This window comes from Phyllobates terribilis, unplaced genomic scaffold (assembly GCF_046119375.1).
Source record: "Phyllobates terribilis strain yellow unplaced genomic scaffold, ASM4611937v1 Scaffold_4__5_contigs__length_816908805, whole genome shotgun sequence".
NCBI lineage: Eukaryota > Metazoa > Chordata > Amphibia > Anura > Dendrobatidae > Phyllobates > Phyllobates terribilis.
In genome coordinates, this window is record NW_027362764.1 from 353618347 (window position 1) to 353762525 (window position 144179).

The following is a 144179-nucleotide window of genomic DNA, read 5'->3' on the forward strand; positions in this document are numbered from 1 at the left end:
ATAAAGGAGGGGATCTGCTATACAGTTAAAGCGTATGCAGTGACTGCAATGGCTACCTAAATTTTGGAAAAAAAACAATACCAATTTAAAGATACATAGAGGAGGGCCTCAGTTAAAAAAATGTTCCCATTATAAAGGAGTGGGTCTCCTCTCCTGGTAATCCCCATGCAATGACTGAAAGGGCTGCCAAAAATTAGGACGCACTCCAATACCCCTTTGAAGAGACATAGAGGAGGGCCTCAGTAAAAAAATTGTTCCCATTATAAAGGAGCGGGTCTCCTACACTGTTACTGCGTATGTAGTGACTGCAAAGGCTTCCAAAAATTAGGACGCACTCAAATACCTGTTTGAAGAGACATAGGGGAGGGCCTCAGTAAAAATAAATGTTCCCATTATAAAGGAGCGGGACTGCTATACTGTTATTGCGTATGCAGGGACTGCAAGGGCTGCCAAAAAATTGGACGTACTCCAATAGATGTAGAGGAGGTCCTCATTAAAAAAACTGTTACCATTGTTAAGGAATTGGTCTCCTATATTGGTAATACCCATGCAATAAGTGCATGGGCTGAAAAACATTTACCACTGGGGGGTATACATGAACAGAACATACTGTATAACATAGAGAATGTTAGAGGTATGGCTCTAAAAAAAATTCCTACGGGCATCATAAACACCATTGCAAATAAATTATGTGGGTGTTGCATCACGGTCACCCTCGTGATATGGTGGTGGAAGATGAGGACAAGGACAACAGAAAATAGCCAAAATCAGGAAGCATATACCAATGTCTGGGTGTGAAGATGTACATGGGAATAGACATCCCAAAAAAAGCCACTGGATTTGATTTAATGTTCTGCTGCTATCATCCAATGGTGTTGAGAAGTCTGGCCCAATCCAGCCTTTGTTCATTTTTATAAGAGTCAGCCTGTCAGCTGTAGCATACCTGGCGGCGTTCTTGCATGGTGTTCCATCTCTCATCATGCAAGATCACAAACTTCATCTCCCGCCCAGCTTCCTGGTCTGGCTTCTTTCCTTGTGCTCTGCTCTGCTCCACTTTGGCTGCATAGGGCGACGCCCGCTGAACTTCCTGTTTCTTGTACCTGCTGCGGACACGCCCCTGTTGCACCTTCAGCCTATTGCTGTCCATCTTGGATATTTATACCACCTTCTTCCTCAAGATGGCGCCTGAGCATTGTTTCTTGTCAGTTGGCTTTTTGTCTCTGACATGCCAGGTCCTATCCTGTTTTCCTGCCTGTTTTCCAGTTCTGTGTCTGAACTGTGGTCTGTTCTTGTGAACACGCTTCTTGCCTGTTCTTTCGCCTTCTAGGGGCCGTATTCCTAGATCTGCCTGTCTGTGCCTTGCGGTATCTGTTCCCGTCTGAACAGAGTCCTGTTTGTGTCTCTGCCTTGCGGTATCTGTTCCCGTCTGAACAGAGTCCTGTTTGTGTTCCTGCCTTGCGGTATCTGTTCCCGTCTGAACAGAGTCCTGTTTGTGTTCCTGCCTTGCGGTATCTGTTCCCGTCTGAACAGAGTCCTGTTTGTGTTCCTGCCTTTCGGTATCTGTTCCCGTCTGAACAGAGTCCTGTTTGTGTCTCTGCCTAGCGGTATCTGTTCCCGTCTGAACAGAGTCCTGTTTGTGTTCCTGCCTTTCGGTATCTGTTCCCGTCTGAACAGAGTCCTGTTTGTGTCTCTGCCTTGCGGTATCTGTTCCCGTCTGAACAGAGTCCTGTTTGTGTTCCTGCCTTGCGGTATCTGTTCCCGTCTGAACAGAGTCCTGTTTGTGTTCCTGCCTTGCGGTATCTGTTCCCGTCTGAACAGAGTCCTGTTTGTGTTCCTGCCTTTCGGTATCTGTTCCCGTCTGAACAGAGTCCTGTTTGTGTCTCTGCCTAGCGGTATCTGTTCCCGTCTGAACAGAGTCCTGTTTGTGTTCCTGCCTTTCGGTATCTGTTCCCGTCTGAACAGAGTCCTGTTTGTGTCTCTGCCTTGCGGTATCTGTTCCCGTCTGAACAGAGTCCTGTTTGTGTTCCTGCCTTGCGGTATCTGTTCCCGTCTGAACAGAGTCCTGTTTGTGTTCCTGCCTTACGGTATCTGTTCCCGTCTGAACAGAGTCCTGTTTGTGTTCCTGCCTTGCTGTCTCTGTTCCCGTTCCTCTGTTCCCTGTTGTCTGTGCCTCGTTTCTACTTTAACCTTGTCTCCCTTTTCCCTCTATGTCTGTTTTCTGCGTCTTTCTGCAGAGTCTGAACCTGCTCCTAAATTCCTTCTCGTCGTCTCTGTACCTCTGTTGTGAATTTAGTGTACGCTCGCTACTTCTTTGTAAGTACTGTGCGTGCTTCTGGTTCTGCCTTTCCTTCTCCGTCTGTTCTTTGGGAACAGAGTCCTATCCCCTTGCCTTGTTTACCGCTCTGCGGTGTCCGCTCTGCTCCTGCTTAGCTTGCCGCTCTTGCGGTTTCTGCTCTGCTCCTGCCTTGTTTACCGCTCTGCGGTGTCCGCTCTGCTCCTGCTTAGCTTGCCGCTCTTGCGGTTTCTGCTCTGCTCCTGCCTTGTTTACCGCTCTGCGGTGTCCGCTCTGCTCCTGCTTAGCTTGCCGCTCTTGCGGTTTCTGCTCTGCTCCTGCCTTGCTTGCCGCTCTTGCGGTTTTCGCTCTGCTCTTGCCTTGCTTGCCGCTCCTGCGGTTTCTGCTCTGCTCTTATCTTGCTTACTGCTTCTGCGGTTTCCGCCCTGCCCTGCTTCTGCCCGCTGCTCCGGCAGTCCTGTCCTGCTCTGCTTGTGCTCGCTGCTCCTGCAGCCCCGTCCTGCTCTGTTCTTGCCCACCGCTTCGGGCGTTCCCTCTCTGCTGTGGTTGTCTACCGCATCTGCGGTTCTGTGACCCAGTCTGTACTGGGTCTTAACCTCTCTGTGCTCCAGCCCGTCCTTTCGGCCAGTACCTCCCTGCCTGCATACCCGCCTGTATCCACCCGTCTGCATACCTGCCGTGTTTGCTTACATCCACCAGTCTGTGCCAGCCTAACCTGCCTGTTCCAGTAATCCCTGTGTGGGTCAACCCCCGTGTCCGGAGTTTGACCTGAAGTAGCACCTGGTCCCTCTGCCCGGTTTCTCCCTGGTGCACTGGCGTCGTATGCCGTCGTGCCACCTTGGTCGGATCGGCCAGATACTTAGTCACGCCCCTCCAGGCACTCTTCGGTCCATGGTCCAGTGGAACCACAACACCCGCACACGCCAGTCAGTCCGGGCGTGTGCATTACATCAGCATTTTCAGTTGACAGGCGGGTGTGCCTATCAGTTATAATGCCCCCAGTACCACTAAAAACCTGCTCTGACAAAACGCTAGCAGCAGGGCAGGCCAGGACCTCCAAGGCGTAGAGAGCCAGTTCTTGCCACAAGTCCATCTTGGATATTCAATAATTGTAAGGCATAGAGGAATCACGGAGGACATTGGTACGGTCGGCAAGGTAGTCCTTCAACATCTTCCAAAACTTTTCTATCCTTGTCAGAATACCCCGCGCATCAGGACCTGGGCGCTCGAAGTATCTGAAAAAACTGTCCCACACCTTTGACAGTGTTCCCCTGCCTCTGCTGCATCGTATTTGTGTCTCCCTTGCCTGTACTCCTTGGTTGTCCAAGGAACTGTGACCTTTGCCACCAGTATTTTCAGATGAGAATTTTTTTAATAATTCGGCAACAAATGCCTCCTCGTACTGCAACATTTTACTAGACCTCGCCGCCACTGGAATGAGAGATAGAAAGTTCTCCTTGTAGTATGGGTCTAGAAGTGTGACTATCCAGTAATTACTGTCGGACAAAATATGTACAATATGAGGGTTGCAGGAAAGGCAACGGAATATAAAGTCAACCATTTGTGCTCAACTGCCACCAGCCAAGTCTTCCCTGTCCTGAACAAGAGGACGACTGTCCATGCTCTCCTCATTCTCCCTTTCCGCAGGCCATTCACGCTGAACAGACGGTATGAATATGGTGTGGGTAGTACCGTCTGTAGCACAGGAAACCAACTCCTGTTTCTCTTCATCCTCTTCCCCTCCTCTTCATAAACACCCAATCCACGTTGAGATGAGATGAGGCTGGGCTATGTGGCATCATCCTGTATGGTTCCTTGCTCTATGTCATCGTGCTGCGCCTGCAGTGCCTCCTCTTTAATTGTGAGCTGCGAGCATTTCAGAATACAGAGAAGCGGGATGGTGACGCTAATTATGGCGTCATCGCTGCTCATCATCTTGATGGAGTCCTCACAGTTTTGGAGGATGACACAGATGTCTGACATCTATGTCCACTTCTCACTTCTTATGTGCGGAGGCTGACCTGAATGCTGATGAGCGTGTTGAAGCTGGTGCTCAACAACTGCCCTCTGCTGCTCAGAAATCCCTCAAAACATCCGCAAGGTTGAGTTCCAATGCATGGTGACATCACACACCAGTCGTGAGCTGGAAGCTGCAAACACTGCTAAAGCACGGCAAGGGCGGCAGAAACTGTAGGTGACTTTCGAAAATGAGCACACACACGTCGTACTTTGACAGGCGGCTCAGACAGATCCGGGCGGGTTTTGAGAAATCGCTGAACCACTAGGTTGAGCATATGGGCCAGGCATGGTACGTGCTTGCCTAGCTTCAGAGCCTCCACCAGGTTTTGGCCATTGTCACAGATGACCATGCCTGGCTGTAAGTTCAGAGGTGACAGCCACAGATCTACCTGCTCTGTTACAGCTGTCAACAACTCTTCAGAGGTGTGTGGTTTGTCCCCTAAGTATATTAGGTTCAGCAGCGCCTTTTGCCACTTGGCCAAGGCAGTGCTTCCAGCTCCGACTGATGTGGTCATTTCGGTGATGAAGGCTGAGGAGGCGGAATTGCAATAGCTGTAGAATGTGGGGGCAACCCTGATTGACCCCGGGCCTGCAATCCTCAGCATCGGGAGGACGTGTTCTGTCCCAAGGTCCAACTGGGTACCGGTTTCCACTATATTAATTAACCCAGTGTGCCGTCTGTGAGATGTACCGTCCCTGCCCACAAGCACTAGTCCTCGTGTCCCTGGTTAGGTGAACCTACCCAATAACTGCGTTGTTGAGGGCACGGCTAATGTTCTCGGACAAGTGCTTTTGTAATGCGGGGGTGGCACACCGGGAGAAATAATGGCGGCTGGGGACTGAGTACCGCCGCCATCAGGTTGTGGAAAGCATTCAAGAAATGTGTGAGCTTAGTAGTGTGGCCTGCAGGGCATTGGCAGCATATCTGCGCTTGCATTCCAAGGACTTGGTTAGGGACAACAGAACGCTGCTCTGGGACAAGGATGTGGACATGGTTGCTGATGGTGGAAGTTGTGAGTGTGCTACAACAAGTGAAGGACGGGAGGCATCTTCACATGCACGATGGACAGGCGATTGGCGTGCACGCACAACAGCGGAACAAGCAGTGGTGTCACCCGCAGACACTGTTTCTGGACACTGGCGTTCGGCCCACCTAATCGGGTGCTTTGCTGTCATCATGGGCCTGAGCATGCTGGTGGTGCTCAGGCTGGAAGTTTTGCTACCCCTGCTGATACTGGCCTGGCAGATGTTGCAAATGGCCTCTTTGGGGTTATCTGCACACTCTTTAAAATAGAACCAGACCCGGGAAGACCCAACAGTTGTACTGTCAACTGCCATTGTGTTTGTTGTTCCAGGGCACAGTTGCCCGCCTTGTGTCTGTGGCCACCACACTGCTTATTCCTGTCTGTTGTGATTCTACACCTCTCTCCCCCTCTGTGCTTCTGTCCTCGCTCTGCATGTTACCTTGCCAGGTTGGGTCAGTGACTTCATCGTCTACCACCTCATCATCCACTTCCACACCCTGATCCTCCTCTTGACTTTCTGGTAATTGTGTCTTATCATCATCATCCACCTCTTGCAACGGTAATTGCACTTTCCCACAGTCGCCTTCGTGTGACCATATTAAGAAGAAAAAGAATACATTTAACTATGTGCACACCCAAAATAAGTAATCAAAATTTTATTACAAGCAAGACAAATTAGACATGATTTAAACCCGACATAAAATCAACACATGGTTGTAGATGAGGAATGCACTAATACACACAGGAACAGGATAAAGTTTACATAGATTGCACCAGGCCCAAATACACTTATGATGGTATTAATACATAAGGAATATACGTATATGTATCAGAGCTAATATACAGTGGGTACGGAAAGTATTCAGACCCCTTTAAATTTTTCACTCTTTGTTTCATTGCAGCCATTTGGTAAATTCTAAAAAGTTCATTTTTTCTCATTAACGTACACTCTGCACCCCATCTTGACTGAAAAAAAAATGTAGAAATTTTTGCAAATTTATTAAAAAAGAAAAACTGAAATATCACATGGTCTTAAGTATTCAGACTGTTTGCTCAGACACTCATATTTAAGTCACATGCTGTCCATTTCCTTGTGATCCTCCTTGAGATGGTTCTACTACTTCATTGGAGTCTGGCTGTGTTTAATTAAACTGATAGGACTTAATTTGAAAAGGCACACACCTGTCCATATAAGACCTCACAGCTCACAGCGCATGTCAGATCAAATGAGAATCAAGAGCTCAAAGGAACTGCCTAAGGAACTCAGAGACAGAATTGTGGCAAGGCACAGATCTGGCCAAGGTTACAAAAGAATTAAAATAATTTCTGAAGTACTCAAGGTTCCTAAGAGCACAGTGGCCTCCATAATCCTTAAATGGAAGAAGTTTGGGACCACCAGAAGTCTTCCTAGAACTGGCCGTCCAGCCAAACTGAGCAATCGTGGGAGAAGAGCCTTGGTGAGAGAGGTAAAGAAGAACCCCGAGATCACTGTGGCTGAGCTCCAGAGATGCAGTAGGGAGATGGGAGAAAGTTCCACAAAGTCAACTATCACTGCAGCCCTCCACCAGTTGGGCCTTTATGGCAGAGTGGCCGGACGGAAGCCTCTCCTCAGTGCAAGACATATGAAAGCCCGCATAGAGTTTGCTCAAAAACATATGAAGGACTCCCAAACTATGAGAAATAAGATTATCTGGTCTGATGAGACAAAGATAGAACTTTTTGGTGATAATTCTAAGTGGTATGTGTGGAGAAAACAAGGCACTGCTCATCATCTGCCCAATACAATCCCAACAGTGAAACATGGTGGTGGCAGCATCATGCTATGGGGGTGTTTTTCAGCTGCAGGGACAGGACAATTGGTTGCAATTGAAGGAAACATAAATGCGGCCAAGTACAGAGTTATCCTGGATGAAAACCTCTTCCAGAGTGCTCTGGACCTCTGACTTGGATGAAGGTTCACCTTCCAACATGGCAATGACCCTAATCACACAGCTAAAATAACAAAGGAGTGGCTTCAGAACAACTCTGTGATCATTCTTGACTGGCCCAGCCAGAACCCTGACCTAAACCCAATTGAGCATCTCTGGAGAGACCTCAAAAAGGGCTGTCCACCAACTTTCACCATCCAATCTGACGGAACTGGAGAGGATCTGCAAGGAAGAATGGCAGAGGATCCCCAAATCCAGGTATGAAAAACTTGTTGCATCATTCCCAAGAAGACTCATGGCTGTACTAGCTCAAAAGGGTGCTTCTACTCAATAGTGAGCAAAGGGTCTAAATACTTATGACCATGTGGTATTTCAATTTTTCTTTTTTAAAAATTTTCAAAACTTTCTACATTTATTTTTTTCAGTAAAGATGGAGTGCAGAGTGTACATTAATGAGAAAAAAATGAACTTTTTAGAATTTACCAAATGGCTGCAATGAAACAAAGAGTGAAAAATTTAGGGAGACCGATTAGTAGAGAGTTGCAAGAGGCGAGACGAGAATGAATAAGAGCTACAGTAAGAGTTTTTGCCGAGTCAAAGGTGAGAAATGTCCTGATTCTTGAGATGTTTTTGAGGTGTAGATGACATGAACGAGCGAGTGATTTGATGTGAGGAGTGAAGGAAAGATCTGAATCAAAAATGACACTAAGACAGCGGGCTTGTTGCTGGGGAGTAATGGTTGAGCCACAAATGGCAATATCGGGCACAGGTAGTTTAGTGGAGGGAGGAAATACGAGTAGTTCAGTTTTTGACAGATTCAGTTTTAGGCAGAGGGAGGGCATAATGTTAGACACAGCAGAAAGACAATCACTGTTTTTTTGTAGTAATGCAGGGATGATGTCCGGAGCAGAGGTGTATAATTGGGTGTCATCAGCATAGAGATGGTACTGAAAACCGAATCTGCTGATTGTTTGTCCAATAGGAACGGTGTATAAGGAGAAAAGAAGGGAGCCTAGGATTGATCCTTGAGGAACCCCGACAGTAAGGGGAAGAAGAGAGGAGGAGGAGCCGGCAAAGGACACAGAGAAGGAGCGGTCAGAGAGATAAGAGGAGAACCAGGAGAGAACAGTGTCCTTGAGGCCAATAGTGCGGAGCATAGTGAGGAGGAGCTGGTGATCCACAGTGTCGAATGCTGCAGAGAGATCCAGGAGAATCAGCAGGGAGTAGTGACCATTAGATTTAGCTGTTAGTAGATCATTAGAGACTTTAGTGAGGGCAGTTTCAGTAGAATGTAGAGAGCGGAAACCAGATTGTAGAGGGTCAAGAAGAGTTATCTGAGAGATAGGGGATTAGATGGGAATGGACCAGGCGTTCCAGGAGTTTAGAGATAAATGGAAGATTGGAAACAGGTCTGTAGTTGGCCGTGCAGTTCTGGTCAAGGGATGTTTTTTTAAGTAATGGATGTATGCTGGTGTGTTTAAAAGAAGAGGGAGAGATACCAGATGAGAGGGAGAGGTTGAAAATTTTAGTTAGGTGAGTGGTGACAGCTGGAGAAAGGGACTGAAGGAGATGTGAGGGAATAGGGTCACTGGTGCAGGTAGTAGGGTGAGAAGTGCAAGGAGCCTGATCACTTCATCTTCTGTGACTGGTTCGAAGTCAGAAAGTGAGCAAGATACAATGTGGCGGGGGAGAGCATGCATAACGTTTCTGGATTGGGAGAAAATTTCCTGTCAGATAAGGTCAATTTTTTCTTTGAAATAATTGGCCAGATCGTCAGCGCTGAGGTCGGTGGTCTGGGCCTGTGCTGTTTGATTGAGGACAGAATGAAACGTGTCAAAGAGGCGTTTAGGAGAAAACGCGTTTGAGGCGTGTGCCAGGGTTGTCGCCGTCTATGCCGAATTGTTCTTTGTGTAGGAGGTGCGGCTTCATCCAGGGCGCATAGCAATATTTCGTTATAATGCTTTAATGCAGAGTCGGGACATGAGAGGGAGGAGATTGGGGCCAATGATGATTGCAACTTTTTCATAAATTTCTGGGTGTTAATGGAGTGTATATTTCTATAAGTGTGGAAAGTGGGGTTTTCTTGAGTAGAGTCACAGTTCTTGACAGAGAATGAAAGAAGATTATGGTCAGAGAGTGGAAGGGAAGAGTTAGTAAAGTCATGTACTGCACAAAGCCGGAAGAAGATCAGGTCCAATGTGTTCCCGTCTTCATGTGTAGGAGAATTAGCAAGCTGTGAAAGGCCAAAGGAGGAGGTTAGGGATAAAAGATGATCGGCAGATGAGGAAAGAGAATCGCCAATTGGGATGTTAAAATTTCCCATGATTAGAGTGGGGATGTCGCAGGATAGAAAATTTGGAAGCCAGGCAGCAAAGTGATCCAGGAACTGACGGGAGGGACCTGGAGGGAGATAGACAGCTGCCACTCGCAGGGAGAAGGGCCGGTAGAGTCTGACTATGTGGGCCTCAAAAGAAGGGAAGATATGGGAGGGTACTGGGGGGATAACCTGAAAAGTACATTTTGTTGAAAGAAGCAGACCAACACCTCCATCTGATCTGTTGTCAGGTCTCGGGGTATGAGAGAAGTGTAGGCCACCATAGGAGAGAGCTGCTGCGGCGGTGGTGTCTGACTGCTGTGTCCAGGTTTCGGTGAGAGTCAGAAGGTTGAGGGAATTAGAGAGGAAAAAGTCATGGATGTAAGAGAGTTTATTACATGCTCAGCGCGCATTCCAAAGGGCACAGTTGAATGAGACAGATGATATGCAGTGAATATTAATGAGATTAGCAGGGTTTCTGAATATAACAGGGAAAGAGTTAGTGTTATTATTACTGGAGGGTCCTGGATTAGGAGAAATATCACCTGCGACTAAGAGAAGGAAGATACAGAGAGTGAGCAGATGGTTGAGTGATTTGTGATAGCGTTTCCTGTGTTGTATGGCGGGAATGTATGGATCTTTGTGGTATAACATTGTGAAGAGAGCATGACAGCTGTACATAGGAGAAGAGAGGAAAGAGGGGTTAATATGGATGAAGTGTGCAGAATTTGTGGGAGAACAGTGAATGTGGATGATTGTAGCAGCCAGAACGTAAATGGCACAAATACAAATGGTGAATGCTGTTTGCAAAACAGATGACTTGGAAGCAAATTTGTTAAATTGTCTTGCATGTCTTACCTGTCTCCTGCCTGTCCAACTGCCATATCTAACTGCCGTGGCACTTTGATAAACTATGGCACTTCGATAAAGTATGCATAAATGCTATATGCGTAAATGCCCCGGCATAAATGCTGCCCCTACTTTCCGTACCCACTGTACACTAAGTGTGTGGTCATACATAGCATAAACAATCAAAAATATTCCATTGGTTAAATGCACATGATTAATAAGACCGACCGCAGTGAATCAAAGCTGTTATCACATATAGGAGTCAGTATATAAAAAGACGGCAGCTATATATGCAAACCTACTGCAGTTCCCTGCATATTTAGTAAATGACATAACAGATGGATGCAAATAAGCCACCCAATTTTGGAGTCAATATGTAATAGAAAACACAGTCAGAGGGAGCAGGATAAACTAGTGCACTATGTATGATACCAGGGAGGTCCACCCCATGCATATTATGATAGGATGTAAGAAAGTCCTCAAATGAACCTTATGGGAGCCCCCATTCCATCTGCAAACACAACCTCACAAGCCCACACGTATCACTGCACTTAGCAGCTTTCTCAGGGAAAGTGTGGGGGTGTATCCCAGGTGCCTAACATATAAACACACAAATAAAAGACTAAAGACTTGCAGGTGGTGTGCCCTCATCCACTGGGAGACCAGAGCCCAATACGCAGACGCGATCAGAAGAGACATACTGTTATGATCTGCAACATAAACTAGGGAAAGATGGGGAGAGCTGTCCCTACAGTAAGACTAAGCTGAGTCCCTACGTTGTAGCGGGCAACCTGTTCCTTGTGAACAGACGCGCCTTCGTCCTCAGCTAGTCTGAACGGAGACCTATAGAGAAAGGGAGGGGTCCCTAAAAGGACTGGGACAAAAATGGGACACCTCCTAACAGAAGTTGCTGCAGAGCAAAAGATAAACTGACAAAAGTACTAGAGGTCCCAGAGGACCAAGCAAACTAAAGATAGATAGGCACAAAAGCACCTGGCTAGAGAGACAGTCAAAACAACACTGAAGTCCAGCAAAGCCAGAAGGGCGGAGCTGGAATATATAGGAAGATGGTCACGTGACCGCAAAACACAAGATAGAAACAAAAACAAACAGGAGGGTTCTAATACATAATACTTGTATAATAGCATAATTAATGTTCAATGTGGGCAAAAAAGAAGAAAAAAAAAAGGAATACATTTTTGTCTGAAGTCTTTGTGTGACCATGGCTGCTCAAATATTTGGGCATCGCTACATGTGATCTCCTCTTGCCCTGCTTGAAGCTGGCCAGGCAAGAGGCCCAAATCTATAAATGGAAATGTGAATAGCTCTTTGGAGTGTCCAAGTGTGGGATCAGCTGTCTCCGGGTATTCGGCATGGTGGGAGGAAGGAGGATCAGGGCGAGGAATATGTGGTGCAGACTCACGGTTACTGAGACTTGACCGTGTGAAAGACAGGATGGTGGTGGTAAAGTGACTGGAATCATTATTTGCTATCCAACCAACAACCTTTTCTCACTGCTCTGGCTTCAAGAGTGGTGTTCTGCGGCTCCCTAGTATTTGGGTCAGGAAGGTAGTTCGACATGATGTGGGTATTTGTTGTGCTCCCTCAGTAGGCACAGCTTAATCTTGCCCACGGCTTCGGCTTCTGCGTGCACCATCACCATCACGTCCACTTCCCCGTCTCTTGCCATGCGCCTTAACCATTTTAAAAGGAGTGTAATATTTGGCACACTCCACAAAATGTCTGAATTATTACCGCAGTAATATGCGATCACGTGTGACAACCACAGTTTTAGGCTGTGGACTTGTAGTATAATATTGGTCAGCGACCAAGTGTGAATAGGTTCAACAAAACACACATGGCTGACTTTAAATGGAGTGGAATATTTGGCACGCTCCAAAAAATGTCATACTACCACATAATAATGATAATAATTTTTATAGCGCCAACATATTTTGCAGCAATTTACAATTTTAGGGGGGGGGGGCTTGAACAGACAAAAAGACATTACAAAATAAACATAACTCAGATATTAAAAGGAGTGAGGGGCCTGCTTGCAAGCTTAAAGTTTATGAGGAAATAGGGGGGGACACAAAAGGTAACATAGTAACGTAGGTTGATTAAAGATCTAGGTCCATCAAGTTCAACCTTTCTCCCCCAATTGTACTCCCCATACCAACACTACACAAACTTACTGGAACTAGGCCTCACAAATTAATTACCATTTTTATTATTACTGCACTATTACAATTACAAATAAACCAGTTTATAATTTTTTAATTAGTTTTATTTTTGTATTACTGTTATGGTATTACTAAAATCTCTGTACCTAAATCTGTTGATCCAGAAGAAGGCAAAAACCCCAGGATACATTCAGCCAATTTGCATCACGGGGAAAAATTCCTTCTTGACCCCGAGAAAGGCGATCAATACAAGAACCCTGGAACAAAATTACTACTATAGGTGTAACATTTTGTTTAATTTAACTGTAGCCCACAATGTTATGTGTATCGAGTAAATCGTCCAGCCCTTTTTTGAATTTGAACGCTGTTATAGTATCTGCCATTACTACCTCTTGTGGTAAGGCATTCCACAGCATGACTGCTCTGACTGTAAAGAACCCTTTCCTGTTTAGGTGCCGGAATCGCCTTTCTTCCACCCGTAATGAGTGCCCCCTAGTCCTTAGTATAGTTTTTGGAAGGAATATAAGTCATGTGCTAGACCTTTGTACTGACCACACACATATTTATACATGTAAATGAGATCCCCACTGAGGCATTGTTTTTCTAAACTAAACAAGCTCAACTTTTTCAACCTCTCATCATATGAGAGGCCCTCCATCCCTTGTAATAATCTAGTTGCCCGCCTTTGAACTGACTCTAACTTCTGAATATCTTTTTTAAAATGTGGAGCCCAAAACTGGAGTCCATATTCTAGATGTGGCCTCACCAGTGATTTATAAAGGGGTAACAATACGTTGGGATCACAAGATTTCATTTCTCTTTTTAAATACCCTAAAATCTTGTTTGCTCTTGCGGCAGCTGCTTGACATTGAGTACTGCTACTCAGCTTACTCGTAACCAGAATACCCAAATCCTTCTCCTGTTCTGTAGTCCCGAGTATACTCCCATTTAATGTATATGTAGAAATAGGATTACTCCGTCCTAGGTTCATTACTCTACATTTATCTACATTAAACCTCATCTGCCAAGTGTTTGCCAATTCAGTCATCTTATACAGATCGTTCTGCAATATTGTAATGTCAAGATCAGATTTTAATATCCTACATAGTTTGGTATCGTCAGCAAAAACTGACACTTTACTCACAATCCCATCCCCAAGGTCATTAATAAAGAGGTTAAAGAGAATTGGTCCTAGCACAGATCCCTGCGGAACCCCACTGCTATGTCCCATTTAGAGAATGTACCATTTATGACTACCCTTTCTTTCCTATCATTTAGCCAATTCCTTACCCATCTACATATAGTTCCCCCAAGTCTTTGCTTTAGTAGCTTCAGTATAAGGCTGCTATGTGGTACAGTAGCAAATGCCTTTGCAAAGTCGAGATAAATCACATCAGACGCATTATCAACATCCAGATTTGCACTTATCTCCTCATAGAGCCCCAACATGTTGGTTAAACACGACCTATTCTTCATGAATCCGTGCTGACTAACATTTATTATATTATTCTCTGCAATATAACTTTGCAGGTCATCTCTTATGATGCCCTGAAAAACTTTACACACTACTGATGTCAGACTTACCGGACGGTAGTTACCTGGATCCACCTTCTTACCTTTCTTAAATATTGGTACCACATTGGCTATCCTCCAATCCTGTAGCACTGTTCCTCTTACAAGAGAGTCTAAGAATATGAGATATAGCGGTTTATCAATAACAGAGCTCAATTCCCTCAGTATCCGTGGATGAATTCCATCAGCTCCAGGGGATTTGTCAATGTTTAATTTGCTCAGACGCATGCATACTTCTTTTTGTGTTAAACTAGTTATATTAGGAGGTGAACTTTGATTTTTGCCCTGTTGAAAGATCCCTGGAACAGACTGTTTGTGGGTGAACACGGATGAAAAGTGTCTGTTTAATATCTCAGCCTTTTCTTTGTCCTCTATGATTATCTTTTTATTATTGTCTTTTAGGGGGCGGATGCCATCTGATATTCTCTTTTTGGCATTGATGTACAGTACAGACCAAAAGTTTGGACACACCTTCTCATTTAAAGATTTTTCTGTATTTTCATGACTTTGAAAATTGTACATTCACACTGAAGGCATCAAAACTATGAATTAACACATGTGGAATTATATACTTAACAAAAAAGTGTGAAACAACTGAAAATATGTCTTATATTCTAGATTCTTCAAAGTAGCCACCTTTTGCTTTGATGACTGCTTTGCACACTCTTGGCATTCTCTTGATGAGCTTCAAGAGGTAGTCACCGGAAATGGTCTTCCAACAATCTTGAAGGAGTTCCCAGAGATGCTTAGCACTTATTGGCCCTTTTGCCTTCACTCTGCGGTCCAGCTCACCACAAACCATCTCGATTGGGTTCTGGTCTGGTGACTGTGGAGGCCAGGTCATCTGGCGTAGCACCCCATCACTCTCCTTCTTTGTCAAATAGCCCTTACACAGCCTGGAGGTGTGTTTGGGGTCACTGTCCTGTTGAAAAATAAATGATTGTCCAACTAAACGCAAACCGGATGGAATAGCATGCCGCTGCAAGATGCTGTGGTAGCCATGCTGGTTCAGTATGCCTTCAATTTTGAATAAATCCCCAACAGTGTCACCAGCAAAGCACGCCCACACCATCACAACTTCTCCTCCATGCTTCACGGTCGGAACCAGGCATGTAGAGTCCATCCATTCACCTTTTCTGTGTTGCACAAAGACACGGTGGTTGGAACCAAAGATCTCAAATTTGGACTCATCAGACCAAAGCACAGATTTCCACTGGTCTAATGTCCATTCCTTGTGTTCTTTAGCCCAAACAAGTCTCTTCTTCTTGTAGCCTGTCCTTAGCAGTGGTTCCCTAGCAGCTATTTTACCATGAAGGTCAGCTGCACAAAGTCTCCTCTTAATAGTTGTTGTAGAGATGTGTCTGCTGCTAGAACTCTGTGTGGCATTGAACTGGTCTCTAATCTGAGCTGCTGTTAACCTGTGATTTCTGAAGCTGGTGACTCGGATAAACTTATCCTCAGAAGCAGAGGTGACTCTTGGTCTTACTTTCCTGGGGCGGTCCTCATGTGAGCCAGTTTCTTTGTAGCGCTTGATGGTTGTTGCAACTGCACTTGGGGACATTTTCAAAGTTTTCCCAATTTTTCGCACTGACTGACCTTCATTTCTTAAAGTAATGATGGCCACTCGTTTTTCTTTACTTAGCTGCTTTTTTCTTGCCATAATACAAATTCTAACAGTCTATTCAGTAGGACTATCAGCTGTGTATCCACCTGACTTCTGCACAACACAACTGATGGTCCCAACCCCATTTAAAAAGCAAGAAATCCCACTTATTAAACCTGACAGGGCACACCTGTGAAGTGAAAACCATTTCCGGTGACTACCTCTTGAAGCTCATCAAGAGAATGCCAAGAGTGTGCAAAGCAGTCATCAAAGCAAAAGGTGGCTACTTTGAAGAACCTAGAATATAAGACATATTTTCAGTTGTTTCACACTTTTTTGTTAAGTATATAATTCCACGTGTTAATTCATAGTTTTGATGCCTTCAGTGTGAATGTACAATTTTCATAGTCATGAAAATACAGAAAAATCTTTAAATGAGAAGGTGTGTCCAAACTTTTGGTCTGTACTGTATGTATAAAATTATTTGGGATTTATTTTAATGTCCCTGGCGATTTGTTGCTCAGTAGATAATTTTGCTAGCTTGATTTCTTTCTTACATTTCTTATTTAGATCTTTATACTCTTGAAATGCTATTTCTATATTCTCGGCCTTTAAGATTTTGAATGCCCTTTGTTTTTGGCTTATTAAACTTTGTACTGTCTTATTTATATATGTAAAATGTACAAATATTGTATAATACAGCCATAATATGATAAATAGGGTAAGTACATAGCACTACATGAACTGGTCGCCAGCCAGAATGTGTTCAGTACAGACAAAGGCTAATCATTGCATGGATGGTATGAACATGATTGTGAAGAAAATTTTGATATGGGCCAAACTGGGCTAGTTAGAAAAGTGTGTTAAGGCGATAGGCCAGTCTAAAGAAATGGGTTTTTAGGGCACGGCACCGCATGAGAATAATATAAAAAAAATCTGCTAAGAAGGAAATGGAGCAGAAAATGGAGTACTGTATTGCTTTTTAAAAGGGTTGTCCGTCCATTACTATTCAAAATATCACAATGTGTTTTTATGATAAAAAGAAGCTTCTTTGTAATTACCTTCCTCTGCTGTTTCTGCCTGTGAGCGGCGCTATCACTGGCCGCTCACAGGCAGCACGTGATCCCCCTGCTGATGTCACATCAAGTGAGGCGTGTCTCAGTGCTGGGGTCCCCGCGGTGGCTGCTGCGCTGTGTGGGGGGGTTACCTCGCGCGTCACACCCAGCATCCACCATGTGCTTTTCAACTGAATGGGGAGAGGGAGAGCATGCGGTGGATGCTGGATGTAACGCGCAAGGTAACCCCACCCACAACCCAGCAGCCACCGTGGAACGCAGAAGATAGACCCCCGGCTGCATCCGGAACCATGACGTGACATCAGTGAATTGTTACAGCAGGCTGCAGCCGGGGGTCACGTGATGCCTGTGAGCAGCCAGTGATAGCGCCGCTTACAGGCAGAAACACCAGTGAAAGGTATTTATAAAGAAGCTTCTTTTCATCATAAAAATACATTGGGCTATTTTCAATAGTAGTGGATAACCCCTTTAAGCAAATAATCAGGATTAAGAGCAGAAATAAATAGCCCTGATATGTAGAACGTGCAATGGACCCTATTGTGCTGTACACTGTGTGCAGAATTATTAGGCAAGATGTATTTTAGAGGATTATTTTTATTATTGATCAACAACTATGTTCTCAATCAACCCAAAAGACTCATAAATATCCAAGCTTAATATTTTTGGAAGTTGGAGTGGGCTTTTTTTCGATTTGGCTATCTTAGGAGGATATCTGTTTGTGCAGGTAACTATTACTGTGCAGAATTATTAGGCAACTTAATAAAAAAGAAATATAATCCCATCTCACTTGTTTATTTTCACCAGGTAAACCAATATCAGTGCACAAAATTTAGAAATAAACATTTCTGACATGCAAAAACAAAAACAAAAAAAATTAGTGATGAATATAGCCACCTTTCTTTATGATGACACTCAACAGCCTTCCATCCATAGATTCTGTCAGTTGCTTGATCTGTTTTAAATCAACATTGCGTGCAGCAGCCACCACAGCCTCCCAGACACTGTTCAGAGAGGCGTACTGTTTTCCCTACCTGTAGATCTTACATTTTATGATGGACCACAGGTTCTCTATGGGGTTCAGATCAGGTGAACAAGGGGGCCATGTCATTATTTTTTCTTCTTTTAGACGTTTACTGGCCCGCCTTGCTGTGGAGTAGTTGGATGCATGTGATGGAGCATTGTCCTGCATGAAAATCATCTTTTTCTTGAACGATACTGACTTCTTCCTGTACCACTGCTTGAAGAAGTTGTCTTCCAGAAACTGGCAGTAGGTCTGGAAGTTGAGCTTCACTCCATCCTCAACCCGAAAAGGTCCCACAAGTTCATCTTTGATGATACCAGCCCATACCAGTACCCCACCTCCACCTTGCTGGCGTCTGAGTCGGAGTGGAGCTCTCTTCCCTTTACTGATCCAGCCTCTGGCCCATCCATCGGGCCCATCAAGAGTCACTCTCATTTCATCAGTCCATAAAACTTTTGAAAAATCAGTCTTAAGATATTTCTTGTCCCATTCTTGACGTTTTAGCTTATGTTTCTTGTTCAAAGGTGGTCGTTTTTCAGCCTTCCTTACCTTGGCCATGTCCCTGAGTATCGCACACCTTGTGCTTTTTGATACTCCAGTAACGTTGCAGCTCTGAAATATGGCAAAACTGGTGGCGAATGGCATCTTGGCAGCTTCACGCTTGATTTTGCTCAATTCATGGGCAGTTATTTTGCGCCTTTTTTTTAGCCAACACGCTTCTTGCGACCCTGTTGGCTATTTGCCATGAAACGCTTGATTGTTCGGTGATCACGCTTCAAAAGTTTGGAAATTTCAAGACTGCTGCATCCCTCTGCAAGACATCTCACAATTTTGGACTTTTCAGAGCCTGTCAAATATCTCTTCTGACCCATTTTGCCAAAGGAAAGGAAGTTGCCTAATAATTAAGCACACCTTATATAGGGTGTTGATGTCATTAGTCAACACCCCTCCTTATTACAGAGATGCACATCACCAGATTTACTTAATTGGTAGTTGGCTCTCAAGCCTATGCAGCTTGGAGTAGGACAACATGTATAAAAAGTATCAAAGTGATCAAAATACGCATTTGCCTAATAATTCTGCACGCGGTGTATACGCTACTACAAACCCTGCCTACCTAACTCCTGCTATCACCAGTAATACAGGTCCATTTCACTAAATTAGAATATCATCAAAAAGGTAATTTATTTCAGTTCTTCAATACAAAACGTAAAACTCATGTATTATATAGTCATTACAAACAGAGTGATCTATTTCAAGTGTTTATTTCTGTTGATAATTATGGCTTACAGCCAATAAAAACACAAAACTCATTATCTCAGTAAATTAAAACAATTAACAAAAAACACCTGCAAAGGCTTTCTAAGCATTTAAAAAGGTCCCTTAGTCTGTTTCTGTAGGCTCCACGATCATGGGGAAGACTGCTGACTTGACAGATGTTCAGAAGGCAGTCATTGACACACCCCACAAGGTCCCAGAGTTCCAATTTCCATTTGGAAATCAAGGTCCCAGAGTCTGGAGGAAGAGTGGAGAGGCACACAATCCAAGCTGCTTGAGGTCTAGTGTGAAGTTTGCACAATCGGTGATGGTTTGGGGAGCCATGTCATCTGTTGGTGTAGGTCCATTGTGTTTTATCAAGACCAAAGTCAGCGCAGCCGTCTACCAGGAAATTTTAGAGCACTTCATGCTTCCCTCTGCGGACAAGCTTTTTGGAGATGGAAATTTCATTCTCCAGCAGGACTGGCACCTGTCCACACTGCCAAAAGTACCAATACCTGGTTTAAAAACAACAGTATCACTGTGCTTGATTGGCCAGCAAACTTGCCTGCCTTAACCCCATAGACTCGATGGGGTATTGTCAAGAGGAAGATGACAGACAACAGACCCAACAATGCAGATGAGTTGAAGGCTGCTATCAAAGCAACATGGGCTTCCATAACACCTCAGCAATGCCACAGGCTGATCGCCTCCATGCCACGCCGCATTGATGCAGTAATTGATGCAAAAGGAGCCCCGACCAAGTATTGAGTGCATTTACTGAACATACATTTCAGTAGGCCAACATTTCGGATTTTACAAACATTTTTCAAGCTGTTGTTATAAAGTATTCTAATTTACGGGGATGACTTTCGTGTTTTCATTGGCTGTAAGCCATAATCATCAACATTAACAGAAATAAACACTTGAAATAGATCACTCTTGTTTGTAATGACTATATAATATATGAGTTTCATGTTTTGTATTGAAGAATGTATTGAAATAAATTAGCTTTTTGATGATATTCTAATTTAGTGAGATGAACCTGTATATGCAGCTGTATTAGTCCTCAGATGGACTGTTAGTTTACATATATATCTTGCTGAGGAATACCTGACTAAACCAAGCAACAATTCTCTCCCTCAGCAGCTCTCCCTACTCTGCCTGTTTCCAGGGTACAATGTGACGAGCATAGAGTCACCAGGTCTTATATAGGCCTAATGATGTTATGTGGCCAGCCTATCACTGTAATGACACAATCAACTTGGCTACAGCATTACAGTGAGTGGCAGTCAATCCCTGCATGTTAATTGGCTCTCTAAAGAGCACCAAACATGCGGGGAGGGGACCCGAGCATCCGGGAAATATAGGAGAACCGTCGAGCATCTCGAGCAGTGAGATGCTCGGGCGAGTACTGAGCAGTGACGAGCACGCTCGCTCATCACTAGTGAACACTCCTGATTGGGTCTCCATCTGCTGGGCTGGCTGTAGTGGAAGAGGTTTTGGCCTCCATTACAATATTTATACTCTAGTGAAATTAATGTTTTGGTGCAGATATTGCTCTTGTAACGGGTCTGGGAGGTGGAACCTCTGAGCTACTATACAAAGGGGCAGTCCTTGTAAGGAAGCGGGTGGCTCCCAGGGAAGGCGGGCAGGTAGACACGGCAAGTGACAGGAACAGTCTCTGGGTAGAAGGGCAGGTGGTCACGGCAAGTGACGGGGAAAGTCTCTTGACAGGCGGGTGGTCACGGCAAGTGACAGCAGGGTAAGAGTCTCTAGACAGGCAGGTGGTCACGGCAAGTGATGGCAAAGCCTCCAGGTAGGCTAGCAGGCGGGTAGCAGGTGAGCGGGTAAGAGTCTCTCGACTGGCTGGCAGGTGGTCTCAGGCAGGTATCAGGCACGTATCAGGCAGGTCTCAGGCAAGTGCCTCCTGATCCGCAGGCAGACTGGTCCATAGGCAGACTGGCGGATGCTGGTAGACAGACTGTCGGACCGCAGGGAATGCAAGCAGGTAGACAGAGCTGGAAAACAGACTGGCAACGGGACCTGAGGGCTGAAGCAGAGGTGAAAGGCTTTGCAACAACTTTGCTCGGGCACCTCCATTTTGGGGGAGGTGCCTTATATATGGGAGCTCCACCGGCAATTGGCCGGGGACTCCTTAGGACGGCCCGCGCGGCCCCTTTAAGAGAGAGGGAGCGCGCGCGCCCTAAGCACAGTGCCCGGGAAGCAGCGAGCACTGCCAGCAGCGCGGGAAGAGGACGCCGAGGACGGAGCAGGGAGGTGAGGGGAACGGCGTCTCTGCCTAGCAGGAGGCAGGGACGCCGACGCTACAGTACCCCCCCCCTTTAGGCCCCCCCTTTTTTAGGACGGAGAGAAATTTATCAAGGATGAGTGGGGCATGGATGTTCTCCCGGGGTTCCCACGTTCTCTCCTCAGGACCAAACCCCTTCCAATCCACTAGAAAAAAGGTCTTTCCTCTTACCCTTTTGGTGGCCAGAATGCTCTCTACCTCAAACTCGTCTTCAGCGGAAACCGGAGCAGGAGGCGTACCTGTAGACTTGGAAAAAGAGTTAAGTACCACAGGTTTGAGGAGAGATACATGGAAGGAGTTAGGGATCCGCAAGTTGACCGGGAGTTTCAATTTATAGGCCACCGGGTTGATTTGTTTGATAACTTCCAGTGGGCCGATGAACCGAGACCCTAACTTGTAGGAAGGAATTTTGAGCCGGACATATTTGGGCGAGAGCCAGACTTTATCTCCAGGACGGAATTGGGGCGGATCCAGACGTCTTTTGTCAGCCTGTTTCTTCATCCGCTCGGAGGACAGAAGAAGTGCGGATCTGGTACTTTCCCAAATGGAGGAGAATTCGCTAACAAGAGATTCCGCGGCCAGATTATCCACCGAGGCGGAGACGGGAAACGGGATCCGAGGATGTTGACCGTAGACAACAAAAAACGGGGATTTGGAGGAAGACTCGCTCTCGTGATTATTATAGGAAAATTCGGCCCACGGTAAAAGATCCACCCAGTCGGAATGGTGGGCATTAATAAAGTGCCGGAGTTAACTGGTTAAAATTTGGTTGATTCGCTCTACTTGACCATTGGACTGTGGGTGATAAGCAGAGGAGAAGTCCAAGGTGACCCCCAGCAGTTTACACATGGCTCTCCAGAAGCGAGAGGTGAACTGAACTCCTCGGTCGGATACGATGTGGAGAGGGAGACCATGAAGACGGAAAATATGATGGATAAAATCTTTAGCCAATTCAGATGCAGACGGAAGACCCAGCAGGGGAATGAAGTGAGCCATCTTAGAGAAGCGGTCAGCGACCACCCAAATGACCGTACAACCAGCAGAGACAGGGAGATCCGTTATAAAGTCCATGGCTATATGCTGCCACGGGGCAGCAGGTATGGGAAGAGGCAGAAGGCGGCTGGCTGGCAGATGTCTAGGAACCTTGTTGCGGGCGCAGGACGCACAGGCTGAGACAAAGTCTATTACGTCCTTGTGCAGGGTAGGCCACCAATAATGCCGGGTAATAAGCAGGAGGGTCTTTTTCTGGCCAGCATGGCCAGCTAGCTTAGATGAATGTCCCCAATGTAGGACTTTCTCACGATCAGGTACTGTTACGAACGTTTTACCGGGTGGAAGACGATTTAGATCCACGGGAGCCACCAGCATTACCTTGGCGGGATCGATGATGTGCTTTGGCTCCTCCTCTAGATCAGAGAACAAAAAGGATCGGGACAAGGCGTCAGCTTTGATATTTTTGTCTGCCGGGCGAAAATGAAAAATGAAATCAAAGCGGGCGAAGAACAAGGACCACCGGGCTTGGCGCGGGTTAAGTCTTTCGGCACTCTGGAGATAAGCCAAGTTTTTGTGATCCGTGTAGATAATTACCGGGTGAAGAGCCCTCTCGAGCAGGTAACGCCACTCCTCCAGTGCCAACTTAATGGCTAACAATTCTCGGTCTCCTATAGAATAATTGCGCTCAGATGAGGAGAAGAATTTGGAGAAGAAGCCGCAGGTTACCATTCTTCCGGATGACGACTTTTGGGTGAGCACCGCTCCGGCTCCGGAGGAGGAAGCATCTACCTCTAAGAAGAATTGTTTGTTGCTGTCCGGACGGTGCAGCACAGGAGCGGAGGAGAAAGCTTGTTTCAAAGACAGGAAGGCCTCCTCTGCCTTGGGGCGGCCATTCTTTGGGATTAGCGCCTTTACGGGTGAGCGCAGAGATAGGGGCAGTCCGGGAAGAGAAGTGCGGAATGAAGAGGCGGTAGTAGTTGGCGAAGCCCAGAAACCGCTGGATAGCCTTCAACCCCTCCGGTCGGGGCCACTTCTGGATGGCAGAAAGTTTCTCAGGATCCATTCGTAGACCAGTCTGAGAGATGATGTAGCCCAGAAATGGAAGTGAGGTCTGCTCAAAGAGGCACTTCTCAAACTTTGCGTAGAGGTGGTTTTGCCTGAGCCTGAGCAGGACCTGATGAATGTCCCTCAGGTGTGTAGGGAGATCCGGAGAGAAGACCAAGATGTCATCCAGGTATACCACCACGCAGGAGTAGAGAAGGTCACAGAAGATATCATTGACCAAATGCGGGAGCATTACAGAGACCGAAGGGCATTACGAGGTATTCATAGTGGCCGTCCCGGGTGTTGAATGCCGTCTTCCATTCATCCCCTTGACGGATACGAACCAGGTTATAGGCCCCACGGAGATCCAGCTTGGTGAAGATTCGAGCACCCCTCAGACGGTCAAATAATTCAGGAATGAGCGGAAGGGGGTATTTATTCTTCACCGTGATCTGGTTAAGGCCTCTATAGTCTATGCAGGGACGGAGTAAGCCGTCCTTCTTTTTAACGAAGAAGAAGCCTGCTCCCGCCGGGGAGGTAGATTTCCGGATAAATCCCCGGGCCAGGTTCTCCTCGATATATTCAGACATGGACCGGGTCTCAGCTGCGGACAAAGGGTAGATACGCCCTCGGGGCGGAGTAGCGCCAGGTACCAAGTCGATAGGGCAATCGTATGGTCTATGAGGAGGTAATGTCTCTGCTTCCTTTTTATTAACCCCTTACTTACCGGGGACGTATTAGTACGCATATTTGCGTACTGCCCGTTCAGTGAGGGCTGCTGCGCTGAGCCCTCACTGAACCGAGCACATGTCAGCTGATTCTTACAGCTGACATGTGCCTGCAACAGCCGCGGGTGGAATCGCGATCCACCCGCGGCTGTTAACATGTTAAATGCCGCTGTCAATCTCCGACAGCAGCATTTAACGCGCGCTTCCGGGTAGCGCGTCATAAGCCCCGCCCACTGGCGACCCCGTCACGTGATCGCGGGTCGCCGATGGGTGGGCATGACAACCCAGGGTCTGCAGCAGACGCCTGTGGTTGTCATGATCTTGTCGCTATGAGCGCCACCTAGTGGTCGGCGCTCATAGCACAGGACCATTTCTGCTGCATGCAGGGGACCTGCTCGTCCCCTGTATGTAGCAGAGGCGATCGGATAGTTGCTGCTTCTAGTCTCCTATGGAGACTATAGAAGCATGCAAAAAGTAAAAAAAAAAAGTTTTTAAAAATATAAAAAAAAATAAAAAAATATAAAAGTTTAAATCACCTCCCTTTCGCCCCATTCAAAATAAAATATAAAAAAAACCCCCCACATACACATATTTGGTATTGCCGCGTTCAGAATTGCCCGATCTATCAATATAAAAAAAGAATTAATCCGATCGGTAAACGGCGTAACGAGAAAAAAATTCTAAACGCCAGAATTACGTTTTTTGGTCGCCGCAAAATTGCAATAAAATGCAATAACGGGCGATCAAAACATCGGATCTACCCCAAACGTTATCAATAAAAACGTCAGCCCGGTGCGCAAAAAATAAGCCATCAACCAGCCCCAGATCACGAAAAATGGAGACGCTACGGGTCTTAGAAAATGGCGCTATTTTTTTTTACCAAATTTTGGAATTTTTTTTCACCACTTAAATATAAAAGAACCTATACATGTTTGGTGTCTATGAACTCGTAATGACCTGTAGAATGAGAAGGGCAGGTCAGTTTTAGCATTCAGTGAACGTGGTAAAAAAAATAAATAAAAAACAACTGTGGTATTGCACTTTTTTTGCAATTTTACAGCACTTGGAATTTTTTTCCCGTTTTCCCGTACAGGATATGGTAAAACTAGTAATGGCGTTAAAAAGTACAACTCGTCCTGCAAAAAATAAGCCCTCACATGGCCATATTGACCAAAAAATAAAAACGCTATGGCTCTGGGAACAAGGGGAGCAAAAACGAAAATGCAAAAACGAAAAATGCTCAAGGGCTTAAGGGGTTAAAGACATCAGCATAAGACCAATAGGGTACTGGCAGGCCGGGTAGATTGGCTGGGGGAGGAGAAGGACGGGCAGGACGAACGGGAACTAAACAAGTCTTATGGCAGTCCTGTCCCCAGCGAAGGACTTCTCCGGTCTGCCAATCAAGCACGGGTGCATGTCTCTGGAGCCAAGGTAGGCCAAGCAAAAGAACATGAGAGAGTCCAGGTAGAACATGGAAGAAGATGCTCTCAGAGTGCAGCATTCCCAACTGCAGAGTTATGGGTTCGGTGATAAGTTGAATGGGATGTGGTAAGAGACCCCTGTCCACGGAGGCGACGGATAAGGGTTCGGCCAGAGGTTTGGTGGGAATGCGGTATTTCTCTACCAGGGACTGGGAAATGAGATTTCCGGCAGCTCCAGAATCAAGTTGAGCTAGCTCTAAGTAACGGTTCTCCCCGCAGATGATAGAGACCGACAGCATCAGAGATGGAGAGGGTTTATTCTTGTCTAGGACGACCTCTCTGAGCGATCCTAGACACAGGCGTTTCCCGACCTCTCCGAGCAGGAACGGATCCGGTGCTCCTTACTGCCACAGTAGAAGCAGCTCCCCTCAGCTGACTCTTGACGGGTTTTGACCATCTCGGTCTGGTCGACCTGCATTGGCTCAGGTGAGTGCGCCTGGGGAGTAACAGAGGAAGTGACAGGATTCTGGAAGGTAGGAGCAAGGCGAGGAAACCTCCTCTCACGGGTGACCTCTTTGGTACACTCCTGGAACCGGATGTAAATCCGGGTGGCAAGTGTTATTAAGTCGTCGAGAGTGGTAGGAATGTCCCGACCGGCAAGTTCATCTTTGATCCGGCCGGATAGACCCTCCCAGAAGACGGACACCAGGGCGTCGTTATCCCAGGCAAGCTCCGAAGCAAGGGTACGGAACCGTATGGCATATTGGCCCACGGTGAGACTCCCTTGACGGAGGCGTAGCAGAGATGAGCCGGAAGAGGTCTTTCGTCCTGGTTCGTCAAAGACTTTCCGGAAGGCCGTGAGAAAGGCTGGCAGGTTGGACACCACGGGGTCTCCTCTCTCCCATAGAGGATTTAGCCAAGCCAGCGCCTCCCCAGTGAGATGGAACATGATGAAGGCCACTTTGGCTCGGTCGGTGGAAAACTGGTGTGCCAAAAGTTCGAAGTGCAGGGTGCACTGGTTAATGAAGCCTCGTGCCTGACCGGGATCTCCACCAAAACGAGGCGGGGCGGAAAGGCGGGGACCGGGAAGGGATGCCATGGTATTGATGGGCAGCGGCGCTGCCGGGGTAGTAGTTGTGCGAGTAGAAGCAGCTCCCGACGAGGCAGTCAGTGTGTCCAGGCGGGAGTGAACACTACGCAGGTGGCCCAAGATGGAGTCCTGTTGGGACCTCTGACGGGAAAGTTCATGACATAGGTCCGAGAGCGAGGGAGCTTGGGTGCCACCGGGTTCCATGGCCAGAGCAAACTGTAACGGGTCTGGGAGGTGGAACCTCTGAGCTACTATACAAAGGGGCAGTCCTTGTAAGGAAGCGGGTGGCTCCCAGGGAAGGCGGGCAGGTAGACACGGCAAGTGACATGAACAGTCTCTGGGTAGAAGGGCAGGTGGTCACGGCAAGTGACGGGGAAAGTCTCTTGACAGGCGGGTGGTCACGGCAAGTGACAGCAGGGTAAGAGTCTCTAGACAGGCAGGTGGTCACGGCAAGTGATGGCAAAGCCTCCAGGTAGGCTAGCAGGCGGGTAGCAGGTGAGCGCTCCCATGTGAGCGGGTAAGAGTCTCTCGGCTGGCTGGCAGGTGGTCTCAGGCAGGTATCAGGCAGGTGCCTCCTGATCCGCAGGCGGACTGGTCCATAGACAGACTGGCGGATGCTGGTAGACAGACTGTCGGACCGCAGGGAATGCAAGTAGGTAGACAGAGCTGGAAAACAGACTGGCAACGGGACCTGAGGGCTGAAGCAGAGGTGAAAGGCTTTGCAACAACTTTGCTCGGGCACCTCCATTTTGGGGGAGGTGCCTTATATATGGGAGCTCCACCGGCAATTGGCCGGGGACTCTTTAGGACGGCGCACGCGGCCCCTTTAAGAGAGAGGGAACGCGCGCACGCGCGCCCTAAGCACAGTGCCCGGGAAGCAGCGCGGGAAGAGGACGCCGAGGACGGAGCAGGGAGGTGAGGGGAACGGCGTCTCTGCCTAGCAGGAGGCAGGGATGCCGACGCTACAGTTCTCCACACAGGGGTACACAGACATGATAAACTCAAAATTGGTTTTCTTACTACCGTGGTATAGAAAGCAGGCTACATCTCAGCTTAAAATTCTTTGGTTCAAATATTATTCTCCATACAGCGGGAAAAAAAAAGTAGAGCCGAGCAGCTTCCTGACCTTCCTCACCAGACGTTAACCTGATGAAACTCAGATACCTGAGGGTCACGCGGACTGTACTGTTCTGTCAGAGCAAGAAGAGGAGGGTTACTCTCAGGTCAAGGAATGGGATAACACATTGGAAGATCATGAAGTTGTAGATCCCACTTGGTGTGAACCCAAAGGCACACAGCTGAGTAGCTCATCTGAGGAGGTGGAGAAGGAAGACGAGGAGGTTACATTGCATCCTAAGGCGCAGACATGGAGTGATGCAACCGCAATGAGTACTGCATCCTTAGCCACAACCGCGGCAGTGACCAGCACCGGTCGCGGGTCTGCAGCTCACAGGGGCAGCAAGGGTTGTCTAGCCTGAGCTTTTTTTGACACCATAAATTATGAGCCATCTCACGTTATCTGGCAATTTTGCAAAGAAAAAACTCAGTAGAGGGAAAAAGTGCAATAATTTTACCACTACAAGCATGAACCTTCACATGCGCAATCAACATGCGTTACACTGGCAATCTCACTGTTGTAAAATGCAGACCTCAACAATTGGTCACGTAAAAGATTGTTTCCTCCTACATATGACAAAGCTAAGAGATTGAACTTCATCGTCTCCAATCTGTTGGCCAAGGAAATGGTGGTGTCGGGCCCTAATTTTTTGAAATGTGTACACTGCAGGTTGGGTCTCCATCTGCTGGGTTGGCTGTAGTGGAAGAGTTGTAGGTCCCCATTATACTAGTTCTACTCTAGTGAAATTAATTATTTGCTGCAGATATTTTTATCGCAGGGGTACAACATGATATAATCGAGATTGGTTTTCTTACTACTGTGGTATATAAAGCAGCCTACATTTCATCTTTTAATTCTTTGGTGCTGATATAGTTCTCCATAGAGGGGTACACATTAGTGATGAACGGGCACTAAATGTGCTCAACTAGGTGGTTCAGCGGATTCTCAAAACCTACCCAGATCTGTCAGAGCTGCTTGTGAAAGTATGCCGCATGTGTGCCCATTTCAGAAAGTCAGCTGCCACCCCGGCAGTGCTTCTGTAGCGTTTGCAGCTTCCAGCTCACCAACTGGTGTGCGATGTGACCATACACTGGAAATCAACGTTGCAGATATTAGGAAGGATTTGTGAGCAGCAGAGGGCAGTTGTTGAGTACCAGCTTCAACATGCCCATTGGAATTCAGGTCAGCCTCCGCACATAAGAGCTGATGAGTGGGCATGGTTGTCTGACATCTGTGCTGTCCTCCAAAACTTTGAGGACTCCAACAAGATGGTGAGCGGTGATGATGCCATAATAGGCGTCACCATCCTGCTTCTCTGTCTACTGAAACGCTTGCTGCTCACAATTAAAGAGGAGGCAATGAAGGCGGAGAAAGGAACTATACAGGGTGATGCTACATAGTCCAACCTCATCTCATCTCAATGCGGATTGGGTGATAATGAGGAGGAGGATGAGGAGGAGAACATGGACAGTCATCCTCTTGGAGAACAGAGGGAAGTCTTGGCTGTCTTGATACCCTTATTTCAGTCTGTGGGAAAGCTAAATGAGTTTCGCTTAATGGTGACATTCAGTAGCCTAAACCGTGGCTTTGCAAATGCACGTTATTTCTCAAAACACATTGCAGATCAGGCCATTTCCCAACTCTGTAGTCATGAAAGTCAAGGCGTAAAGAAAGATCAGTGTGTGTGTGACTAAGTACCACCGAGAAGTGTGAGATGATGTTGGATGGGCTGTCACTGCTTATGGGTCAAGCTACATTACAGGGCCTCCTTGGGCCGACTAGAGAATTTGATTCTGAGGGCCCACCTTTCTCCCCCACTCAAGAGCCCCATAGCAGCTGCAAGGTTTGCATTATAAACTCTCCTGAAGGAGAAGCCAGGGCCCACCAGAGGATTCTCCGGTTCTCTGGTAGGCCCATCCAACCCTGCAGAGAAGCAGCCCTGGCTAAGAAAAGTCTGTGTGAAGGTTCCTGGCCACTCTATGACTGTTTTTTTCTCTGAGAAGGAAACCGGAGAACCCGTGGGAATTCCACGCAAACACGGGGAGAACACACAAACCCCTTGCAGATGTTGTCCTTGGTGGAATTTGAACCCAGGACCCCAGCGCTGCAAGGCTGCAGTGTCAAGTACTGAGCCACCGTGCTGCCCTCTCTGTTCTCCCTCTGATATCTAATAAACAGGTCATGCTGGAGAAACCTGCACCTACTGCCACTCAGTATTTTCAGCTCCTTTGTAAGAAACTAATGTTTGGGCAGCCACTCACGCTACCAAATTAAATTCTGAGAAGGAAATTTTGGATGGCTTCGCTTCTCATACTAGATGCCAATACCAAACCACTGGAAATATTCCAGGCTGGTTGGAAACAAACTCATTCCTACAGAAAAGTACCAGCAGCAAGCTAAGGAGATGGTGGCCTCTAACATCATGAAGGAGTTAGCTCGTTGTCTAGGTGACCCACCACAGCTGCTGTCTACCTTGTGTTGAAGCTTGCAAGGTGTCACGGGTTTACTGTGACAGAGAGGAGCCAGAAGACTGCAGCTTCTAATTTCTCCCACTCCTGCACTCATTAGAAGCCTTTCGCCCTCATATTAATCGGTGCAAGTTTCTTTTAGAAGTGCAGGGGTTAATATGCAAGCACCTGGAAGCTTATTTTCATTTAGGCTCTCAGCAGATTTGTCCCATGCATCTCCCCTACTGTGTAACTCTGTACCACAACACATCAGACTCTTGCCTACCGTGGAAACCTTGAAAAGAAAGCTGAAGACCCACTTTTCTGACAAGCGTACAATCTGCAGTAACCCTCGCTCCAGCATAAAGCTGCACGATTACCTGACCATCTGTATCTGTAGATTGTTTGTGTGCCCTCGCGGGCATGGTTCTCTCTCCTCTTGTACCAGTCGGTAACCCCTTTTCACATGTAAAACGCCATGGAACAAATGTTGCTATAATAATAAATAATAATTATACTACTTGTCAATTGATGACACTTTCCTGGTGTCTGCCCCTTATTTGATGTGTTTTGCCAGCTTTGAAGGTGTTGTGTATGCATTTGCTTTTGCCCCCACTGAATCCAATGGGGTTCGGTAATGTTTGGCGAATATTGCAAATTCGATGATCATAATCCGAACCGAATATTGAAATATACGCTCATCTCTAATCACTATTACAGATATCAATAGCCCCGTGGTCACGTAAAAGATTGTTTCATCCTACACATGACAAAGCTAGGAGGTTGAACTCCACCATCTCCAATCTGTTAGGTATGGAAGGCCCTAATGCTTTTTTAAAATGTGCACACTACTGATTGGGTCTCCATCTGTTGGGTTGGCTGTAGTGGAAGAGGTTTTGGTCTCCATTTTCCTACTTCTACACTACACACTCCCCTTGAGAAAGCACTTCTGGTGTGTGGGAAACGCGCGTCGGGGCGGCTTGTGGTGGTGTCCCAATATGGGTAAGTCTGATTGAGATATCGATGGTGTTCAAATTCATGGTCTAAATAGATATGGGCTTATCAACAGCAACAGTGCTGGCAGCCATTACTCGATATGAATATGACCTTAAATATTTTTGATGCAATGAATGTATACTGATCGGTTTTCTACCAACTGCCTTCAATTATTTGGACAATCCTCTTTGCAAAATACTTTGTTTGTGTGCCTTCGTGTATGTGTGGCACTTCATGATTTTAATTGAATATGAATAAAATTGATCATTTTTTAGTATTATAGCCTCTTTTTACTGTTTTTTTCTGGGTGTTCCAGACCCAGATGTGTATATATATATATATATATATATATATATATATATATATATATATATATATAGTAATCCACTGTTAATTTATTTATGGGGAGACTGAATTTATCATGACTCCAGCCAGGTTGGACAATATATGGATTTTGAACATTTTTATGACCTACTGTATCTGTAGATTGTTTGTGTGCCCTCACGGGCACTGTTCTCTCTCCTCTTGTACCAGTCGGTAACCCCTTTTCACATGTAAAACACTATGGAACAAATGTTGCTATAATAATAAATAATAATTATACTACTTGTACTCGGTCAATTGATGACACTTTTCCTGGTGTCTGCCCCTTATTTGATGTGTTTTGCCAGCTTTGAAGGTGTTGTGTATGCATTTGTTTTTGCCCCCACTGAATCCAATGGGGTTCGGTAATGTTCGGCGAATATTGCAAATTCGATGATCATAATCCGAACCGAATATTGAAATATACGCTCATCTCTAATCACTATTACAGATATCAATAGCCCCGTGGTTATGTAAAAGATTGTTTCATCCTACACATGACAAAGCTAAGAGGTTGAACTCCACCATCTCCAATCTGTTAGGTACGGAAGGCCCTAATGTTTTTTAAAATGTGCACACTACTGATTGGGTCTCCATCTGTGGGGTTGGCTGTAGTGGAAGAGGTTTTGGTCTCCATTTTCCTACTTCTACACTACTGCAATTGATGTCACTTAAGTGGTTTCAAGCCCTAATTTTTTTTAAATGTGAACAGTCCTGTTTGAGTCTTCATCTGCTGGGTTGGCTGCACTGGAAGAGGTGTCGTTCCCCATCTTACTAGTTCTACTCTAATGAAATTGATGCCACTTCATTGGTGTTAAAACAGATGGAGACCTAACCAGGAGTGTTCACATTTCCCTAAATTAGGGCCTAACACCAAAGAAAAGGCATCAATTTCACTCGAGTAGAAATAGTATAATGGAGTCCAAGATCTCTTCCACTACAGCCAACCCAGCAGATGGAGACCCAATCAGAACTGTTAACATTTAAAAAAATTAGGGCCTTACATCACCAAAGTGGCATCAATTTCACCAGAGTAGAAGTAGTATAATGAAGACCAAAACCTCTTTCACCAAGGGACTATCAGTATCACTGTAGCCGCATCTATCTGAATCTTTCTCAGGACTCTGGAAATCAGTGGAAAGGCCGGAAATGCATATAGAAAGCCTTCTCCCCAGTCCTGGGATAACGCATCCTCGCCGTCGGGATGAACCTGTGGATTTATGGAAAAAATTCTCTCTATTCTTGTGTGAGATCCATCAATGGGATGCCCCAGCGTTGGGTAAGTTGGTGAAATGCTTCCTGATTCAGTTCCCACTCAGTTGACCAGACTGTCTTTCTGCGGAGGAAGTCTGCCACTAAGTTGTCTATTCTTTTCAGGTGGACTGCAGTTATGGAGGGGACTGGTATTTATGCCCACCGGAATCTGTCCAGCTAGACTCTGCAGCAGAGGTCCTCTTGGGCCCCCTTGATGCCGAATGAAAGAGATGGCTATTGTATTGTCTGAAAAGATCTTTACGTGTTTTCCTGTGAGGACATGTTGAAATTCCTGGAGTACTTCCCATACTGCTCTTAGTTCCCTGTAATTGGAAGATTTTCTGCCCTCTTCCGGGGTCCAAGTACCTTGAACGTACTGACTCTCTACTTTCGCACCCCAGCCTACTCGGCTGGCTTCCGTGGTAACACTTATATACGGGGATTGAGTCCAGGATATTCCCTTTTGAAGGTTGCTTGGAGATATCCACCAAGTTAGGGAAGACTTTAGGTCTGGAAATCTTCATTCCCTTGTCTAAGCACGATAGTAGCTTGTTCCAGCTTTGCAGGACTGCTTGTTGTAGATCCCTCGAGTGTATTTGTGCCCATTGAATACATGGTATGCAAGATGTCATGAGTCCTAGAATCCTCATGGCTTATCTTACGGACACTTTCTTTCCTTCGAAATAGATGGATTATGTGGCGGATGCCTTTTATCTTGTCTATACAAAGGGAGACCTTTCCCAGATGCAAGTCTAGGAGGACCCCTAGAAACACATTCTGCATCTCTAGATGTAGTTTGGACTTTTCCCAATTTAAACACCAACCTAGGCTTTTTAACATTTGAATGGTCTGGGCTAAATGTTGATTGAGCAGTGGTATTGAGTCTGCTACCAGGAGTAGGTCATCCAGATATGGTATGATGATTATACCTTCCTTCCTTAAGGCCGCTGCTACCTCCGTCATTAACTTGGTGAAGACACGAGGTACCGAGGATAGGCTGAATGGCAGACATTGGAACAGGAAGTGATGAATTTTCCTCCGGTATCTTAGTGCAAATCTAAGGAATGCATGGCAGGCCGGATGAATGGGCACATGGTAATATGCATCTGTTAAGTCTACTGTACACATTACCGAGTTCCTTTTTATTAATGGAATGATCGCTCTTATAGTCTCCATTTTGAATTTTTTGTATTTTATACTCCAATTTAGGGGCTTTAAATTTATGATTGTGCGCAATTTTCCCAAGGGTTTTTTTTTTTAAAGAAAAAAAAAAAAAAAGAGTATAGTAGCGGCCATGCCCTATCTCTAAAGATGGTACTGGTCTGACTACGCCGGTTTTTAATAGATCCCGGACATCTTTCCAGAGTTTTTCTGAAGCAGCTAGAGACCGGGGAATGGTAAGATGATATTGATGCGGTGGGGGATGGGCGAAAGCTATTCTGTAGCCTATTCCCACTGTTCTCAAAATCCATGGATTTTCCATAATGGCCTGCCAACCCTTGGAAAAGAACCAGAGTCTTTCTCCTACTCCCATGGTTTTGGAGTCTTCCAGATAGGCCTGGGATAAATAAAGTGTATTTACCCTTGCCTCCTTTGGGATAACTCCATCTCCTGATTTACCTTTTCCTCTGTAATCCTGGTTCTGGGATGCTCGAGGCCTACGTAAGGAGTGATATTTTTGGAGTTTCTCCTCTGTAAATCCCTTCTTTTCATCTGAGGCTCTTTTTAGAATTTTATCTAGAACTGGCTTAAAAACATTGCCCCCTGAAAAGGAAATTGAACATAGCTTATTTTTGGAATGGGAGTCCCCTGACCAGGATTTCAGCCAAACAGCCCTCCTTGCGGAATTGGATAGGACACTGTTCCTAGCCAAGAACCTTGCAGATTCTGCGGACGCGTCCGCCATAAACAGGGTGGCCAATTTTAAAATGGGAAGGGAATCGAGGATGACCTCCCTGGATGTATTAGATTTTATTAGTGATGACATTTTATTTATCCAGATAAACATAGACCTGGCTACAGAAGTTGCAGCTATATTGGTTTTAATGACTGCGGCTGCGACAGCCCAACTTCTCCTTAGGAGCCCATCAGCTTTTCTATCTATGGCATCTATAAGGCACGATGAATCCTCAAAAGGAATTGAGGTCTTCTTCGTCACTCTGGCCATAGGGATGTCAATCTTCGGGACTTCATCCCAACTCTTTATTTCCTCCGGGTTAAAGGGAAGCCTCGGAATGGTTAGACGTTTCTCTGTGTCCGCCCATTCCTCTAGGATCATGGATTTTGTGTGTTCATTAACCGGGAACACCCTCTTCCTCTGAGTTCTTAGTCCCCCAAACATTTCATCTTGTATAGTATGTGGTGTCTGAGTATCCTCAACCCCCATAGTATTTCTTGCAGCTTTTATTAACTCATCCGTATTTTCAAATGAGAAGAGAAAAGATCTCTGCCGGTCCTCCGACGGGGTCTGCGGGGATATATCTCCTGTTTCTAGACCCTGATCAGAATCATAAGAAATTTCTTACTCATTTGATGATTCCTCCATTTCCCATCTGGCTCTTTTATGGCGGTATGGCTCCTGAACAGTCTGCGGCAGCATAAGGCTGGAGACTGTACTTTGGACTTCTTCGCGGATCATAGACCATATGTCAGCCATAAGGGTGGATTTCTCCTCCTTGAGGACTTTAGCTATACATTCAGCGCAAAGCTGGTATTTATGCATTTCCAGGAGCCGGTTATTATATGTAGGGCATCTCTTTGGCTTTTTATGGGAAGATGTACATGATCCCAAGGTGCCCCTCTCCTTGTTTTTTTTTTTAAGAGACAGGAGAATTTTAATTTTTAAATACCCCAATGTAATACTAGGGAAAAAAGCAGGGACCCTCTGGTGCTAACTCACACTGCCCAGAGAGTGCTCCGATTGTGCCTCTGAACGCGCCTGACTGGATTCCATGGTCAGAAAAGAGGACAATACACAGAGGATAAGTACCCTTTTCTAGGTCGTACCTTGCTCCAGTTGTTTCATGGAGGCCACCATTGAGGACTTCCTGCATTCCACAGTGGGATGCATGCTGTGCCGACCAGATCAGAGGTTCTCCTCGAAACCGGAAATGCGTTCCAGCCTGGAACACATCCGCGTCATCATCAGGCATCCGGACTGGAAGTGCGCCCTCTTACGGAGCGCACGCTGCACGCTCGATGAAGGAAACCTGAAGGGGGATGTAGTGTGGCACCGAGAGCCCTCCTGAGAGGGAGGCGGTGGAAGGAGGTATCATCCCGCTCTACTGACGGGTTGAGGAACCTCTTTACTGAGGTTTCAGCGGGATTCTTGACAGCGGGAAGGGGAGAGATGTGTCCCCCCGATCCCATTGGGCTCCCAGGTCGGAAACTTCGCGCTGATGCGCACCTGATAGGGACAGGAAAAACACTGAGGATGTGGTGGAGGGAGGGGGGCTTTTAACCTCTCACATGTTTCCTGTTCCTAAAGGATAAGAAGGACAGCCTCCGATCGTTCTGTCATGAGACACATCCTGGGGAAATTAATATTCACTGCTCCCCATGCCCATGGGTGTGGGGAGAAGTGAATATTCATTTTCTTTAGCAGCAGGCAGTGTAGGCTGCAGCAGGTAGTGTAGGCTGCAGCAGGTAGTGTAGGCTGCAGCAGGTAGCTCCTACCTCTTGTTTCCCGCCCCCCCCTCCCCCCTCCCCCATCCACTAAATATATATTTATTTTTTCCAGACTATAAGATGCACCCCCCACTTTCAGCCAAAATTTTGGAGGAAAAAGAGTACGTCTTATTGTCTGAAAAATACAGTAAATACTTGATTCCTGCATTTAGCCATATGCACACCTTAGTTTGGTCAACATTTTGCACGAGTATGTGTCAACCAAAACCAAAAGTGCATCAAAAAACACCAAAGAGGTGCAAATCTCTCTCTCTCTCATAGATTTTCCTCATTTATAGTATCCTGATTTTGGTTTCACATAAAATACTGCAAATCCTGACCAAATAGTAAAGAAGTATGAATGAAGACTAATTCTTAGACTCAAAATTATTTACTTTTCAGTAAAACTTCAGGTTCGAGTGTGACTACCTTCAGGCCATCGTTCAATTTCAAAACTAAAAAGATTCCTTTGTTTTAAAATGTTCAGTGCAATATTTTGGTAGTTTCTAATAGCATAAAAATATTTATCCATACAGACATTTTTTGGGTGGACTTCATTCCATCAGCTTACATACGTAACGGTACAACTGATATGAAAATGCATCAGACGAAAACTTTTCCATAACTCTTGCATGTCCAGACTTTCCCACTGTTATTCTAAGGGAAGGATCCTTAATAAACTTTTCCATTGCATCAGAAAAAGCTTCATGTGAAGGCGCACATAAAAACCCTGTGACATTATTGACAACAGACTCCAGTGGACCACCTGAGTGAACAGCTATTACTGGACAGTACATGTACATAGCTTCTACTGGGACAATCCCGAAATGTTCATTGCTCGGAGTATATAATATACATGTGCAATTCTGAAGAAGACAAAGCTTTTGTTTATGAGAAAAAGATCTTAAGAAAGAAACATGGCTGCTAATGTCATATTTAACTGCAAGTTGGGTGAGTTCTTGATAATGCTCAACATTCTCTGTCACTCTCTCATCGTATCCCCCTGCCACGATGAGGTGAACCTTCTCCCAGTCCTGCAAGCTTACTTTATCACGAAGAGTACACAGAGATTCCAGTGCAAGTTTATGGTTTTTCTTTCTCTCATATCTGTTGATGGAAAGAAATACAATCTTTCTCTTAGCAGGTACAAATTCAGTAAGACCATCAGAAACACAAGGCTGGAAGTTGTCAACATTCAATGATGGATATAAAACATCGGGCTCTATATGAGATAATGATGTAAATGTTTCTTTAAAGATTTTAGCAGTGAACTGACTATTGACTAGAATGCAGTCAGCCATGCCAGTAGTCTTCTCTTCAAACCAGTCAAGTGGAGCTCTATAGATCTTCTTAGCCACTGATACTCTCTGAGTAAGTAACTGGTCTGGAAAATGGCAATAAAATAAGACACGTTTCGGATTTCTGGCCAGTTTGAAAATTGGAATGCAGGCAGACACCTGGGGAAAAAAAGCAACATTAAAAACCAAGACATAGTTCTGTAACATATACTAAGCACTATATTCAGATGTATTTTTTGTCTTGTGGTAAATATTTGATAATATATCAACAAACGATGTTAAGGCATGTTCACACGTGGGGAGTAGACTTTTCTGCATGTAAAACCAGAGTGTTGGAAGGATAAATGAGGGTAAAATATGCACATATTGATGCATTTTTACGTGCATTTTTTACCATTCATTTGAAAGAATCGACATACTGCACATTTGAAAAATGCTTTGATGGCTCAAATTCACAAAGAGAAATAAGAAGAGGGTGCATAAGATTTCAGAACTTTCATTCACTTTGCTGGTATTTATCAGGGAAATATTAATGTCAGGAAAATGTTCATCCATATTTGCCTGACATACATGTTCACCCCCCCACCTTATTCGCCTTATGCTCAGCACAAAAGTCCTAATTAGCACTGTCATGAGGGATGCCTTACACAAACAAAGGCCAGCCAAGAACTGTGCAAGAGAACTAAAATACAAATGTATTTCCTCTTAACACAGATCTGAGATAGATTGACACCTTCTCCAGGCCCGAGTTTGAAGGAAAGAGGAAATTGTTCGTTAAGTTCAACAATTTCCGGCCACCAGCCATAGCCAGGCCGACTCCAAAATAAAATATGAAATATTGTGAGTTCCATAAGTCCGACAGTAACGGGACCTATATGTTTAGTGACCAAATCGGCCCAGGAATGTATATGTAGTTTTCCAGGGCTGTAAGCAAAATCAGCGAGCTGTAGCGCAAAAACACCAGAATAGCAGACTGCGACTATGCGATGTGTGGTCTCTAACTGAAGATAAGGGAAAAAAAATGGCGTCATGTGCACCTTTGTGCGATCAACGAGTTATTGCAAAAGTTAGCGTTTTTAATAAAAATGTACAGGCTGGAGACCAGCCCACACGATCTCACCACAGGGGGAATGTGGCCAGATAAAAGAACCCATGGATATTACAGAAGCACTCATTGTCAGGGGGGAATAAGAATTAGAAGCAACGGGTCCTGTTCGATAACAGCATAATCCAACTGGGGAGCCCCTTCTCCACCTATACTGAACCGTCTCAGTGATCGTATAGTGTAAGTTATCTTCTTTTATCCTGTTTATTTTATGTAACTGCCCATGTATTTTAATGTCTCCTTTGTAACATACTTGTATATATTTTTCTTGAACACTGCCTCCCTTTTGGATTAAATATAAAATTTAATAGTCCTGTTTCTTTTGTTCTGTAATCGTTCCCTTCCCCGAAGCCATACCCGCTACCAAAACACAGGCGTCCAGCCAGGTCTGTATTATATTTCAAACTCGGCCGGTGGTGGCAAGGAATAATAATCGGGCTATCGTGAAGCTGACAGTGACCGTACGGAGGGCATTAAACACGGATTCCAGGCTTTGGAACCCAGAGGTGTGACGCCATACGCTCACTGGTCGCTTACCGATACCTACGCAGCGAGTAGTCTGGATCGCTTGCTCGCGACTCCGGACGAAATACTGACCGCGTGATGGCACGGTGAGATATTGCGTGATCTCCCCGGTGCCGTCCCTATGTTTTGAATTCCTGACAGTATTGAAAAGTGCACCTGTTTTTACCCTCGGAAACCGTGTGAACAAGCAGTTCTAAGCGATTGTTAGATATACATAGTAACTTTGTAAGGACTGACAGGTCCATTTTGGAGATCTTTGTTTTTCCTTTTTTCAGCATTGCATTCCAGGACCTGTAGTATTTGTATTTTTTGTCGCTATTTATGGGATGAGTTGTATTAGTCAGTGACAGCATTTTATGGTACATTTAACTTATAACCTTTTATTAATTCTATGGGGGAAAAAATTGAAAAATAACAATTCTGCTGTTTTTGGATGTTTCAAGTTTTACGCTATTCATGTGCTGAACACAAAGTGTGTACTTTATTTTATGGTCAACCTAATTATTGCGGCAATTAAGTTATGTAGTTTTGCACTGTATTACTTTTGTACAACATACAGTTCGGAAATCAAATTATTTGTTAGTGAGAGCAATAGGTTTTACAATTTTTTATCAATGGAGCTGTATGAGGACTTATCGTTTGAATGACAAGATATAGTCTTCAGTGATACCATTTTTGATCACTTATTACATTTTTTTGAAGGTGGAATAAACAAAAGAAAAAGCAATTCTGCAGGTCAATAAATAATGACAATACCCATTTTGTGTGTTTTTTTGTCTTTTCCAAAATAAATTATGGGCACAAACTTTTTTGATCACTTATTTCATTTTTCTGTCATGTTGGATGAGCAAAAAAATAGCATTTCTATTAATGTTTTTAGCATTTTATTCTAACAATGTTCACCGTGTGGGATAAATAATGGTTTTAATTTACAATATAGGTCAATATATGTTGCTACATTTTAAAGGGGGTGTTCACTTTCAAGAACCTGTGCCCAAAACTGTGAAAAATACATAAAATAAACTCAGCAGATACTCAACATCCCCGGGTCTAGCACAGCTCCTTGCAGTTGCTCAAGTCTTGGTATATTGGCTGGAGCAGTGATATATGGGACCAGCATACAGCACTGCTCAGAGACTGGCTATAGCTTTGATGTGCTCTCTTGACATGTAACACTGGAACCAGAGCAGCCGCTAGATACAGGGAGGGCAAGGACCTTCTGAGTTTTTCATTTTAGTCATTTTACAAGGTTCAGGTGCCCACTTTCCTGAAAGTGGACAACCTTGTAAAAACAAAAACCTTTTTGCATTGTATTCTGAGAGGCATAACTTTTTTTTTTTTAGTTATTTTCATTTACAGAGCTCAATGAGGGCTTATTTTCTACATAGCAAGCTGAAGTTTTTTTATTAAGTGGCAGGACAAACAAAACAAGCACTTCTGGCATTCATAATTCCAATTTATTTTGTGGAGCTTATCATGTGGAATAAATAGTGATATAGTGCGCATTACCAGACACAGCAATATGAAATATGTGACACTTATAAAGGGCATAGATTGAAAACTTTTGTATTGGGAAAACTGATTTTTTTCCTTATTAAAGGGGTTGTCTGTCCACTACTAGGGCAACCCCTTCATAAACTAAATGTTCGGCCACAATAAAATAAAAACACCTATGCTCACCTTCTGTGCTGGCTCCGTTCCAGTGGTGTCGGCACGAACGGGCCTGGGGCTGTGATGCAGTGGAATGACACGTGATGCCCGACGCCCAATCAGTGCTGGCATCACTGTCCCCGCCTTTGTATAAAACTGAATAGGAAGAGGGAGCGAGGGCTGCAGCTGATCCTGGACTTCATATTCAGTTTGTACAAAGGCAGGGACAGGGACGGCAACGCTGATTGGGCATCATGTGTCATTCCACCGCATCACAGCCCAGAGACCGCGAGTGATGACACTGTTTGAACGGATCCGGCAAGGGAGGCGAGTATAGGTGTTTTTATTTTATCAGGGGCAAAACATTTAGGTTAATAAGTGGTTGTCTTAGTAGTGGACAACCCCTTTAAAGAATCACTCCAATCAAAGTTTTACCCTCTTAGTATATATAGTGCACTCATCATATTATGTAGCACTGTGTACTTACAATTGTTCATTTTGCCTTTCTACACAGTTAATCCTTCACTTTTCTCTGCTCTATACAGAAATAGGAAGTCCCTTTTCCGCACATGAATCATTCCCCTCTTCAACTCCTCACCCAGCTGCTTGGCTCCCACCAAGTCAGGGACTTTTGCAGTGACTCATGAATCATACAGGGAAGAGAGACCTCTTGTTTCTATATAGAGCTTAGAAGGATTCAGCTAATCAGTTTTTAATCTCATGATGTCATAGACCTAATGGAAAACAGAAGAATTAGCTGGGTAGAAAGGAAAAAATAGCAATTGTACATACACCTTGCATTATAATATGGTGATCGCAATATATTGATAAAAACTTTGAAGGGAGTGCTTCTTTAATCTCCCATGTGGACTACACATGTGATCTTATGATCGCGATATGTAAAACACTACTTGTATAGAGCAGTGGATTATCCAACAGGTTAGCATTTGATTGAGAAGAAGCCCATCAGATTCCATCTCCATTTTCAGGTCTCCAGTTACCATAAAAATAATTTCACCTGACGAATAGGTGTAATTTAAAACTACAACTAATTCTGCAAAAAAACAAGTCAATAAAAGAGCTTTTGATGATGGGATGGGGTGGGAGATATGGCTCTCAGAAGAAAAGGAAAAAATAAAACAAACCTATTCTGAAGGGGTTAAATGATAGCAGACGGAATTGTATGCAGCCACAGTGTAATAGCCGCGACTGGGCTGTGCAAATGAGACTTCGTTCACAAAATGTAAAATCTCACTGATAACGGTCCAATGGGCCTAGGCTTAGCAGTGCCCACTGCATATTCCTTTGCCAACAGCTACTTTTCCTGAAGCAAGTTCGATGCAATCAGGCCTTTATCGACAGGAGTGGAGTTGCTAGGTGTGTAATTGTCTCCGACTTTTTTCCCCTTCGCCGTGCATCATAATGAGCAGTCCATATCTGGACTTGATAACCACGCAATTTAAATTCAACAACTGCGTTAACTCCTCCAAGTCCAAGGTTTCCCGGTGTCTGCTCCTTTTTGTCACCTTCTTTTCCTTCTGTTTCTCTAAGGCCACGGCCCCACTATCAGTATTTGGTCAGTATTCTGTCAGTATTTTTTCTCAGGAGTGGGAGCCACAACCAGGTGAGGAACAATCAGAGAAAAGGTATAATAGAAACAAGTCACCAATTCTGCATTTATAACCCATTTCTGGTTTTGCCTCACACTCCTGAGAAAAAATACTGACAAAATACTGATAGTGGGGCCGTGGCCTAAGGGTGATCTACTAGGTATAAGCAAAAAACTTACCTGGTCACAAAACACAACATCAAATACTTCTCCACTGAGGAAGAGTATGTAGAAGGCCAGAAATATCATGCGAATGTATGCACACAGAGCTAAACATCTGCCAAAAAAACTTCGAGGAAGCCAATCTCCGCAGCATCGAATTGAGATGCCCGACTCTATTGTCTCTGAGAAACAATGATTCACATCATAATGTGCCGTCCATATCTGAACTCGACAACCACGTGATTTAAGAGCAAGTGCCGCATCAACAACCAGTCTCTCTGCTCCTCCAATTCCAAGGTCTGGATGAATAAACAGCACAGATGGCTCCATAGTATCAGCTGTGTATAATCTGTGTGAAAATAAATATGATATTATTTAGGTTTCATGAATCGCCAACCTTCGGAATCCAATTTACAGATAATGTAGAAACTCAAGGCAGAACTGCAGCAAAAATATATACAGACACAGCTAGATAGGTAGCCTGAAGGTTCGGTTACTCTACAGCTACTCCTCCTGACCAACTTCCGCTGCAGAGCTTCACTATACATGACTCTGTAGTGAGGAAGTACTTGGCATTTCATCCAGCATAAAACCCATGACCGATTCCCTTTAAGGCTGTGCCCCATCAATAAGTATTTGGTTCGATTTTGATATTGCAGATTTCTGCACCTATTAAATAAGTTGGGGTATTACTGTTTTTTTGTGTTTTTGATGCTGCGATTTTTCATCTCTTGTTGGTAGGTCATGTTTTAACCCCTTAACAACCACCAATACGAATTAAAATGGCGGCCATCAAGGAGCCTTATTCCCTCATTGACGTTTTAACATGGCAATTGGGAAAAAGGCTGTAGAGCACCCCCAATTTTCCCTATTGGTTCCTTTTGATCACTGTGATAAACTATCACAGTGATCAAAAGCAAAAAAAAAAAAAAAATCAAATCCCCCTTTGTCACCCCCTTAGTTAGATAAAAATTGTAAAATAAAAGATATTTTTTTTTTTCATTCTTTGCAGTTGGGGTTAGGATTATGGTTGTGTTCGGGTTGTAATCAAGGTTGGGAGTTTTTCAAAAGTAAAGAAAAAAAAAATATGATGACGATATGACGACTAGGGTTGAGCGCAAGTGCTCGCTACTTGAGTTTGTATCAGGTGCTCGGGTATGCACCGAGTATTGTGTGCTCGAGTGACATGCTCGAATCTTCGCCCCACGTTTCGTGGCTGTTACACAGCCAACAAAAAAAAAAAAAAATGCGGAGATCGCCTGCCATACATTCTTAAGCTCAACACTAAAAACAATATATCCAATATGACAACCTAATGTTATCAAATTCTGAGTCGTACCTCTGGGTTCAAAATGTTCACTATACCCCTTGATAAAATCCTTGAGGGGTCTAGTTTCCAAAATGGGGTCACTTGTGGGGGGTATCCACTGTTTAGGCGCATCAGGGGCTCTCCAAACGCGACATGGCGTCCGCTCTCAATTCCAGCCAGACAATTTTTAGTCAAAAAGTCACACAGTGCTCGTTCGCTTCTGAACTCTGCCGTGTGCCGAAACAGTGTATTTTCCCCACATATGTAGTATCAGCTTACTCAAGAGAAATTGCACAACAAATTTTGTGATCCATTTTCTCGTTACCCTTGTGAAAAAAAATTGGGGTATGTAGTAAAATTTTTGTGAAAAAAGTTAAATGTTAATTTTTTCCTTCCACGTTGCTTCAGTTCGCTGAGGCACATGAAGGGTTAATAAACGTCTTGAATGTGGTTTCGAGCACCTTGAGGGGAGTTTTTAGAATGGTGTCAGTTTTGGGTATTTTCAGTCATTAGGCCCCTCAAAATCACTTTAAATGTGATGTGGTCCCTAAAAAAAATGTTTTTTGTAAATTTTGTTGCAAAAATGAGTAGAGATAAGCGGTGTTCGACTAGAACTGTTCGCCAATCTCAAATTGGAGCTGTTTTGGGCGGTGTTCGAGTTGTTCGACGAACGCGAACAATTTGCAAAAAATTTGGCTGTTCGAGGTTATGTTCGATAACTGTTCGTGCACCAAAAGCGTGTCCTGCATGTCTGGCGCTATTTAGAGCACCAATCATGCAGGGATTGTCTGCCACGCACTGTAATACCACAGCCATGGTGGTTGTGGCATTACAGTGGTTGCCCAAATCGATGGGAACAATGCTCACAGTGAAACATGAAAAGCCGGCAATTCAGCAGCGACATACACCGGTACCCGACAATTTAGAACCGAAAGAATAGAGTATCACACATAGATTAGATACATAGAAACATGTCAGTCACATATATAAGGAGTACAGTGACAGTGTTGGTTACTGTACTTGTCATTTAGTGTTAAAGGATTTATTTTAAAAAATATTAGTGTTTTCATACACCGTCTCTTTAAAAAAGCCGGCCAGCAATTCAGCATCGGTACCCGACAATTTATAACAGAAAGAATAGAGCATCACACATAGATTAGATAATAGAAACATGTCAGTCACATATATAAGAAGTACAGTGATAGTGTCGATTACTGTACTTGTCATTTAGTGTTAAAATAAAGGATTTATTAAAAAAAAAAAATTGGTGTGGGGTTGCCCGTAATTTTAGTGTCTAGCGGAGGTTAAGCAGACGGCTGGGGCAGATGTTTGAAGCCTGAGAAGGGGGCAATACCCACGGAGCTTCCCAGGCTACTAATATCAGCCCCCAGCTGAATACCTAGCCTTTACTAGCTATTAAAATGGGGGACCCCCAAAAAAATGACGTGGGGTCATTTCATGGCACCCTTCCTGGGGTATTAATATCAGCCCCCAGCTGTCTGCCTAGCCTTTGCTAGCTATTAACCGGTTCCCGACCGCCCACTGTACATAAACGTCCGCGCTGCCTGGGCTCTGTGCAGCGCGGACATTTAAAAACGGTGGGTGGTCTCGCAGCGCTCAGGACCCCCAGGGTCCTGCAAGCGCTGCGATTCCGGTGCAGAGCATTAGCTCTGACAGGGAACATCATCGGGACCTGATTGGATCAGGTCCCAGTGATGTTAACCCTTTGCTGTCTTCTATATGCTGCGAACTATAGTGATCGCGGCATATAGGAGACAGCAGGAGGAGAGGGGGTCGTCTTACTTACCTCTCCGAAGACCTCCGATTCCTTCCAGGACCTGGGGTTGCTATGGCAGCTGGAGGTCACATGACCGCCTCCAGCTCTGCCATATATGGTGTCCTGTCTGGCTCAGCCTGCAAGCTGAGCCAGACAGGAGACTCTGACTGAAACAGGGAAGATCTCATGTAATGTAGTGTAATATATGTCTATTACATTACATGAGATCAGTGATCAGAAAAATAAAAATTAATGTCCCATACAGGGACTAAGTAAAAATGTAAAAAAAAGTAAAAAAAAAAGTTTTTAAACTGTTAAAAAAAAAAAAAATCACAAAATAAAAATAAATAAATAAAATATTAAACCAATAAATCCGTATATTTTTACAAAACCAAAAAAAGAACACATATTTGGTATCGCCGCGTCCAAAACAACCCGAGCTATAAAACTGTCACACTAATTAACTCCTTCTGTGCACACCGTAATAAAAATAAATAAAAAAACGGAGCAAAAAAATATGCTTTTTCATCATATCGCCAAACAAAAAGTGGAAAAAAATGCGATCAAAAAGCAAAATAGAAATAAAAATGGTACTGCTGAAAACGTCATCTTGTTCCGCAAAAAACAAGCCGCCATACAGCTCCATCAGTCGAAAAATAAAAAAGTTATAGTGCTCAGAATAAAGCAATGCAAAAAAAATATTTTTTTCTATAAATTTGTTTTATTGTGTAAAAGCGCCAAAACATAAAAAAATATACAGTAAGTGTAGTATCGCTGTAAATGTACTGACCCGAAGAATAACGCTGCCTGATCACTTTTACCACACGCAGAACGGCATAAAAAAAAACCTCAAAGAACAATTCCTGAATTGGTTTTTGTTAATTTTACCTCCCAAAAAACGGAATAGAAAGCGATCAAAAAATGTCACGTACCCAAAAATGGTACCAATAAAAATGTCAACTCGTCCCGCAAAAAACAAGCCATCACATGACTGTCGGCCGAAATATGGAAAAATTATAGCTCTCAAAATATGGTGATGCAAAAACTAGATTTTGCAAAAAAAAGAGTCTTTTAGTGTGTGACAGCTGTCAGTCATAAAAACCCGATATAAATCTGGTATCTCTGTAATCGCACCGACCCGAAGAATAAAGTAATCTCATCACTTATACCGCACGAGGAGCGGCGTAAAAAATAAAGAAAACCAATTCTTCACCTGCTACTGATTTGTTTATTATGTCTCCGAAAGATCGCAGTAAGGCTCTGCTCACATTTATCCTGCGCTCTGCGCTGAGCACTTACAGCAGAGTTTCCGTGTAAATCTCTGAAATACGTGATTCAGCCAGAACCCATGACGGAAGATTCCCTGTAATGAGGCAGATATAGACCACTGTGGACGCCGTCTAGCCTGGGATCCCACGGTGTCATTTGTTTTAGGCGTGCATAAAAGTGCGGTTGGCCAGTTTTGTGCACTTCTGAAAAAAAGGACACCGCTAAACAGAGGCCAGACGGAGTCCAGAGTAACTCTGCTGACTCATTACAGTGAATGGATCCCGCAGGGGTTTCATCTGAATTATATCACTTGGAAATTTAGATGGAAACCCCGATGTAAGTGCTCAGCCTAGAGCGCCGGATAAATGTTACATAAAATGTTGCTAATAAAAGCTTCAACTCAGTCCTCAAGAAAAGCTAGTCCCCACTCAGGTCCGTCATCTGTTAAAAATATAAGGGACTTCCAAGTTACTGGTAGCAGAAAGGCTCTGGAAAAGCTAAATGGCCCTTGCCCCCCAAAAGAAATTCAGAAAATTTTGTGCTCCCAAATCCAAATGCCTATTCTACAATAATTTGTTCTCCAATTGTCAAATAGCACTCCGTCCCCCCCAGATCTCGCCGTATGGCTGAGCGGTATGATACAGCCACATATGGGGTATTGCCACTTTTAGAAGAAATTGTGTGACACATTTCGGCACCATTTTTACCCATTGCCCTGTGTGAAAATGTAAAATCTGAGGGTAAAATATTTTTTTGTGGCAAAAATAGAATTATGCTTTTTTCACTGTCCAATGGTATAAATTTAAAAATTAAAAAATACTCACTACTTCCCTAGATGAATTCCTTGAGAGGTGTAGTTTACAAAATGGGGTCACTTGTGGGGGTTTCTGCTGTTTCGGCATGTCAGCGACTCTTCAAATCAATCGTCAATCGTGACAGCGGTATTTAAGTGCTGACAAGGGGGGTCTTGCGATGAGAATCGCAGGTCCCGATGGTTACCATGGTACCCTGAGATCATGTGATTATCCCAGGGTACAGTGGCCTGTGAGAACCAGCAATAAGCTGGATCTCACCAACACAGTCAGTGAGTTCAGTGACTCACTGACAGGTCTCATGCACTGCAGTACAGGAGTACTGAACTGTATGAGACCAGCAATCAAAGTGACAATCACACATGTCCCACAGTGGAACTTAGTGAAAAAGTAAAAAAAATGCATAATAAAATATGTAAAAGAAAATTTTAAAAAATACAAAAAGTGCACACAAATCACTAATATCCGTTTCGCCGCTCAAAACGCAGCGTTTGTAATAAAACAAAAATAAATGAAAAACGTACACATAATTGGTCCGGAACGACCTGCTCTATAAAACTGTTGCATTTAGTCCGTTTGGCGAAAGCCGGTAAAAAAAAAAAAAAAAAAAAACTAAATTTATTCAAGTCAAATGGTGCGGTTACGCCGTGGGTCACACACAGCAGCCACCACGCGCTTTCCCTCTCCTCATTCATTGGGAAAGCGCGCGGTGGATCCTGGGTGTGACACGCGGGGTAACTCCGCCCATAGCCCAACATCCACCGCGGGGACCGCGTCACTGATATCACGCCTCACTTGACGTGACATCAGAGGAGGCTGCAGCCAAAGGTCAGGTGATGCCTGTGAGCAGCCAGCGCTAGTGCCGATCACAGGCTAGAAAAACAAAGAGGTATTTACAAAAACACTTATCTGAAGAGGATAAATACATTGGGGGATATTTGGGCCATAGTAAAAAAGTAATGGACAACTCCTTTAACCAAAAGGGTGGTTTGCACGTTAATGACCAGGCCAATTTTTACAATTCTGACCACTATCACTTTATGAGGTAATAACTCTGAAACGCTTCAACGGATCCTACTGAATCTGAGGTTGTTTTTCGTGACATATTGTACTTTATGATAGTGGTAAAATTTCTTCGATATGACTTGCGTTTATTTGAGAAAAAAAATCGTAAATTTGGCAAAAATTTTGAAAATTTCGCAATTTTCAAACTTTGAACTTTCATACCCTTAAATCAGAGAGATATGTCACACAAAGAAGTTAATAAAGTAGGCATTAGACCTACCGGAAATAGGTTTTCCAAGAGTCCTTCATGACAGCACCCTCAGCAGGATGTCCTTCCTATCTCTGATAGGGACAGGAAACACAGAAGAGTTTAAAAGGCCCCCCTCCACAAATACCTTCAGTGATTTTCAAAGTACCACACCAGGATGGATGCAACACTATTTTATTTAGCTTCCTTCTATCTTATGTTAACATCACACAGCAGAATGGAATATTAGTGGGGTGGGGGGGGATTTAATAGGTGCTGTCATGAGGGAATCCTGGAAAACCTATTACCCGTAAGTCTAATGCCTACTTTCCAGGAAGTCCCTCCTGACAGCACCCTCAGGAGATTACCAGAGTATACATTCAGAGAGGGATTATAGCTTGGAGGACTTTCCTTCCAAAAGCCATTTTTTGGTTAGACAGAATGTCCAGTTTATAGTGTCTGCAAAAGTTGTTTAAGCTTGTCCATGTTGCAGCCCTACATATTTGATCCATAGATGCACCTGCTCGTTCTGCCCATGACATGGCTATTGCACGAGTAAAATGGGCATTAATATTACCAGGATGAGTTTTTCCTTCTGAAGAATAGGTTAGAGGTATCACAGATGTGACCCACCTTGCCAGAATAATTTTTGAAGCCTTTTTCCCTTTGTTTCTGCCTCTGAACTGTACAAACTGGTTAGAGTCAATTCACCAGTTTTTTGTTTCTAAATATTGAAGAACTACTCTCCTGACATCTAGGCAAGGCTAGCTCTTGCTCATTTTTATGGTCCTGACAGAAAGAGAGTAAAACCATTTCTTGATTCATGTGAAACGGTGTTAACACTTTTGGTAGAAATGCTGGATCAAGTCTGAGGATGATACAGTCGTCCAGAATCTTTAGGTAGAGTTCCTTTATTGAGAACGCCTGTATTTCCCCAACGCGTCTCGACGTGGTTATAGCCATTAAAAAGGCAGTCATGAAGGAGAGAAATTTTTCACTTGCCTCCCCGAGGGGTTCATAAGGTTGTTGGCACAGGTTACCTAGGACTGCATTCAAATCCTAAGGAGGGATATGAGTTTTTACTGTCAGCCTCATTCTCATTGTGGCTTTAATGAACCTCTCAATCCATGGATGACGTGCTAGGGGAAAATCCATGAAGGTACTTAAAGCTGCAATCTGCAACGTTAGAGTCTTAAACCTTTGTCAAAACCAGCCTGCAGGAATTCCAATACTTCTGGGATGTTAGGAAGGACTAGAATCTTCCATTGTAGATTTCCCGTATAGTGTATAAAACTTCTTCCATATTTTTGTGTAGATTGCTGATGTTACAGGTTTTCTACTATTTTTCATTGCTGATATTAGCGCGTCTGAGAGCCCTTTGGACTTTAGGATTTGCCTTTCAGGATCCAGGCTGAGAGTTGTAGAAATTTTATCCTGGGATGGTATAATGGTCCTTCGAAGAGTAGATCCTGTCTCTCTGCCAGAATGATTGGATCCTCCAGGGCCATCTTCTTCAGTAAAGGAAACCAGCTCCTCCTGGGCCAGAAAGGTAGGATTATTATTACCTTGGCCCAATTTTCCTGCATCTTCTTTAACACTAAATGTAATTAAGGGTAGAAGAGGAAATGCGTAAGCCAGGTCCATGTCCCATTTCTGGGACAGAGCATCTACTCCTGTTGGTCTGTCTCTTGGGTTGAGGGAGAAAAAGTCTTGTTTTTGTGTTTTTTCAGGTGGCGAAGAAATCGATTTGAGGAGAACCCCATCTGAGTTCTATGCGACGGAACTCCTCCCAATTCAACTCCCATTCTGTTTGTTGTATAATTTTTCGACTGAGGAAGTCTGCCACCGAGTTCTGAGACCCTTTCAGATGTATCGCCGTTATTGAAAGTACAGTCTTTTCTGCCCACTGAAAGATTTTATTCGATAAGGCTTGCAGTTGGTGAGGTCTTGGCCCCCCTTGATGTCTGAGGAAAGCCACGGTTGTCATATTGTCTGACAGGACTCTGACATGTTGATGTTTCAGATCCGTCTGACATGTTTTCAATGTTTTCCAGACCGCTAGGAGTTTTTAGGTTCGACGATACAGGAATGTATTGTGCCTGCCAGGTACCTTGTAGGTACTGATCTTTCACATGTGCTCCCCAGCCTCTGCTACTTGAGTCGGTGGTAAGGGTAAAGAAGGGGGTCAACTTCCACATAACTCCCTTCTCTAAGCTGGTTCTTGAAAACAACCACTTCAGAGACTTCTTTGCTGTTCCTGACAAGGTTATCTTCTTGTCCAGACCATCCATCTTCCTGTTTGAGGACCTTAGGATTTGATGCTGAAGAGGTCTTGAATGAAATTGGCTCCATCGAACCGCAGGTATGGAGGCTGTCATCAGACTGAGGATTCTCTGATTGCAACCTTTGATTTCTTTCCAAAAGCAATGATTCTGTCTCTCAGATCTGTTCGTTTTTCTTCCGGAAGGAAAGACATCTGTCGTTCTGAGTCCAGAAGAATCCCTAGAAAGATCTTCCTTCATCCCAGTAACAAGTCTGATTTTTTTCCAGTTAATAATCCAACTTAGATTCTTTAGAACTAAGGTGGTTGAGGATAAACTGGCTCTTAATTGCTGGGAAGAGTCTGCAATTAAAAGGACACCATCCAGGTACTGGACAAGTAGAACTCCTTGCTCTCTTAAGAAAGCCATAACTTCGGCTACTAGATTGGTGAAAACGCGTGGGGCCGAGGAGAGACAAAACGGGAGGCACCTGAATTGATAATGCTGTATGTTCTGCCCTTCTTTCAATGCGAATCTCAGAAATTTCTGACTGTGGGAATGAATGGTATATGCCACCATGTTCTCGCTGACCAGGGGAATGGTGGAACTGATGGATTCAGTTTTGAATTTTTTGTATGCCACCGACCTGTTTAACGACTTTAGGTTTATAATTGTGCGGTAGTCGCCGCGTTCCACTGCACCTGTATCCGGAAGTGCCGCTTACTCTTCTCCCCTGCAGCATCATGGACCCAGAGCCCCCTTTGCGGGGGAAAACGGTCCACCTCGGGAGCCACCACTCGACTGGCCAGGCTGAGGGATCCCTTGTCTGGCGGAATGTCGGCCTCCGGACCGTGGCACAAGAAAGCGGAGGAGTGCGAGGACCCCATCCCGATCCTCCTGCGTCCGGCATCAGGAGCTCCTGCTTACTGGAGGTGAGTTGTCTTCTGCGTCCTGCCTCTGATAGGGACAGGAAAAACACTGATGGTATGGGTGGAGGGGGGCCTTTTAAACTCTTCTGTGTTTCCTGTCCCTATCAGAGATATGAAAGACGTCCTACTGAGGGTGCTGTCAAGAGGGGCGTCCTGGAAATAACATTTCCCACATGTCTACTTTATATCAGCACAATTTTGGAACAAAAATGTTTTTTGTTAGGAAGTTATAAGGGTTAAAGGAGTTGTCCACTACTATTAATAATTGGCCATTCTATTTTTATGTTGAAAAGAAGCATCTTTGTAAATACCTTGCGTTGCTCTTACTGCCTGTGAGCGGCTGCTCACAGGCAAAATTTGTGGGTTAAGGGCATGAAAATTGAAAGTTTGAAAATTGCTAAATTTTCGCCAAATTTCCATTTTTTTCACAAGTAAACGCAAGTCTTATTGAAGAAATGTTACCACTATCATGACGTACAATGTCATGGAAAAACAATCTCAGAATCAGCGGGATCCGTTGAAGCATTCCAGAGTTATTACCTCATAAAGTGACAGTGGTCAGAATTGTAAAATTTGGCCTGGTCATTAAGGACATAATTGGCTCCGTCCTTAAGGGGTTATTCTTCTTAATTTAACCCCTTCACGACATGTGCCGTAAATGTACTGCGCATGCCATATCCCCCCCTTTGGTGCGGGAATCGCGATCCACCCACGGCTGTTAACTAGTTAAATGCCGCTGTCAAACTCTGACAGCAGCATTTAACTCGCTTTTCCGGGAAGCGCGTTGTTGGCTCCGCCTATCGGCGACCCCGTCGCGTGATCACGGGTTACCGATGGGTTGGCATGACAAGCCCTGCTACAGTATGTCTAACAGAGGTGATCGGACAATCGCAGCTGAAGCAAGTAAAAAGTAGAAAAAAATGTTTTTAAAAATATGTAAAAAAATGTAAGTTTAAATCACCCCCCTTTTGTCCCATTTAAAATAAAACAATAAAAAAAACAAATATACACATATTTGGTATCGCTGCGTTCAGAATCGCCTGATGAATATAATTTTTTTTTTTTTATCAGATCGGTAAACGGTGTAACGATAAAAAAAATCTAAAAGCCAGAATTAGGTTTCTCTTGTCGCCGCAACATTGCAATAAAATGCAAGAACAGGCGATCAAAAGATCGTATCTGAACCACAATGGTATCACTAAAAAAAGTCAACTCGGCGCAAAAAATAAGCCATAACCCGGCCACAGATCCCGAATAATGGAGACACTATGGGTCTCGGAAAATGGCACTTTTTTTAAACAAATTTTGGATTTCTTTTTCACAACTCAAATAAAAAAGAACCTATACATGTTTGGTGTCTACGAACTTGTAATGACCTGGAGAATAAAAATGGCAGGTCAGTTTTAGCATTTAGTGAACATGGTAAAAAAATAAATAAACAATTGTGGAATTGCACTTTTTTTGCAATTTCACCGCACTTGGAATTTTTTTCCTGTTTTCCAGTACACGTTATGGTAAAACCAAAGGTGGCGTTGAAAAGTACAACTCGTCTCGCAAAAAACAAGCCCTCACATGGCCATATTGACCGAAAAATAAAAAGGCTATGGCCCTGGGAAGAAGGGGAGCAAAAAATGAAAATGCAAAAACGGAAAAGGGCTGCGGCGTGAAGGGGTTAAAGGGGTGTTATGAAACACTAAGTAATTTTAATTCTAAATAACGCCATAAACTATATTAGAGAATAGATTAGATTAATTAAAAAAAAATCAGCTAACTTTCCATCACTAAAGTAATTGCTTTATTTATTTTTACTACTTCCTTTTTGATGATGCTTTGTTTGAGAATGCCAGAGCATGCTCAAAGCGTCATTAGGGGCAGAGGATGTGAAAAGTCATCAGTGACCTCTGTTTCAAGGGCAGGGCTAGTCCCTTGCTTTCTCGCCGGCTAATTCTGATCTAACAGTTTTCAACTAACCAGTCATGACTTACTTGTAAAAATAATAATAATTTATGTTTTGTTTCAAATGACAAGTCATTCTAATAAAAGACTGAGCCTTTATGTGATATAACAGTCATTTAGATCTATACCCTTAGGCAGTGTGCCCACTATGCGCTTTTTAAGCGTTTCGCAGCGGCAATTCTGCTGCAGAAACGTTTAAAAACGCTGGGTAGAAGGTCTGCTATGTTCCCCAATGATAATCTGCATGTGCTGTGCACATGCTGTGGAAATTTCCACTGCGGAAAAATCCATAGCACTACCAATTATTTTGCGTAATCGCGGCGTTTTCGCTGCCATTGACTTGCATTGAATTGCTTAATATCCGCATGACTACATGTACACATGCGGATATTAAGCAATTCAATGTGCGGATGGTACCCGAGTTTGGAGAAGAGGAGACTCTCCTACAGACCCGGGTACCATAGTACCTGTTAAAAAAAAAAAGAATTAAAATAAAAAAATACATTATACTCACCTTCTGATGGCCCCCGGTCTTTTCTCCGCAGTGTCCGGTCTCTTGTACGGCTTGCGATAGTCTAAAAGGACCAGCCATGACGTCATTTAGTCAAGCGGCATGTCACGCGACCGCTGTTGTCGGCGGTCGCGTGATCTGTCACATGACTAATTGACATCATGGAAGGTCCTTTCAAACCACCGCGAGCCGTACAAGAGACCGGACGCAGGGGAGAAAAGACAGTGGGCCATCAGAAGGTAAGCATAATTTTTTTTTTTTTTTTACCATTTTTAATCTTTTTTTCAGCTATTAACTTGGTCACACTATATAAATCCATGTCGGTTGCATGGATTTATATAGTGTGACTAAGTTGTCAAGCACTTTCCAAGTGATGCTAAAATCGCTTGGAAAGCGCTTGTCAACCCGCATGCGGAAATGCATGTGAAGAACGCTTCACTTACGCTTGTCCCTGGCAGGAAAAACGCAGGTAAAATCCGCATGCGTTTTTTCTGCAAGAGAGATGCAGGAACGCTCAGGAAAAATCCAGAGCATTTCTGCATCGTGGGCACTTAGCCTTACCTTGTTAACCTAGAAGACGACTAAAACCCCTATGAAATAATCACTAATTTCATCATCTTGACTCCAAATGTAGTTACTAAAAAGTAATTTCTGGAACCAAGACCTATCCCCAGTAATATGGACACAATGTGATGCCCCCAATATGCTCATCTTGTTTCCAGGGGTTCAGAAAGCTTAGGATTGTGAAATCAGCATCATGTTTCTGATGCAGAAAACAAAGGCCCATATTGGCCTCCAACAACATTCTCTTCTGTGTACTGATCCCCCTCATTTCCCCCTAAGTTTCCAGGGTACAATAAAACAGCAGCCTACGTACACGCAAGATGTGTTTACAGAGGTCTGTATGTCAGATGGAGACCATAACTGTTGCCATTTGACCCCTATTTAAATGGTAAATGTCAGTATACTGCCAAAAATATGTATGGATTCAGGGCTGTGGAATTTGAGTCGGTGTCCATATTCGTGGAGTATAAAATGGACCAACTCCTAAAATATATAATAAATTGGTACAGTAGTACAATGCAGGATGTGCTGTAAATCTTTTATAAGAATTTTGGAAAGGTATGAAGTGTAGTGATGGGCGAGCACTAAACTGCTCGGGTGCACGATGCTCGGGTCGAGCACATTGGAATACTCGGGTTTTCGACCAGAGCAACGAGCCCAATGTAAGTCTATGGGAAACTCGAGCATTTTTCAGGCGGCTCCCCCCGGCGGTCTGCAGAGGGCCTAAAAATTGCCCAAATCGATGGGTACAGTGCTCAAATGACATGGGGACAGCATGGGGAAGACCCCTGGAAGCATTTCTGACTCCCAGGTCACTTCTGTCAACGTTGTCAGAGGTATTACGCCACTTTAACGGACTCACAATAAAACATACAAAAGCTAAACCAAAATGGATTTTCCTGGGAAATATGTTAATGAACATACTTTCCAGGGTAATGACTTGTATATAAAGCAAAATAAATAACCAAAAACAAAAATGCTCCTCCACACCTTGGGCTATGTTCACATAGAGCATTTTCGATGCGTTTTTGCACTTTTGCATTGCTTTCAACCGTGACAAATGCATTCACCAGGAAATGTCATTTTAACATTTTACAACCTTATCTGGCCATGTGGTGTGTGAGATATCATCAGACACATCGTGTTTAATTTATGAAGGAGGGACTCTGAAAGTCACAAGCACTATTTTTATAGGGCCATCAGGCGGCCCTCACTATTCTTAGAGAGCCATCAGCCGGCTATGTTTTATTGTTCCCATTACTAAAGAGTGGGTCTCCTATACTGTTATTGTGTATGCAGTGAGTGGCACCCCAATACCCCTTTGAAGAGACTTAGAGGAGGGCCTCCTGAAAACAATGTTCCCATTATTAGAAAGTAGGTCTCACATTGTGTTTGCCTATGCAGTGAATGCAAGGGTTGCCAAAAATTTGGAGGCACTCCAATGCCCTTTGGAAGAGACATGGAGGAGGGCCTCAAAAAAAGGTTCCCATTAGAAAGGAGCGGGCCTCCTATACTTGTAATGCCCATGCACTAAGTGTATGGGCTGACAAACATTTACCCCTGGGGAGTATACATGAACATACTGTATAAAAAATTTTTTTACGGGCATCATAAACACCCTTTAAAAAAATGATGTGGGTATTGTATCACGGACCACGGTCACCCTGGTAATATAGTGGTGAATAAGGACAAGAGCAAATAGCCAAAATCAGGAAGCGTATATCCATGTGTGGGTGTGAAGAGGTGCATGGGAATACACCTCTCAAAAAAAAAAGACACTGGATTTGAGTTGGTTATGCTGCTATCATTCGGTGGTGTTGAGAAGTCTGGCCCAATCCAGCCCTTGTTCATTTTTATAACAGTCAGCCTGTCAGCATTTTCAGTTGACAAGCGGATGCTATTATCAGTTATAATTCCACCAGCGGCACTAAAAACCCGCTCTGATAAAACGCTGGCGGCAGGGCAGTCCAGGACCTCCAAGGCATAGAGAGCCAGTTCATTCCACGTATCCAGCTTGGATACCCAATAATTATAAGGGACAGAGGAATCATAGAGGACGTTGGTACGGTCGGCAAGGTACTCCCTCAGCATCTTCCCAAACTTTGCACTCCTTGTGACAGTACCTCGTGCCTCAGGGCTTGTGTGATGGGAGGGGCTGAGAAAATTCTCCCAGAACTTTGACAGTGTTCCCCTGCCTCTGCTGGATTGGAATTGTGTCTCTCTCGCCTGTAGTCCTCGGTTGTCCAACGAACTGTGACCTCTGCAGTCAGCGTTTTCAGATGGGAATTTTTTTAATAGTTCCGCAACAAGGGCCTTCTGGTACTGCCACATTTTGTAGACCTGTCTGCCTCAGGAATAAGAGATATAAAGTTCTCCTTGTAACGTGGGTCTAGAAGTGTCACCAACCAGTAATGACTGTCACCCAAAATTTTGAGAACGCGAGGGTCATGGGAAATGCAGCGTAAGAAACTCAGCCATGCGTGCCAGACTGCGAACAGGCAAGATTTCCGTGTCCTCACCAAGAGGATGACTGACCATGCTCTCCTCCTCCTCTCTGTCCTCTGGCCATCCACGCTGAACAGACGGTATGACAGCTGTGCAGGTAGTACCGTCTATAGCGCATGAAACTAGCTCCTGTTCTTCCTCCTCCTCCTCATTGTCACCCAATCCACATTGGGATGAGATGAGGCTTGGCTGTGTGTAATCTCCCTGTATGGTTCCTTGCTCCATCTCATCGTGCTCCGCCTGCAATGCATCCTCTTTGATTGTAAGCAGAGAGCATTTCAGAAGACAGAGAAGCAGGATGTTGACGCTAAATATGGAGTCATCGCCGCTCACCATCCCGGTGGAGTTCTCAAAGTTTTGGAGGATGGTACATATGTCTGACATCCATGTCCACTCCTGAGGTCTTATGTGTGGAGTCTGAACTGAATACCGACAGCCTTGTTGATGCTGGTACTCAACAACTGCCCTCCTCTGCTCACAAATCCTTCCCAACATCTGCAGTGTAGAGTTCCAATGCGTGGGGACATCACACACCAGTCAGTGAGCCGGAAGCTGCAAATGCTGCTGAAACACTGCAAGGGCGGCGGAAGCTGTAGGTGACTTTCTAAAATGGGCACACAGGTGGCATACTTTAACAAGCAGATCCGGCAGCTCCGGGTAGGATTTGAGAAACTGCTGAACCACGAGGTTAAGCACATGGGCCAGGCATGGTAAGTGTGTGAGCTTGCCTCGCCGCCACCAGGTTCTGGCCATTGTCACACACGACCATGCCTGGCTGTAGGCTCAGCGGTGTGAGCCACAGATGTGCCTGCTCTTTCAGAGCTGTCCACAACTCTTCAGCATTGTGCGGTTTGTCACCTAAGCATATTAGCTTCAACACAGCCTGTTGCCGCTTGGACGAGGCAGTGCTGCAGTGCTTCCAGCTTGTGACTGATGTGGATATTTCGGAGATGGAGGCTGAAGAAGAGGAGGAGGCTGAGGTGCAGGAGCTGTAGACTGTGGGGGCAACCCTGATTGACCTAGGGCCCGCAATCCTTGGCGTCAGGAGGACGTGTTCCGTCCCAAGGTTCGACTGGGTCCTGGCTTCCACTATGTTAACCCAGTGTGCCGTCAGCGAGATGTACCGTCCTTGCCCACAAGCACTTGTCCACGTGTTCATGGTTAGGAGGACTTCCCCGGTAACTGCGTTGTTGAGGGCACGCCTAATGTTTTGGGACACGTCCTTGTGTAATGCGGGGACGGCACACAGGGAGAAATAGTGGCAGCTGGGTACCAAGTGACGGCCGCCGCCATCAGGTTGCGGAATGCTTCCGTCTCCACGAACCTAAAAGGCAACATTTCGAGCGCAAGCAGTGGTGAAATGTGGGAAATTAGTAGTGTAGCCTGTGGGGCGTTGGCTGCGTATTTGCACTTGCATTCCAAGGACTGGGGTATGTACAACTGAACACTGCGCTGGGACAAGGACGTGCTTCCTGATGCTGCTATTTGAGAGTGTGCAACGACAGGTGCAGGGCAGGAGGCATCTTCACATACACCATGGACAGGGGATTGGCTTGCATGCACAACAGCGGAAGAAGCAATGGTGCCACCCGCAGACACTGTTCCTGGACCCTGGAGTTCGGCCCACAAAATCGGATGCTTTGTTGCCATGTGCCTGATCATGCTGGTGGTGGTCAGACTGGTCGTTTTGCCACCCCTGCTGATGCTGGCCTGGCAGGTGGTGCAAATAACCCTAAAAAGGCTATCGGCAGAGTCTTTAATAAACAACCAGACTCGGGAAGACCCAACAGTTGTACTGGCAACTTAACTTCCTTCGTGTTAGTGTTATGGAGAACTGTTGCCTGCCTTCTGTCTGCGACCATCACACAGCGTCTTCCTGCCTGTTGGGGTGCTCTGCCTTCCCCCCCACTGTGTGCTGCTGTCCTCGCTCTGCATGTCCTCCTGCCAGGTTGGGTCAGTTACTATATCATCCACCACCTCAGCTTCCACTTCCGCACTCTGGTCCTCCTCCTGACTTTCTGCCAATTTTGTCTCATCATCGTCCACCTCGTGTCACTTTCCTACCGTCACCTTCGTGTGACCGTGACTGCTCAAATATTTGGGCATCGCTATATGCGATCTCCTCTTGCCCCGCTTCAAGTGGACCAGGCGAGAGGCCGGAATCTATAAATGGAAATGTGAACAGCTCTTCAGAGTGTCCAAGTGTGGGATCAGTTGTCTCCGGGCACTCAGCATGGTGGGAGGAAGGAGGATCAGGGTGAGGAATATGCGGTCCAGACTCACAGCTACTGAGACTTGACCGTGTGGAAGACAGGGTGGTGGTGGTGGCTAAGTGACTGGAAGCATTATCCGCTATCCAACCAATAACCTTTTGACACTGCTCTGGGTTCAATAGTGGTGTGCTGCGGTCCCCTAGGAATTTGGACAGGAAGGTCGGGCGAGAAGGTGTGGGTGTTTGTTGTGGCACAATTTCCGCTTGCCCACGGACTCGGCCTCTGCATGCACCATCACTATCACGTCCAGTTCCCCGTCCCTTGCTCATTTTAAATGGAGGACAACATCTTCCATGCTCACTACAAATGGCTGAATTTGGAGCGAAGCTATATGTAATCCGTGTGTTGGAGAAACCACAGTTTTAAATACTTGCCCTGTGGGTAACTATTTTCAACAGCAAACTGGTGCCAAAAACTTTGCTGACACACTGAAAAAAAATTTGAATGGAGGCCAAAAATGTCAGTATTTTTGGCGCAATTATATGTGATCCGTGTGACGGACGAACCACAGTTTTAAATAGCTGGATTTTTAGCATCGTAATATGGAAAGGACCTGGCTGTATTCTGCAGTGCCAACAAGCAAATGGCGCAGAACAACGGTGTTCTCTGGATTGCTTTTTAAGCAAATAATGAGAATTAAGATCCCAAAAAAATTATTCCTGGCCCCTGAGACCTGGGCCTTTGTCTAGAAATATCTAACAGCAGCACAAGGCAGAACTGGAATGAAGCCTCTTGTGCTATATGCACTGCAGTCTGCTATATACACTGCCTGCCTGATATCTCTGCAGATGGATTAGTCCTCAAAAAGGACTGTTTGTTGAGATGGATATGTGTAATGTACTTGTTTTCTCCCTACCTAATACACAAGCAAATCTCTCCCTACACTGTCTGATTCTGGAGTGACTGTGAAGAACACAGCGGCGCCAGGTCTGATATAGACCTGATGACGCTGTGCGGCCAGCCAATCACTGTAATGCCACAACCAACATGGCTGCGGCATTACAGTGTGTGGCAGGCAATCCCTGCATGTTGATTGGCGCTCTAAAGAGCGCCAAACATGCAGGTAGGGGACCCGATCATCCGCCCGAGCATCTCATAAGTACTCGGCGAGCTCCGAGCCCTGGTTTACTGACTCCACAGCCCTGCTAAGATTTACCACAGGTTGGATATGGAAGAAAAAAAAAAAACACGTCTGTTAAACAGTTTTCGTATTTGTCAATGGATGACGTTCATGATCAGCATCCATTTAGCGTACCTCCGCCACGAGCCAGCAGCCGCTCAGTGTACCTCCGCCACGAGCCAGCAGCCGCTCAGTGTACCTCCGCCACGAGCCATATGACAAACCCACTAAATGGGCTGTGTTTAGTGCCTACAGGAGCACCCCACTGTATAACCTCCTGGTTAGCGCTGGCAGGGCGCTTCTGAGGATTGGCACAGCTCAGCCGCTGCCCTTAACTGTCCAATGTTGGCACGTAACCTAGGCAACAAGCAGCAAATTGGATTAGTAAAACATCTCTCCATTCACAGACCTGAGGATTTTTAATAAGAGGTAGACTGCAGTTATAATTGCACCTGTGGAGACAACCCTGTAAGCTGATCCCTCGATCCCCTATGGATAAAATACACTAGTCCATGGTGTACCAGTATCGAGATGTCAGCCCCATAAAAGGCAATGGGCAGATTAATGAAACAGTCCAGATACAAAAGCAGAAAAATGTGGACAGCGTGCTGAGCAAGAGGGCGACTGGTTTTTTTAGTTTCAGAACTCGGCGCCATGGTTGGCCATAGGCCAAGCTAAACGGATTAGACACGGAAGAGAAACCAGCAGTGAAGGGACCCCAGAGTCTGCCTGTACTCACATGCTTAGGGACAAGACCGTTCACAGCATGGCCTGCGTAAGGGTCCAGACTCCCCCCAGACACCTGCAGTCTGACAACACGCTCGACTCGCATGCAGACCACAGCCGCTGACGTGTCCTCTGCTCAGAAGCCATAGCATACACAACCGGTGTGCACACGTGTTATGTGTCTCCAGTCTGTCAGCCATTATAACGGAGGTATTTCCAACTGCTTGTAGTTACATTGTAGCTTCGATAAAATGTCTGCCGCTGCCAACGTGTACTAGTCAGGTAGAGACAAACCTATCCGGCTACGTCACCTCTACTGACTAGAAAGAAAACTGTGGGCGGGACATTGTGGACGCTCTGGCCTGTGATTGGCTGCCGGCTGGGTTTCCGGAGACGTGGCCTTTTCAGTGGAGTGGAGACGTGACGCGGCTTTGCTCATTTTGGAAGCAGTGAGAGAACGTTAGCGGCTACACCGACCCGTCAGCAGAATGGTGAGCGTCCCAGGGCTAGTGATGGCGGCTAGCTGTGGCCGTGTGTTAGTATGAGGGCCCGCCTCCTATCGCTCCTGTGTTGTTTGTGCTTCTTCCTGATTTGGAAACATTTGGGGGCGAGGAGTGCCACTGTTATTGGGCTGGTTGCCCCCCAGAGGTTGGTGGACAGCACTCTGTTTCCTGTACCTGACAGCAGCGGTGGTCATCTCAGGCTAAGGCTGCATTCACACTGCCCCATGCACAGCCTGACCGGCAGCATGCGCTTCCGATCCACAGTGAATAGTGTGAAGGCTCATTGAGTGCGCATGTGCAGCAGAGAGCGATGATCTTCGGTGCAAACCAAAAGATTTCTGAACCCCACTGAGGAGTATTTGCTCATCCTTCCCCTGAGTGTGCAGTGTGAGAGCCTGTACAGTTACCCCAGCGTCTAGGCCCCCGCTGACCTCCTCTGTAGCAGAGAATCCGTGCGCTAAATCATATATGATCCACCTGCATTGAGGAGTGTTCCACACCCCTGATCCCTAGGATTCCCAAAAGGCTTTACCACTGACAAAAACGACATTGGCAAAGGTTAGCGGACATCAATTTGGCGCATTGGGTCTTTTTTTCTTTGTAACTAAATGTGTTTTGGGCAGAACAAGGTTCTTACATTTAGTCTTCTGCCTCTTTAGCAATGTCCATTACTGGCTGCAGAACGAGCCAACTAATAATTTGTCAGTAAGCTTTCACGACAGTAACTTTCATCTCTTACTGAGCCTCTCAGCTGATTTCTAATCGCATTAAAGTTCAGCTCTCATTTGATGGGTTTGTGGTCAGTAATCAGCTGGGGAGATCTGGGAATAGACAGCTCCGTATCAGGACGAGCTCACCCAGAGTATTTTGGTTATGCTTTCTGCAATAAATATGGAATCAGGCAGCCTTAAATAAACAAATGGAGCAATATTTGTATTGAAAACCTATAGCACATATTATTTGTGGCCAACATATGTGCCGTTTATGAAAAATAAGCCTAAAATCTTGTGCGCTCTGGGTTTTAGTGTGGACGATGACCATTCATTGTACCACGTGAAAGGGTGGCTGTGCAGGGTACAACTGTGCAGGGTGACTGCGGGATACATGTGAGTTTTCTGTATGGGAGGAAAGTTGGGAAATCCTTCAGGCATATACCGGCAGGCTGACGCACGTTGTGAGTAGAGCTAAGCTTTCATTTGTACTTTTCAGGAAGATGTGCTCACTTCTTCGTCTTTGCCTTTTTGTCATTTTGAAATCATTTTTCCATGTTCAGTTCTAGACCTGATTCATTGAGTTGCTGGAACGTTCCAATAGTCCATGTGGTAGTGGTAGAACTCCTTTCAGTACAGACAGTGGGTCACATATGTCAGTACTTAGACTAGACACTCCTCACCCTCCCCTACATCCACCTACACGTGGAGGGTGAGGAGTTCTGCAAAGTGCTGAAGATGTAAGGCGCGGTGCCATAATCAGCGGGTGTCAGCTTCATATCATAGTTAATACCCTGGTGCGATCGGGGCTAGTAGTGAGGCGCTGTCTAAATGGATTTCGGAAGAGTTTAAAAATGGGTCAGACCTACCAGTGGTGCATGCTTTTTAATTTTTCTGGTGCATTTTAGACTGAAGTCTATTTTCACCATCTAAATGATGGGTTATTTTGTACAAAAATGGTGTTGCATGTTAAACCGTGCCACACTTGGATAAGTCACACCTTCTATTGGAAAAGGTACCAGTCAGGAAGTACAGCTTTTCTGGTAAATTTAACTTGGTAAATCTCTCCCCTTGACTGTTGATTATCGTATTCATTTTCTTTTGTGTCCCTCAGCCTGGTCCTGCAGCAAGTTCTACCAATGTTGGCGCCTCTGGCCGCTCCCCAAGTAAAGCCGTTTCACCTAGAGCAGCAGGATCTACTGTGAGACAGAGGTAGGAAACAGTTTGGTGTTTACTATTCTAACCATGGAAAGTGGCTTCTTTTCTTTAACCCTTTAATGACCACCGGTATGCAATAAAACGGCGGCTGTTAAGGGGCCTTATTCCATCATTGCCATTTTAAAACAGTGATCGGGAATAAGGCTGTAGCGCCCCCCAGAGTCCAAAAGTCTCTGGGGTTTCAGCTACTGGGGGTATCTTAAGACCCTGGAGAACATGAGCAGGGCCAGTTTTTGTGCTGCTGTTGCAATGATTTCTCTCTCTTCTGACATTATATACATGTTAGAGGTGAGAGAAATGATGTCCCCCGGGCCCTTCTGATCCGGCCGGCTTGGTCATCTTCCTGTAAACTGGTGTTTATTGGTGAAAAAATCAGAAATGTAACAAATTTTGAATTCTTATGCCCTGAAATTGGAGAGATTTGTCACACAAAATAGTTAATAAATAACATTTCCCACATGCCTACATTACATCTGCACAGTTTTGGAACCCACATTTTTTCTAATTCCCTCCACGATTCCACCAACAGGAGTTTTCCTCCCCATCCTAATTAGGGACCGGAAACAAGAGGTTTAAATAGCCCTTCCCTTCCCTCTAACCTCAGTGTTTTTCCTGTCTCTAAGAGATGAAGAGGTTTCCTTCTGGTGAGGATGTTTCCGGCGATCGGCTTCCCCAATTTTCAAACTTTTCAGCCGTGGATCGATAGCCCCGTGCCTTCCTTCCATACTGCTGCTCCTGCCTCCAGGTGGGACCGCACCATCCTCTGGCGCTCAGGCAATGCTGTATGGTGGGAAGAAAATGACTGGGGGCCTCTCGTAGCTCCCCAGCCTGTTACCGAGGTCTCCCCCCTCTCCCTGCGAATGACGCTCTCATCCGGAGCATAAGCCAGCTGCATAGAGCACGCTTAGGAAGTGACGTGACCCGGTCCATTCAATGTGTGCGTCGTCACTTCCGGTTGCGTTCCAGGGAGGAACGCACCACCATTTTGGTGGGAAATTTTGGTGGAGACTGTAGAAGCATGCAAAAAGTGGAAAAAAAAAGTTTTTAAAAATCTAAAAAAAAATCTAAAAGTTTAAATCACCCCTCTTCCGCCCCATTAAAAAAAAAAAAAAAAACCTACATACACATATTTGGTATCGCCGGTTTCAGAATCGCCCGATCTATCAATATAAAAACAGAATTAATCCGATTGGTAAACGGCGTAATGAGAAAAAAATTCTAAACGCCAGAATTACGTTTTTTGGTTGCCGAAAAATTGCAATAAAATGCAATAACGGGTGATCAAAACATCGGATCTACCCCAAAATGTTATCAATAAAAACTTCAGCTCGGCGTGCAAAAAAATAAGCCCTCACCCAGCCCCAGATCCCGAAAAATGGAGACGCTACAGGTCTTGGAAAATGGGGCTTTTTTTTTTTTTTTTTCTTTTTTTTTTACCAAAGTTTGGAATTTTTTTCACCACTTAAATAAAAAAGAACTTATACATGTTTGGTGTCTACGAACTTGTAATGACCTGGAGAATAATAATGGCAGGTCAGTTTTAGCATTCAGTGAACGTGGTAAAAAAAAAAAAAAACACACAACTGTAGTATTGCACTTTTTTGCAATTTCACCGCACTTGGAATTTTTTTCCCGTACACGATATGGTAAAACTAGTAATGGCGTTGAAAAGTACGACTCGTCCCGCAAAAAAATAAGCCCTCACACGGCCATATTGACCAAAAAAATAAAAACGCTATGGCTCTGGGAACAAGGGGAGCAAAAAACAAAAATGCAAAATCCCAGGGTTGCGAAGGGGTTAATGGATGAAGTCACAGGAATGGTGCGCCAGGAGATCCAGTCATCCTTAGCCATCCTCTCATAATCTTTTTCTGGGGGCCCCTCAGCATCCAAAAAGAGGAAGTACGCCCCAGAAGATACTTCAGACTCACAGGCAGAAAATTCAGCCCCAGAGGAATGGTTGGAGGAAGGTGAAGTCACGCTAAGCCATATTATTGAAATCAGGGTAATAGAACATTTTTCTTCTTCTCTGACATGGAGGAGCTTCTACTTGCCGTCAGAAACGCAATTGGAGTAGAAGAGGAATAAAACGTAGTGCACGGTCCAAGACGAGATGATTGGAGGATTTAGATCAAGGAAGAAAATGGTGTTCCCCATTCATGACCACTTCCAGAATTTAATTCTGGATGATTGGGAATTTCCAAAAAGGAGCTGAACATCCCATCTGACCTAAAGAATCGCTTCCCCTTAGAGGAAGACATCTCTACATGCTGTACAGAGATACCTAAAGTCAACAGTTAGGTGGCCAGAGTAGCGAAAAAGACTACCCTACCCTTTGAAGACTCCTCCCAGCTTAAAGATCCACTTGACCGTAAGATGGATTGTCTACTAAGGAAGTCATGGGAGACATCACCTGCCACCCTGAGAACGAACGTCGCTTCCACCTGCGTCACAAAAGAACCCTGTTCCACTTGTTACATCAGTTAGAGGATCATATCCAGGGTGGTACCTCCAGAGAAGATATTTTGGCCTCACTGCCCCTCTTACAAAAGGCAGCGGGATTCCTAGCAGATTCCTCCGCCAAATCTGTCCGGATTGCAGCAAGAACTTCGGTTCTCTCCAATACCGCAAGAAGGGCACTATAGTAAAAGATGTGGAGTGGTGACATCCTATCTAAAACCAAATTATGCTCCATACCCTTGAAAGGGGAATACGTGTTTGGTCCAACACTGGATGATTTATTGGAGAAAGTATCAGATTAAAAAGAAATATCTCCCAGAACCAAAAACGCCCAAAAAGAGGCCATTTCGCCCCCCTCAGACACAAAATCCCTCTTACAGAGGAAGGGGTAAATCAGGAGCTACCCCAAAGGGGGAAGAGGTAAAAACATTTTTGAATTCCAACGTTCTGATAGGCAATGACGCCAGACAAGTGGGAGACAAAATCTCAGGATTCTTCAGGCAATGGAGGGGAATAACATCAAACCGCAAGATCCTAGACTGGATAAGGTCAGGAATAAAAATTGAATTTTCCTCCTTTCCCCCTCAGAGACTGGAAGTAACATCTCTCCCATCAGCAAATCTACAAAAGGTTCTAACATCACAACTTCAGCAGATACTATCTTCAGCAGTAATTGCTCCTTTGCCAGAAGCAGAACAGGGCAAGGGCCATCAACCTAAAGCGGCTGAATCAATATATTCTTTACCAAAGATTCAAAATGGAGTCAGTAAAATCCACGGTCCCACTGTTCGGGAAAAACTTCGTCATGGCTACCGTAGACCTAAAAGACTCATATTACCATGTGCCCATCCACCCAGATTACCAGTGATATCTGAGGTTTGCTGTCTCAATAAATCAGACGATATGCCATTTTCAATTCAGCGTCCTTCCCTTCGGCATCTCCTCAGCGCCCCTGACCTTTACAAAAACTATGGCGGAAGTAGTCACATTTATCAGAAAAGAAAATATCTGCATCGTCCCTTACTGGACAATTTCCTCATCACTGCTCCTTCTGTTCCTGTCCTCAAAGACCAACTTCAGTCAGTCCTACAGACCCTGGGATCCTTGGGCTGGATCATAAATCTGGAAAAAAAAGACCTTACGCCATCAACCCAAAAGGTCTTCTTGAGAGTCCTCTTAGATTCTCAAAATCAGAGGTCCTTGCTACCAGCATCCAAACAATTAAATGTTATATCAAGCATCCAGATACTAAAAAGCCAAAAGATGGTATCCATAAGGTTCGCTATGTCAGTCCTGGGGTTAATGATAGCGTGCATTCAGGCGGTCCCCTGGGCTCAGGCTCATACACGAGCCCTTCAGAACTTTATATTTTCTCGTTGAGACAAGTCTCCAGAGATGCTCAACTCAAAAATATCTCTTCCCCCACCATGTGAAGGTATCTCTCAACTGGTGGATCAACCCTGGAAATTTGATCAAGCAGATTTGTTGGATTCAGCACCCGATCTCTTCTCTAACAGACGCCAGCAAACAAGGTTGGGGAACAGTCCTATCCCGGAAGGTATTCCAGGGCATCTGGCCCAAAGAGATGGGCAGCCAATCCTCAAATTTCAGAGAACTAAGAGCGGTAGAGGAAGCCCTGAGAGCAGCAGGTTCTATTCTCCAGGGAACTCGTGTCATGATTTATTTAGAGTTCCATTCTCTAGATGTAGATAGTGAAGGATGATTCTTCTGACGGATGATTCTTCTGACAACAGACGGAGCTTTGGAGGAAGGATCAGAACCTTTTTGTCCAGTACTGGGGACCAAACAAAGGGAAGAAAGCCTCCAAGAGTTCTCTAGCTAACTGGATTAAAAAACAATCACAGAGGCATATAAAAGTCAAGATCTTCCATCCACCTGTGTCTCTAAATCTCATTCCACCAGAGCCATGTCCCCCTCATGGGCCGAAAGGGCCAGCGCTTCCATTGAGCAAATCTGCTACCTGGTCCTCGGTCCATACCTTTACCAAGCGTTACAGATTAGATGTGACGTCTGTAAAAGATTTCGCCTTTGGCAGGAATATCCTCCAGGCAATAGTCCTTCCCTAACGATATTCCTTGATATTGGGCAGCAGGGTGGCTCAGTGGTTAGCACTGCAGCCTTGCAGCTCTGGGGTCCTGGTTTCAAATCCCACCAAGGACAACATCTGCAAGGAGTTTGTATGTTCTCCCGGTGTTTGCGTGGGTTTCCTCCGGGTTCTCCGGTTTCCTCCCACACTCCAAAGACATACTGATAGGGAATGTAGATTGTGAGCCCCAATTGAGACCGTGCCCATAACGTCTGTAAAGCTCTGTGGAATTAATGGTGCTATATACACTACTGTTCAAAAGTTTGAGGTCACCCAGACAATTTTGTGTTTTCCATGAGAACTAATACTTTTATTTATCCAGTTAGTTTCAAAATGAATAGAAAATCTAGTCCAGACATTGACAAGGTTAGAAATAATGATTTTTATTTGAAAGAATAATGTTCTCCTTCAAACTTTGCTTTTGTCAAAGAATGCTCCCTTTGCAGCAATTCCAGCATTGCAGACCTTTGGCATTCTAGCTGTTAATTTTCTGAGGTAATCTTGAGAAATTTCACCTCATGCTTCCTGAAGCCCCTCCCACAAGTTGGATTGGTTTGATGGGCACTTTTTGCGTACCATACGGTCAAGCTGCTCCCACAACGGCTCAATGGGGTTGAGATCTGGCCACTCCATTAGATAGAATACCAGCTGCCTGCTTCTTCCCTAAATAGTTCATGCATAATTTGGAGGTGTGCTTTGGGTCATTGTCCTGTTGTAGGATGAAATTGGCTCCAATCAAGCGCTGTCCACAGGGTATGGCATGGCGTTGCAAAATGGAGTGATAGCCTTCCTTATTCAAAATATCCTTTACCTTGTACGAATCTCCCACTTTACCAGCACCAAAACAACCCCAGACCATCACATTACCTCCTCCATGCTTGACAGATAGCGTCAGGCACTCTTCCAGCATCTTTTCAGTTGTTCTGTGTCTCACAAATGTTCTTCTGTGTGAACCAAATACCTCAAACTTTGATTCGTCTGTTCATTGTGTTCTTTTGCCCATATTAATCTTTTCCTTTTATTAGCCAGTTTTAGATATGGCTTTTTCTTTGCCCCTTTGCCCTGAAGGCCATCATCCCGGAGTCGCCTCTTCACTGTAGACGTTGACACTGGCGTTTTGCATGTACTATTTAATGAAGCTGCTACTTAAGGAGCTGTGAGGCGTTGATTTCTCAAACTAGAGACTCTAATGTACTTGTCTTGTTGCTCAGTTGTGCAGCGGGGCCTCAAACTTCTCTTTTTACTCTGGTTAGAGCTGTGCTCTCCTCTGAAGGGAGTAGTGCACACTGTTCTAAGAAATCTTCAGTTTCTTGGCAACTTCTCGCATGGAACAGCCTTCATTTCTAAGAACAAGAATAGACTGTTGAGTTTCACATGAAAGTTCTCTTTTTCTGGCCATTTTGAGAGATTCGTAGAACAAACAAATGTAATGCTCCAGATTCTCAACTAGCTCAAAGGAAGGTCAATTTTATAGCTTCTCAAATCAGCCAAACCGTTTTCATCTGGGCTAACATACTTGTGCAAGGATTTTCTAAACATCCATTAGCCTTCTTACACAGTTAGCAAACACAATGTACCATTAAACACTGGAGTGGTGGTTGTTGGAAATGGGCCTCTATACACCTATGTAGATATTGCAATAAAAACAAGACGTTTGCAGCTAGAATAGTCATTTACCACATTAACAATGTACAGTGTATTTCTGAATCATTTAATGTTAGCTTCTTTGAAAAAAAATGTGCTTTTCTTTAAAAAATAATGAAATTTCTAAATGACCCCAAACTTTTGAACGGTAGTGTGAGTTAAATAAATTTTACTCCTGTTGGTGCTGTCGTGGAGGGGATTAGAGAAAATAGAGTTAGACTTACCAGTAATTCGTTTTCTAAGACCCTCCACGACAGCACGAGTAATTTTTTCCCCCTGTGAAACTTTATTAACTTAAAATTCCTTGCTGTTTAATAAATAATTCAAGCATTCATACACTGGTTCTTGGGAAAAACACTGAGGTTAGAGGGAAGGGGAGGGCTATTTAAACCTCTTGTTTCCTGCCCCTAATTAGGATGGAGAGGCAACCTCCTGTTGGTGCTGTCGTGGAGGGTCTTAGAAACCAAACTACCGGTAAGTCTAATTCTTCTTTTTTTTTTTTTTTTTTATGAAGTTTCAAGGGTTAAAAGTTAAATGTAAAATTTGCTGTAATTATTAGCGGGTGCCATGTTGTGTTTGGAGAGCCGCTGATGTGCCTGAACAGTGGAGACTTACCACAAGTGACACCATTTTGGAAACGAGACCTTAAGGAACTTGTCTACATGTGTGGTGAGCACTTTGAAGTGTTTCATAAAAGTTTATAACTTAGAGCCAAGAAAATAAAAAAAAAAAAAAACTTTTTCCACAAAAATGATCTTTTAGCCCCAGTTTTTTTTTTTTTTTTTCACAAGGGTAACAGTAGAAATTAGACCCCAAAAGTTGTGTAATTTCTCCTAAGCATGCTGATGCTCCATATGTGGGAGGAAACTACTTTTCAGGCACATTGCAAATCTCAGAAGGAAGAAGCGCCATATTGAAGTTTTCTATTTTGCTGGGCTGGTTTGACTGTCATGTCAAATTGGCAGAGCCCTCCCCATAAGAGACCCCATCTTACAAATTATACCTCTCAATGAATTCATCTAAGGGTGCAGTGAGCATGTTGACACCACATGTGCCTCACAGAATTTTACACCATTGGGCGGTGAAGAAAGAATAATTACATTTTTACCACCAAAGTTTTATTTTAGCCCCAGATTTTACATTTTCACACTGGGAAATGGGTAAATATGGCACCAAAATTTGTCACACATAGACAGCTTAGTTAGTGACAGGACACTGCTCGCTGAGCGCAGCTACGGTCCCGGTTGCTGGTGCGAGTTATTCTCCCCGGCTCCTCGGCGTGAGCAGTCAATGAGTTACAGCAGGGGACATCTTTGGACAGGTGAGTGTAAGGATTTTTTCTATCTCTACGACAGCACCGTACGAGCGAGAGGATCCACCCCCAAGGACAGGAAACCTATAGATTTAAAAGGCGGAGCCTCTCCTTCCTCTTCAGTGGTTTCCTGTCCATGGAGGGAGACCTACAGTTTAGGATGCCAAGACTCGTTCTACCCTGGTTTGGGGGGAGGGGGGGTAAGATTAAAAACACCGTAGTACCCCGGCAACCGGGTTCCCCTCTCACCTGGCTCCGGCGATCGTGGGAGTTCCTGGCGGATCTTCTGCAGATGGGAGGGATGGGGGCACAGTCTGCAGCACAGATGCTCGTTGGGGCCCCGGAGAGCTCAGTCCCAAGTCACGCTGCATCGCGCTTGCAGGTATGTTGAGAGTAAGTGGCCAGGGTCTTGCGTTACTTTCTGGCAATGTGATTAGGGGGCGTGGCTACCGCAGGAGGTGGGAAATTTGAAAATTTGGCGCCGTCCCTATAATAGGGTTACTTCCAAACAATCCCTGGCTGCACATCCAGTGTTTGGTGCAATGAATAGATGAAGAGAACCAGGTTAAAGGTCCTCCATGCATGGTAGTTGCCTGACGCTGGGGTGCGCAAGTGAAACAACCCCCCCCCCCACCACCCCTGTTTTCTTTGTCCCAACACTATGCCCTTGTATATATTTCACTTAAAGCCTAGGAAAGCGCTTGGTAAATCAAGGAATAAAGAATGCGCTCTGTGAAAAATGAAGCTATTGTCATCCTACGGCAAAAAGTTATGTCAACCCTGCATAGAGAGAACAATAACAGAGGAATCTTTATCCCTAATGAATAACCTGAAAACAATCATAAAAACGGAAGTCAGGAATTCCCTTTAAGGGATTTAAGAATAGGACCCCTTAGACTCCTGCTGAGAAATTTGTTACAATCTCAGATGAGGAATTAGAAGATGATGAATTGGAGGGGTTTTACTCTCTCATCTTCTTCCCGCGGGTGTTATTGAGGGTCCCTGTTTCCCGGCTGAGGACGCAGATAGACTGATCAAATCGGTCAGGGCCACTATGAATATTGAGGATATTTAAAGATCCCAGAACCGTACAGGACATGTTTGGGGGGGTTGGAGGGAAGAAAACAGAAATGTTTCCTAGTGCACAAAAATGTATCATCCCTAATAAATGTATCCGGGAAATCAGCGTTGCCTTTGTACGACTCAGGGCTATTAAAAGACCCATTAGATAAAAAAGCAGAAGGCTTTCTAAGAAGGGCCTGGGACTCAGGAGCAGCTGCATTCAAACCAAATATCACTGCCACTTGCACTGCAAGATCAATGGTTATAAGGCTGGATCAGTTACACACCCAAATGAAAAAACAAATGCCTGCGGGACCAAATATTAGCTAGCTTCCCAACAATTCAGAAGGCGGTGGACTTTTTAGCAGATGCCTCTGTGGATGCGGTAAGGCTCACGCCTCGGTCATGTGCTTTTGCCAACTCTTCTCGCCGTGCGCTCTGGTTAAAAAAACTGGGCAGGAGATCTGTATTCAAAAAAACAAATTGTGTGGTGTTCCATGCCAGGGGGAATTCCTCTTTAGACCCGTACTAGATGAGATATTGGAAAAAGCAGCAGATGCCAAGAAGGGATTTCCCATCAACCCCTTTCAGATGAGGTCCTTTTGTCCCTCAGGCAGTAGACAGTTTACCACTATAATAATCAGGGATCCAAGATGGATGGGCTAGAAGAGAGGGAAAGGCTTTAACTATGATACATTTCCCATTGATTCCACATAAAAAGACCAAGAAGGAAATGACGCCAGGCCCCAAGCAGGTGGCAGGTTAAAAGTATTTCTCCCTGCCTGGGTAAAGATTTCAAGAAGCAGGTGGATCCTAGATACCATAGGGCAGGGGTTAAAGCTAGACTTAAGCTCCCAGCCATCAGAAAAATTCCAACTTACAAAGATCCAGTCCTCCAAGGCAAAACAGGCCTTAGAGCAGGAAGTCCTGTCTCTAGTACAGGAAGGGTTCTGCACCCGGGTGCTGTAGTCAGATAGGGAGAGGGTTCTATAGTACTCCTTTTTTTTCCCATAAAAAACAAAAACAAAACAGATCATTCCTTAAGGACTATTGTGAACCTGAAGGATTTAAATCGATATCTGAAAATAAAGCATTTCAAAATGGAGACAATGGGGACAGCAGTAAAAATCCTCTTTCCAAACTGCTATATGGCGATATTAGATCTCCAGGACGCATATTACCATGTGTCTTATTTTTCAAGAACATCAAAGATTTCTGAGAGTAACAGTAAACATCCAAGGGAGCTGGCAACATTTCCTGTTTCTAGCCCTTCCCTTTGGATTGGCCATGGCCCTGAAGGTTTTCACAAAAATATTGGAGACATCGGCTCATTTCAGAGAAAAAGATATACTATTCATCCCATATCTAGATGACTTTCTGATAGTAGAAAGGATACGTTCAGACTGCAGTCGAGCAATAGATCATGTGACCAAGGTCTTGGCTTCCTTGGGATGGTTGTTAAATGCAAAAAAATCCAAAATGACCCCGGAACAGACACAGGTCTTTCTAGGCACTATGCTGGACGCACACATACGGAGGTCTTTTCTCCCGGAGGAGAAGATAGACAAAATGAGGATGGTTTCTACTCTGATCAACAGCCCAATAGTGACTCTGAGGAGGGCCATGTCTATCCAGGGGTCCCAATCATCGTGCATCCCAGCAGTTGCATGGGCACAGGCACACTTCAGAATGCTCCAATGGGCGATTCTAGAAGTGGAAAGGGACACCTAGACAGCAGAATAAAGGATAAGAAGCTACTCGAGAGTCCCTAGTCTGGTGGCTCTGTCGAGAGAATTTCTTACAGGGAGTTCCCTGGGAAATTCTGAATCAATCTGTCATCACCATAGATGCAAGTCCCTTTGGTTGGGGGGCTCATGTGGGGAACAAAGTTTTTCAGTGTCAATTGTCACAGGCTAGGAGTCCTCCTCGAATCTGAAGGAACTGACACCTGTCGGGCTTTCACTAGTAGAGGCCCTACCTGGCCTAAAGGACTGAAACGTAAAAATTCTTTCAGACAACAAAACCGCAGTATTTTATATAAACAAGCAAGGGGGCACAAGGTCCAGATCACTGATGACCGAAGCACAGAAAGAAGAGAATCTCTTGTCCCTGTCTGCAGATTATCTAAAAGGGAAAGACCACATAAGCGTGGACTATTTGAGTCGACACCAACTGAATCAGGACAAATGGTCTCTAAACCAATCGGTTTTTAAGAAAATAGTACAACAATGGGGGCAGCCTCAGATCTTTTTGCATTCAAAACCAACAGGAAGGTGCAATTTTTTTTCCTTAGACCCGAGGGAATTCCCATATGGCGTGAATGCTTTGCTCCACAAATGGACACAAGAATTAACCTATACGTTTCCACCAATCTCCTTGTTCCCCGGTAGTGCTAAGAAAGATTTGGTTGGACTAAGCCAAAGTGATTTTAATTACACTGTTTTGGCCCAAAAGAACATAGTTCACCTGGTTAAGACTGATGGCGGTGGGGGATCCATGGGTTCTTCTGGAGATTGCGGATTTGCTATCCCAGTGGTGCGCCCAGAGCTAGAGAAGTTTCATCTGACGGCATGGTGTTTGAATGTCAGCTCCTGGAATTAAAGGGGTTTTCAAAAAATCTAATATCTACCCTCATGGGAAATAGAAAGAAGATAACGACACAAATTTATGTAAGGGTCTGGGAATTTTTTTTTTTTTTTTTAATTTTCAGGAATAGATCCCTTTGTAAGTAACCCCATGCCATGGGTTAAAATCCTAGAATTCTTACAAAAAGGGTTGGAGCTGGGATTGTTGGTGTATACGTGGAGTTAATATCAGCCCTGGGTGTTTTGTTTGACCAAAATGTTGCTGACCATACATGGGTAGTGAGATTTATAAGGTCAGTAAATAGGTTTAGACCAGTGGCAGGACCTCAAGTTCCACCATGGGACCTTAATTTGGTATTAGATGCCCTAACCAGGACCCCATTTGAACCTTTAGATATTCAAGCAAAAATCTTGACCTATAAAACTATTTTGCTGGTGGTCTTCACTTCTGCTAGAAAGATAGGTGAGTTACAAGCACGACCAATTAGTCCACCATTCACCAACATTCTTTCTGATAATCATTAGACCAGACCCAGGTTTCCTTCCTAAAGTTGCCTCAGTCTTTCACAGGTCTCAAGAGATCATTCTCCCGTCCTTCTGTGATAACCCCAAAAACAAGGAGGCTAGTTTTCACTCCCTAGACCAGAGGTCTCAAACACGCGGGCCACATGCTTCCCCTGAGGCCACTTTATGCGGCCCCCACAGGCACCACAAACCCCTTGACGATCCCGAACTGGTCCAGGAGGAGCCGCCGACAGTAGCGCTGCATTGCCACGCAGAGACAGTTTCCCAGCACAGTATTAGCAATGCCGGCCAAGCTGAGGCTAGCAACTGACATCTGCGTGCCGACGCAGTGGCGTATGACGTCACTGCCATGCACAGGTGTCAGCTGCTGGCCTCTGATTGGCTGGCGGCTGGCATTGGTAATGCTGTGGTGGGAGACGGTCTCTGCGTGGCAATGCAGCTCTACTGTTGTCGGCTCCTCCTGGACCAGTTTGAGATTAAGGGGTCTGTGGTGCCTGCGGGCCACATGTGCACAAAGGACGCTGAGGGAGCGGAGGACAGTTGAGAAGAATTTTTTTTATTTTGTGTGTGAGAAGAGCAGCACAATATCTACAATATGGGGACCAGGATGGGGCACATTACTACAAGATGTTTGCCAGAATTACTATGTGATGCTAATTGTAAGACAATATTACTGTATGTGGCCAATTGGGGAAGCAAAATTGTAAAAAATAAATAAAAAATAAAGCATGAAAAAAATATATTGGCACTAAAAATGCTGTGTATATATATATATATATATACACACACTGCAAAAAGTGTATACAAAAAAGCTATTACTAAAAATGTCACTTTGGCCTGCAAAGAATGCAGCCCCCCAAATTAAAAAAATTTTTCCATGCGTGACCCACATACCCAGCTGAGTTTGAGACCCCTGCCCTAGACGTTAGAAGGTGTTTAATACGGCACTTGAAAAGTACATCTGTATGAGGGAAGACTACTTCTTTGTTCTTTTCCAGGGTCCAAACAAAGGCCAGTCAGCGTCTAAGGGGACCCTTGCTAGATGGGTTAAATGTGCAATCTCTCTTGCCTATTCTTCAGGCACTCACCCAGCCCCTGAAAATCTGAAAGCCCATTCTACCAGAGCGGTATCTACTTCATGGGCAGAAAGGGACAATTCTACTCTTGAACAGATCTGTAGAGCGGCAATCTGGACCTCACCATGCACATTTTTTCGGTTGGATTTGGATACTTGATCTTTCCTTTGGAAGAATGGTTCTTCAAGCGGTGGTCCCTCCCTAAGGATTTCTTTGTCATCTTTCACACGGTGCTGACATGGGGATGGGGAAAAATGATAATTACTGACCGGTTATTTGAATTTCCAGAACCCATGACAGCACCCTTCTTAGTACTTACCTGTTATGGTCTTGGGTTATTTTCTAATTTCACATATTGCGCACTGAGTGAAGCAGAGGGAAAGAAAAAAAAATTATAAAGTAGGGTCATAGAGGAGAGAAGAATTTCCTTTAGTATGGTGTGTGTGTGTGTTCGTTCTCTACCTTACTAACCAAACGGAGGCCTCTCATGCTCTGTAAACCACTGAAGCGGGAGGAGAGGCTCCTCCTTTTAAATCTGTAGGTTTTCTGTCCTTGGGGGCGATCCTCTCTTACTTTCTGGAAAATCAAATTACCGGTAAGTAATTAATATTTTTTTTATTTTGTTCTCATTTTTACACCAGGATACAGCAGGAGCAGAATACTACTCTCAACATTGTCCCTTGCTCGTGCTGATCGCAGCGCCGACAGGGGACCATGATGAAGACAGAATTCTGCACCCGGCGCTTGTGAACATCATTAACTGTACCGCTGATTCCCAGGCGCTGGTACTTGTGCTCCTGATGCGCCAGACGGATGCCACACACACGGATATCTCGGTACTGTTCCGGTACCGGAAATATCAGGACGTATGAAACCGGCCTTACTCTGGACTCCGTCTGGCCTCTGTTTAGCGGTGTCCTTTTTTTTTTTTTTTTTTTTTCCCAGAGGTTCATATAACTGGTCAACGGCAGTTTTATACACAAAAAGACGGACGCCGTGGGATCACAGGCCAGACGGCGTCCACGGTGCCTGTATTTGCAGTTGGGGTTGGCGTTTGCAGTTGGGCTCACTTCAAATGTGATGTCCCTAAAAAATGGTTTTGTAAATTATGTTGGAAAAATTAGAAATTGATGGTCAACTTTTAACCCTTATAACTTTCTAACAAAAAAAAAAAATTGGTTCTAAAATTGTGCTGATGTAGACATGTGGGAAATGTTATTTATTAACTATTTTGTGTGACATATCTCTCTGATTTAAGGGCATGAAAATTCAAAGTTTGAAAACTGTTAAATTTTTGCCAGATTTCTATTTTTTTTTCTCAGAAATAAACGCCAATCATATCAAATTTTACCACTATCAGTACAGTACTTCAGTACAATATGTCACAGAAAAACAGTCTCAGAATCAGGGGGATCCGTTGAAGCGTTCCAGAGTAATTACTTCATAAAGTGACAGTGGTCAGAATTGTAAAAATTGGCCTGGTCATTAACGTGCAAACAGCCTTCGGGAGTAAACAGGTTTAAAATACATATTTTACATTTATTTTAGTCTCTAAAATTGTATTCTAATAGGAAAACTACAAGTAGTGGTACAAGAAGCGCCGGACGGACCACATCTGCTGGCACCGGGGGCATGTGGAGATTCTACACTGAAGACTCCCCAGGTCTTAAAGTGTAAGTGGTTGTTTTCTTTGCTGAAATGAGTTTCAAGTTGTTGACTGGGGTGTGCAAGTTATCCAAATTGAACAGAACAGTAAGGCTATGGGCCCACGATGTAGAAATGCTGCATATTTTTTCCACTTCTCCCTGGCTGGAAAACCGCATGCGGATTTTACATGCGTTTTTCCTGCATGCGGGTTATCAAGCGCTTTTCCAAGCGATTTTAGCATCACTTGGAAAAGTGCTTGACAACCTGGTCACACTATATAAATCCATGCAAACAGCATGGATTTATATAGTGTGACCAAGTAATAGTTTTAAAAAAAAAAAAAAAAAAAAAAAAAAGAATAAGAATGGTAAAAAATAAAGATTATACTTACCTTCTGATGTCCCCCTGTATTTTCTCCGCTCCGTCCGGTCTGTTGTATGGGTCGCGGTGGTGTGAAGGACCTGCGATGACGTCATTCAGTCATGTGACTGGTCACGCGACCGCCGACGTCAGCGGTCGCGTGACCTGTCACATGACTAAATGATTTCATGGCAGGTCCTCACACCACCGCGACCCATACAACAGACCGGACGCATCGCTGAGGAGGCCGGGGGCCATCGGAAGGCAAGTATAATCTTTATTTTTTATTTTAAATTCTTTTTTTAACAGGTACTATGGTACCCGGGTCAGGAGGAGAGTCTCCTCTTCTCCAGACTCGGATACCATCCGCACATTGAATCGCTTAATATCCGAATGTGTACATGTAGTCATGCGGATAGTAAGCGTTTCAATGCAAGTCAATGATAATCTGCAGCGGAAATTTCCGCAGCATGTGCACGGCACATGCGGATTATCATTGGGGACTATGGGGCACGTATTACCAAGCGTTTAAGCGTTTTCGCTGCGGAGATTCCGCAGCAAAAACGCTTGAAAAATGCATAGTGGGCACACAGCCTTAAAGGAGTTGTCCCACAAACTCTTTAATCAATAGATCTTGTAATAAATATAAGTTCCACAATTGGATGTGTTTAAAAAAAGTGTTCCTGTGCTAAGATAATCTTATAAATAGGAGCACATTAATAAATCTTATAAATGTGCCCTTACTATGCACTGTGTAATGCAGAGGTCTCAAACACATGGTTTAAAGGCTGTATGTAACCCGCCAGGCTGTCATCTGCATACTACAGGGCACTGGATCTCCTGAGACATCCTCAGAACAGCAGAGAGCAGACCGAAGCAAAAGCACGGCCGACTTCCAGCAAACCTCTGTACATATACAGCGCAAAGATGGCACTCTCATGAGCAGATGTCAGCCGTATATCAGACGTACTGCTGCAATGGCCACAATTGGCATTAGCACAGATTGTGGTTGTCAGCAGTGACAGCGGTATCTAGATAGTTACTTGGGAGGGGGCTCCCTCTGTAAACATGTTGGCACCCAGCAATTGAATGGTGCCTGTAGTTGCCAAGGCCAAGGCATGCAACTAAAAGTTAGTTACATTGGAATAAAGAAAAAAATAGTAACATTTAAAAAAAAAAAAAAGTGTGAAAGTACTGAAAAAATATTTTGCCACTGAAAACACTGTTTTATGTATAAACAAAAGTAAACAAAAAAGTACATGTTTGGTGTCACATCAAGAATGACACCGGTTTATCTGTACCATAACCCATACACGAATTTGAAATGCCGAACAAATTCGCTCAACACTAGTCATGACATCTGGGGTACCAGGGCTAGCAAGCTTGTTAGGTCAGTGCTTTAGAACTGTGATCAGACTGCAAAAAGTCAAAGTTCCATAGAGGAAAAAAAAAAAAAAAAAATTCAAATATAAAAAAAACACAAAATAATAAAAAATATATATTGTAGTCATAAATAAATAGTTTTATGACAAAAAAAAGTACACATTTGGTATCGCAGTGTTCGGAACTATCCCGCTAGTTACCCCCTTAAGGGAACACCGTAAAAGAAAAATGAGGCAAGAAAAATATTCTTTTATCATACTACCGAACAAAAAGTGGAATAAAAAGGTGATCAAAAAGACAAATGGTATCTCTGCAAACGTCATCTTGTCCCGCAAAAAGCAAGCAGCCATACAGCTCCATCAGCGGAAAAATAGTTATAGCTCTCAGGATAACAGCAAAACGAATCCTTTTTTCTATAAAATACTTTGTGTAAAAGCACTGAAGCATAAAAAATGTATATGAATGTGCTATCACTCTAATCGTACTGACCCGAAGAATAAAGCTGCCTTATCAATTTTACCACATGTGAAATGGCGTAAACCACACCAGCAAAAAAAATTCCTGACATGCTGGTTTTTCTTCATTCTGTCTTCAAAAAATTGAAATAGCTCTACGCTGAGCACTTACATCAGGGTTTCCGTGTAAATTTCTGAAATACATGATTCAGACGGAACCCACATTAGAAGATTCCCTGTAATGAGGCAGATGGAGGCACCGTGGACACCGTCTAGTCTACGATCCGGTGTTGTCTTTTTAGGCGCACATAAAAGCGCTGTCGATCAGTTTCTTGCACTTCTGAAAAGGACAACGCTGAACAGAGGCCAGACTGAGTCCAGAGTAACTTGTCTGCCTCATTATAGTGAATGGATCCCTCAGGGGTTTCATCTCAATTGTGTCATTCGGAGATTTAGATAGAAACCACAGGTAAGTGCTCAGCGTAGAGGCACCAAATAAATGTGGTCCAAAATGTTATGTAAATTGTTCCCAACAAAACAGCAAGTCCCCACTCGGGGCCGTCTTCTGTCAATGGAAATATAGGGGGCTTCCACGTTACTGGTGCGTTCCCGTCTAATATGCTATCTCTCAGATAACTCTTCTTGACCCTTTACAATCTGGTTTCCGCTCTTTATATTCTACTGAAACTGCCCTCACTAAAGTCTCTAATGATCTACTAACAGCTAAATCTAATGGTCACTACTCCCTGCTGATTCTCCTGGATCTCTCTGCAGCATTCGACACTGTGTATCAGCTCCTCCTCACTATGCTCCGCTCTATTGGCCTCAAGGACACTGTTCTCTCTTGGTTCTCCTCCTATTTCTGTGGCCGCTCCTTCTGTGTCTTTTGCCAGCTCCTCCTCTCTCCTTCCTCTTACCGTCGGGGTTCCTCAAGGATCAGTCCTAGGCCCCTTTCTTTTCTCTTTATACACTGCTCCTGTTGGACAAACAATCAGGAGATTTGGTTTTCAGTACCATCTCTATGCTGATGACACCCAACTATGCACCTCTGCTCCGGACATCACCCCTGCATTTATTACAAAAGACCAGTGATTGTCTTTCTGCTGTGTCTAACATTATGTCCACCCTCTATCTAAAACTGAATCTGGCGAAAACTGAACTACTTGTATTTCCTCCCTCCACTAACCTACCTATGCCTGATATTGCCATTACAGTTTGTGGCTCAACCATTACTCATCAGCAACAAGCCCGCTGTCTTAGTGTCATTTTTGATTCAGATCTTTCCTTCACCTCTCACATCAAATCACTCGCTCTTTCAGGTCATCTACACCTCAAAAATATCTTAAGAATCAGGACTTTTCTTACCTTTCACTCGGCAAAAACTCTTACTGTAGCTCTTATTCATTCTCGTCTCGACTATTGCAACTCTTTACTTATCGGTCTCCCTCTTACTAAACTCTCCCCTCTCCAATCTGTCCTTAACGCAGCAGCCAGGATCATATTCCTCGCCAACCACTACACCAATTCCTCTTCCCTGTGCCATTCATTGCATTGGTTGCAGATCCAATATAGAGTTTAGTTTAAACTTATCACGCTAACCCACCAAGTACTCCATGCTTCAGCACCCCCCCTACATCTCCTCCCTTGTCTCAGTCTACCACCCTACCCGTGCCCTCCGTTCTGCCAATGACTTAATTAAAACTAAAATCATCCATAACCTGAACTTCCCACTCCCGTCTCCAAGATTTCTCGCATGCTGCGCCAATTCTTTGGAATGCACTACCCAGGACAGTTCGATTAATTCCCAATATCCACAGTTTCAAGCGGACCCTAAAAACCCATTTCTTTAGACTGGCGTATTGCCTCAGCACACTATCTAACTGTCCCAGTTTTGGCCCATATTAAAATCTTCTTCAATTTCAGGTTTCATACCATCCATGCATTTAATAGCCTTGGTCTGGATTGTACACATACCGGCTGGCGACCAGTTCATGTATTTTATCGTTTTTAGTATATCAAGGCTGCATTATACAATATATGTACATTTTACCTTTTGTGTCTCCCCCCATTTCCTCATAGACTGTAAGCTTGCGAGCAGGGCCCTCACTCCTTTCGATATGAGATATGCTTATTCTGTATTGTCTGTATAAGTCCCCCCTAAAATTGTAAAGCGCTGCGGAATATGTTGGCGCTATAAAATAAAAATTATTATAATAGTTGCTACTGGTACTACAAATGCTCTTTGAAAAGCACTATGGTTCCTCACCCTCCAAAAGAAATCGGAGGAATTCTGCACTCCCAAATTCAAATGCCCCTCTCCCTTCTGAGCTCCAGTGTGCCTAAACTAAGTTTAGCGTCCATATGTTTGACAGGGGTATAATTTCCAAAATAGTCACTTGAGGCAGTATTCCCCTCTTCTAGCACTTGGGCTCTGTATATGGAGTCCTCAAACAATTCTAGGACAAGCTGTACCACAGGAGGCAAATAACACTCCTGAGTCTCACGGTGTGGCTAAGCAGTACTGTACAGCCACATAGGTATTGCCACGTTCAGCAGAAATTGTGTGACAAATTTTGGTGCCATTTTTACCCATTTTTTTTCCCTTGGGAAAATGTAAAATGTGGGGCTAAAACCAAAATTTTTGTGGTAAAAAAATGTTTTTCCCAGGACGTCCCTCGTGGCAGCAAGACAGGAGGCTGTCCTTCCTTCTCATCCTCTAGGAACAGGAAACACACGAGAGGTTAAAAGCCCCCCAACCATACCATCAGTGGTTTTCCTGTCTTTAGCAGGACAGATGCGGCGAGGAGCACATTGGTGCGAAGATCCTAACTGAGAGCTCAGAGGGGATCAATCTCTTCCCTTCCTGTTGTCAAGAGGCTCTGGGCTGTACATCGCTGAGTAGGAGTCCCTCAGCCAGGTCAGTAGAGCGGGATGTTGCTCCTGTCCCGCCGCCACCTCCCTCTCAGGAGGGCTCTTGGCACCATGCTGCATCCCTTGGGTGCTTCTTCCAGCAAGTGCGTGGCATGCGCTTCAGCCTAGAACGCATTTCCAGTTTGGAGAGCAACATTCGATTTGGATGGCGCAGCATGTGTTCCACTATGAAACTGAAGGAAACCCTGATGGTGGACTCACTAAGCACCTGGTATAAGGTAAGACCCTATAAAAGGGTGCTTACATCAGTATGTGGCGTGCACAGTCTGACCATGGATTCTAACTCTACGCATTCAGAGGCACAGTTTGAACAATTTCTGTTCTGTTCTGGTAATGCTTCTCAACCCAACAGCTGTGTAATGTTTGCAGAAAGTAAAAATCTAATGTGTTTTTTTTTTTTTTTTTTTTTTAATTTAGGAGAGAGGCCCCTTTAGGATCTGGTTCATTTTCCCGTAAAAGGCCGAGAAGATGTCCGACCTGTAATTCCAAACTACCTGGCACACACAAAAATCAATTATGTGCAGAGTGTATAGCCAAAGTCCTCAGAGAGGCAGTCTACCTTTTTGGCCGACATGCGGTCTATGATTCGGGAAGATGTCCAGAGCATGGTCTGTAGCCTCATTCTACCCAAGATCATTCAGGATACATCCCGTCACAAGACAGCCAGATGGGAGATGAAGGAATAGTCAGATGAAGTATAGTCATACGATTCTGACCAGGACTTAGAGGCGGAAGAGATATCCCCTCTGAAGATCGAAAGAAATACCTTTTTTCATCTGAATATACGGATTAGTTAAGGGCAGTGCTGGGGATACTCGAGTACCACACACCATCCAAGATGAGATGTTCGGCGGACTGAAGATCAAAAGAAAGTGTTCCCAATCAACAAACATATAAAATATGATTCTGGAAGAATGGGAGGATACAGAGAAGAGACTTGTTATTCCAAGGGATTTCAAGGCCCGTCTCTCCTTTTAACCCAGAGAAAGACAAAATTTGGGAAGAAGTCCCAAAGTCTGACATTCCTTTTGCCAGAGTGTCAAAAAAGACCTTCATACCATTAGAGGACTCACCATGCCTCTGCAACTCCATGGATAGAAAGGCTGATGGGTTGCTAAGGAGAAGCTGGGAGGCATCCGCTGCGGTTAAACAGGTCTGCAAAAAATAAAATTTCAAGAGTTGTTTTGGTTATTCCACGTAATCTTTGTTTTTTGGTGCACCGAATCGAAAATTATCTTCATTTTGTCATAGGACATCACGTTTCCTGACAGTTTAGGTAACTATGTTAAATAAGGCGATAATGAAAATGAAAAATAGACTAATAAAAAAATGTTATTACAAATATTTCAAGAAAATCATTTTTGAACTGAAATGAGCTCACTAACACTCGCTAAAATCGATTTTTATTTATTTTTTATTTTTTCTTCCCTGTGAGGTTCCTCTTGGTACATTTACGCTTGACAGTAGCATCTGGATTGTTTCTCTGAAGCATCCAACAGTAGTCTGCCATCATTGTAATGCTCCATTTTCCCTATTATCTTCTTTCCATCTCTTTAATGTTCTGGAGGAATTGTTCACCTTGCTCTTCACTCACAGCTCCCAAATTTTCAGGAAAGTAGTCAAGGTGGGAATGGAGGAAATGCACTTTCAAACGTATCAGGCAACCTAAAGCTTGAATTGCTTTCAGCATTCATCCGATGATCTTTTTGTAGTCAGGATCTTTTTTATTGCCTAAAAATTTCTCTACGACCTCTTTAAATGCAATCCACCCTTCTTTTTGAGGATCCGTCTTGGTATTGACAAACTCTTTATCAGCTATAAACCTTCTAATGTCTGGTCCGACTAACACACTTCAATTTTGCCTCCGAGAAGCTTGGAAACTTGGTGACCAAGTATTTGAAGCATTCCCCATCTCTTGGAAGTGATTTTATGAATTGCTTCATCAAGCCCAATTTTATGTGGAGCGGTGGTGAAAGAACTTTATAGGGAGGTACCAAAGTTTCTCGGAGGATATTTTTTTTCACCGACTGTGAGCACCATCGGCTGCCAACTCTTCTTGGTCCCGTGATTTTGTCGGTCTCGACTGTCCCACAGACACAGAAAACAAGGGTATTTGGTATACCCAGCTTGTTGCCTGAGCAGCATGCACAAGACCTTCAAATCCCCACACACTTGCCAACCGTGGTCTTCATATTTAAGGTTACGAAGAACCAAATCCAAGTTCTCGTAGGATTTCTTTGTGTACAGAATGATCTACCGGGATTGACGTGTAATTACTACCGTTGTGGAGTAAAACTACTTTGAGACTTCTTTTTGAAGAATCTATAAAAAGACACCATTGCGCTGAATCATATTGGATTTTGAATTGACCCATCAAACCTTCGACTTCGATGCAATAAACCAACTTGTCTTCCTGGGCAAAGTAAGGAACAAACTCCTTTTCACAATGTCTTAACCGCGAAAAAGACACTCCCGGTAACAATAAATTCCTGCTTTTGAGCCTTGATCCGAGTAACTCATCGGCATCTTTGGGAAGTTTCAAGTCTCTTACTAAATCCTATATCTCCTCCTGGGAAAAAAAAATTTGGTCTTGTATCATCTTCAAAGTTAGAACTTGATTAGTCATGTGGTATGATTCCACCTTCATTGGAGCTAGGTATCTCTTCCAAGGTAGCAGGGGCCTTGGGTACTTTTATCTGTGCCATGGGGGATGGGACAAATTGCTGAGTGAAGATTGGGGTATGAAATGGAATGCTTCCATATGGAATTATACCCTTTCACATTGCATGAACAAAAGTAACCGTTGTCACTATGATTCTTTTGCTCTCCCCATACCATAGGAATCCCATAACGGAAAGCTTTTTTCTTACCCTTGAACCAATTTTGGAGGTCCTCAATACACCGTTTGCACACTTTGAGGCACCCAAACTTTATCTTGATCTCCAAGTTTTAGTCCGAAGTATGCTTTTTTCCACAAAGTCTGTAATATTCGGCTGTGGATTCAACACTGTATATTCACCACAAATGACACAAACGGTCAGGGGAATTAGTACACTTCCGCAAAGCCAGAACGCTAATTTGGGGAAACATGGTTGATGAATGAAATTCCAATGCAAGTTTCTTGAAAGCATAAGGACCTTTCATTATGTCACTAACCACCTGACTGCCACCAGCCAATCACGCAGCATTGATGTTAATGGGGAAAGAAAAATAATCTGCCTGCTGATGATTCACACCAGAGTTTGCAGAAGAACTTAGAGGTTTGTGGCAAGTCATGATGTTTAAGATTTTTTTTTCAATATTTTTTTCATCATCAAAACGCCAAAATAGATGGAAATTATATGAAAATAATCAAACAGCTTTTTAGTCGAAGACCTGTGTTATTAAGGCTAACGGCAGCCACTTCGGTAGCCAGATTTATGTGCCTTTGGATCGACTAGTTAGAATCAGAAATAAAATCTAACACTCCCAGGTAGGTCATCCTAGATTCACTTCCTATGTTAAAATCTGCAACCCAGTTTATGGCAGACACATCGGCGGAGTCCGTGAGGTTCTCAGCTAGAAGCAACGTCTTGTCCAATTCAACATGATGAGCTATGAAAACATGACCGTTGGATAGCCATTCTAAAAATGAGATTTGTGCAATCCTGTTTTCAGGAGTCCATGGAGAGGGCTTCTGATGAGAAAAAGGGCTTCCCAGAGGAAAAAAATAGAAAATACCACTCCTTTCGTAGACTCCGCCCATCAAAGACAGGATTACAAAGAAAAGGGGAAATGGGAAGGTGGAGTTACCCCATGGGTGGTAAGGGTACATCCACCTGATTTACTGCAGGCTCATCGGGGAGACCCTGATGCCAGAAGAATTAGTTAGAGGCTTCGGTTCTTCCTGAAGGGTTGGCAGGCTATCATGGAAAATCTGTGTATCTTGCGAACCATAAAGTTAGGCTACAGGATAGAATTTGCTTACCCCGTGCCTCCGAGATATTGGCTCACTATCCCTCAGACCCCTGCTGCTCTAAAAAGACTCTGGGGAGACGTCAGGGACCTACTAAAATCTGGCGTGGGCAGACCAATACCACCCTCAGAGATTAGGACTAGGCCATTACTCCTTTTTTTCCATAAAAAAATCTTCGGGGAAATACCGCACGATCATAAATCTGAAGCCCTTAAACCAGAGCATAAAATAGAAACAATAAAACAAATTATTCCACTAATAAAGCAAAATTCTTTAATGTGTACAATGAACCCAAGATAGGCATACAATCATGTGCCCATCCATCCCGCCTGCCATTCATTCCTAAGATTTGCACTGGAATATCAAGGAAGAGACTACCAGTTGCAGTGCCTACAACCCCCAGGTGGGTCCGAGAGGTCAACTACTACAGTACCTCTCCAGGCAAATATTACACTTGGCAGAGAAGACTGGTCTTTCTATTTCCGCGGTCCACCTCGGACTCTTGAGAACATAGTGGCAGATTTCCTCAGCAGGAGAACCATTTGGTCATTCGAATGGGAGCTGAATTTGGAAATATTCACCAACTAACCCACTTTTGGGGCATCCCATCCATAGATCTTTGCGACCCACAGGAATTACGAAGGTGAAGAGATTCTTCTCCATAGAACCAGGAGACAATCCAGAGGAGGTGGACGCCTTGTTCCAGAGCTGGGAAAGAGGCCTGCTATGAGTTTCCTCCTTTTCCACTGACCCTAGGGTCCTAAGGAAAATCCAGGAAGACTGAACCACGGTAATATTAGTATCCCCCTGGTGGCCCAAAAGAAGCCAGTTCCCTCTGGTAAATCACATGGCCCTAGAGAACCCGTTCCCACTTCCAGACGCGCACTACAGTCTATCCTAGGGCCCTGTAATACATCAGGATATACAGTACACTTCCTATGCCTAACAGCCTGGATTCTGAGGCAGATCCCAAGTTCTAAGGGTCTATTGGCTAGAGTGATAACCACCATGCAGGTGAGTAGAAAACCAGTCACTTTGACTATCTACTCCAAAGTATGAAAAATTCTGTTCTTGCAACAGAGAATCCTTAGGACACTCTTCCCAGCTGGACATTCCAAAAATTCTAGAATTCCTCCAACTAGGGTTTGAAAAGGGTTTGAGGCCTAGCACACAGAGTGCAGATATCTGCTCTTAGCATCTTTTTAGACTACCCACTGGCAGACCATCCCTGGGTTGCGAGAGCAGTCACTAGATTAAGGCCCACAGTTAGAAAATCAGTGCCACCATGGAACTTTAAAGACTAAAAAAAGATAGTTCGCTCATATCACCTGATACTCACAGGAATCCCAGGCTCACGGATTAGTGTCCAGCATACACTTGCAAGGATATATAAAGAAGGTAAAATCCGGTGCCACATGCGATAAATCCTTTTATTCCAAAATTAAAAATCACAACATGTCCCTAGGAGGGGAACAACTGAGTGAATTAAAAAACAACACATTTATAATAAAAACCCCTAAACATGTGTGATAGCTTAGTATACAAATTAGGATATTAACTCCTCCTTGGACAAGATTTGCATGCAACGAATTCTCATAGAATATTCAGATATAAACTTAGGAGAGAAAAAAAAAAAATTGCCATATAAATGCACAGAAACAGAAAATGCATATAATATTGTAAGTGCAAGCATATATGTATAATTCAATAAAAAAATTCGATCGAAATTTTGATCTATAATTCATACCTTGCGGTATCCGTGCATTTAATTTCAATATCCATAATTTTTTTTGTTATGGAGCATTTTTTCCCAATTACCACCACGATGGGGACGTGGTACTCTCTCTATGCCTCTAATATTTAATGTACTTATATTGCCCGCATGTACCTCCCTGAAATGTTTGGAGAGACCTGATAACCTGATGGATTTTGAGGCAGGATTTGCTCCTGTAATATATTCTGATATTCTTGCTTTAAGGGCTCTGATAGTACAGCCTATATAATATTTTGAGCAGCTGACACAAGTTGCCATATAGACAACATGGGAGGTGTTTCAATTTATATAAGACTGTCATATTTTCTACCCTTGTGTAGATCAGTTGTTCCCCTCCAAGGACATGTTGTGATTTTTAAATTTTGGAATAAAAGGATTTATCGCATGTGGCACCGGACCCAATATCAAATTACTCTCCATGAAAACAGCCTTTCTGGTAGCAGCTACATCAGCAAAGCAAGTAGGAGAGATCTAGGCACTATCAACGAGAACCTTATTTGTATATTCTGGATGACCGGATAATTTTCAGGCTTGACCCATCCTTCCTCCTGAAAGGTAGTGTCCACAGCAAGTTTGAACCAAGAAATCATCCTGCCATGCTTCTTTCAACATCTGAAAAAGTGAAGTTATTCCATACACTAAATGTCAGAAGATCAGTGATGCGTTATGTGAAAATTACGGAAGCCTGGAGACATGACTCAAATCTTTTTATCCAGCATTCGGGGGAAAAACGAGGGCAAGATATCTCCTATTACTGGAGAGGAAGCCAAGAGCACAAAATAAAGACAACGCCCACTTCCTCCTTCAGTGTGGTTTCCAAGAAGTCAAGTAAGAATCACAAGAATCACCCAAATTATAATCATTATTCTTGTTGTTAGTTATGCATTCACTCTTCATTGTTAGAAGAGAAGATTGAGAACCACTATAAGACAGAGGGAGGTAAAATTAGGGTGCTGTCATGGGTTTCTGGTAAAGCAAATTACCAGTAAGCAATTACAATTTTTCCTCTCACCCCATGATGGCACCCCTGAGAAACTATGATAAAGGAATCCTCTGAGAGGGAGGGAGCACCCCTGTAAAATCTTATACCTGAAGAAAGATCCCCAGAATATCCTAGTCCAATGGATAGTGCTTCAGGAAGGAAGACTGTGAAAGTTTTAGATATCATTCAATCAAGATAATGTCTATCGATTTTGGAGTGCCAACAAAAGTAAAAAATTAATTCTTTTTACTGTTTACAACAACTTTTTCCTGTTTGAAAAAAAAAAAAGGGGTCTATATTTACACACTTCATTTTATATGTATGGTTGGTTATCTTGGATTTGATTTAGATATTCTGTACTCATTAAATCACCTAACCAACAACTGAAGTATGTAGGAACTGGTACTAAAACTCTGCATGTTAATGGAAGCTGTGTGCAGGTGCTGGGAAAAGTCAAAGAGCCCTGACGCATGCACACTGCAGTTTTACACTGCCCTAGTGAGGGCTGAGAAGTACGCCTGCGCAGGAGGTCGTTGCCAGGGAGACTGTGGGTGAGAAGCAAGGAAGATGACATCAGAAGAAGGGAGGTGCTAGACCAGGATGAGCGACACCCATTGGCCCAGACCGGTTCCCAGGTGAGTATAAGCTCTTTTTTTTTTTTTGGTCTTGCAGGTCGGATTGGGGGCATATATACAGCATTATAGAATGTATGTGAGCGCTAAAAGGCCATATCGCGTATCGATCAAAACTGTTGACGGGTTCCCTTTTAAGCGATTCAAAGAACTTGGTAATCTTAGCAAGGTTTTGACTAGGGTTTCTACCCTAATATTGTTGACTTTTTCCATTGAGGGTCCCAACTTAAGGCCAAGATCTGGACTGTAAGAAACCCTTCTAATGTCCATGATCACATAATTGTTAATCTACCCAACTGTATTATATCAAGTGTAGATTGAGCATGCCAGAATGCCAAAGGGATTCCAGAAACAAGCAGAAATATTAATACTTTATTATATCCCTTAGAATGTAATGTTAAGTTTCCCCCAAGAAATGTATTTAAGCTGAACGGACACGGATATCCGAGATTTCCATCATGGGGAATTTCTGGTTACCGCATCCTAGCCAAGTACTAAGAGCGGATACAACTAGAACGGGCAAAACACAGATCTGAGCAATTCCATATAAAGAGCCATGATCCCAAATCATATAGGGATGATTGGATTTATCCTATTCTCTAATGGCATCAATATTACAACTTGAATGGATGTTAATAATACAATCAAGAAGATTGTTAGTTGAAAATAGTTCAAATGCAAAATAGATTAGTTTTCGATCAAAAGAAACAAAGAAAACCAAGTGATAACCTCTGATACACCACTTTTTTTTTCTATTTTTTTTCTTCCCTGAAGAAGCGGCTCAGTCAGAAAGAGAGATATAGACCTCATATGGTAGTGGTCAAATCTCAGATGGTCTTATGCTAAGGTTCTGTCTCATTAAACATGTATCTTAAGGGCCTATCATCCTGGGCTTGAGTAATAATCAGAACGGTCTTACCACAGTGTGAAGGCATTCATCTTCACTAGTGAAGATGCTTCTCCTTTGCCACAGGCGTCTCATTGGTAAGGGGACATTATAACTCCTTTATTGATTCCTCCCTTTATAGGTTTATTGCAGAGTTGCCGTCTAATCACTCCAAGAGTGCACAAACTGGATATTTAACAAACTCAACACTTGGTTAAATCTACCAGTTTATTACTTCAATCCCAAAATATTTATTGGTTATAATGGCTCCACAGACTTAATTTCCAATCAGTCCATTTTCCCACTTTAGCCAGGAGGATACACTGGTCTTGAAATATTTTTACCACATCCGGTATAACAATGTCTGTCGTGCAACCCCATTTATTAGGATGATGCACTGGGATATTGCTGGTTCGTCAGTCCCATACCGGCTAGTCCAGCTCCCTTAGGAGGATAGACCGGTATAATGCTGCTCGACTCAGCTCGGCAAAATCAAGTTCATATTACCACTCCATGCCAAGGGGGTAGATTGGAGTTTGTGAGTTTAATTACTTAGCGTCCAGAAAGCCATTTGAAGACTCCAGCTACGGCCTTAACTGGACTTGTTATTTAGCTTAGCGTAGGAGGGTAAACTTGAGCTGTAGATGTTTATCAGGTTAAATTCTTAGCAGTCCATCGTATGATCTCAGACTGGGAAGATGAAATGGACTTAAATTGGCATCATTCTGATTAGCGCCACCATTTGCACCCCTTACCAAGAGGACCACTGGGACATAGATATTAAATGCAGACTAGTTCAATATGCTACCCAAGTATGAGGGATTGACTGGAATCTATTGGACTCACCAGCTACCCTTTGGACTGTATTTAATAGAATCACCACAGACAGAGGGCATTGTCTGGAATTCATCCTTGCCAATATCAGCAATATTGCTAGTAAAGGGTAGTGAAGCTTTGAGACCTCAGTGAAATCAGATCTACAAGCCCCAAGTCGGCTGGCTAACCAGGCAAAAACCACAGCCCCAACACTGTACATACAACTGAAAGTCATACTCCACCAAAAGGCCCATCAAATTCCACCCGGAGGTCGACAGCTGAGGAAAATCCGAGTCCTGGCAGGTGGAAGGCTCTTCCACAACTATGAAGCCACCCCAAAACCTTCAGGCTGGCCAAACACGAGACCAGAGTTGGCATGTCAACCATGAGACATAAGACCATACTTGAAGTGGCATGCCAAACACCAGACATGAGGTGGTATGGCACAAATGAGACCCTACCCGAGTCAGCAGCAGGCCCCACACACAAGACCTGAGGGGGCAGCCATGAGGCGGCAGGCCCCACACACAAGCACTCCGTAAGGCCTTACTAATAATCGAATACAGGATCTGTTGACAAGACAGACCTCTTTAGACTCCTAAGCCACAGTACAAGACACATGCCTAGGCCAAACATAGGTAGGTACTGAATCGTTAAATGTAGATTCTCCCCCACTGATATTAGCATTTCATCACCCAACTGGGCCCCTGTACTCACTGTCATTATTACTAGTTTTCTATAGAATACGCCATGGTGTTCCATGATTCACGGTTGCTCCAGCCATATGTTCAAAGCTCCTACATCGAGCGTATAGGAAACCACATAGAAGTAGGAAGTTGGAGTTGCCTTATTATGTGCTCTTGGGCCCCCCTGTCCAGTAATGGGGGCTGATGCATCTCTATGCTATATAAGCGATCAGCCTGCAAAAAGTGAAAGTCCCATAGTGGGACAAAGTGTAAAAGTAAAGTGTCAGAATGAGAAAAAAAAAAAATTCAAAAAATAAAAATATACTGTACCCATAAATATTATGAAAAAAAACCAAAAGTACACATTTGGTATCGCCGTGTCCTAAACAACCTGACCTATAAAACTGTCCCACTAGTGAACCCTACCTATAAAACGGTCCCACTAGTTAACCCCTTTAGTGAACACGGTAAAATAAATAAATAAACGAAGCAAAAAATGATGCTTTATAAAACCGCCAAACAAAAAATGGAATAAAACGCGATCAAAAAGACGAATGTGAAAAAGGTACCGCTGAAAACGTCAACTTGTCCTGCAAAAAACAAGCCGCCATACAGCTCCATCAGCCGAAAAATAAGTTATAACACAGAATAAAGCGTTACAAAAAATAGTTTCTTCTATAAAATAGTTTGTGTAAAAGCGCCAAAACACAAAAAAAAATATAAATGTGGTACCGCTGTAAACATACTGACCCGAAGAATAAAGATAAGTTATCAATTTAACCACACGCGGAACGGCATAAAAAAATGCAAAAAAAAATTCCTGAATTGTTAGTTTTTTGTTTATTCTGCTCCCAAAAATCGGAATAGAAAGCGATCAAAAAATTTCACGTGCCCGAAAATGCTACCAATAAAAATGTCAACTTATCTCGCAAAAATCAAGCAAACACATGACACTGTCAACCGAAATATGGAAAAATTATAGCTCTCCAAATATGGCGATGCAAAAACTAGTCTTAGCAAAAAAAAAGCGTTTTTAGTGTGTGACAGCTGTCAATCATAAAAATCCGATGTGACTATCCTTAATCCTTGAGGGGTCTAGTTTCCAAAATGGGGTCACTTGTGGGGGTTTTCCACTGTTTAGGAGCAAGAGGGTCCATTCCAGTTCTGTTTGCTGGTGCTTTTACAGATATTTGTAGAAACAGCCCCAGGTATCAGGAATACTTTTTTTTTTAATGTTAATCCTGATTATTTGCTTAAAAAGCAATCTAGAGAACACCGTTTATCTGCGCCATTTACTTGTTGGCACTGCAGAATGCAGCCAGGTCCTTTCCATATTACAGCGCTAAAAATCCAGCTATTTAAAACTGGTTTGTCCATCACACGGATCACATATAAGTTCGCTCCAAATTCAGCCATTTGTAGTGAGCGTGGAAGATATTGTCCTCCACTTAAAATGGGCAAGGCACATGGCAAGGGACGAGGAACTGGATGTGATGGTGCATGCTGAGGCCGTGGGCAAGCTGAAATTGTGCCACAACAAACACTCACATCTTCTCGCTCAACCTTCCTGTCCCAATTAATAGGGGACCGCAGAATGCCACTATTGAACACAGAGCAGTGTGAAAAGGTTATTGGTTGGATAGCAGATAATGCTTCCAGTCACTTAGCCACCACCCTGTCTTCCACACGGTCAGGTCTCAGTAGCTGTGAGTCTGGACCGCATATTCCTCACCCTAATCCTCCTTCCTCCCACCATGTCGAGTGCCCAGAGACAACTGATTTCACACTTGGAAACTCTGAAGAGCTGTTCACTTATCCATTTATAGATTCGGGCCTCTTGCCTGGTCCACTTGAAGCGGAGCAAGAGGAGATCGCATGTAGCAACGCCCAAATATTTGAGCAGCCATGGTCATACAAAGGCGACGGTGGGAAAGTGTCACGAGGTGGACAATGATACACAATTGCCAGAAAGTCAGGAGGAGGACCAGGGTGCGGAAGTGGAAGATGAGGTGGTGGATGATATAGTAACTGACCCAACCTGGCAGGAGGACATGCAGAGTGAGGACAGCAGCACACAGGGGGAGGGGGCAGAGCACCCCAACAAGCAGGAAGAAGCAGTGTGGTGGCCGCAGACAGAAGGCGGGCAACCATTCCCCGTAACACCAACACAACAGACATTGCCAGTACAACTGTTAGGTCTTCCCGAGTCTGGTTGTTTTTTAAAGACTGCCGATAACCCCAAAAAGGCCGTTTGCACCATCTGCCAGGCCAGCATCAGCAGGGGTAGCAAAACTATTAGCCTGACCACCACCAGCATGATCAGGTACATGGCATCAAAGCACCTGACTTTGTGGGCCGAACCCCAGGGTTCTGGAACAGTGTCTGCGGGTGACGCTACTGCTTCTTCCGCTGTTGTGCGTGCAAGCCAATCCCCTGTCCATAGTGCATGCAAATATGCCTCCTGCCCTGCACCTGTCATTGCACGTTATCAACTAGCACCATCAGCAAGCGCGTCCTTGTCCCAGCGCAGCGTTCAGTTGTCCATGCCCCAGTCCTTGGAACGCAACCGCAAATGCGTAGCCAGCGCCCCACAGGCCACACTACTAAATTCCCACATTTCGCAACTGCTTGCGCTCGAAATGTTGCCCTTTTGGCCAACTGAAGACTGGCCAAGACTGAAGCTTTCCGCAACCTGATGGCGGCGGCTGTCCCTTGGTACTCAGTCCCAAGCCGCCACTATTTCTCCCGGTGTGCTGTTCCCGCATTACACAAGCACGTGTCCCACAACAGTAGCCGTGCCCTCAGTAATGCAGTTACCGGGAAACTCCTCCTAGCCACGGACACTTGGACAAGTGCTTGTGGGCAGGGACGGTACATCTCGCTGACGGCACACTGGGTTAACATAGTGGAGGCTGAGACACAGTCGGACCTTGGCACAGAAAACCTCCTCCCGACGCCAAGGATTGCAGGTCCTAGGTCAATCAGGGTTGCCCCCACAGTCTACAGCTCTTGCACCTCATCCTCCTTTTCAGTCTCCATCTCCGAAATGACCACATCAATCACAAGCTGGAAGCACTGCCTCGGCCAAGCGGCAACAGGCTGTGCTGAAGCTAATATGCTTAGGTAACAAACCGCTCAATGCTGAAGAGTTGTGGACAGCTCTGAAAAAGCAGGCAGATCTGTGGCGGACATCGCTGAACCTACATCCAGGCATGGTCATGTGTGACGATGGTCGAAACCTGGTGGCGGCTCTGAGGCGAGGTGAGCTCACACATGTACCATGCCTGGCCCATGTGCTTAGCATCGTGGTTCAGTGGTTTCTCAAAAGCTACCCGGAGCTTCCAGCTCTGCTTGTCAAAGTATGTCCATTTTTTAGAAAGTTAGCTACAGCTTCCGCTGCCCTTGCCGTGCTGCAGGAGCGTTTGCAGCTTCCGGCTCACTGACTGGTGTGTGATGTCCCCACGCGTTGGAACTCTACATTGCAGATGTTGGGAAGGATTTGTGAGCAGAAGAGGGCAGTTGTTGCCTACCAGCATCAACAAGGCCGTTGGTATTCAGTTCAGACTCCACACATAAGACCTCAGGAATGGACACAGATGTCAGACATCTGTACCATCCTCCAAAACTTTGAGGACTCCACCAAGATGGTGAGCAGCGATGATGCCATAATTAGCATCACCGTCCTGCTTCTGTTTTCTGAAACGCTCTGCTCACAATCAAAGAGGATGCATTGCAGGCGGAGCACGATGAGATGGAGCAAGGAACCATACAGGGTGATTACACACAGCCCAGCCTCATCTCATCCCAACGTGGATTGGGTAACCATGAGGAAGAGAAGGAGGAAGAACAGGAGCTAGTTTCCTGCGCTATAGACGGTACTACCTGCACAACTGTCATACCGTCTGTTCAGCGTGGATGGCCTGAGGACAGGGAGGAGGAGAGCATGGTCAGTCGTCCTCTTGGTGAGGACACAGAAGTCTTGCCTGTTAGCAGTCTGGCACGCATGGCTGAGTTTGTTACGCTGCCTTTTCCGTGACCCTTGTGTTCTCAACATTTTGGGTGACAGTCATTACTGATTGGTGACACTTCTAGACCCACGCTACAAGGAGAACTTTATATCTTATTCCTGAAGCGGACAGGTCTACAAAAATGTGGCAGTACCAGAAGGCCCTTGTTGCGGAACTACTAAAAAAAATTCTCATCTGAAAACGCTGGCGGCAGAGGTCACAGTTTGTTGGACAACCAAGGAGTACAGCCGAGAGAGACACAACTTCAATCCAGTAGAGGCAGGGGAACACTGTCAAAGTTCTGGGAGAGTTTTCTCAGCCTCTATGCCTTGGAGGTCCTGGCCTGCCCTGCCGCTAGCATTTTAACAGAGCGGGTTTTTAATGCCACTGGTGGAATTATAACTGATAAGTGCATCCGCCTGTCAACTGAAAATGCTGACAGGCTGACTCTTATAAAAATGAACAAGGGCTGGATTGGGCCAGACTTCTCAACACCACTGAATGATAGCAGCATAACATAAACTCAAATCCAGTGTCTTTTCTTGGGAGGTCTATTCCCATGCACCTTTTCACACCCACACATGGGTATATGCTTCCTGATTTTATCTATTTGCTCTTGTCCTCCTCCTTCTCCTAATCCTCATCCTCCACCACCATATCACCAGGGTGACCGTGGTCCGTGATGCAACACCCACATCATTTTTTTAAAGGGTGTTTGATGCCCATAAGAAAATTTTTTTATACTATATGTTCATGTATATTCCCCAGGGGTAAATGTTTGTCAGCCCATACACTTAGTGCATGGGCATTACAGGTATAGGAGACCCTCTCCTTTCTAATGGGAAAAAATTTTTTATGAGGCCCTCCTCCACGGCTTTTCCAAGGTGCATTGGAGTGCCTCCCAATTTTTGGCAACCCTTGCATTCACTGCATAGGCAAACACAATGGGAGACCCACTTCCTAATAATGGGAACATTGTTTTCAGGAGGCACTCCTCTAAGTCTCTTCAACAGGGTATTGGGTTGCGTCCAAATTTTGAGCAGACCTGCCACTCACTGCATACGCAATAACTGTATAGGAGACCCCATCTTTAGTAATGGGAACAACAAAGCATAGCCGGCTGATGGCTCTCTAAGAATAGTGAGGGCCGACTGCTGGCCCTGTAAGAATAGTAAGGCTGTGTGCCCACGATGCAATTCCTCTGCAGAAACGCTTGGTAGAAGGCCTGCCATGTTCCCTAATGATAATCCACATGTGATGTGCACATGCTGCGGAAATTTCCGCTGCGGATTATCATTGCGGAAAAAAACGCAGCACTACCAATTATTTTGCGGAAGCGCTGCGTTTTCGCCGCCATTGACTTGCATTTGAACGCATGGAATACGCATCACTGCATCTGTAGATGCGCATTCCATGCGTTTCAATGTGCAGATGGTACCCGGGTCTGGATGAGACTCTCCGCCGGACCCGGGTACCATAGAACCTGTATAAAAAAAAAATTAAAAAAAAAAAGAAAATAAAAAATAAATATTATACTTACCTTCTGATGGCCCCCGGAGTGCTTGTCTTCGCTTGCCGGCAGGTCGCGGTGGACTGAAGGACCTGCGCTGATGTCATTTAGTCATGTGACGGCAGGTCCTTCAGTGTACCGCGAGCTGCCGGCAAGCCAGGACGGATCGAATAAAGATTCCAGGGGCCATCAGAAGGTAAGTATAATATTTATTTTTTTATTTTTTACCATTCTTTACGGTCACACTTTATAAATTCATGCTGTTTGCATGGATTTATATAGTGTGACCAAGTTGTCAAGTACTTTTCCAAGTGATGCTAAAATCTCTTGGAAAGTGCTTGTCAACCCGCATGCGGAAATGCATGTGAAGAACGCTTCACATCCGCTTGACCCTGGCAGGAAAAACGCATGTACAATCCGCATGCTTTTTTTCTGCCAGGGAGATAAAGAAACACTCAGGAAAAAATCCGGAGCATTTCTGCATCGTGGGCACATAGCCTAAAGGCCGCCTGATGGCCTTATAAAAATAGGCTTTTTGACTTTGAGTCCCTCCTTCATAAATGAAACAGGATGTGTCTGATCATGTCTCACACACCACATGGCCAGATAAGGTTGTAAAATGTTAAAATGACACTTCCCAGTGAATGCATTTGTCACGGTTGAAAGCAATGCAAAAACGCCACGTGTGAACATAGCCCAAGGTGTGGAGGAGTATTTTTGGTTATTTATTTTGCTTTATATACAAGTCATTACCCTGGAAAGTATGTTCATTAACATATTTCCCAGGAAAATCCATTTTGGTTTAGTTTTTGTATGTTTTATTGTGAGTCCGTAAAAGTGGCTTAATACCTCTGACAACGTTGTTGAAAACAGTGACCTGGTAGTCAGAAATGATTCCAGGGGTCCTCCCCATGCTGTTCCCATGTCATTTGAGCACTGTTCCCATCGATTTGGGCAATTTTTAGGCCTCTGCAGACCACCGGGGGGAGCCGCCTGAAAAATGCTTGAGTTTCCCATAGACTTACATTGGATTCGTTGCTCAGGTCATCCCAATTTGCTCGACCCGAGCATTTTAGTGCTCGCCCATCACTATTAATGAGCTGTTAATATCTATGGGCCGGACACAGATCTTGAAAATCTGCCTCCAGAGCTTCTATTAAATGAAAGGATGCTCTCATAGTTAACAAACAGCCATGAGGACTCTCTTAAAATATAACCTTTAATTCTTCCTATAAAATTGGAGGGATATAGAAGATACACTTGGGTACTGCCCTTTTGAGGGCGGGAGCTAACACCAGGGGCACGACAGGGTAGTCCTAGTCCTAGCAAAATACCTATCTGTATAAATGGAAAATCCCTGACTATGTCTGCATGCCAAATGGGTGAGACGCACATTTTCTTTTTATTATACTCTATAGCACTTTGTCATGATTATATTAACAATCAGGGCTAGGTATATTAAGTAATACATCTAATAGTGTTGATTCGGTATATTAAGATTGAATTTTATGGCTGTGTGATTCAATCAATATAAATTGTGTGTCCTGACATTAATGGGGGTTATTGACATAATTATCTGATGTATACTTATTTGGGATATGATGTTTTTATGGGAAGAATTAAATGTTATATTTTAAGAGTCCTCATGGCTGTTGTTGGTTATAGATGCTGTGGAGTTGATAAGCCAAACCTTTGACTTCTCAATTTCCCTGACTGACTCCTGACTCTCTCATAAATGGCTCATGCTTAAGTGATACATTTATTGTAGTAAAATGGGAACATCTGGCTTTTCATCACCATTAAATCTGTTTAGATAGATGATACATTTTTTCCTGTTCACTCTAGCAGTTCTGAGAGGAGTGCACACATTCCATCTCAGTGCCTTTTTCCTCTAATCTGTAGAGGAAGAGCTTCACTACTGAGCGTGCATATAAAGTGCAGCACAGATTCATCTCCACTAAAAGCCTAGAGCCTTAGATCAGCAATAGAACAGACATTTATAGGACCTTTTCAAGACTTTTACAAATTATGAAAATGTATTCAGCACATACTGCATTGTACTACTGTACTCGATTTATTATATAAATCAGTCCATTTTATACTGACTCCAACTCCACCAAAATGGACACCAACTCCATAACTCTGGCTCCACAGCAGTGGTTATAAACAAATCTAGGAATTCGGTTTTTTTCTTCTGTGTAACCTAAATTCTCTTTGAATAAGCTTTTGATTGACTTCAATATAAGTTTGTTTTTTTCCAGCCTAAGGTATGTGCACAAGTTCAGTATTTGCAAAATAATTTTCTGCTGTAAATACTGATGTGTTTGTCAGTCTAACCCAGGGATGGAGAATCTGTTTTCTGCCAGGGGTCATTTGGATATTTATACCATCCTTCAGAGGCCTTAACGAATTGCGCACCAACTCCACCCACAATACGTCCTGACACTAAAGCTGGTGTCAGGACGTGATCTGTGAAAATAAAAAGGGTTGGTGCTAAAAGAACATTTTTGTGGGAAAGATTAAAATGTTATTTTTTTTTTCCACCCACATTTCTTTAATTCCTGTGAAGGACCTTAAGGGTTAATAGACTTGTGTGGTTTTGAAGACTTTTGGAAATTGGTTTTCTAAGATTTGTTGTAAAAATTAGAAATGGCTGATAAACTTTTAACTCTTCTAGCTTCCTAACAAAGAAAAATTATGTTTTTATAAATGATGCTGATGTAAACTAGACCTATGGTAAATGTTATTTATTAACTATTTTGTGTGGGTAAACTATCTGTGCATAAAATTTCAAAGTTTGAAAAAAAAAATTGACATTTTCAAACCTGTCAAATTTTCAATATTTTGAAAAATAAATGCAAATAACTACCAAAGTTTACCACTAACAAGGTACAATATGTTGTCACAAAAAACAGTCTCCGAATCATTGGGATGTGTGGAAGCATTCCAGAGTTATTACCACATAGTGACACTGGTCACTCAGTGGAAAATGAGGCTGTGTCATCAACATGCAGAGTGACTTTGTCACTAAGGGGTTAATGGTGCCATATGCTGTAATATAAGCAATAGACAGGCTTGTTTTTATGAGACTACCTAAACAATTGCATATGTCATATGAGACCTATAAATATAAATTCTTATACTTTTTGTCTCTCCTTTATAGAGGACCTGTTCCAGTTCTGGTGATGAGCCTGCTCTTTATTGCATCAGTCTTCATGCTGCACATCTGGGGAAAATACACACGTTCTTGAAGAGCTTCCAGCTAATCTATTACTGGACCAAATCACTTGGACTTCAGAGAACAGTCTATTTAAGCGTAGATTTAACTTTTGATATGACGAACGCTCATCTTTTATACAACAGTTAGAGGATATTGGATGGCTTTGGGCATTTTTGGTTTTACTTAAGTGCTTTTTTTTTTTTTTTTTTTTAAACGAAATAATTTTTGGATTTCATTAAAACTATTTCAATATTTAGATTTTACAGGCTTTCTTTCCTTGCTGAATGAATTATCTGAGATCCTTTCAAGTCAGCCCATTTTGATGAGTTTCTAACTTATCTTTTTCTGATCATCTATTGTATTGATCACCACATCAAAGTACTGCTCAATTATGATGTGGTCATAGATTGCCATGGGGGAGTTCTGGGAAAAACAGCTAAGCGTTAACTCATTCTGCAGCCAGCAGTGTGCATGGCAACAAAGCCTGTAAAATCCAATCTGTAATGTTTTTAATGAAACCCATTATTTTATTTCTTTAGCCCAGTATACAAGCGTTTTAGTAAAAATAAATGTCCCTGAAGCTCTTCATGGCCTTCAAAGTCAGCATTTTCATGTTATCCAAGTCTGTAAATAAACTGGTCATTGTCAAATTACTACAACAGCTTTTGTTTGTTGCCTACATAAAGAATGAAAACAAATTCTATGGACAAGTGCCATTTTTTTTTAACCACATAAAATGCTTACTCACCTTCAATATTCTTGCTGTATAATTTACTTCATCTCCTTTTAGTTACATCTATACTTTAAACGCCACTTCATTATAGGAAATTGAGTCATGTGATCTCCTTTATGATAACCAGTCCAGTACTTTCTCTAATGTGTAGACAGGAAACCAGTTTGTGACTTGGTGAACTATAAAAGCCATCCTGGCAGCTAATTCCTTTCCACCTGTGCCCTTGTATAACCTCCAATGCAGATAAAGGTATGCTCTATGTGGAGACACGGGAAGGAGTTTTTCCCCTAATGTGGGGCAATTGACATCTGTCAAATGGGGTTTCTGCCTTTCTGTAAGTCAACATGTTCATATAGTAGCTTTATTTTATTTTTATCCTGATCTTGAAAAATGAAAACTGCTCTGATTGGTTGCTCTTTCTGTTGGACCTTTTTGTAAATCTGGCCCATTATTTCTAGTTTAAATAAGAGTTTGATATATTTGGGGAGACACTGCATAATACATCTCAGAACAGAAGTCCGATCTGTTACGGGCAACCACTCGATGGGAGCAACAGTGTTCAAATAACTGTCATCATGGACTGTAGTCTTCATTAGGGGAAACATCACAGGGAAATATGATGGCAAACAACCCAGCCTTGGTACATAAACTAAAGCAGGTATAACACCGGGCATACACAAAAACCTCTGCATTATTCTATAATAGCCAGTGCTGCACTACATAGGCAATAAATATGCTGAAGTACTACTTTTGCATTTGTTTTCTGACCCATTTTTCTTCGCTTTTTTACACTTCGAATGGCATGGCGTGCAGACGTGTTTTAACCAGTTAAAAAAATAATGGAAACCTGACACTTCCCCCAACCTTGTAAGGAGACTATTTCAAGGGATATGATAAAAGAAACCTACTGGATCCTTTGTGAAAATTCCAGATGCAGTAGGGCTTAATATGATTGTATGTAAATATCATATCTAGTATAATAATGGCTTTTTTGTGCAGTAAAAATGCAGAAAAATCTTAAATGTAACCTGTCACTGGGATTTTGCTACCTCATCTGAGAGCAGCATAATGTAGGAAAAGATTCCACTGATGTATTAATGGGCACAGCTGTTGTGATAATCACTTTTTCGATGTAGTAAAGCTCTGAAAGCTAACCCTGCCCACACCAGAGAGTCACAGCTTTCTGTGTATTTATTTTATTTACTCACTTCTATAGCGTCATTAATTCCACAGCACTTTACAGACATGATATTGAAAGTGAGCTGTTAATCAGAGGAGGAGGCATGGCCTGACAACTGCAGGAGGGAACTAATCTGTGCTGTGATAAAACAATGTATGGAGACAACACACAGCCTAATAAGTGATATAGCTGAAATCTGTGTATTAGCCCATACCTGATGCTGCCCTGGGATTACATAGCAAACCCCTGCTGACAGATTCCCTTTTTACACATCGGCATTTTACTTGTAAGAAGCCTTGCATCTATAATATAACGGGGGATGCGTCCCTCTGTCTGAAGCCTCGATAGACTGCGCATGCGTGACACGCTGTCTGGCTCCAGACCAGCCGTTACAGGTAAGAGGAGGTGTATGGCGCCAGAGATCACGTTATGAGTAGACACTGAACTCATACCGCGATCTCCGGCGCCATACTTGCATACTTACTTGACCGGGAGGCGTGTTGCCACTGCGCCTCTCTTCTGGCCAGAGACCGGGGGCGGAGTGAGGCTTTGTATCGGCGCGTGCGCATAGCGATATCCGGCGCCGCACTCCTCCGGCAGAAGAGGACGCTGGAGTACAGAGAAGAAAGGTGAGTATAACTGTTTATTTTTTTTTTTTTTTTTGTATGTGTGTACAGTGTGAAAGGGATGAGGGGGCCACACATACCAGGATTGAGGGGGTGAGGGGTACCACTCATACCAGGATTGGGGATGAGGGATGGGCCATGCATACCGGGATTGGGGGGATGAGGGATGGGGTACCATACATACCAGGATGGGGATTAGGGATGGGGTGCCACGCATACCAGGATTGGGGGTGAGAGGTGCCACGCATACCAGGCCAGGATGGGGGCAGCACAAATACCAGGAGTGGGGCAGCACATACCACACATACCAGCATGGGAGACCATATACCAATAAAAATGCTCGCCACCCGGGCGTAAAACGGGTTCAATAGCTAGTTTCAATATAGTCTACAAAGTAGTATGCAGGAAAGTTGAATTTGTCAAATGTCACAAGTAGTAAAGGCCTCATTGTCCGGCTGTTCACTGAAGTGAGGTTTGGGTAACATTGCTTAGAGCCATTGTGCTGACTTGTGCCTTATGCAGAAGGGTTATTTAGGAGGTGCATTAGAGTAGAAGTGACGTTGTAAAGTTTAAACATGTCAGTAGCAGTTGGTTCAGAAGTCAGAGTCCATGGCAAATCCTGTTTTTACAGAACTCATCCATGCATTTTTCATTTAATCATACAGCTAACAATAGTGGCTGCTAACAGGTAATATTCTGCTCACTGTTTTGACTCTTGTCTGTGGCTGCACTGGGAATTTGTTCAAACTTACCACTATACATGCTGTTTCTATCCTTTTATATGTGGTCGTTTATTTTGCTTTGCTGTCCAGACACACAAAGGCCATTGCCTGTACTAAAAAAATTAATGCACTGATTATGTCATCTTTGCCAACGAGAACTAATTACCTGCAATATACACTGGTCAAAAAATAAAGGGAACACTTAACACAACAGAATGTAATTTACTCCAAGTCAAATCACACTTATGTTAAATCAACCTGTCCAGTTATGAAGCAATGCTGATTGTGAGTTAATTTCTCCTGCTGTTGTGAAAATGGCACAGACAACCGGGCGAACACTCTTCAGCGTGCTCAGGTGTTATGTTTTCGTTACTCTGTGTGCATGATTTGCGACTGTTTGACAGATTTAATACATGTGAGGAATGTTTGTTTCTTAGGCATTCCTCACATGTATTAAAGCTGTCAAACAGTTGCAAATCATGCACACAGAGTGAAGAAAACATAACACCCGAGCACCTGAAGACACCAGGTATTCGCCTGAGTATGCTCGCTGAAAGGGTTAACAGAACATACCTGCTCATCACTAGTGTTGACCACAGACAATTTCTTTGTTCTCATTCTTTTTGGCTGCTGTTTTGGTCACTGCATTTTGTCATTTGCTCTGACCCCTAGAGGTCCAGTATCATGAGGCGTTGTCTACAGTACAACCCCCAGAAGTTGCTCCAGTCGTGCAGCTCATCTAGGATGGCACAGCAATGCGAGCTGTAGCAAGAAGGGTAGCTGTGCCCACAGCATTGAGCAGATGCCAGGAGAAGAGGAAGGGGCTGTAGGAGGGTATCATCCCTGCAGCAGGACCGCTAAATCCTCCTTTGTGCAAGGAGGAGCAGTGCCAGAGCCCTGCAAAGTGACCTCCAGCAGGCCACTAAAATCCATATGTCTACTCAAACTGTCAGAAACAGACACCGTGAGGGTGGTATCAGGGAGTGATGTCCACAAGTAGGTGTTTAGCTTACAGCTCAACACCGTACAGGGAGATTGGCATTTGCCAGAGAGCAGTGTGAACCTGCTCTCATCCGTGAAGAGCACAAGACGTCAGTGTCAAATCTGCCAGTCTTGGTGCTCTCTGGCAAATGCCAATCTCCCTGTACGGTGTTAGGCTGTCAGTGGGTCAGTAATGGTGTGGGGAGGTATTTCTTTGGCGGGCCGCAGAGCCCTCCATGTGCTAGCCAGAGGTACCCTGACTGCATTAGTTACCGGGATGAGATTGTGAAACCATATACTGGGCCCTGAGTTCATTCTGATGCATGACCTTGCTAGGTCTCGTGGCTGATGTGTGTCAGTAGGTCCTTAATAATGAAAACATTGATGCTTTTATCTGGCTTGACCGTTTCCCTGAACTAAATTCAATTGAAGACATCTGGAACATCCTGTCTCGTTCCATCCACAAACGCCATGTTGCACCACAGATTGTCTGGGAGTTGACTTGATGCTTTTAATCCAGGTCTGGGAGGAGATCTCTCAGGAGAACATCCGCTGTGTCATCAGGAGCATGCCCAGGCACGTGGAGGCAACACACACTACTAAGCATCATTTCCTTGCCTTGAGAAATTTCCACTGAAGCTGTATCAGCCTGTAAATTTGATTTTCCACTTTGATTTTGAGTATCATTTCAAATCCAGATTTTTGGGGATATTAATTTTGGGTTACATTGATCAGTTTTATTCTCAACGCATTCCCCTATGTAATGAATAAAGATTTGCAAACGAAATATTTCATTTAGTGATATCTAGGATGTAGTATTTAAGTGTTCCCTTTATTTTTTTTGAGTAGTGTACTTTAGTTTGCTCATGCATCATGCAAGTGCACCATCGAAGTGTACTACAATGAATTAAACTAGAATTGAACCAGAAGGGAACTGAATAAACAATCGCAGAATACAATCATTCTGTTTGTTTCCACTTTCACCTGCATACTCCATAGTCCTTCACTTTCTACTAACCTCTCCAATCCCTAGACCTAGTAAGGAACTGGACCTCTCTCCCTCCATCTTCCCCATACATCTTGCCTCCTCCTCAGATCTGTTCCTCAACATGCAAACCTTTGTCTCCAAACACAGACAGCCACCTCTTCTGCTCCCACCTACTAATCTTTTCTGTAATCCTCATCACTGCCACTTCTATTTCTCCAAATCCTGGCCCTCCTCACCACATCCTCACAGTCATTTCTACCTCCCATACACACTCTATTACAAATGTACATAACCTTATACCCAGCCCCTGCGTACACAGTCCCTCTCACACACACACACTTGTCAAACTCTGGCCTGTGGGCCAGATCTGGCCCTCAGGGTGATTAGATTTTGCCTGTGATGTTGGGGACTATGTGGGGCCCATTATGCTGTATGGAGGACTATGCAGGGCCCATTATACTTTATCAAGGACTGTAGGGATCACAGTTGGGGCATCATACTGTGATGGGCCACCATACTTTGCTGGGAGGGTCATAATACCGTGTGTGGCTGAATTCACTGTGGGGGTATCGTACGGTGTTTAGGGGGCACTTTTGTTGGCATATTTTTTATTCTGTATTATTTATCAATTCAAGGTTTTTTTAACCTTTTGTTATAACATTTAAATTAGGCCATTGGTGAATATGCTTTTTCTGCTTACATGACCACAAATGGGGCATACTGGAATAATATAATATGTTATGTACTAAATTTTATTCTAAGATCTAATATGCAAATTGCCTTTTCAGAGAAAAAGAGGACTTGAACTCTGTAGCGCCACCTATTGGAAGCAGCAATCCTACAAGTCACAATCAACCCTTTAACAAGTCGTACAATAGGACTTAGAATAAAAGCCAAATCAGAATCTTCTAAGATCTATTAATTAAAATGTACATTTCTCCTTCCCCCATTATGGCACCACGGAGAGAGGGGATCCGCCCTTCAAGGACAGGAAAGCTACAGATAAAAGGGCGGTATCTCTCTCCTGCATCAGTTGGTTTCATGTCAGTGTCGGGACCCTACTGTTCCGGAAGGAGGCATACCTGCGGAGTGCCTGAAGATGATCTTCGTGCGATCCAGGCAGAGGGGGTTCCCTCCCTCGGCTGGTGCTGTGTCCTGATGCGTCACCGCTGGGGTCAGTGGCCCTTAGGGTGTGCGGGAGGGGTCCAGACGAAGAGGACGGGGCCCATCGAGGTGCCATGCTGGACTCCTCTGGTTGCGGCAGATGGAAGCGCAGCGCTGCCCGGCGGCGTTCTGATGAACACCCGGGTCTGCTGCGCATGCGCGAGCGCGCCGGGCGCCTCCTGATGACTCTGTGCCGCAATGCATGACTAGGAAACCAGTCTGCGCAGGCGCTAGCATCCCCCCGCAGGTGCGGGGGAGGAGGGGGCGCCTGATCACCGCAGGCACTATGGGAGGGACTCCCAGTGCCTTTAAAAAGACAGCTGGGGACGCTAGAAAATTGCTTCTTGAAGCTCTGACACGCTGTCTAGAGGAGAAAAAAAAAAAAGGGGAAAAATATATATATATATATATATATATATATATATATATATATATCTCTATCTACATATAAAAAAAAAAAAATGAGTGACCAGGAGCTACTTGAGGAGCAAGAGCTGCATCCTCAGTCGCCATCACCGCCGCCAACCCAACGCAAGAAGAAGCCGGAAGAGACGGGAAACCAGGACCATAACAGTGGAAGTGGGTGCTCTGGCAGATCGTCGCAGCGCGGCAAAGACTCCACCTCAGCATCCTCCAGGAAGACTCTGTCTACAAAGATGGCTTCACCTCCTGAACCGGTCCCCGCTCTTCCGTCTGGTAGGTAAGTGATCTTCGTGAAAGTCCACTTTGTAACTAGGGCCCCCCCTCTCTCTTTTTTTTTCTTATTAGGGAAGAAAGTACGGGGAAAACAAAGAATAGGACCTGTGCACTATGCACAGAAGTCTTACCCACTACTTGGGATAAGAGACTGCAGCTCCTACATTGAGCAAACTATATGCGAGAAAACCCCGAAATTTGCCTCTGAACTTAGAGACCTGATAAAGTTGCAGGTCGAAGATACCATTAAATCCTTTCGGGGGGTTAAAAAGCTAAAAAGAACTAAAAACATATCCCCCGAGTCCGGGTCTAGCAGTTCTGAAAATGGCGGAGATTCGGACACATCCGTCTCTTCATCTTCCTGGGAAGCCGCTGGGGGGGGGGGGGGGGGTTAAAACCTGCGGTGGCTGCCACATGTACTGCCACGTCATTAATGGTCTGGCTAGACCATCTTGAAACAACTTCTAGAAAACATCTAGAGACACAATTCTAGAAACCATCCTGGTAATGAAAGGAGCAGCAGCCTTCCTAACTGACGCCTCGGTGGACTCCGTCAGATTAGGAGCTAGGGAGACAGGGCTTGCTGACACGGCCAGACGAGCTCTCTGGCTCAAATGTTGGCCCAGGGATCTACAGACTAAATCGAGATTGTACCCCATCCCCTGTGAGGGTGAATTTCTACTTGGGCCCACCCTTGATGACATCTTAGAAAAAGCAGGGGGCAATAATAAGCGGTTCCCTACCCTGTCTAACACTGCTTACAGAAAACCTTTTCGGAGAAAAAGGTTTATCCGTAGAAAACCCCCTAAAGAGCAGGATAAGTGGGAAGACAGGAGAAGGAAGACCAAGGGGTTCATATTTAACAAACCCCCCAACGATAGCAGAAAGCCCTCCCAATGAGGATTTGCCCCGGGTGGGGGGAAGGCTATCAGGCTTTCTCCCGGCCTGGGAATTAATATCTGACAGCTCATGGATTCTGAGCCTTATACTATCGGGCCTGAAACTCCAGTTCCTCACATTTCCTCAGCCAAACTTTGTCGTAACCCCCAAAAGGTCCTCAAATGAGGAGCAGCTGGCACAGGAGCAGGAAATCTGGGGATTGGTAGGGAAGGCGGTCCTACAGGAGGTCCCGTGGGGGGAGGAAGGCAAGGGCTTCTATTCTCAGTTTTCCTAAGAAAAAAAAATAGATGGGACTTACAGGACGATTGTAAATCTAAAAAAGCTGAACAAACTTTTGAAGGTAGAAGCCTTCAAAATGGAGACAATAAAATCATCAGTAAAAATGCTGTTTCCCCAATTGTTTCATGGCCGTCCTGGATTTAAAAGACGCTTATTATCCCGTCCCGATACACAAAGATTACCAGAAGTTCCTCAGAGTAGCAGTTCCCATAGGTGGAGTGATCAAACACTATCAATATTCTGACAAGTTCTTAAAATGTAAAATTTTGTGTTACTAACCTGGTGGTCCTCTCATGCTTTGTAAACAACTGATGCGGGAGAGAGGTACCGCCCTTTTATCTGTAGGTTTCCTGTCCTTGAAGGGCGGATCCCCTCTCTCCGTGGTGCCGTCATGGGGTATGAGAAATCCCGTTACCGGTAAGTAACCACTTCTTTTTCGTTTGTTTCCATATGAAAAGGTTCATCATTATATTTGATAAGGAAAAACTCAATTGTAGACTTTTTTTTTAATAAATATCAAGGTTGGCCCGTGACCTTGTCCAAGTTTCTAATTTTGGCCCTCTGTGTATTTGAGTTTGACTTGCTCTAACAGGAGCTTTATGGAACGCTCTCTCTCTTTGCAACAAACTTTCATACATCCATGATCTTTTCATTAATAACAAATGCTCCTTCCTCTGCATCACTGAAACCTGGCTCACCCGCTCTGACACAGGCTTTTTAGTTGCACTTTCTTATGTTGGATTCCATCTTTCCCACCCAGCAATAAGCACAATGGGAGAAGTTTGTTTTCTCCTGTCCAATAACTGTTCCTTCACCCAAATTCCACTGCCACCTTCCTTTTCTCTCCCTTCTTTTAAGGTGCACTGTGTGCACGTCTACTCCCCTTCCAACCAGCTGTAATTTACTTTCCCCAGGGCCAGTCATCACCTTTTTTGACCACTTCACTACCTGGCTACTTAATTTCCTTTCAGCTTTTTAAGATTTAAAAAGAGAAAACACAGTAGTTTGACAATAAATGGCTTCACCCAACCAATAACCATGAGTGGAGAAAACGTTTTTTTTTTGTTATTCATATTCTCTGGAACAAGGCCAAGAAAGCAAAAATTCTGCCGGGGTATGTAAACTTTTGAGCACAGCTGTATAAATGATGGAGTGGCATTCGTAGCTTAGATGGCGGATGCAGTTTCGATCCTTGGTCGGTGGAAAATGTTAGACCTAGGTCAAGGTCATCCCCTAGGTAGAGAAAGATACAGCAATTAGGATGAGCAAGATACTGACTGTACGCTGGTAGATAAGGAGATTTACCTGGTATTGGAAGGTGAGGGGAGGGGATTCAGCTTGGTGAAAACGTATCAAGTTGGCTGGGGAAACAATAATAGGAGAGGATAAGACACTTGTTTAATATGACTCTAGATACCGAGGTAGTGATCCTACTTTGTCCTATTTTGAGAAAAGCGGGTGATATGGCTTGGATGTGGTTGGGATTCCGTATCTGAGGTTGGTTGTATGGAGAATCTGTCCTTAGATACTGGAGTGTCCGGTGGTGAGGGACTGGTTGTAACCTTATCAATCATCAATAGTTTCTAAGACTGTACACCCTCACGCACATGTTATTGTGTTTGTGTCGGGATGGCATCTCGGCTGAATTTTCATCGTTTTCTTTCCATGATCTCTTGTTCCTTATAGTGGATTCTGTTTCTGATACTTTTAGAGGCTGATTACTACGAGGTGGTTTTTATATGGTTGTATTTCGCTGAAAGTTTAGAAATGTTAGTTTTGCTACCCAGCAGTTGTTGTTTCCTTTTGTCTATTATGAAGAAAACTGCTAGTTTTGAGAAGGATTTGAACATGAGATCTCATTCTAGGAGGGTGCGCTCACCACTTGCCTCCTAGCCCACCTAGCACTCCACGTTCCTTTAAGCCTCTTTGAGACCACATTGGTCCACTGTGCTGCAGGTAAACCCGTCTCGTGCACCCTCGGAACATAAGGGTATTGTACCCTCTTCCGTCTTACCACTGACTGACCGTGTTATTTTTCACCACCGGGTACCCTGCCATTCCAAGGGTCCATTACACCAGTACCTGTCAAGTGAAGCCACTACTACCACCAGGTATATGACCACTATCTAGGTAGCTAGAGTCATATTAAACAAGTGTCTTATCCTCTCCTATTATTGTTTCCCCAGCGAACTTGATAAGTCTTCACCAAGCTGGATCCGCTTCCCTCACCTTCCTATACCAGGTAAATCTCCTATCTATCAGCATATGGTCAGTATCTTGCTCATCCTAATTTCTATATCTCCCTCTCTACCTAGGGGATGACCTTGACCTAGGTCTATCATTTTTCACTGGCCAAGGATCGAAACTGCATCCGCCACCTAAGCTACAATTGCCACCCCATCATTTATATTCTACCTAGGTTTTATTTATATTTTAGATTATCTCCTTTTAGTGCACAATTCCCTTTTTTAAACTCTCAATAAATTTGTTCATATTTTTATACATCTCTGGGGCTTTACTATTTAATTTATTCTTATCAGATTAGCCTTACATGATCAGTGCAAATTAATCCTGTTATTCTCTCCTAACCTACCTTGACAACCTGTTGTGGTTGTCTTTCTTGCAGCAAGTACAACAAGGCAGACCTAACAGCACCACCACCTTACACTATTTTTTATAACAGACCAATATTCGTTTTTTTTTATTTTCTGTAACGTAGTTAAAAATTATATACATTTCTCTTCATGTTTTGAATTAGAAAACAGTGTGCAATTTTCCCAAAGCATGGAAATAAAAACTAGTATAAAGATTTTGGTGCTTAACTCATGTTTTTGAACTGACTGCTATTATTTTGAACACTACTGTAACATCACAACTGCACAATCACAACAGCTGCAGCTCTTGAATCAGTCGTCCCCTCAGACATACCAAAGCTCGCACAATCAATAGGCAATCCTGGCACACCAGCCTGACTAAAGAAACTGAAGCTAGCTTCCAGGGTTGCTGAGTGGAGATATAAAAGATTTCATTCCCAATGAGCAATTCATCACAATCAAACAGTCCCTCGCCACTTTCAAGTCCACACTCACTGCAGCGAAACAACCCTACTTCTAACCTCTCATATCCTTCCCTTTTACACAACCCTAAATAGCTATTCAACACTTTCAATTCTCTCCTCTGTCCCCCATTAACTCCTCCCTCTCAGCTCAGCTGAATCCTTTGCCTTATTCTTCAAGCAGAAGATTGATAACATCAGAGAAAGCTTTGGCCTCCAGTCCCCACACGCCCTCCTCCAAAACCAGCTTCTCCACCATTACAGAAAACCAACTTTACTCTATACTCTCCTTATCACATCTTACCAGCTGTTCACTAACTGGTGTCTTCCCTTCATGCGTTAAACATGCCTCAATCACACCCATCCTCAAAAAGCCTTGCCTTGAACCATCCTCTGTCTCTAGCTATCACCCCATATCACTTTTCCCCTATGCCTCAAAACTACTGGAACAACACTTCCCTCTTGAACTGTCCTCCCACTTCTGCTCCTGCTCTCTCTTTGACCCCTTAAAATCTGGCTTTCGACCTCATCATTCCACTGAAACTGCCCTGACTAAAGTCACCAATAACCTACTAACTGGCAAATCCAAGTGACACTACTCTGTCCTCCTTCTAGAGCTGTCATCTGCCTTTCACACAGTGGACCATTCCCTCTTACTACAGATTTCTTATTGCTTTGTGTGAAGATCTGAGGTTCTGGGTTGTAAGTAATCACCTAGGCAGGTTAGCGATGCAACAATATTTTATTAATCACATCCATGGCAATACAGCAATTCCAGGTAAATGGCCAAAATACTCTCCGTCCTCAAGTTCTCCAACCTGAGATCAGTAGTTCCACTGACTTTGTATCAAGCCATACTCACTGTCTCCCAACTTTTGGTTGGCCCACAGATATCGTACTTCCAGCCAGTATAGTCTGTAGCCACAGTCCACAATCCTCCAGACAACAGATAAAACGATGGAAGCACAGGTATCCAGAAGCAACAGTCCTTTAAGAAAATGTAAATCCAAACAAATCCACAACTGTAGCATGTTTATTCATCTTAGTCGGTTACTGATCTCCAACACTCTGCAAGCCATCCATCCATCGGCTCCGTGTCCATAGCCATCAATCCTCTCCCTTCGGTGTCCTTCCACCAACTGCTCACTAAACATCCTCCTCTTTCCTCTGGGCTCAGCCCCCTCAAAGGTCATCAGTGATAACACCCTCTCCCTTAAGCATTGCTTTTAGCTAAAACAATGAAGAATATTCCAGAAGTTTTCCCGTGGTTACCGCTCCACTGTGTCTACAATCAACACTCACACAATGGGCTTATTTGCTGTTTGGACAATGATTTAAGGATTCTGAGTTACTGATGAGATTACTGGAATGCTGGACAATTTACAAGTAAAATTAGTGTACATAAACTGACAAGCAAGCAGAGCATTAATAAAACACAGCCAGCAAATCTCTAATAAAACACAATAATAATAATAATATCAACAGAAACAGTGCTCTGTGCTGGAAAAGTCTCTTAGTCTTTAGTAAGTAGGCAGCTCCTCATACTTGGCATCACAGACTTTGCCCTATCTTGGATCTCTTCATACCTAGCACACATTCAGCATCTCACACACAGCACTTCATCATCTCATCCTTTATCTGTTGATGTCCCCCAAGGTTCAGTTCTAGGACCCCTGCTCTTCTCCATCTACATATTCGGCCTGGAATAGCTCATAGAGTCTCACGGCTTTCAGTATCATCTGTATGCTGATGATACACAGATCTACCTCTCCAGACCCAATATCACCTCATTACTAAGTAGTATCCCACAATATCTGTCCGTTATTTCATACTTCTCTGCTCGATTTCTAACATTTAACGTTGACAAAACCGAATTCGTCAGCTTTTCCCATCTCATTCAACTCCCTCCAACAAACCTATCCATCAAAGTCAATGGCTGCTCACTCTCCCCAGTCCCACAAGCTCGCTGCCTTGGGGGTAACCTGCCTTGGGGTTGACTCCGATCTCTCCATCAAACCACATAGCCAAGCCCTTTCCACTTCCTGCCGACTCCAACTCAGAAATATTTCCTTGATCTGTACATTCCTTAATCAAGAATCTGCAAAAGCACTAGTGCACGCCCTCATCATCTCCTGCCTTCGACTGCTGCAACCTCCTGCTCTGTGGCCTCCCTTCTAGCACTCTCGCACCCCTCCAATCTATCCTAAGTTCTGCTGCCTGGCTAATCCACCTGTCCCTCCGCAATTCCCCAGCCTTGCCACTCTGTCAATTCCTTCACTGGCTCCTCATTGCCCAGAAACTCCTTTTAAGAACCCTAACCATGGCACACAAAGCCATTCTCCATACATCTGTGACCTCGTCTCTCCTTGTACCTGCACATAACCTCCGATCCTTACAAGATTTCCTCTACTCTCTTATTTCTCTTCCTACAATTGCATACAAGATTTTTCCCGGGCATCCCCCCTACTCTGGAACTCTCAACTCCAGCATGTCAGACTCTCGCCTACCGTAGAAACCTTCAAAAGTACCCTGAAGACCTACCTTTTCCGACAAGCCTTCAACCTGCTGCAAACCTTGTTCCACTATACCGTTGCATGATTACCTCACCTACTATAATCCTCAACCCTCCCTGGTGGCCTGTAAGCCCTCACGGGCAGGGTCCTCTCTCCCAGTTGGTGACTTGTACTGTTCAAGATTATTGTACTTATTTTTTATTATGTATACCCCTTTCACACGTAAAGAGCCATTGAATAAATGGTGGTATAATAATAATAATAATCACCTGAACAGAGAAGCAGTCTTGTTATCTTGGAAGTTTGGGAGTTTTACAAAAGGAGCTGCGCCCCTGTTCTATAAGTGTCAGTGTGTCATAGGTCACAATTCTGTATTCCTTGTCCTTCCACCAATTGCTGTAGTATAACCCCATTTTACCCATATGTTCATCAATGTGGCAAAACATTAAGCATATTTCTCTCTCATGATGTGCCTACATATGCAGCGTAAACAAAAATGGCTCCCTGTGATTGTGTCATAGTAATCTAAAACCGCTATTAAAATTCTGTGATTAATGAGTGCTTTTACATCAAAACAGCAAAGGTTGTTGTTTTTTTCAGAGATCCTCTTAAACCCTTCAGGTTCAGGGGTGTTTTTTTGTTTCTTTTTTTGTGGAATAGTTTTGTTTTCATTTATCTAAAAAGTGATTAGCTATCGCTTAAATGTGTAGGTCTTATTTAGTATTTATACCCAAAATTCTAATTACTTCATGCAAAGTTAAGTCAAATATGCATACATTGTGACATCACCATAGTGCTAAGTTTTATCCCTTACCAGCATTGGAGATACTGGTACGTCCAGTATCTGCCGCTTGTGTATGGAGGGAGCTTAGGCGCTAAGCCTGCATCATACCCAGAAATGCCAACTGTTACAGTCATTATTAGTGATGAGCGAACGTGCTCACCACAGCTCGTTACTCGCCCAAGCATCACTGTGCTCAACGAGCTCAGCGAGTATTTCCGGGTTGCTCAGGCGGGAACTCGGATCCCCTCCCTGAATGTTTGGCGCTCTTTAGAGCGCCAATAAACATGCAGGGATTGCCTGCCATGCACTGTAATGCCGTAGCCATGTTAGTTGTGGGCATTACAGTGATTGGCAGGCCGCACGGCATCATCAGGTGTATATAAGACCGGGCGCTGCCATGCTCGTCACAGTCTACCCCGGAATCAGGCAGAGTAGGGAGAGCTGCTGCTGCGTCAGGGAGAGATTTGCTTGTTTATAGTTAGTAAAGGTATTCCATAACATACATACATACATACACATATATATATTATATATATATATGTGTATCCATCGGAACTAAAGTCCTTCTGAGGATTAATCAAGCTTCATATTATCCGTGCCAAGCAGGCAGGCAATGTATGTTGCAGACTGCAGTGCATGATACAGCACAAGAGGGTCCATTGAACGTCCTGTTAGTACAGGTAGTCCACAACATATACAGTAGAGAAAAAAAGTTTGGACACACCTTCTCATTTAAAGATTTTTCTGTATTTTCATGACTATGAAAATTGTACATTCACACTGAATGCATCAAAACTATGAATTAACACATGTGGAATTATATGCTTAACAAAAAAGTGTGAAACAACTGAAAATATGTCTTATATTCTAGGTTCTTCAAAGTAGCCACCTTTTGCTTTGATGACTGCTTTGCACATTCTTGGCATTCTATTGATGAGCTTCAAGAGGTAGTCACCGGAAATGGTCTTCCAACAATCTTGAAGGAGTTCCCAGAGATGCTTAGCACTTGTTGGCCCTTTTGCCTTCCATCTGCGGTCCAGCTCACCCCAAACCATCTCGATTGGGTTCAGGTCTGGTGACTGTGGAGGCCAGGTCATCTGGCGTAGCACCCCATCACTCTCCTTCTTGGTCAAATAGCCCTTACACAGCCTGGAGGTGTGTTTGGGGTCATTGTTCTGTTGAAAAATAAATGATGGTCCAACTAACCGCAAACTGGATGGAATAGTATGTCGCTGCAAGATGCTGTGGTAGCCATGCTGGTTCAGTATGCCTTCAATTTTGAATAAATCCCCAACAGTGTCACCAGAAAAAGCACCATCACACCTCCTCCATGCTTCACAGTCGGAACCAGGCATATAGAGAACATCCGTTCACCTTTTCTGCATCGCACAAAGACACTGTGGTTGAACCACAGATCTCAAATTTGTACTCATCAGAGCAAAGCACAGATTTCCACTGGTCTAATGCCCATTCCTTATGTTCTTTAGCCCAAACAAGTTTCTTCTGCTTGTTGCCGGTCCTTAGCAGTGGTTTCCTAGCAGCTATTTTACCATGAAGGCCTGCTGCACAAAGTCTCCTCTTAACAGTTGTTGAAGAGAGGTGTCTGCTGCTAGAACTCTGTGTGGCATTGACCTGGTCTCTAATCTGAGCTGCTGTTAACCTGCGATTTCTGAGGCTGGTGACTCGGATAAACTTATCCTCAGAAGCAGAGGTGACTCTTGGTCTTCCTTTCCTGGGGCGGTCCTCATGTGAGCCAGTTTCTTTGTAGCGCTTGATGGTTTTTGCAACTGTACTTGGGGACACTTTCAAAGTTTTCCCAATTGTTCGCACTGACTGACCTTCATTTCTTAAAGTAATGATGGCCACTCATTTTTCTTTACTTAGAATTTGTATTATGGCAAGAAAAAAGCAGCTAACAATCTATTCAGTAGGACTATCAGCTGTGTATCCACCAGACTTCTGCACAACACAACTGATGGTCCCAACCCCATTTATAAGGCAAGAAATCCCACTTATTAAACCTGACAGGGCACACCTGTGAAGTGAAGACAATTTCCGGTGACTACCTCTTGAAGTTCTTCAAGAGAATGCCAAGAGTGTGCAAAGCAGTCATCAAAGCAAAAGGTGGCTACTTTGAGGAACCTAGAATATAAGACATATTTTCAGTTGTTTCACACTTTTTTGTTAAGTATATAATTCCACATGTGCTAATTCATAGTTTTGATGCCTTCAGTGTGAATGTACAATTTTCATATATATTAGATACCCTCGGCACAAAAAGAGATTACTAGTATAATGTCAAAAAAGAAAATTTATTCAGAGCGACCCAAAAAATGGAAAACAGTGCAATCCATCCAACGTTTCGGCTATTTGCCTTTATCAAGGTTATCTAAAGAAACATCCAAATATAAGGTCATAAATATATAATCATACAAAAAGATATATTTATATAACATATACTCATTAGCAAATTAATAAGTGATATATTAAATCAATAAGAAGCAGATAGGATGACCTTGTAGAAACTGAAAAACAAAAAAATTCTATCAGAGATCACATAAGTCAGGAAAATGAGGGCAAAAGCGTCTATCCACTTAAAGTCCCACAAGGATACCATAATCAATAATAAATTAATATAAGAATAAAACACATGTAAAAGAAAAAAAAAAAAAGCAAAGGCAAACAAAGATCATAAATTACCTGGGTTGAGGCTAGGGGCTCAAAAAATGTGGTGTTGTCACTACATGTAGAGCATGTCTGTGTGTGAGGAGTGAGCAGAGAGGAAGAAACAGCTGACAGTGTTAGGCTGTGTGCCCACGTAGCATTTTTCAAGCGTTTTTGATGCGGAATTTCCGCAGCGTAAACGCTTGAAAAACGCTTGGTAACACGCACCCCATGGTCCCCAATGGGATTCCGCAAGTTCTATGCACATGCTGCGGATTTTTCCGCAGCGTTTATGCTGCGTTCAAAAATCCGCAGCATGTCATTTAATTTTGCGTTTCCGCAAGCAGAATTGCCTTTGTTCAATGCATAAAAAACGCAAGGCAATTCCGCATGTGGAAAACGCGTGATAAACGCGCGAAAAACGCGCGATAAATGCGTGCGGAATTCCGCATGCGTTTTTCCGGGAGAGGACTTGCATTTATGCAGCAGAAATTTTCTGCTTCATAAATGCAAAGTGGGCACATAGCCTTAATGCTGAGTGCGTGCCACAAGCGTTCCATACCAAGGAAATGATGTCTTCTCTAAGTAAACATGAGGCTGGGAGAGTGAGCCTGACCATACACATACAATAAGCATCCAGCTAAGACAAAATAGGAGGGGCAGCTGACGAAGTTCACACAAGACATATTCCACAAGCATATCATATATAGAGCATGGTGTGAAATAGGAACTAAACAGTATGCCTCATGATTAGTGCACAGTATGTATTATAATTGAGTAGGGAACATGTGTATAATATGTATATAACAGAGAAATGAGAAGTAAAAAATAATGATAGTAAAAATAAAAAATATGTGTAATATTAAAAAACAAGAAAAAACAAAGATGCTAAGAAACCTTAAGTGGGCAGACAGCAGATGCCTCATAGATCCCTATGGTGCCTGCAAAAGATAAAGAAGAAAAAAATGTTTTTTCAATATTTTCCAATATTTTTCAATACAACTGTCAATTCGGTCAGAATACTGTACATTGAAAAAAAACACATTATAAACTGTGTATCACAATGCAAAAATATTATATGTGGTATATGTCATGCCCAACAATATCACCAAAATTAAATAACCCCCAAAAAATAAATAAATACATATACACATATATAAGGGAAAGAGAAATCTCAATATAAAATGTCATATTCTCGATTAAGACCACAGGGCTCCAAAGTATTGAGGCGAAAGATCCAAAAGGCTTCTCTTTCTTTCAATTTTAATATCCTATTTCCGCCCCGCCTAAGATGTGGTATTGTCTCTATGATCTGAAAACGTAGTTGTGAGACATTATGTCCAGCCGATACAAAATGAGCAGGGATAGGAAGAGCTGTTTTCTTGCACCTTATAGTAGATTTATGCTGAGATATGCGGTCTCGGATATGTTGGGTAGTCTCACCAACATACCCGAGACCGCATGGACATTTGATTAAATATACTGCGAAAGAAGTATCGCAAGTATAAAATCCATGAACAGAGAATTTCTCGCCTGATCTAAGATGGGTAAAGTGATCACCCTTGATGATATTGGAACACTGCGGGCAGTATAAACATGGAAAAGTTCCCTTTCTGGGGGTTGCCAAAAAAGTCTGGGGATCAATACGTGTTTTTGAGCCAATGTCTGCTCTGACTAAACAATTCCTAAGGTTCACGGCCCTCTTGTGGCAGAATAGAGGAGGTGATAAAAACTCTGGAATATCAGGATAAGATCTACCTAGTAATAGCCAATGATCCCGAATAATTCGATGGAAAAAGTTTATAAAGGGATGGTACGTATTAACGACAGCCACCCTGGGACCCAGACATTGTCTAGTCTGCCGGGGTGGTCGTGGATATGATAATGCATGATCCGGATATCCTCTATGTTTAAATTTTGACCTCATTTCTTCTAATCTGGATTTCCGTGTGCAGTCATCACTCACTATGCGTCCCACTCTGCATAACTGTGAAAATGGTAATGCCTCTTTAATGTGACGGGGATGACTACTAGAAAAGAGAAGTAAGCTGTTACGATCTGTCGGTTTAACATATAGATCAGTTGAAATAGACCCATCATTATTAAGTATAACCTCTGTGTCCAAAAAGTTAATATGATTTTCATCGTACTGGACGGTGAATTTTATTTCAGAAGTGCAATTATTGATATCCTCAACAAAATTGAGTAATGATTCTGAGTCACCGTTCCAAATCAAGAAGACATCGTCTATATATCTTTTCCAGAGTAGTTGGTGTCTTTGGAAAAGCGCATTGTTATAGACGAAAATACAGAAAATCTTTAAATGAGAAGGTGTGTCCAAACTTTTGGTCTGTACTGTATACACAGGACTAACAGTCCTTCTGAGGACTAATCCAGCTGCATATAATCAGTGCTAGGCTGGCAGACAGTGTATGTGGCAGACTGCAGTTTATGATACAGCACAAGAGGGTCCATTGAACATCCTGTCTGCTGCTGCTGTATTAATTACAGATATTTCTAGACATAGAAAGGCAAAACATTTTTTTATCTTAATCCCGGTTATTTGCTTAAAAAGCAATCCAGAGTACACAATTTTTCTGCTCACTGCAGATCTGTTCCATATTTCAGCAATAAAAATCCAGAAATTTGAACTGAACATTTTCATTCCGTTGCAGTGTGTCGGTGAACCTATTCACACTAGGTCTCCGTATAGAATAATATTAGTAAATTACAGGCCTACAGTTTAGAGCCATGGTTCTCTGTCAGACATATCACCTAAAAGACTGTTCAAAATTCATACATTTTCATTCCGTTGCAGTGTGTCGGTTAAGCTATTCACACTACTTCTCCATGTAGAATAAATAATATTAGTAAATTACAGGCTTACAATTTAAAGCCATGGTTCTCTGTCAGACATATCACCGTTTGAATGGGAGTAATCTTACTTTCTTATTTTTCTGATGCAACTGCATATATTTTGATACAGTTGTTCTATAAGGTAGCACTTGTAATTGCAGATGCTCATCAGATTAATATATTTGTGGGCAGATTTTGGGGAATAATCTGTATTGCCTCTATATTATATGTATTACACTTATATTTTGATATACTACATACCTTCACGGGTATTTGCTACATGTTTTTAAGTATGTTTTAACTTGAGTGTGTTTAGTGTTCCTAATAAAATTTCTTTATAATTTTTCAATCCTTGCGGTTTGATTTTTATTGCTTACCAAGAATACTTAGTGCCTAGTATATTGTTCTCCATTGTTCTATTGAACCCTTGTTCTCTTCAAAGTTTCCAGTCTCTCTTTGGGAGGTTACCTGCACAGTATTCTTTTATTAAATATGTGGTGCTAGAATTTTTTGTCTGTTACTGACAATTTAAAGCCATGGTTCTCTGTCAAACATATCACCTAAAAGACTGTTCAAAAATCATACATTTCTTCCATTTTCATTCCGTTGCAGTGTGTCAGTGAAGCTATTCACACTAGGTCTCTGTAGAATAATATTAGTAAATTACAGGCCTACAATTTAAAGCCGTGGTTCTCTGTAAGACATACAGTATCACCTAAAAGACTGTTTAAAAATCATACATTTCTTCCATTTTCATTCCGTTGCAGTATGTGTCGGTGAACCTATTCACACTAGCTCTCCGTGTAGAATAATATTAGTAAATTACAGGCCTACAATTTAAAGCCATGGTTCTCTGTCAGACATACCACCGAAAAGACTTCAAAAATCATACATTTCTTCCATTTTCATTCCGTTGCAGTGTGTCAGTCAAGCTATTCACACTACTTCTCCATGTAGAATAATATTATTAAATTACAGGCTTACAATTTAAACCCATGGTTCTCTGTCAGACATATCACCTAAAAGACTGTTCAAAAATCATACATTTCTTCCATTTCCATTCCGTTGCAGTGTGTCGGTGAACCTATTCACACTAGGTCTCCATGTAGAATAATATTATTAAATTACAGGTCTACAATTTAAAGCCGTGGTTCTCTGTCAAACATATCACCGAAAAGACTTCAAAAATCATACATTTCTTCCATTTTCATTCCGTTGCAGTGTGTCGATGAAGCTATTCACACTAGGTCTCCGCTTAGAATAATATTAGTAAATTACAGGCCTACAATTTAAAGCCGTGGTTCTCTGTCAGACATACCACCGAAAAGACTTCAAAAATCATACATTTCTTCCATTTTCATTCCGTTGCCGTGTGTCTGTGAAGCTATTCACACTAGGTCTCCGTGTAGAATAATATTAGTAAATTACAGGCCTACAATTTAAAGCCATGGTTTTCTGTCAGACATACCACCGGAAAGACTTCAAAAATCATACATTTCTTCTATTTTTATTCCGTTGCAATGTGTTGGTGAAGCTATTCACACTACTTCTCCTTGTAGAATGATATTAGTAAATTACAGGCCAACAATTTAAAGCTGTGGTTCTTTGTCAGACATATCACCTAAAAGACTGTTCAAAAATCATACATTAGTTCCATTTTCATTCCGTTGCAGTGTGTCGATGAAGCTATTCACACGACTTCTCCATGTAGAATATTAGTGAATTACAGGCCTGCTATTTAAAATCGTGGTTCTCTATCAGACGTATCACATATAACTGCGTTCCAAAATCAGCCATTTCTCGTGAATGTGGAAAATATTGTCCTCCATTTAAAATGGGCAAGGTGCGTGACAAGGAATGGAGAAGTGGACATGATGGTGCATGCAGAGGCTGAGGCCAAGGATGTGGCCGTGGGCAAGCTGAGATTGTGCCACAAGAAACACCCACATATTGTCGCTCGACCTTCCTGTCCCAAATAATAGGGGACTGCAGAACACCACTATTGAACACAGAGTAGTGTCCAAAGGTTATTAGTTGGATAGCAAATAATGCTTCCTGTCACTTAGCCACCACCAACTTATCTTCCACATGGTCAAGTCTCAGTAGCCATGAGTCTGGACTGCATATACCTCACCCTGATCCTCCTTCCTCCCACCATGCCGAGTGCCTGGAGACAACTGATCCCACACTTGGACATTCATAAGAGCTGTTCATTTTCCCATTTGTAGATTCGGGCCTCTCGCCCGCCCAGCTTCAAGCGAGTCAAGAGGAGAACACGTGTAGTGATGCCCAAATATTGGAGCAGCCACGGTCACACGAAGGCGATGGTGGTAAAGTGCAATTACTGTCACAAGAGGTGGATGATGATGATGAAAAGACACAAGTCAGGAGGAGGACCAAGGTGCAGAAGTGGAAGACGAAGTAATGGATGCTATAGTAATTGATCTAACCTGGCAGGGGGACACACGGGGGAGGGAGGCATAGCACCACAATAGGCAGGAAGAAGCAGTGTGGTGGCCGCAGACACAAGACGGGAAAGCGTTCCTAGTAACGTCAACACGACGGAAGTTGCCAGTACAACTGTTAGGTCTTCCCGAGTCTGGTTATTTTTTAAAGACTCTGCAGATAACCCCAAAAAGGCCATTTGCACTACCTGCCAGGCCAGCATCAGCAGAGGTAGCAAAACTACCAGCCCCACCACCACCAGCATGATCAGGCACATAGCAGCAAAGCACCCGACTAAGTGGGCCGAACTCGAGGGTCCAGTAACAGTGTCTGCGGGTGACACCACTGCTTCTTCAGCTGTTGTGAGTGCACGGCAATCCCCTGTCCATGGAGCATGCCAAGATGCCTCCCGCACTAAACCTGTCATTGCACACTCTCAAGTAGCACCATCAGCAAGCATGTGCACATCCTTGTCCCAGCGTTCAGCTGTCCGCACCTCAGTCCTTGGAACGCAAGCGCAAATACGCAGCTAATGCCCCACAGGCCACACTACTAAATTCACACATTTCGCGAATGCTTGTGCTCAAAATGTTGTCTTCTAGGCTCGTGGAGATGGAAGCTTTCTACAACCTGATGGCAGCAGCCGTCCCTTGTTACTCGATCCCCAGTCGCCACTATTTCTCCCGGTGTGCCGTCCCCGCATTACACGAGCACGTGTCCCACAATATTAGACGTGCCCTCACAACGCAGTTACTGGGAAAGTTCACCTAACCATGAACACGTGGACAAGTGCTTGTGGGCAGGGATGGTACATCTCGCTGACGACACACTGGGTTAATATAGTGGAAGCCGGGACCCAGTCGGACCTTGGGACGGAACACGTCCTCACAACGCCGAGGATTGCAGACCCTGGGTCAATCAGAGTTGCCCCCACATTCTACAGCTCCTGCACCTCCTCCTCTTCAGCATCCATCTCTGAAATGACCACATCAGTTGCAAGCTGGAAGCACTGCAGCACTGCCTCGGCCAAGCGGCAACAGGCTGTGCTGCTGAAGCTAATATACTTAGGTGACAAACCACACAATGCTGAAGAGTTGTGGACAGCTCTGAAAGAGCAGGCAGATCTGTGGCTGACAACGCTGACCCTACAGCCAGGCATGGTCATGTGTGACAATGGCTGGAATCTGGTGGCGGCTCTGAGGCAAGCTCACACACACACCATGCCTGGCCCATGTGCTTAACCTCGTCTTTGCTGTACTTCAGCAGTGTTTTCAGCTTCCAGCTCACTGACTGATTTGCGATGTCCCCACACGTTGGAACTCTACATTGCAGATGTTGGGAAGGATTTGTGAGCAGAAGAGGGCAGTTGTTGACTACCAGCATCAACAAGGCCGTTGGTATTTAGGTCAGACTCCACACATAAAACCTCAGGAGTGTACATGGATGTCAGACATCTGTACCATCCTCCAAAACTTTGAGGACTCCACCAAGATGGTGAGCGGCGATGACGCCGTAATTAGTGTCACCATCCCGCTTCTTTGTCTTCTGAAACGCTCTCTGCTAGCAATTAAAGAGGATGCATTGCAGGTGGAGCATGATGAGATGGAGCAAGGAACCATACAGGGTGATTACACACAGCCCAGCCTCATCTCATCCCAATGTGGATTGGGTAACCATGAGGAAGAGAAGGAGGAAGAACAAGAGCTAGTTTCCTGCACTATAGACGGTACTACGTGCTCAACTGTCATACCGTCTGTTCAGCGTGGATGGCCTGAGGACAGGGAGAAGGAGGAAGAGGAGGAGGATGAGGAGGAGAGCATGGTCAGTCGTCCTCTTGGTGAGGACACGGAAGTCTTGCCTCTTTGCAGTCTGGCACACATGGCAGAGTTTATGTTACGCTGCCTTTTCCCGTGACCCTCGCGTTGTCCAAATTTTGGGTGACAGTCATTACTGGTTGGTGACGCTTCTAGACCCACACTACAGGGAGAAATTTCTGTATCTTATTCCCTTGCAGGACAGGCCTAATAAAATGGTGCAGTACGAGAAGGCCCTTGTTGCAGAATTATACAAAAAGTTCACATCTGAAAACGCTGGTGGCAGAGGTCACAGTTCGTTGGACAACCAAGGAGTACAGGTGAGAGAGCCACAAATGCAATCCAGCAGAGGCTGGGGACCACTGTCAAAGTTCTGGGACAGTTTTCTCAGACCCTCCCATCGCAGAAGCCCTGAGGCGCAGGGTACTCTCCCAAAGAGTGCAAAGTTTTGGAAGATGGTGAGGGAGTACCTTGCCGACTTTACAAACATCCTCCATGATTCCTCTGTGCCTTATAATTATTGGGTATCCAAGCTGGACACGTGGCATGAACTGGCTCTCTACACCTTGGAGGTCCTTGCCTGCCCTGCCGCTAGTGTTTTGTCAAAGCCGGTTTCTAGTGCCGCCGGTGGAATTATAACCAATAGGCGCATTCGCCTGTCAACTGAAAATGCTGACAGGCTGACTGTTATAAAAATGAACAAGGGCTGGATTGGGCCAGACTTCTCAACACCACCGAATGATAGCAGTGTAACATAAACTTGAATACAGTGGGATTTTTGGGGAGGTCTAACTCTATTCTCATGCACCTCTGTCTTCACACCCAGACATGGGTATAGGTTTCCTTGATTTTGTCTATTTGCTCTTGACCTCCTCCTTCTCCGCATCTTCATCCTCCACCACCATATAACCACCATCAACACATCTACGTCTCTTGCAAGGGGCATTGGAGTTCCTCCAGATTTTTGGCAGCCGTTGCTTCACTGCATAGGCAAACAGTATGGGAGACACACTTCCTAATAATGGGAACATTGTTTTCAGGAGGCCCTCCGACCTCTACGTCTCTGGCAAGGGGCATTGGAGTTCCTCCAAATTTTTGGCAGCCGTTGCTTCACTGCATAGGCAAAAAGTATAGGAGACACACTTCCTAATAATGGGAACATTGTTTTCAGGAGGCCCTCCGACCTCTACATCACTTGCAAGGCGCATTGGAGTTCCTCCAAATTTTTGGCAGCTGTTGCTTCACTGCATAAGCAATAACAGTATGGGAGACCTACTCCTTTCTAATGGGACCATGTGGTTACTGTGGCCCAGCTCTATGTGTCTTTAAATTGTTAGTGGGGTTTTTCCCAAATTTTGGCAGCCCTTGCAGTCGCAGCATTTTTTTTACTGAGACCCTCCTCTATGTCTCTTCAAAGGGGTATTGGGTTGTGTCAAAATTTTTGTCAGCCCTTGAAGTCACTGCATATGCAATAACAGTATAGGAGACCCACTCGTTAATAATGGGAACAACAAAGCATAGCCAGCTAATGGCTCTCTAACAATAGCGAGGGCCAACTGCTGGTCCTTTAAGAATAGTAAGGGCCGCCTGATGACCCTATTAAAAATAGGCTTTGTGACTTTCAGAGTCCCTCCATCATAAATGAAACAGGATGTGTCTGATGATGTGTCACACACCACATGACCAGATAAGGTTGTAAAATGTTAAAATGACATTTCCCGGTGAATGCATTTGTCTTAAAAAATAACATAAAAAAATATTAAAAAATAAAAACACAGTAGGATCTTTGTTTAGTATACAAACCAGATTCGCCAATGTAACCTTAATGTAATCACATCGTTCAGTTCCTGCACCTCCTCCTCCAGTTCGGCCTCCATTTCCGAAATGACCACATCAGTCACAAGCTGAAAGGATGGCAGCACTGCCTTGACCAAGCAGCAACAAGCTGTGCTGAAGATAACATGCTTAATGCTTAGGTGACAATCCGCCCACCGCTGCAGAGTTGTTGAAAGCTGCAACACAGCAGCCTGATCTGTGTCTCTCACCACTGAACATACAGCTAGGCATGGTCGTGTGTGACAATGGGCAGAACCTGGTGGTGACAGAGAAATGAGAGCCAGAGTAGATACAGTTTCCCTCTATGCAAGTACTTTCACTGAGCTAAAGGATATGGCTGTGGTGAAATACAACTTCCACTGAGAAGCAGTTTCAAACTGAAAAACATTGGGCCCACCAGAGGATTTGATTCTGAGGGCTCAACTTTCTACTTGGCTCAAGAGTCCCCTAGCTGCTGCAAAGTTTGCGCTATCATGAACTCTCCTGATGGAGAAGCCAGGGCCCACCCAAGGATTCTCTGGTGGGCCCATCCAACCCTGCCGAGAAGCAGCCCTGGCTAAGAAATGTGTTTGGGAAGGTTTACGGACACTCTATGGCTGCATTTTTAATGTGGACTGGTTCCGTACCGTCCCTGGCCACATTCACCTGTCTAAGTGTTTGTGGTTAGGCGGCGCTTCCCGCCTAGGTGTACTCGGGAGGGCACGGGTAATGTTGTGGGACTCGTGCTTGTGGAAGGCGGAGACGAAACAGGGAGAAATAGTGGGGACCGAGAATGGACACCCGGCCTCTGCCATGAGGTTGTGGACAGCTAACGCCTCCAGAAATCTGGCAGTTTACTATTGCGGCATGTGGGTGGGTGGGTGGCTGCATACTTGCGCTTGCATACCAAGTAACAGAAAACTAAGCAGATGGTGGCCTCTATCATCATTATGGCCTCACCTCAGCACTATAAACTCTCCTGATGGAGAAGCCAGGGCCCACCGAAGGAGTCTCCGATTCTCTAGTGGGCCCGTCCAACCCTGCCGAGAAGCAGCCCTATCTAAGAAAAGTGTGTGAAAAGGTTCCGGACACTCTATGGCTGTTTTTTTAATGTGGATTGGATGTGCTTATGCATTTTATTTCTCAAACTGCATTGCAGATCAGGCTATTGCCCAACTCTGTGGTCATGAAATTAAAGGCGCAAAGAAAGATGTTTGTGTGTCGAAGCACCACCGACAAGTGCGAGCTGATGTTGGACAGGCTGCCATTGCTTATGCAACAAGCTACATTAGAGGACTTCCTGGGAGAAATGACACCCAGAGTAGATACGGTTTCCCTCTATGCCAGTCCTTTCACCGAGCTAAAGAATATGGGTGTGGTGAAATACAACTGTCACTGAGAAGCAGTGTCAGACTGAAAACATTGGACCCACCAGATGCTTTGATTCTGAGGGCCCACCTTTCTCCCCCGCTCAAGAGCCCCATAGCAGCTGCAAAGTTTGCGCCTATCATGATCTCTCCTGATGGAGAAGCCAGGGCCCATTCGAGGATTCTCTGGTGGGCCCGTCCAACCCTGTCGAGAAGCAGCCCTGGCTAAGAAATGTGTTTGGGAAGGTTCCCGGACACTCTATGGCTGCATTTTTAATGTGGACTAGTTCCGTACCATCCCTGGCTCCCTGGCCACATTCACCTGTCCACGTGTTTGTGGTTAGGTGGTACTTCTCATCTAAGTGCACTCGGGAGGGCACTAGTAATGTTTTGGGACCCGTGCTTGTGGAAGGCGGAGACGACACTGGGAGAAATAGTGGCGGTTGGGGACCGAGTATGGACACCCGGCCGCCGCCATGAGGTTGAGGACAGCTTCCGCCTCCACGAGCCTAAAAGGCCACATTTCAAGTGCAAGCAGCTGTCAAAAAACATGTGTCTGATGAAGTGTCACACACCACATGGCCAGATAAGGTTGTAAAATGTTAAAATCACATTTCCCAGTGGATGCATTTGTCTTGGTTGAAAACAATGCAAAAGTGCAAAAACGCATCAAAATCGCTATGTGTGAACATAGCCCAAGGTGTGGAGGAGCATTTTTGTTTTTGGTTATTTATTTTGCCTTATATAGAAGTCATTACCCTGGAAAGGATGTTCTTTAACATATTTCCCTAAAAAATCCATTTTGGTTTCGTTTTTGCATGTTTTATTGTGAGTCCGTAAAAGTGGCGTAATACCTCTGACAAGATTGTTGACAGCAGTGACCTGGGAGTCAGAAATGCTTCCAGGGGTTTTCCCAATGCTGTTCCCATGTCATTTGAGCACTGTTCCCATTGATTTGGGCAATTTTTAGGCCCTCTGCAGACCGCCGTGGGAAACCGCCTGAAAAATGCTCGAGTTTCCCATAGACTTACATTGGGCTCATTACTAAGACCGAGCAACTCGAGCATTCCAATTTGCTCGACTCGAACAACGAGTACCCGAGAATTTTAGTGCTCGCTCATCACTAGTCATCATTATATCTGCCTGTAACAGCTGTAATTGAAGCTCAGCTCCAAATGTTGTTTTTAACACCTTAAATGCATTTGTTGATCTCTACCAATGACATTTAACCCCTTTACGACCTTAGACGTATATCAATACGTCCTGGTTATAAAAGACTTCCCGGCTTTGGACGTATGGATACGTCCTGGTGATTTTGCACGCACAGCAGCTGTGCACATGCGATCGCTGTTGGGTGTTCAGCGAATCTGACAACTAACACCCGGCTCTCACTGCCAGGTGCTGTGCCTGCACCACTCCTGTCAGTATAACCCCCTAAAATGCTGTGACTGATATCAATCGCAGCATTTAGAAGAGAGGGAGGGGCTTTTTTTTCTCCTAAGAACGGGGCCCCCCCAACGTCATCACGAGGGGCCGATAGTTGCCATGGTTACCCGACGTCGTCATGACCACATCCGGGCCACCAGGGCTAGCAAGCTTGCTAGATCATGCATAGTTCATGGTGTAATGAGCTTGTGCCAGTGCAGAACTCATGGTTTATGAAGCAAAAAGTGAAAGTCCCATAGAGGGGCTAAGTAAAAAAGTAAAAAAAAAAATTGTAAAAATATAAAAAAAAATCATAAAATAATAATAAAAATATATTGTATTCATAAATAAATATTTTTATGAAAAAAAATAAACAAAAAGTACACATATTTGGTATCACTGTGTCCAGAACTATTCCACTAGTTAACACCTTCAGTCAACATCGTTAAAAAAAAACAGGCAAAAAACTATGCTTTTTCATCATACTGCCGAAAGAAAAGTGAAATAAAACATGATAAGAAAGGTGTAACGGGTCTGGGAGGCGGAACCTCTGAGCAACTATACAAGGGGGCGGTCCTTGTAAGGAAGCGGGTGGCTCCCGGGGAAGACGGGCAGGTAGTCACGGCAAGTGACAGGGACAGTCTCTGGGTAAACGGGCAGGAGGTCACAGCAAGTGACCGGGGCAGTCTCTGGGTGAACGGGCAGGAGGTCACGGCAAGTGACCGGGACAGTCTCTGGGTAAACGGGCAGGAGGTCACGGCAAGTGACCGGGACAGTCTCTGGGTAAAGGGTAGGTACGACCTGTGACGGCTGAGCCTCCAGGTAGGCTAGCAGGCAGATGGCAGGTGTGTGCTCCCAGATGAGCAGGCGAGAGTCTCTGGAGTGGCAGGTGGTCACAGCACGTGACGGCGGAGCCTCCAGGTAGGCTAGCAGACAGGTAGCAGGTGAGCGCTCCCAGGTGAGCGGGCAAGAGTCTCTGGACTGGCAGGTGGTCACAGCATGTGACGGCGGAGCCTCCAGGTAGGCTAACAGGCAGGTAGCAGATGAGCGCTTCCAGGTGAGCGGGCAAGCTGGTCCATAGACAGACTGACTGGTGTCGGAAGGCAGACCGTCGGACCTCAGGCTAGCAAGCAGGTAAGCGGATAACAGGCAGGAATCAGACAGCAAACTGGCAGGAAACTGGCAGGTAACTGGAAACGGGACCTGAGGGTTGAAGCAGAGTAGTGAACAGTGCAACAACATTGCTCGGGCACCTCCATTTTGGAGGAGGTGCCTATATATGGGAGGTCCTCCGGCAATTGGCCGGGGACTCCTTAGGACGGCGCGCGCGGTCCCTATAAGAGAGGGGGAGCGCGCGTGCCCTAAGCACACTGCCGGGGAAGGAGCGCGTGCCGGAAGCAGCGCGGAGAGAAGCGCTGGAGGACGCCGCGCCAGGAGCGGGGAGGTGAGAGGGACGGCGTCTCTGCCTAGTACGGGGCAGAGACGCCAATGCTACAAAAGGTCATCTTGACCCGCAGAAAACAAGTTGCTATACTGCTCCATCAGCAGAAAAATAAAAAAAGTTATAGCTCTCAGAATAAAAAGTATCTTATTCCTGGTTCAGTTCCTGTCTGAACTGTGACTTAGCCCGTTACCTGTTTCTCTCTATGTCCGAACCTTCCCTTTTCCTGCAGTGTCTGAACCTGCACCTAACTCCGACTCATCTCTGAACTTCTGTTTGTGAGTTTTGTGTACACTCGCTACTTCATTGTAAGTACCTTGTGTGTATTTGGTTCTGCTTGTTTACCACACCTGCGGTTTTGCTCTTCCCTGCTTGTTCACCACACCTGCGGTTTCGCTCTGCCCAGTTTGTTCACCGCACCTGCGGGTTTTGCTCTGCTCTGCTTGTTTACCGCACCTGCGGGTTCTGCTCTGCTCTGCTTGTCTACCACACCTGCGGGCTTTGCTCTGCTCTGCTTGCTTACCGCACCTGCGGGTTTTGCTCTGCTCTCTTCTACCGCACCTGCGGGTTTGCTCTGCTCTGCTTGTCTACCGCACCTGCGGGTTTTGCTCTGCTCTGCTTGTCTACCGCATCTGCGGCTTTTGCTCTGCTCTGCTTGTCTACCGCATCTGCGGGTTTTGCTCTGCTCTGCTTGCCTACCGCATCTGCAGGTTTTGCTCTGCTCTGCTTGTCTACCGCACCTGCGGGTTTTGCTCTGCTCTGCTTATCTACCGCACCTGCGGGTTTTGCTCTGCTCTGCTTGTCTACCACACCTGCGGGTTTTGCTCTGCTCTGCTTGTCTACCGCACCTGCGGGTTTGCTCTGCTCTGCTTGTCTACCGCATCTGCTGGTTTTGCTCTGCTCTGCTTGTCTACCGCATCTGCGGGTTTTGCTCTGCTCTGCTTGTCTACCGCACCTGCGGGTTTTGCTCTGCTCTGCTTGTCTACCGCACCTGCGGGTTTTGCTCTGCTCTGCTTGTCTACCGAACCTGTGGGTTTTGCTCTGCTCTGCTTGTCTACCGCACCTGCAGGCTTTGCTCTGCTCTGCTTGTCTACCGCATCTGCGGGTTTTGCTCTGCTCTGCTTGTCTACTGCATCTGTGGGTTTTGCTCTGCTCTGCTTGTCTACCGCACCTGCGGCTCCGTTCCTGTGTCCCAGTCTGTACAGGTCCCTATCCTGCCTGTGTTCCTACCCGCCAGTACCCGCCTGTCTGCATGCCAGCCGTGCCTGCCAGCGCCCACCTATCTGCATACCAGCCGTGCCTGCCAGTGCCCACCTGTTTGCATACCAGCCGTGCCTGCCAATACCCACCTGTCTGCATACCAGCCGTTGCTGCCAGTACCCACCTGTCTGTATGTCAGCCTAACCTGCCTGTTCCTGCATTCCCCGATGTGGGTCAACAGCTGTGAACGGGGTCTGACCTGCAGTAGCACCTGGTCCCTCTGCTCGGTTTCTCCCTGGTTCACGGAGTCGACTGAGCCACCGTGTGACCATGGTCGGACCGAGTTGATACTTAGTTACGCCCCTCCAGGCACTCTTCGGTTCATGGTCCAGTGGGATCACTAATCATGCTCATGCCAGTCAGTCCGGGCGTGTGCGTAACAATATGCCTTCTAAAAGTTTATATAATAATGATTATTAAAATAAGCAAGAAATTTATTACAATTATAATAACAACATCCAGGCCGGGGTAGTGGCTTAGAAATTGCTGAACTGTCAGGTTGAGGATGCGAGCCATGCCAGGCACGTGTGTGAGGTTGCCCCGGCGTAGGGCCACCACCAGGTTTGCACCGTTGTCGCACACGGCCTTCCGTTGCTCCAGGTTCAGTGGAGACAGCCATTGCTGAAATTCGGCATGGATAGCTGTCCACCACTCTTGATCAGTTTGACTGCGATATCCAAGGCATATTAATTGAAACACTGCCTGATTGCTGTGAGCCATGGCTGTGTAGTACGGAGGTGGGAGGATTCTATCTGCACTGTTGGAACTTGTGTCTCATTAAGTCAGAGGTTGAGGGCACAGGTGGAGGCCCTAGAGGAGGTGGAGAAGGCAGAAGCACTGGAGGAAGTGTTAGATACAGAGTTTTGTCCCACAAGCCTTGGGGATTCCAACACTTGCTGTCTAGTGACACCTTGGTGTCTAGTGGTTTAGTTTTCCATCCCCTGGTGTGTAGTAGTTTAGTTTTCCAACCCTATCTGTTTAGTAGTTTTGTTTTCCAGCCCCTGTTTTCTATTAGTTTAGTTCTCAATGTTCTGGTGTGTATTTGTTTCGTTCTCCAACCTATCCATGCCCGCCCCCAGGAGTTAACGTCTGGTGACAAGGGTTTGGATTCTGCTTGGACCCTACTTGGTCCAGTCCCGGATCAACTGAAAAAAATTTGGGGCATCGCTACACATGCTTTCCTTCTCTTGAGTCTGTGAAGCTTTGGATCAGACCTCTGATGCCTCGGAATAGAATGTGTGAACAGCTCTGCAGACTCACCTATCTGTGGTTCCCCACAGTCAGTTGGGTGGTTGTAGAGTTGTGACATGGGGGAAAACAAGGGTAATTGGGGTGCCACCTCTGAGGACTGTACTGTGTGCGATGTTAAAGTGGAGGAAGGGGAGGAGAGGCCACTTGATGTAGCACTTGTCATCTACTGGAGCACATGTTCTTTCTAGCCCTCATCTACAAAAGCGTACCGCTGTCTCTGCATCACCGACTTGGCTCTATCTTGGATCTCTTCATACCTGACCGACCGGACATTCAGTGTCTCCCACAAACACACACCTCCTCGTATCTCGCCCCCTATGTGTCTGTGTCCCCCAAGATTCAGTTCTAGGACACCTGCTCTTCTCCATCTACACCTTTGGCCTGGGACAGCTCGTAGAGTCTCATGGCTTTCAGTATCACCTCTATGCTGATGACACACAGATCTACCCGTTTGGACCTGATATCACCTCCTTACTAACCAGAATCCCACAATGTGTTTCCGCTATTTCATCTTTCTTCTCTGCTAGATTTTTAAAACTTAAGATGGATAAAACCAAATGAATCATCTTTCCACCATGTGAGACGTGTGTGGAGAATGTCTGCTCCACTCCCCTACGGAACGGTACTGTTTTAATAATCTTGTGTATGTTTGAGTCATCTGAAAAACTGTTGTTTTCAGGTACGGCCATTAGATGGCAGCAGAGATACTGTTTAAGATTACATTACCCTTATGGTTGTCAGGGCACATAGAGGGTTAACTGGGTTGGGGCCTACCCTTAGTGAGTGAGGGAGCACTGGGAGTTTAGTTTCGGCCATTTTAGGTCAATTGAGTGAGGGACTGTGATTAATAAGGACTAGTGTTGAGCGAACATGCTCGACACTGCTCGGGATGTTCGGCGAGCACCGAGCATTTCCGGATTCCTCAGGCGGGAGCTCGGGTCTCCGCCCTGCATGTTTGGCGCTCTTTACAGAGCCAATGAACATGCAGGGATTGCCAGCCAGTCACTCTAATGCTGCAGCCATGTTGGTTGTGGGCATTACAGTGATTGGCTGGCCGCACAGCGTCACCTCGAGTATTTAAAACGGGGCGCCGCCATCTTGGACACAGTCGCTCCGGATTAGACAGTGTAGGGACAGCGCTGCTGATTTAGGGAGAGATATAAACTGCGAAATAGTTAGTGTAGGGTCTGTAAAGGCTGCCAGAACAAGCAAACAGTCCTTTTCAGGACTAATATCCATCCCAGATACCAGGCAGGCAGGCTGTATAGGAGACACAGTGGTTATACCAGCAAACGCTGCATTACAGTCCTGTGTGCTCCTGTTGCTGAAATTGCTGGACTTAGCACCAGGTGTCGGGGGCCAGGAAAAATCCTTTTTTTTCCATCTAAATCCTCCTTTTTTTTCCCTCCTTCACACTGTACAAATACCCGTCTTATTAACCTTTTGGTGTGTCCCCCCTCCCCCCCCCCAAAAAAAAAAGCGTGTCTCTGATTTTTCAGACACAAATATAACTGTTGAAAATAGTCTGGTGTAGGCTAGAGAAACAGAAGTGTTGTTTTGCACTTCTACGGTTCAAACCTCTGTATTATCCATTTTGGGCCATTTGTATCTAAAAAAAAAACAGTTTGAGTGTGTCACTCACTGTTCAGCCGCAAATATCTCTATTTAAAAAAGTGTGGTATACCCCAGTAAACAATAACTGTGGTTTTGCCATCCCACGGTAAAAAATCTCTATTATTCAGCTTTTGGTAGTTTTTTCCGTAAAGAAAAACAGTAGTGTCTCCTGACTGTTGTGACACAAAAATATATCTGTTGAAAATAGTCTTGTGTAGGCCCGACATCCCAGTGTGGTTTCACAGTTCCACGGGTCAAATCGCTGTACTATCCAGTTTTGGGCCTTTGGTATCTAAAAAAAAAGCAGTTTGAGTGTGTCGCTCACTGTTCAGCCGCAAATATCTCTATTTAAAAAAGTGTGGTATACCCCAGTAAACAATAACTGTGGTTTTCCTCTTCCACGGTTCTAATCTACTCTTTATTACCCTTTTTCCATTGATAGTGCAAGTGTAAGCTATTTTACTTCATTTACAATGGGCAAGGCGCGTGGCAAGGGACGTGGAAGTGGACGTTCTGGTGATGGTTCGTGCAGAGGACGGGGCCGTGGCCAAGGTGAAAATGTGCCACAACCAACAGCCACATCTTCTCGCTCCCACTTCTTGACCGAATTACTAGGGAAGCACAGAACAACACCAGTATTGAGAACTGATCAGTGTGAACAGGTTATTAATTGGATAGCAGACAATACTTCCAGTTACCTGGGCACCACCACCTCCGGTCTGTCTTCCACACGGTCAACTCTTAGTAGCCGTGAGTCTCGACCGCATACTCCTCCTCACCCTGATGCTCCTTCCTCCCACCATGCCGAGTGTCGTCAGACAGCAAGTGATCCCACACTTGGACACTCTGAAGAGCTGTTCACTGGTCCATTTGCATATTTGGGCCCCTCGCCTGATACGCTTAAAGTGGTGGAAGAGGAGATCCCATGTTGCGATGCCCAAATATTTGAACAGCCACGGCCACAGGAAGTCGACGTTGGCAATCTGTCACAAGAGGTGGACGATGATGAGACACAATTGCCAGGAAGTGAGGAGGAGGATCGTGGTGCGCAAGTGGAAGAGGAGGAGGTGGTGGATGATCTAGTAACTGACCCAACGTGGAAGGAGGACATGCAGAGTGAGGCCAGCAGCACACAGGGGGAGGGAGGCAGAGTACCCCAACAGGCAGGAAGAAGCAGTGTGGTGGCCGCAGACAGAAGGCAGGCAACCGTTCCCCGTAACACCAACACGAGGGACGTTGCCAGTACAAGCGGTAGGTCTTTCAGAGTCTGGAATTTTTTTAAAGACTCTGCTGATAACCCCAAAAAGGCCATATGTTCCACCTGCCATGCCAGCATCAGCAGGGGTGACAAAACTACCAGCCTGACCACCACCAGCATGATCAGGCACATGGCAGCAAAGCACCCGACTTTGTGGGGCGAAACCCAGGGTCCACGACCAGTGTCAGCGGGTGTCACCACTGCTTCTTCCACTGTTGTGCGTGCAATTGAACCCCCTGTTGTGTGTGCAAGGCAATCCCCTGTCCATACTGCATGTAAAGATGCCCCCTCCTCTCAGTCTTCACTTGTTATGGCAGTTTCTCAAGAAACAGCATCAACGTCCACATCCACGTCCCACCGCAGCGTTCAATTGTCCATATCCCAGACCTTTGAACGAAAGCGGAAATTCGCAGCTAACGCCCCACAGGCCACAGTCCTAAATTCGCACATTTCACGACTGCTTGCATTGGAAATGCTGCCTTTTAGGCTGGTGGAGATGGAATCCTTCCGCAATCTTATGGCGGTGGCCGTCCCTCGGTACTCGGTCCCCAGCCGACACTATTTTGCCCGGTGTGCCATCCCCGCACTACACAAGCACGTGTCCCAAAGCATCTGCCGTGCCCTCAACAACGCAGTTACTGGGAGAGTCCACCTGACAACGGACACGTGGACAAGTGCTTGTGGCCAGGGACGGTACATCTCTCTGACGGCACAAATGGGTAAACATAGTGGAAGCCGGGACCCAATCGGACCTTGGGGCGGAACACATCCTCCCCACACCGAGGATTGCGGGCCCTATGTCAGTCAGAGTTGCCCCCACAGTGTACAGCTCCTGCGCATCCTCCTCCTCCTCCTTCTCCTCATGTTCAGCCTCCATCTCAGATATCACCACATCAGTTACAAGCTGGAAGCATTGCAGTACTGCCTCCGCCAAGCGGCAACAGGCTGTGCTGAAACTCATAAGCTTAGGTGATAAACCTCACACTGCTTGTGAGTTGTGGACAGCTGTGAAAGAGCAGGCAGATCTGTGGCTGAGACCGCTGAACCTACATCCAGGCATGGTCGTGTGTGACAATGGCCGTAACCTGGTGGCGGCTCTGAGGCGAGGTGAGATCACACACGTACCAAGCCTGGCTCATGTGCTTAACCTCGTGGTTCAGCGGTTTCTTAAATCGTACCCCGAGTTGCCAGATCTGCTCGTGAAAGTACGCCGCCTGTCAGCTCATTTTCGCAAATCGGCTACAGCTTCCGCCGCCCTTGCTGTGTTGCAGCAGCGTTTGCAGCTTCCGGCACACCGACTGGTGTGTGATGTCCCCACACGTTGGAACTCTACCCTCCACATGTTGCAAAGGATTTGTGAGCAGAAGAGAGCAGTTGTGGAGTACCAGCTGCAACAAGGCCGTCGATATTCAGGTCAGACTCCACACATAAGACCTCAGGAGTGGACCTGGATGTCTGACATATGTACCATCCTGACAAACTTTGAGGAGGCCACCAAGATGGTGAGTGGCGATGACGCCATCATTAGTGTCAGCATCCCACTTGTCTGTCTTTTGCAACGCTCTCTGCAGAGAATTAAAGAGGAGGCATTGCAGCCAGAGTATGATGAGATGGATCAAGAAGCCGTAGCGGGCGATTACACACAGCCCAGCCTCATCTCATCCCAACGTGCATTGGGGGACAATGAGGGAGAGGAGGAGGAGGAGGAGGAGGAAGAACAGGAGCTGCTATCATGCGTTGTAGACGGTAGTACCTGTACAAGTGTCATACCGTCGGTTCAGCGTGGGTGGCCTGAGGACAGGGGGGAGGAGGAAGAGGAAGAGGAGGAGAGCATGGTCAGTCGTCATCTTGGTGAGGACACGGAAATCTTGCCCGTTACCAGTCTGGCACGCATGGCTGACTTTATGTTACGCTGCCTTAACCGTGACCCTCGCGTTGTCAAAATGTTGGGTGACAGTCATTACTGGTTGGTGACACTTGTAGACCCCCGCTACAAGGAGAACTTTCACTCTCTTATTCCTGAGGTGGAGAGGTCTACAAAAATGGGGCAATACCAGAAGGCCCTTGCTGCAGAACTCTTAAAAAAATTCCCATCTGAACACGCTAGCGGCAGAGGTCACAGTTCGTTGCCCAACCAAGGCGTACAGGCGAGAGAGATGCAACTCCAATCCAGCAGAGGCAGGGGAACACTGTCAACGTTCTGGGACAGTTTTCTGACACCCGCCCAGCTTACAGGCCCTGAGGCGCGGGGTACTCTCACAAGGAGTGGAAAGTTTCAAAAGATGGTGAGGGAGTACCTTGTCGATCGTACCAGCGTCCTCCGTGATTCCTCTGTGCCTTTTAATTATTGGGTATCCAAGCTGGACACTTGGAATGAACTCGCTCTGTACGCCTTGGAGGTCCTGGCCTGCCCTGCCGCTAGCGTGTTATCGGAGCGTGTTTTTAGTGCCGCTGGGGGAATTATAACTGATAAGCGCACTCGCCTGTCAACTGACAATGCTGACAAGCTGACCCTTATCAAAATGACCAAGGGCTGGATTGGGCCAGACTTCTCATCACCACCAAATGACAGCAGAGTAACATAAAGTCAAATCCACTGTGTTATTTCGGGAGGTGTATTCACATGCACCACTTCACACCCACACATGGGTATACGCTTCCTCGTTTCGGCTGTTTAATCTTCTTCTCCTTATCCTCAGCCTCCACCACCACTATACCACCAGGGTGCCAGCATTGCAAGTTCCTCCGTCCTTATTTTTGGCAGCTTTTGCTTGCAAGGCATAAGCAAATACTATGGGACACCCACTCCCCAATAATGGGACTTATGTTTGTAATATGCTGTACTGCATGGCTCTTGTAAGGGGCATTGCAAGTTGCTCCGTCCTAATTTTTGGCAGCTTTTGCTGGGAAAGCATAAGCAAATACTATGGGACACCCACTCCCCAATAATGGGACTTATGTTTGTAATATGCTGTACTGCATGGCTCTTGTAAGGGGCATTGCAAGTTGCTCCGTCCTAATTTTTGGCAACTTTTGCTTGGAAAGCATAAGCAAACACCATGGGACACCCACTCCCCAATAATGGGACTTATGTTTGTAATATGCTGTACTGCATGTGACGCGCCCCCTGGGCCGTGTGTACACGTGTGTGGGATACCCGGTGCCGGGTCTCTGGGGTCTGTAGTCTCCGTGGCGGTGACCCGGTCCCGTGGCTCAGGCTGGTCAAACCAGTGGCAGTCTTTCTTAGGTTTTGAGGTTAATTGTCCGACTGCGCCACCCGTGGATTGCGGTCAGGGAGTACCACCGCTGAGAGGCAGACCGCTGAGGCTGGTGTTGTGTGCGCAGCATAGAATGGGATAACTCCCCTCGGGAGGAGTATAGCCTCAGGGCAGTGAGTGTGGATGATGGGGGTGATGGTGCACGAGCGCAGCAGGAATGACTCAGAGTCTTTGCAGTGCAGTTCAGGGTCTTTACTGATGATTATAAGGTAGACCCTCCCGGGAGTACTGGCTAGCATAAGAGGCCTGGTCAGTCTGTGAGCAAGCAGGAGTTCCCCTGGCCAGGTGGAGTTGCAGGCCTCCCCGTCTGTCTGCACTCTTCCTGGCTACCTTGCTGTAAGCGAGTAGAAGTAGCCCACGTCCCTGAGTGTACCGTGTAGTGCTCACCCGTATGGCTGGTGACTTGGGGCCTTCTGTTAGCCTCCGCTCCACGACGGCGGTGCTGGTCCCTTGCTTGTGACTGAGCCTCCGGGCTTCTATGGCCAGAGGACCTGAAATCCCCTGCCGGCTGGTTTCTGCTGCTGGATATATAAGTCCTCACAGCTTCGGACTCCTGTGTCCGGTTCCTATTGTCTTCTGCCAGGGCGAGCTCTGCTCAGCTTCCAGCCCCTGGTCTTTAGCTCCTAGCTCCTACAGAGCTCCTTGCTGTTACTTTCCCTTGCTCTCACTCTGACTCTGACTGTTCTCTGACTCACTCAACCCCGCCCCAGATCCAGTTTATAAGGGCAGAATTCTCCAATCCCAGGATTGGGGCAGGAGGATGTTGCATGTTTAAGGGATCCTGACCAGGAAACCTCCCACTTGCTCTCCGACGTAATATCTCTATTACTGTGGTGACCAGACCCCTGGGGTGCCACACATGGCTCTTGTAAGGGGCATTGCAGTTCCTCATAATTTTTGGAAAGCCTTCCATTCACTGCTTAGGCCAACAGTGCATGGGAGACCCAGTTGCTATAAATGGAAAAAAAGGTTTAGTTAACGCCCTCTGACCTCCATGTCATTTCCAAGGGGCATTGGAGTGGCTCAAAATTTTTGGTAGGCATTGCACTCACTGTATGCCCTATAACTGTGTAGCCAAACCGCTCCTTTTGTTACAGAAACATATCCTACAAGACATATCTGGTTGACTGGCCTGATATTGATGTGAATGGTCCCTGTTCCTCCTGCTCTTTCTCCTTTGCCACTACCTCATCCATCATTTATCACCTGAAGCTTTGTTTTAACGGGAGTCATAGAACTTGGATAGTAGCAGGAAAACATCCAGCAATCCTCGGAGGAGGTAGGATATGCGCCAAAACGCTGACCACCTCAGGCCTAGCTGCTACTACATACATGCGCTTGCATTACAACAAAACAAAGCAGATGCTAACTTCTATCATCCTCATCATGCTCCTCACCTTGGCACTCTCAACTCCCCTGATGGAGAAGCCAGGGCCCACCGGAGGAGTCTGATAGTCCGGTGGGCTCGGCCAATGCTGCCCTAAAGCAGGCCAGGCTAAGAAAAGTGTGGGAATGGTTACCGGGACAAATAGGGGTGGCTGGGGACCGAGTATGGACACCCGGCCACCCCCTGGAGGCTGGGGAGCAAGCGGGGACACCCAGCCACCAGGCGGCTGGGGACTGAGTATGGATACCAGGCCGCCGACACAGCCATGGCGTGGTGGCCAGATTCCGCCTCCACATGCCTAAAAGGCCCAATTTAAAGTGCAAGCAATCAAGCAGTATGGTATTGCAGCCTGGGGGTGGGTGGGTGGCAGGCTGCATACTTGAGCTTGTATTGCAAGGAATGGGGGAGGTACAATTGAACACTGCCCTGGGACTAGAACTTGCAGAATTAGTTGCAAGTCTGCATCTTCTGATGCGGTAAGGATCACTTATGATGGGCACACTTTTAGACAGTGACCTGGGAGTCAGAGATGCTTCCAGGGGTCTTCCCCATGCTGTTCCCTTGTCTTTTCAGCACTTTATGCATGTGTCACACAGCACATGGCCAGATAAGGTTGTAAAATTTTAAAATGACATTTCACGGTGAATGCATTTGTCATAGTTGAAAGCAATACAAAAGTGCAAAAACGCATAAAAAATGCTACTTGTGAACATAGCCGAAGGTTTGGAGGAGTATTTTTCTTTTTGGTCATTTATTTTAACTTATACACAAGTCTTTTCCCTGGAAAGGATGTTCCTTAACATATTTCACAGGAAAAAAGTTTCACTTTCGTTTTTGAACGTTTTATTGTGAGCCCGTAAAAGTGGCTTAATACCTCTGACCACGTTGTTGACAGCAGTGACCTGGGGGTCAGAAATGCTTCCTGGGGCGATCCCCATGCTGTCCCCATGTCATTTGAGCACTGTCACTATCGTTTTGGGCACTTGTTAGGCTTTTAAAAGACTGCTGGGGGTGCCACCGCAAAAATGCTTGAGTCTCCCATAGACTAACATTG

The 144179-nt window shown here is 44.7% G+C and overlaps 2 protein-coding genes across 3 annotated transcripts; one reads left to right on the forward strand and one right to left on the reverse strand.

Annotated features, from left to right (window-relative positions):
• Nucleotides 1-36953: 36953 nt before the first annotated feature.
• Nucleotides 36954-62513, reverse strand: ALG2 (ALG2 alpha-1,3/1,6-mannosyltransferase). 2 transcript variants are annotated; one of them, XM_073678409.1, is made up of 3 exons: nucleotides 62197-62481; nucleotides 42938-43268; nucleotides 36954-38027 (listed from the first exon to the last, which is right to left on the reverse strand). In XM_073678409.1, exons 2-3 carry the CDS (start codon nucleotides 43247-43249, stop codon nucleotides 37125-37127), a joined length of 1215 nt encoding a protein of 404 aa, XP_073534510.1. In that variant the 5' UTR covers nucleotides 43250-43268; nucleotides 62197-62481; the 3' UTR covers nucleotides 36954-37124. The 2 variants fall into 2 exon arrangements, with proteins under 2 accessions (XP_073534510.1, XP_073534511.1); XM_073678410.1 differs by lacking the exon at nucleotides 42938-43268 and having other exon boundaries at nucleotides 62197-62513.
• Nucleotides 62514-62520: 7 nt separating this feature from the next.
• SEC61B (SEC61 translocon subunit beta) lies at nucleotides 62521-103327 on the forward strand. Its single transcript, XM_073678411.1, has 4 exons — nucleotides 62521-62674; nucleotides 64511-64608; nucleotides 78957-79058; nucleotides 102573-103327. The coding sequence occupies exons 1-4, from the start codon at nucleotides 62672-62674 to the stop codon at nucleotides 102658-102660; spliced, it is 291 nt and encodes a 96-aa protein (XP_073534512.1). The 5' UTR covers nucleotides 62521-62671; the 3' UTR covers nucleotides 102661-103327.
• The last annotated feature ends 40852 nt before the right edge of the window (nucleotides 103328-144179 follow it).

Coding starts and splice junctions, on each gene's coding strand:
- ALG2 (XM_073678409.1), bottom strand. CDS start 43,249: ATGGAGCCATCTGTGCTGTTTATTCATCCAGACCTTGGAATTGGAGGA. Junction 38,028..42,937: donor ATGTTGTGTTTTGTGACCAG/GTAAGTTTTTTG, acceptor TTTTTTCCCCAG/GTGTCTGCCTGCATTCCAAT.
- SEC61B (XM_073678411.1), top strand. Junction 64,609..78,956: donor GGATCTACTGTGAGACAGAG/GTAGGAAACAGT, acceptor GTATTCTAATAG/GAAAACTACAAGTAGTGGTA. Junction 79,059..102,572: donor GACTCCCCAGGTCTTAAAGT/GTAAGTGGTTGT, acceptor TCTCCTTTATAG/AGGACCTGTTCCAGTTCTGG.